We start from the raw sequence: 144,179 nt of genomic DNA on the forward strand, positions 1-144,179 counted from the left end.
CCTCCGGGCCGGAGACTAGGAGGCTGCCATTTTCATTCCCGTCCTCCGGAACTCTACGGAAAGCGTTCAGGGAACAGAAGCTCCCAAAAGCGAACCCGAGCCGATTACTTAGTCCGGCCCCCGGTAAGGGCGGTGCAATCCCGCCTCGGGCAAAGACACTTGAGAGTCACTACAACTGGCCCCTCCCCCAGAAGATCAACAAAATATCCAGCCAGGAAAAAGTTCATCTATCAAGGAAAGCAGGTTCAATTCCTAAGACAGCAGCGCAATTCCAGAGGAGGAGAAAGCAAAGCACGGAACTCATGGCTTTCTCCCCATGATTCTTTATTCTTGCGGCTAATTCAATTTTTTTCTTTTTTCTTCTTCTGCTAAATGTTTTAAAACTTTTACCCTTTTCTTTTTTAACTTTTTTTGACTAGTTTATCTAAATATATATACTTTTTCTTTCTTTTTTATATTTTCTCTTTGTTTTTTTTTTTTTAATTTTTTTCTTTTTTTTTCTGAACCTCTTTTTATCCCCTTTCTCTCCCCCACAATTTGGGGTCTCTTCTGATTTGGTTACAGTGCATTTTTCTGGAGTCTTTGCCACACTTTTAGTATTTTATTTGATCCTTCATATCCTCTTATCTGGACAAAATGACAAGGCGGAAAAAATCACCACAAACAAAAGAACAAGAGACAGTACGGAAGGCTAGGGACCTAATCAACACTGACATTGGTAATATGTCAGATCAAGAGCTCAGAATGACGATTCTGAACGTCCTAGCCAGGCTCGAAAAAGGCATGGAAGATATTAGAGAAACCCTCTCTGGAGATATAAAAGCCCTTTCTGGAGAAATTAAAGAACTAAAATCTAACCAAGTTGAAATCAAAAAAGCTATTAATGAGGTGCAATCAAAAATGGAGGCTCTCACTGCTAGGATCAATGAGGCAGAAGAAAGAATTAGTGATATAGAAGACCAAATGACAGAGAATAAGGAAGCCGAGCAAAAGAGGGACAAACAGCTACTGGACCATGAGGGGAGAATTCGAGAGATAAGTGACACCATAAGACGAAACAACATTAGAATAATTGGGATTCCAGAAGAAGAAGAAACAGAGAGGGGAGCAGAAGGTCTATTGGAGAGAATCATTGGAGAGAATTTCCCTAATATGGCAAAGGGAACAAGCATCAAAATCCAGACGGTGCAGAGAACCCCCCTCAAAGTCAACAAGAATAGGTCCACACCCCGTCACCTACTAGTAAAATTTACAAGTCTTAGTGACAAAGAGAAAATCCTGAAAGCAGCCCGAGAAAAGAAGTCTATAACATACAATGGTAAAAATATTAGATTGGCGGCAGACTTATCCACAGAGACCTGGCAGGCCAGAAAGAGCTGGCATGATATATTCAGAGCACTCAACGAGAAAAACATGCAGCCAAGAATACTCTATCCAGCTAGGCTATCATTGAAAATAGAAGGAGAGATCAAAAGCTTCCAGGACAAACAAAAACTGAAAGAATTTGCAAACACCAAACCAGCTCTACGGGAAATATTGAAAGGGGTCCTCTAAGCAAAGAGAGAGCCTAAAAGTAGTAGATCAGAAAGGTACAGAGACAATATACAGTAACAGTCACCTTACAGGCTAATAATGGCACTAAATTCATATCTCTCAATAGTTATCCTGAATGTTAATGGGCTAAATGCCCCAATCAAAAGACTCAGGGTATCAGAATGGATAAAAAAACAAAACCCATCAGTATGTTGCCTACAAGAAACTCATTTTAGACGCGAAGACACCTCCAGATTTAAAGTGAGGGGGTGGAAAACAATTTACCATGCTAATGGGCATCAGAAGAAAGCTGGGGTGGCAATCCTTATATCAGATCAATTAGATTTCAAGCCAAAGACTATAATAAGAGATGAGGAAGGACACTATATCCTATTCAAAGGGTCTGTCCAACAAGAAGATCTAACAATTTTAAATATCTATGCCCCTAACGTGGAAGCAGCCAACTATATAAACCAATTGATAACAAAATCAAAGAAACACATCAATAATAATACAATAATAGTAGGGGACTTTAACACTCCCCTCGCTGAAATGGACAGATCATCCAAGCAAAAGATCAACAAGGAAATAAAGGCCTTAAATGACACACTGGACCAGATGGACATCACAGATATATTCAGAACATTTCATCCCAAAGCAACAGAATACACATTCTTCTCTAGTGCACATGGAACCTTCTCCAGAATAGATCACATCCTGGGTCACAAATCAGGTCTCAACCGGTATCAAAAGTTTAGGATCGTTCCTTGCATATTTTCAGACCATAATGCTCTGAAGCTAGAACTCAATCACAAGAGGAAAGCTGGAAAGAACCCAAATACATGGAGACTAAACAGCATCCTTCTAAAGAATGAATGGGTCAACCAGGAAATTAAAGAAGAACTGAAAATATTCATGGAAACAAATGATAATGAAAACACAACAGTTCAAAATCTGTGGGACACAGCAACGGCAGTCTTGAGCGGAGAATATATAGCGGTACAAGCCTTTCTCAAGAAACAAGAAAGGTCTCAAGTACACAACCTAACCCTACATGTAAAGAAGCTGGAGAAAGAACAAGAAAGAAACCCTAAACCCAGCAGGAGAAGAGAAATCATAAAGATCAGAGCAGAAATCAATGAAATAGAAACCAAAAAAACAATAGAAAAAAATCAATGAAACTAGGAGCTGGTTCTTTGAAAGAATCAATAAGATTGATAAACCCCTGGCCAGACTCATCAAAAAGAAAAGAGAAAGGACCCAAATCAATAAAATCATGAATGAAAGAGGAGAGATCACAACTAACACCAAAGAAATACAGACAATTATAAGAACATACTATGAGCAACTCTACGCCAACAAATTGGACAATCTGGAAGAAATGGATGCATTCCTAGAGACATATAAACTACCACAACTGAACCAGGAAGAAATAGAAAACGTGAACAGGCCCATAACCAGTAAGGAGATTGAAACAGTCATCAAAAATCTCCAAAGAAACAAAAGCCCAGGGCCAGACGGCTTCCCAGAGGAATTCTACCAAACATTTAAAGAAGAACTAATTCCTATTCTCCTGAAACTGTTCCAAAAAATAGAGATGGAAGGAAAACTTCCAAACTCATTTTATGAGGCCAGCATCACCTTGATCCCAAAACCAGACAAGGATCCCACCAAAAAAGAGAACTACAGAACAATATCCTTAATGAATACAGATGCAAAAATTCTCACCAAAATACTAGCCAATAGGATTCAACAGTACATTAAAAGGATTATTCACCACGATCAAGTGGGATTTATTCCAGGGCTGCAGGGTTGGTTCAACATCCGCAAATCAATCAATGTGATACAACACATTAATAAAAGAAAGAACAAGAACCATATGATACTCTCAATAGATGCTGAAAAAGCATTTGACAAAGTACAGCATCCCTTCCTGATCAAAACTCTTCAAAGTGTAGGGATAGAGGGCACATACCTCAATATTATCAAAGCCATCTATGAAAACCCACCGCAAATATCATTCTCAATGGAGAAAAACTGAAAGCTTTTCCGCTAAGGTCAGGAACACGGCAGGGATGTCCATTATCACCACTGCTATTCAACATAGTACTAGAAGTCCTAGCCTCAGCAATCAGACAACAAAAAGAAATTAAAGGCATCCAAATCGGCAAAGAAGAAGTCAAACTATCACTCTTCGCAGATGATATGATACTATATGTGGAAAACCCAAAAGACTCCACTCCAAAACTGCTAGAACTTGTAGAGGAATTCAGTAAAGTGTCAGGATATAAAATCAATGCAAAGAAATCAGTTGCATTTCTGTACACCAACAACAGGACAGAAGAAAGAGAAATTAAGGAGTCAATCCCATTTATAATTGCACCCAAAACTATAAGATACCTAGGAATAAACCTAACCAAAGAGGCTAAGAATGTATACACAGAAAATTATAAAGTACTCATGAAAGAAATTGAGGAAGACACAAAGAAATGGAAAAATGTTCCATGCTCCTGGATTAGAAGAATAAATATTGTGAAAATGTCTATGCTACCTAAAGCAATCTACACATTTAATGCAATCCTTATCAAAATACCATCCATTTTTTTTCAAAGAAATGGAACAAATAATCCTCAAATTTATATGGAACCAGAAAAGACCTCGAATAGCCAAAGGAATATTGAAAAAGAAAGCCAAAGTTGGTGGCATCACAATTCCGGACTTCAAGCTCTATTACAAAGCTGTCATCATCAAGACAGCATGGTACTGGCACAAAAACAGACACATAGATCAGTGGAACAGAATAGAGAGCCCAGAAATAGACCCTCAACTCTATGGTCAACTAATCTTCGACAAAGCTGGAAAGAATGTCTAATGGAAAAAAGACAGCCTCTTCAATAAATGGTGCTGGGAAAATTGGACAGCCACATGCAGAAAAATGAAATTGGACCACTTCCTTACACCACACACGAAAATAGACTCCAAATGGATGAAGGACCTCAATGTGAGAAAGGAATCCATCAAAATCCTTGAGGAGAACACAGGCAGCAACCTCTTCGACCTCAGCCGAAGCAACATCTTCCTAGGAACATTGGCAAAGGCAAGGGAAGCAAGGGCAAAAATGAACTATTGGGATTTCATCAAGATCAAAAGCTTTTGCACAGCAAAGGAAACAGTTAACAAAACCAAAAGACAACTGACAGAATGGGAGAAGATATTTGCAGACGACATATCAGATAAAGGGCTAGTATCCAAAATCTATAAGGAACTTAGCAAACTCAACACCCAAAGAACAAACAATCCAATCAAGAAATGGGCAGAGGACATGAACAGACATTTCTGCAAAGAAGACATCCAGATGGCCAACAGACACATGAAAAAGTGCTTCACATCACTCAGCATCAGGGAAATACAAATCAAAACCACAATGAGATATCACCTCACACCAGTCAGAATGGCTAAAATTAACAAGTCAGGAAATGACAGATGCTGGCGAGGATGTGGAGAAAGGGGAACCCTCCTCCACTGTTGGTGGGAATGCAAGCTGGTGCAACCACTCTGGAAAACAGCATGGAGGTTCCTCAAAATGTTGAAAATAGAACTACCCTATGGCCCAGCAATTGCACTACTGGGTATTTACCCTAAAGATACAAACATAGTGATTCGAAGGGGCACGTGTACCCGAATGTTTATAGCAACAATGTCTACAATAACCAAACTATGGAAAGAACCTAGATGTCCATCAACAGATGAATGGATAAAGAAGAAGTGGTATATATACACAATGGAATACTATGCAGCCATCAAAAGAAGTGAAATCTTGCCATTTGCGACGATGTGGATGGAACTAGAGGGTATCATGCTTAGTGAAATAAGTCAATCGGAGAAAGACAACTATCATATGATCTCCCTGATATGAGGACATGGAGAAGCAACATGGGGGGTTAGGGGGATAGGAGAAGAATAAATGAAACAAGAGGGGATTGGGAGGGAGACAAACCATAAATGACTCTTAATCTCACAAAACAAACTGGGGGTTGCTGGGGGTGGTGGGGTTGGGAGAGGAGGAGGGGGTTATGGACACTGGGGAGGGTATGTGCTATCGTGAGTGCTCTGAGTGTGTAAACCTGGCGATTCACAGACCTGTACCCCTGGGGATAAAAATACATTATATGTTTATAAAAATAAAAAATTGGAAGGGGAGGCAAACCATAAGAGACTATGGACTCTGAATAACAACCTGAGGGTTTTGAAGTGTCAGGGGTGGGAGATTGGGGGAACAGGTGGTGGGTAATAGGGAGGGCACGTTTTGCATGGAGCACTGGGTGTTGTGCAAAAACAATGAATACTGTTATGCTGAAAAAATAAATAAATTTAAAAAAGAAAAAGAAAAAAAATTTAGAATTGGCTTTTTCTATTTCTGTAGAAAAGATCATTGGGATATTTCAGATACTCCTGGAAGTGGTGATGAAAGGGGGACCAAAAACAGAGGAATTGCATGAGTGTTGGTTTAAGAAGCAATTAGATTTCCAGATTCCCTTGTCATTCTGTGAACTAGGTGATTTATTTCCTGTGTCCTGACAGAAGACTGAAGAATTTTTCTTAGGAGAGGGTAAACCAGAAGGTCCCTGGAATTGGTGACTCTAGACAAAACTGAGGTTAGGAATCCTATATTGCAATAGGGAGTTAAGGGAACATGTTTACAAAGACTATCAGTCACTTGAGGAAAGTCTGAACATGAAAACAAGGGATGGGAATAAAATTGAAGGAAAGAGTGCAGTACGAAGAAAGCTTTGTTTAAAAGCTATTAACCATTTCTCAGAAGTAAGATAAAATATTTATGAAACAAGAACAAAACACTATTTTTTAAACAAGAAAATGTGCTCTTGGAAATTAAAAAATACAGTTGACCCTTGAATAACTCAGAGGTGGAGAAATGACCATTGTGGGGGATATGAGTGAAATGGGTGTTGGGTATTAAAAAGAACACTTACTGTGGGGCACCTGGGTGGTTCAGTGGGTTAAGCCTCTACCTTCAGCTCAGATCATGATCCCAGGGTCCTGGGATCAAGCCCCGCATCGGGCTCTCTGCTCAGCGGGGAGCCTGCTTCCTCCTCTCTCTCTGCCTGCCTCTCTGCCTACTTGTGATCTGGGTCTGTCAAATAAATAAATAAAATCTTTAAAAAAAAAAAGAACACTTACTCTCTATACACACACAACTCTATACATTACTCAGAAAGCTGAGTAATGTATAGAGTTGCTGAATTACTGCATTGTACACTTGAAAATATCATAACATATTATGTTAATTACACTAGAATTTTTAAAATAATTAATAAATAAAAATTTAAAATCTGTATATGGGGCACCTGGGTGGCTCAGCCACTTAACTGTTTAACTCTTTTTTTTATTAATTTTTAAATTTTTAAATAAACATATAATGTATTTTTATCCCCAGGGGTACAGGTTTGTGAATCGCCAGGGTTACTCATTTCACAGCACTCACTATAGCACATACCCTCCCCAATGTCCATATCCCCACCACCTTCTCCTGACACCCCTCCCCCCAGCAACCCTCAGTCTGTTTTTTGAGATTGAGTCTTTTATGGTTTGTCTCCCTCCTGATCCCATTTTCTTTCATTTTTTCTTTTCGTACCCCCCAAACCCCCCACGTTGCATCTCTACTTCCTCATATCAGGGACATCATATGATAGTTGTCTTTCTCCGATTGACTTATTTCGCTAAGCATAATACCCTCTAGTTCCATCCATGTCGTCGCAAATGGCAAGATTTCATTTTTAAGTGTTTAACTCTTGATTTCAGCTTAGGTCATGATCTTAGGTTGTGAGATTGAGCCCTGTGTCAGGCTCTGTGCTGAGCCTGAAGTCTGCTTAGAACTCTCTCCCTCCTCTGTCCTTCCCCTTATCTGTCTCTTAAAAAAAAAATCTGAATATAACTTTTGACTCCTCTGAAAGTTAACTACTAATAACCTATTGTTGACTGGAAGTCTTATTAATAACATAAACTGTCAATGTATGTTATATATGATATATACTGTATTTTTATAATAAAGTAAACTACAGAGAAGGTTATTAAGAAAGTCATAAGGATGACCCTGCAATTACACTGCTGGGTATTTACCCCAAAGATACAGATGTAGTGAAAAGAAGGGCCATCTGTACCCCAATGTTTATTGCAGCAATGGCTATGGTCGCCAAACTGTGGAAAGAACCAAGATGCCCTTCAACGGATGAATGGATAAGGAAGATGTGGTCCATATACACAATGGAGTATTATGCCTCCATCAGAAAGGATGAATACCCAACTTTTGTAGCAACATGGACGGGACTGGAAGAGATTATGCTGAGCGAAATAAGTCAAGCAGAGAGAGTCAAGTATCATATGGTCTCACTTATTTGTGGAGCATAACAAATAACATGGAGGACATGGGGGGATGGAGAGGAGAGGGAGTTGAGGGAAACTGGAAGGGGAGATGAACCATGAGAGACTATGGACTCTGAAAAACAACTAGAGGGTTTTGAAGGGGCGGGGGGGGGGGGGGGTGGGAAGTTGAGGAACCAGGTGGTGGGTAATAGGGAGGGCATGTACTGCATGGAGCACTGGGTGTGATGCCAAAACAATGAACACTGTTATGCTGTAAATAAACAAATAATAAAAAAAAGAAAGTCATAAGGAAAATACATATATATATATTTTTTTTTTTTATTTATTTATCCGACAGAGAGAGAGATCACAAGTAGGCAGAGAGGCCGGCAGAGAGAGGGGAAGGAAGCAGGCTCCCTGCTGAGCAGAGAGCCTGATGCGGGGCTAGATCCCAGGACCCTGAGATCATAACCTGAGCCGAAGGCAGCGGCTTAACCACTGAGCCACCCAGGCGCCCCAGGAAAATACATATATTATACTGTGCTATATTTACCTCCCAAAATGCATATAAGTGGACTCCCACAGTTCAGACACTTATTTTTTAGGGTCAACTATATTAGCAGAAATAAAAAACTTGTGGAAAGGGTTGGCTGATACATTTGAAGAAATACTCAAGGAAGTAAATCCAACGAATTAATATGGAGAGAGAGAGAGAAGAAATAAGAGGTCCAGACCAGAAAAGCTAATTTCTAAATAATAGGGATTGCTGATAGTACAGGAGAAAGCAGAAAGAAAGGATAAAAAAATGAAGAAAAATCTCCAGAACCAAGGATTATAAATTTTTAGCTAGAGCAAGGGCAGGAGGAGCATGCATGGCACTTTTAAGGAACAGCAGGAGGCCAGTGTGGCTAGACTAGCATGAACCAAGGGACAGTGGAAAAAAAGTTCAGAAAGTTGTTATGGGTGATATGGGAAGGCCTGACAAACTAAATATTTGGACTTTTACTCTGAGTAAAGTGAGGAATCTTTGCAGGATTTTGAGCTGAGTAATGATATGTTTTGACTTACATTTTTAATTTTTTATTTTAAAATTATATATTTTAAGACCATTGCAGAGACATTTTAAAGGAGTCCCATGTTCACCCTGTTTCCTTTAATGGATGGATCTTACATAATTATAGTACAATATTATATTGCACTATGTGTGTGTGGGTGTGTGTAACCAGGAATTTGATGTTTTGTTGTGTTGTGTATTATTCTGTTATTTTATCACATGTGTAGATTCTGGTAACCACCACAATCAAGACACAGCATTATTCCTTCACCATAAAGATCTTCCTCATGCTTTCCCACTGTTATAGTAACACTCCCCACTTCCCTTACTACCATCCCTAATCCCTGACCACCAATAATCCTTTTTTCCTTTTCTATAATTTTGTCACTTAAAGAGTATTATATGTCTCTTACACAGAGCAAAATTCGATTAAGTCCAATTTATCAGTATTTTTATGGACATGTTTTTGGTGTCATGTCTAAAAACTCTTCACCAAGCATTAGGTCCTGAAGATTTTCCCCTGTGGTATAAGTTTTATAATTTTATATCTTACATTTAAATTTATGATCCATTTTGAGTTAATTTCTGCATAAGCTGCGAAGGTTGAGGTTCACTTTTGCCTATAGATATCCAATTGCTCCAGCACCTTTTTTGTTGAAAAGACTTTTGTGCCTCCCAACAAACAAGAGTCCAGGGCCAGATGTCTTCCCAAGGGAATTCTACTAAACATTCAAAGAAGAATTAATACCTATTCTTCTGAAACTGTTCCAAAAAAAAATAGAAATGGAAGGAAAACAACCAAACTCATTCTAAGAGGTGAGCATTACCTTGATTCCAAAACCAGATTCCAAGCTCACTAAAAAGTAGAATTACAGGTTAATATCCCTGATGAACATGGATGCAAAAATTCTCAACAAAATCCTAGCAAATCAAATTCAACAATACATTGAAAGGATTATTCACCATGATAAAGTGGGAATTATGCCGGGCTGCAGGGGTGGTTCAATATCTGCCAGTCAATCAATGTGATACATGACATTAATAAGAGAAAAGATAAATACCCTGTGATCCTCTCTATATATGCAGAAAAAACATTTGACAAAATACAGCATCCTTTCTTGATAAAAACCCTCAACAAAGTAGGGATAGATGGAACATACCTCAACATCAGAAAGGCCATATATGAAAGACTCACAGCTAATATCATTCTCAATGGGAAAAAAACTGAAAGCCCTTCTCTTATGGTCAGAAACAAGACAAGGATGTCCACTCTCACCATTACTACTTAACATAGTACTGGAAGTCTTAACCTAAGCAGCTGGACAAAAAAAAGAAATAAAAGGCATCTAAATTGCTAAGGAAGAAGTCAAAGTTTCACTCCTCACAGATAACATGATACTCTGTATAGAAAACCTGACAGTCTCCACCAAAAATTTGCTAGACCTAATAGAGGAATTCAGCAAAGTTGCAGGATATAAAATACATCAATCAACTTGTTGCATTTCTATATACCAATAATAAAGCAGCAAAGAGAGAAATCAAGGAATCAATACCATTTGCAGTTGCCCCCCAAACCATAAGATACCTAGGAATAAGCTTAAACAAAGAGGCAAAAGATCTGTACTCTGAAAACTATAGAACACTTGTGAAAGAAATTGAAGAACCTCAAAGAAATGGAAAAATATTCCATACTTATGGATTGGAAGAGAAAATATTTTTTTATTTGTTTATTTACAGCATAACAGCGTTCATTGTTTTGGCATCACACCCAGTGCTCCATGCAGTACATGCCCTCCCTATTACCCACCACCTGGTTGCTCAACCTCCCACCCCCCCCCCCCGCCCCTTCAAAACCCTCTGGTTGTTTTTCAGAGTCCATAGTCTCTCATGGTTCATCTCCCCTTCCAGTTTCCCTCAACTCCCTCTCCTCTCCATCTCCCCGTGTCCTCCATGTTATTTGTTATGCTCCACAAATAAGTGAGACCATATGATACTTGACTCTCTCTGCTTGACTTATTTCGCTCAGCATAATCTCTTCCAGTCCCGTCCATGTTGCTACAAAATTTGGGTATTCATCCTTTCTGATGGAGGCACAGCAAAGGAAACAGTCAACAAAACAAAAAGGCAACCCACGGAATGGGAGAAGATATTTGCAAATGACAGTACAGACAAAAGGTTGATATCCAGGATCTATAAAGAACTTCTCAAACTCAACACACACAAAACAGATAATCATATCAAAAAATGGGCAGAAGATATGAACAGACACTTTTCCAATGAAGACATACAAATGGCTATCAGACACATGAAAAAATGTTCATTATCACTAGCCATCAGGGAGATTCAAATTAAAACCACATTGAGATACCACCTGACACCAGTTAGAATGGCCAAAATTAACAAGACAGGAAACAACGTGTGTTGGAGAGGATGTGGAGAAAGGGGAACCCTCTTACACTGTTGGTGGGAATGCAAGTTAGTGCAGCCACTTTGGAGAACAGTGTGAAGATTCCTGAAGAAAATAAGAATAGAGCTTCCCTATGACCCTGCAATTGCACTGCTGGGTATTTACCCCAAAGAAGAGCAAATATTTTTAAAATATCTCTACTACCCAAAGTAATCTAAACATTCAATCCAATCTCTATCAAAATAACACCAGCATTTTTCACAAAGCTAGAACAAACAATTCTAAAATTTGCATGGAACCAGAAAAGACCATGAATAGCCAAAGTAATGTTGAAAAAGAAAAGCATTAAGCATTAAGGAGGGCACGTGTTGTGATGAGCACTGGGTGTTATATGCAACTAATGAATCATTGAACATGACATTGAAAACTAATGATGTACTATATGCTGAAAAAAATAAACTTAAAAAATAATAAAGAAAAAAATAAAATAGATCTACCTTATATCTCAGCAATTGCACTACTAGGTATTTACCTCAAAGATACAGGTATAGCGAAAAGAAGGAGCACATGCTCCCCAATGTTTATAACAGCAATGGCCACAATAGCCAAACCATGGAAGGACTGAGATGTCCTTCAACAGATGAATAGAAAAAGAAGGTGTGGTTCATATATGCAATGGAATATTACTCAGTTACCAGAAAGGATGACTACCCACCATTTTCATCGACATGGATAGAACTGGAGATTATGCTAAGTGAAATACACCAAGCAGAGAAAGACAATTATCATATGGTTTCACTCATATATTGAACATAATGAATAGTCCAGAGGACCACAGGGAGGGAGGGAATACTGAATGGGAAGAAATCAGACAGGGAGATAAACCATGAGAGACTCTGGACTCTGGGAACAAAACTGAGGGTTACAGAAGGGAAGGGATTGGGGGGATAGGTAACTGGGTGATGGGTATTAAGGAGGGCACATGTTGTGATGAGCACTGGCTGCTAAATGCAACTTATGAATTGTTGAACACTACATCAAAAACTAATAATATGCTATATGTTGGCTAACTGAACATAAAAAAAAAACAGGAAAGAATATCCAATGGAAAAAAGCCAGTCTCTTCAACAAATGGTTTTGGGAAAACTGGATGGTGACACACAGAATCACCATTCTGGTCCAGAATGAAATGATCACTTTCTTACACCACACACAAAAATAAACTCATAATGAATGAAAGACCTAGATGTGAGACAGGAAACCATCAGAATCTTCGAGGAGAACACTGGAAGTAACCTCTTTGACCTTGGCTGTAGGAACTTCTTACTAGACATGTCACAGGAAGCAAGAGAAACAAAAGCAAAAATGAATGATTGGGACTTCATCAAGATAACTTCTGCACAATGAAGGAAACGGTCAACAAAACTAAAAGACAGCCTATGGAATGGGAAAAGATATTTGCATTGATATATCTGATAAAAGGTTAGTATCCAAAATCTATAAAGAATTTATTAAACTCAACATCCAAAAAAACAAACAATCCAGTTAAGAAATGGGCAGAAGACATGAAAAGACACAAAACAAGAAACAGAGAGGGAGGCAAACCACAGGAGAGTCTTAACTATAGAGAACAAATTGAAGGTTCCTTGAGGGGAGGTGTGTGGGGAAATGGGTTAAATGGATGATGGGCATTAAGGAGGGCACTTGTGATGGAGCACTGGTTATTATATGTAAGTGATGAATCACTAAATTCTACCTCTGAAATCAACACTACACTTATGTTAACTAATTTGAGTTTAAATAACAACTTGGGGAAAAATTACTATCTTTCCTCCATTAAACTGCTTTTGCACCTTTGTCAAAAAATGAGGTGGCTGTATTTGTTTGTAGATAGTTTAGCTCTTTCTGGGTTCTAGTTTTATTGATTTCTGTGTTCATCTTTCTGCAAAACCACACAATCTTTGGGGCACCTGGGTGGCTCAGTGGGTTAAAGCCTCTGCCTTTCGCTCAGGTCATGATCCCAGGGTTCTGGGATCGAGCCCCGCATAGGGCTCTCTGCTTGGCAGGGAGCCTGCTTCCTCCTCTCTCTCTCTCTGCCTGCCTCTCTCCCTACTTGAGATCTCTATCTGTAAATAAATAAATAAAATCTTAAAAAAAAAAAAACCACACAATCTTTATCACTGTGGCTATAAAATTTGTTGAAGTCAAATAAAATAATTCTTCCTAATTTTCTCCTTCCCCAGAATTGTGTTAGCTATTGTCTTAGCTTTCCATTATCTATTACAAATTATCTATTACTGGCTTGGCCCCAAACAACACAAATTTATTCTCTAACAGTTCTGGAGGTCACCTGTAGAAGTGTTGGTAGGGTTGCCCTCTATCCAAGAGTGATAGGGGGAGAATGCTTCCTTTCCTCTTTCAACTTCTGGTGGCTCCAGGTGTGCTTTGGCTTGTGACTGCATAACTTCAATCTTTGCCTCCATCTTCACATGCCTTATCCTTTGTGTTTGTGCATCTCTTCTAAGGACAGTTGTCATTGCATTTAATGTTCACTCAGATAATTCAGGATGATCTCAAGATCCATAGCTTAATCATATTTGCAAGGATCCTTTTTTTTTAAGATTTTATTTATTTGACAGAGAGAGATCGCAAGTAGGGAGAGAGGCAGGCAGAGAGAGAGGAGGAAGCAGGCTCCCCGCTGAGCAGAGAGCCCGTCTCGGGACTCGATCCCAGCATCCTGGGATCATGACCCAAGCTGAAGGCAGAGGCTTCAACCCACTGAGCCACCCAGGCGCCTTTTACTGAATAAAGTCACATTCATAGATTTCGGGGTTAGGAAGTGGATGTATATTTTAGGGGACCAACATTTTCAACCCATTTCTTCTTGTTCCCTTGCCTTTCCATATACATATTAGAATAATCTTATCTACAGAAAAATCTTGCTGGGAGCTTTGGTAGGAATTCCATTAAACTTATATATCATTCTAGGAGAAAAAATACCCTTACTATGGTGTGTCTTCTAATCAATGAGCACAGAATGTCTCTATTTAGATCTTTGATATCTTTCACTAGCATTTGGTAGTTTTCAGCATACAAGTCTTATACATGTTTTGTTAGATTTACATATAAGCACTGTGTTTTTTTAGTAATTGTTCATTTTAAATTTATACATTTTAATTTACATAACCTTAATTTTATGCTAGTATATAAAAACAATGAATTTGTTTTTTGTATGTTGATCTTGTATGTAAATAAGATGTAGCTGAAGTCACTTTTCAATTCTAGGAACTGTGTTCAACTGGGTCATTTCTTTTTTTTTTTTTAAATCTTTTTTTTTAAAGATTTTATTTATTTATTTGACAGGGAGAGAGATCACAAGTAGGCAGAGAGGCAGGCAGAGAGAGAGGAGGAAGCAGTCTCCCTGCAGAGCAGAGAGCCCGATGCGGGGCTCGATCCCAGGACCCTGAGATCATGACCTGAGCCGAAGGCAGCGGCTTAATCCACTGAGCCACCCAGGTGCCCCTCAACTGGGTCATTTCTATTCTATCTTCAGTTTCTCTGGTTATTCTCTCATTTCTTCATTCTGCTGTTGCAACAATCCACTGTTTTTAATTTTAGTTATTTTATATCTTAGTTCTAAAATTTCCATTTGGTTCTCCATCCATGGTTGGTTAAGCATCTGTCTTTGGCTCAGGTCATGATCCCAGGGTCAGGGAATCAAGTCCCGCATCAGGCTCCTTGCTCAGCAGGGAGCCTGCTTCTCCCTCTGCCTGCCACTCCCCCTGCTTGTGTTCGTGTTCTCTCTCTCTCTCTCTGACAAATAATAAAATCTTTAAAAAATAGAATAGATCCCCCTACAGAAATAGAACAGGGGCGCCTGCTTGGGTTAGTTGACAGAGCATGTAACTCCTGTCCCACACTGGGTGTAGAGCTTACTTAAACACACACACACACACACACCAAAAAACGCCTGGACATTTTCAGTATTACTACATGAGACTCTGGACCTTACTTAAATCTTCTGTTTGGGCTGACCTCTTTGAGAAGGCTCTGGCAGGGGAAGGTGTGGTGTCAACTCATTACTGCCAGGTGGGGGTGGAAGTCCTAGTTCTCCACTTGGCTTTCTCTAATACTACCTTGATGATGGGTGGAGGGAGATTGGAGACTCATCACAACCGAAAAATTGTCTAGACTCTTCACTTGGTCTTTGGGGAGGGGTGGGGGGGGGTGGGGGCCATAGCTTTTCTGTGGTTTGCTGCAGTAAAATAGTCATTGCCTAAGTTTTTTATATTGCTAGGTTGCCCCTTTATTGGTCCTTTGGCTAGAGAAAGCAGGATTTTCTTGCCTGTCTCTGTTGGTGTTTGTGGGTTGCTGGCTTCCCTTGTATTCAGTTTAGGTTGTATGAGGCAAAAAGTAAACCAAGGAATTTACTACAGTGTTGTTCCTCAGGTCCCAATGCTCTAAATGGATCTGACTTCTCTCTACCATTCAAAGTCCTATGCCTGTTTTCAGTATAATATCCAGAGGGTTTAGTTGCACTTAGTGGATGGAATAGGGAAAGGTATATCTTCTTCATCTTCTCTGAAATAGATCTCCAACATTTTATTTATTTATTCATTTTTAGAGAGAGAGCAAGTGAGCGGGGGGTGGGGGCAGAGGGAGAGCGGGAGAGAAAATCTTGGGTAGTTTCCATACCCAGCATGGAGCCTGATGGGGGGTTCAATTTCATGACCCTGAAATCATGACCTGAGCCAAAATTGAGAGTTGGCCATTTAAACAGCTGAGCCAACCAGTTGTCCCACCATTTTAAAAAAATATTTCTCTTGATTCTGTGTTGAGATTAGACTACAGGGGATAAAAATGGAGGAACAGTGAGATGAGTTAGCAGGGTATTTGTAGTTTTCCAGGTAAGAAATGATGATGGTTCTGGCCAAAGTGACAGCAGTGGAGATGGTAAGAAGTGGTCACACTCTGGAAACATTCTGAAGGAAATCCAACAGGATTTCCCTACAGCTTGGATACAGATTGAGAAAGATGAGTCAGGGATTATCCAAGTTTTTGACTTGAGTAACTGGAAGGATGAAGTTGCCATCTACTACTACTGCCATCTATTATGAGGGAGGGCAGGGGAGAAGCAAGTTTGGGGAGGGGAGATCAGGAGTTACATTTTGGATATATTTCTAGGTGAAAATGTTGAGTAGATAGTTGTACATTACTTTCCCCCTTACCCCTATTTATCCCTTCTGCAACTCCAGTTACTTGTTTATGAGTACTTCTCATTGTTTTCCACATATTCTAACCTCTTACCTTCTTCCTCTCTTACTCTATGTGCCATTTGCTGAGTAATTTCCTAAGATCTGCCTCCCAGTTAAATGATCTATTCAACAGTGTCTGTTTAATTCATTCATTATTTAATTTCAATTATTGCATTTTTCACTTCTAGAAATGTTTTGGCTCTTTTTTTCACATTTGCCTGTTGTTTTTAAATAGTGTTTTGTTCTTTTATGTTTTTAACTTATTCTTTTATATCCATAATCAATTTTAACATACTTTATTGGATTCCTTTATTATCTGAAGTTCATGGAAAGTTAACCCTACTATTTGTTGTGTTTGCTCTTGCTTATTGTGAATTAATTTATGTTCAACTGAGTTGTATTTATGAAATTCTTGTTCAACCTGGTTTACAGACATGTTCATACCGAGAGGTTTGGTGTTTGCTTTTGCCAGATGCCCCAGAGAGACCATTTTTTCTGTTCATTTCATAGGTTGTGGATTCTGGAACCACATGAGCAGTATAGGCTTGAGTCACAAAACCATGTGAAGCTTCATTACCTGATTAAGAATTCACATAGGAGAAAAATTTGTTCCCTTACAAAGCCCAGGCCAAGACAGAGAAGCTACCTCATTGTGTCCATATGCCAGTGGGAAATCTATTTTAGAGAATATACCTTTCCCTGAGGATATAGATCTTTGAGGACTTCCTCATCTCAAGCGGGTCCATGAGCTTATCTCCTGTGTCTTTTGTGTTAAGACTCAATCCCCTAGGTGCTACTTATTATGCTTCTTGAACTGGGTAATGATTACACAGATGTGTTCACTTTGTAACAATTCCTCAATCAGTACATTTGGAGTTTGTGCCCTTCTCTGTATGCATATTATACTTCAATTAAAAATTATATAAAAATATACAAGTATTTAAAAACTTGCAACATGTTAATTCTCTCCAAATTGATCTACAGATTTAATGCAATTCCTTTCAAAATACCAGCAAGGTATCTGTAGGCACAGAAAAGCTTATTCTAAAATACATATATAAAGGCACAGGGCCTGGGATAGCTAAACAATCTTGTAAAAGAAGAATAGAGTGGGAGGAATCACTCAACTTGATATTAAGGTTTACTATATAGCTACAGTAAAAAAATAACAGTATGATATTGGTAGGATAGAAACATATGATCAATGGAACAGAATAGAAACTCTGGAAATAGACCCATACAAGTACAGCTACCTGATTTTTGACAAAGGGGCAAAGGGAATGGAATAGAGAAAAGACAGTTTCTCAACACGTGTTATTGATATAATTGGGCATTTCATAGGCCAGAAAAGAACCTTGACCTAAACATCTTACAGTATACAAAAATTATCTAAAAATGGATCACAGATATAAATGTACAACATAAAACTATAAAACTTTTAGGACACTGGAGAAAATTTTCATGACCTAAGGTTAGTCAAAGAAATTTTAAGCATGACAATTTATAAAATAAATAAAATTGATAAATTAGAATTAGTCAAAATTAAAAAGGTTTGCTCTACAAAAGATACTGATAAGAGAATAAAAGGATAAGCTACAGACTGGGAAAAAATATTTGCAAAGCACATATCAAAGAATTTATATCCTAAATACATAAAAAGTTCTCAAAGTTCAATTATAAGAAAACAAACAGGCCAATTAGAAATATCAAAAAAAAAAACTTGAACAGGCACTTTCTACCAAAGAGGATATATAGATGGCAAATAAGCACAAGCAGAAGCAATGTGTTGTGTGCAGCCACCTTGTAACCATGAAGACGTATCCAAAGACAAAGTTAATACACACATGAGGGCAGAACTGAGATAATCAGAACCAAAGCTCTGATTAAGCTGTGCCTAAAATCCACATACTTCTAGACTTTGCAATTACATGAGTTAATGTTCCATGGTTGGCTTGAGTTTTGTTACTTGTAATTTAAAACATCTTTATGCCTACCAATCTTATTATCAAAGTAAACAATCTTCAAGAATTAACTCCTCTCACCTCCAGGAAGTTTTTCATGGCTGCTAAATGTTCTTTTTCCTTTTTCTTTGGAGTTCCTCCAGTCCCAAGAGTGTAACATTCACCTTCTCTTTCCCTGTTCCCCAACCTCCTCTCCTCTACACACATATGCACATACACTGCAAACCCTTGTGGCATTTGTTTTACCTCATTTTCCATTCTCTCCTGTTACAAAACTGACCGCGGTGCAATGCAACATTCAACATTTGTCACACTGAATTGTGACCATTAGTGTTTGTCTCCCCCTGCAAGACTGTAAACTCCTGAGGGCTTGGCAGTCCCATGGCTCCACTCTTCTCTGCTTCAACGTTTCATGTACTGACCTATAAAGATGAGGCTCTGTAGGGCGATTGGAGAGGTAGAAAGGCATCCATTCAAGCTTGTTTACTAGTGCTCATTGCCTTATGACTTCACTGGAGAGGGAGCCACTCAGGCTCTCTCCACCTGGATCATCTATTTTCATACATTTCAAATCCTACACATTCAAACTCAAGGGCTATTCTGGAAGGGGGAAGGGCTGTGATTGACTGGGAAGGGACATGTGGGAACTCCCTGGGTCAAGGATAATGTTCTGTATTTTGATGGGGGTGTAGGTTACATAGGTATATACACTTATCAAAACATATGCAACTATACTCTTAAGATATGTGTATTTCATTTTATGGAAATTTTAACTAAAAAAATTACAAATGTACACTCAACTCTAATGACAGGCATGCAGAAGTGTTCAGGGGACATATACAAATGTCTAATTTGAAGTACATAAAAAATAAGATGGGTTGACGGAGAGATAGAGGGATGAATAGATATGTGTGACAAAGCAAGTGTAGTAACATGCTAATTGTAAAATCTAGATGGTGGATATATATATGGGTATTCACGGAACAATTACTTTTTTTTCCAAGACTTTTTTATTTATTTATTTGAGAGAGAGGGAGAGCACAGAGGAGTGAGGGAGAAGCAGATTCTCTGCTAAGCCGAGAGCCCGATGTGGGCTCGACCCCAGGACCCTGAGATCATGACCTGAGCTGAAGGCAGATGCTTAACTGACTGAGCCACCCAGGTGCCCTTACTTTAACTTTCTGACTGTTCAAAAATGTTCATAGTAAAATGTCAGGGGTAAAAAGGGAGTGTGGTTTAACATCTCTGGTATCTTCACAGCCACTACCCTGGTTTAGACCTCATTGCATCTTAACTGGGATCTTGCAACCCCTTTCACACTGGCCTCCACACTAATCCACTTCTGTATCTCCTGCCCCAAGGACCACCAGAGAAAACATCCATGATCAGATCCCTGCCAACCGCCTTAGCTTCATCCCTAACACTTGCCATCTTACTCTAGCCTTTACACGAGCCTACTCAAGGCTTATAGTTCCACCCACAAAACAGGCTTCAACTTTCCACTTTTGCTCACGCTATTCCTTTTGCCTGGAATGCTCTATTCCAATACATTCTTTTGCCTTCCCTTGCCTAGTGAATGCCCTTCGATACTCAACTCAGACTATCTAAGTCTTTTCTGCTTCTCAAACAGGGTTTGATCTTTTTTCATGCTTCAATAGCACCCCATATTTATTTGTAACATAATATTTATCCCAGCACGCTGTACTTGGGTTTCCAAATCTGGGTACTAAAACTTTTGCTCCTTGAAGATCAAGCCCTACAAAGGCATGCACAGGGACTGACACAAGAGGCTTTAATAAACCATTGTAAAACTAAACCAGTGAGACTTAATTAGCATGGATGATACTCTGGCACTTTTCACCAACTACATGTGTTGGACTTAGTTGTATCTCCTCTACAGGAATGTAAAGCTCACACTTATTGACTCAGTCATTTCTCTATGTCTTTCAAGCACTTTCATATGAAGCCAACTCATTTTCCTGCCACGGTTTGGAATATTCTCTTCAATTCCTTTGAAGGCTTGTTATATTTCTGTAATCTTTATAAGACTATAGGATTTATTGGGAAAATTTTAAGTGGGTAAAATTCACTGATCACCTGAGTGTCCGATGTTGAATTAAAACTAGCTACTTTGATTCCTCCCAACAACCCTGTGAGGTAAGAATTATATCTTTATTTTACAGATGATGAAACTGACTCAAGGAAATATAAAGTAGCCAGCTCAAGATTACATAGGTGGTAGAGCTGGAATTCCGTCATTGGTCTTTTCAACTTCCAGGCACATCCTTCTACCACAGACCATTGTCTTCAGGTTGGGCCAGGTTCTGAAAAGCCTTGAAACCCAGAAGGTATAATAAGCAGCAGGAAGCCAGGAATGTTCTTGTGCAGGACAGGATGATGAAAAGAGGACTTTCAGGAGATAACATTGAAAAGCTGTGTATGATAGAATGAAATGTGAGGGAGGCTTGCTGGGCTCCTGACAAGAAAAATATAAAATGGGTATTGTAGATCTCTTACCACATTCATAGGTATATGCTGGCATTCTGTTGTGGTCCTATGGGGAAGGAGAGGGCCTTAAAAGGTGAGCTATTTTGAGAGCTAAAAAGCCAAAAGGGGGATAAAGGAGTGCAACTTCTGTCCTGTGGGTTGTATGAGTGGACAACTCCATGGGTCTGCCTCCTGGAAATAGCCTAGGATATCTGACCTTTATGAGATGTACAAGTCTAAGAAAAGGTCAGAATTGACTTGACAGTTGGGTGAAGGTAGCTACCTTAGGGAAGTGGAATTTTATGGGGCATTAGAAGATAAGATGGTGCCCTCTCCACCCCTTCTTCAGTAACTTCCTCACTGGTCTTCCTGACTTGATCTTACTTCCTCCGAATCCACTCCTGAGTTGACTGACAAAGGGGTATTTTTAAAAAGCAAGTTGGATCATGTCATTTTCTGCTTAAAACCCTTTAGTGGTTCTGTTATTCATGGGATACAGTTAAATCTTTCGACTAACATCAAAATTATATCTCCTCCAATTACATGTCTGATATTAAAAATAAATATCATGCCTAAAAACTAATCAACTTGGATCATGTCTTCTCCAACTACACATTACCTCTTGGAGATTCTTCATGATGATCCGCCAGGTGAAAGTCACAGCTGCAATTATACTAAATTTCTTGTCCTCTATACACACGTATGCCCCCCTCCCACTTGTTTTTATTCATGCTATTGCCTTGGCTTGAATTATTCTTCCCACTGTTCTCCACCAGACTGGTTAATTACTTTAAATGCTTCAGCTCTGGCATCACCCCTGACAGGAAGACCTACCTGCTTCCTGAATTCCCTGCTTTTCCTCAGGACAGATTCCCTGACTAGCCTGTGCTCATCTCTGTCACCACACTGTACCATGTGGTGCTCTTCTGCTCCATTCAGTTTAGTGGAGAGCAAGTGCCATTTCGGTCAACTTGGCATGAACAGGGTCCTATTGGAAAGGGAAGGGCCTGTGTACTTGAGGCAGGGAATGCAATATGAACGAGCAGAATTGGGTGTCTGCTTCGGTTTGGGAATCAACAGCATCCAGAAAGTTTGGGGGTGACCATGCTTCTAGAAGTTTTCATAGTTGAAATAATTCCATCTGCAATGTAGAAACCGAGATCCAGACAATGAGAAATATTAACCAAATTACTTGGTCACTGAGAAGGCAGGCTCTTAGTGACAAATCCTACGTACTTTTCTACTCCATATTGGAAAGAGGAAAGACTGAAGTTGGGTGCTCTTGTTTTCCTAATTTTTAGACAGGAGCCTCTGATCTGCTGGCACCTCCTGCCTAGATGAGAAGGTGACCAAGACTCTAGTTTATCCTTTAAAACCTGAGGCTGGTGACAGTGCTTTGGGTCCCTCCCTGGGAAGGTTGGGTTGGGAGCTGATGACAAAGAGAACCCACCCCACCATTCCTGCAAAGGCTCTGAAATCCCTCCCCTCTTTTCTGAAGCATTTCTACCAGAAGACACAGCTCCCCATGCCCCAGACAAGAACCTTTGCTCTTTAGATCCTAATACACAGATTCAGATTGAAAGAGTGGGAGGAAGCCATTTAGCCAGTAGGTGTCAAACCCAGAGAGTCATCCCAGACCCACAGTAGTAGAGTCTCTAGGATAACGAAATTCTCATTGGATCCAAACTCCTTTTACAGTGAGTCTCAGACAGTAAGCAGTCTATCCTGGGTCACACAGAGTCAGGGCAGTAGTGGATCTAGAACTGAGGCTCCTGACATTATCCCAGTGGGCTCTCATCTGGACATAATTCTCAGTGCTACATTTTGCACACAACAGGTGCTCAATAAACATCTGTTGGGTCATTGATCTGCAAAAGATTTTCTAAGACAATGAGGGTAAAGAACATTGTTTTGGAGTCAGACAGATCCTTCTGTGGAAGACCACTGGCAAACTTCAATCTCCTTCACTGTAAAATAGGACTAATAACCATCTCATAGTTGTCAGTGAGAATTAAATGGGATATCTTAGTAAAATCCCAAGCCCATGCCTGGCACAGAAAAGGCACTTAATAAATGGCAGTGGTTATCAGTAAGCTGTAGTACAGTGATAAGAACACAGACTCTGGAACCAGGCTAGCCCCACAACTTAAGATGTTTGATGCTGCAAGGTTTCTTTGCCTCTGTTTTCTGCATATGCAGAAATGATGATGTCAGTGAGGACAAAATGAATCAATATACACAGAACACTAAGAGTAGTGTCTAGCACAAGGAAATGAGCATGTCATGTTAGCTCTAATAATTATATTCTATCCCCTGAACTGGACCTAAGCATATTAATCAAGTTCAGCCTGGAGGAACATTTCAGAGAAAGAGAGAGGGAAGAAAAACAAAACCCCCAAACTCCACATTCAAAGAGGATACAGGTGTAGCTACTAAAAATAGTCCATGGGAGATATGGAAAGGCTTCCCAACAAACTTGTCAGGCCACTCTGAATTGTTGTCCCCTTTGTTTTCTGTTTACTGTACTTATTTATTTATTTATTTGACAGAGAGAGAGAGAGATCACAAGTAGGCAGAGCAGCAGGCAGAGTGAGAGGGGGGAAGCAGGCTCCCTCCTGAGCAGAGAGCCTGATGTGGGGCTCAATCCCAGGACCCTGAGATCATGACCTGGGCCGAAGGCAGAGGCTTAACCCACTGAGCGACCCAGGTGCCCCTCACTGTACTTCTGATGAGCTGTTTCTGGTGTGTCAACTGTATCTCTTATGAAGACTGGGATTCTGTCCCTTCCCCACCTCAGTTGTAAGTTTGTGCTGAGTTCATGAAAGGGAGGGACAGAGAAAATATAAAGAGAAGGTGGCACTCCTGGACCCATCCCACCACTCACCACCCACTACCCACCACCACCACCACCAAAAAAGAATTCCAAGCAAAGCAATTGCCAAGATAAATCACTTTTATCTCTATAGGAAAGGGAGGATCTAAAAAAAATATAAATTACATTAGTAACACAACATAAGAAAAAAACAGGGGGAAAAAACAACAAAGAAGTCTGTATGATGCTATTCTAACCTGTTTATAAAAAGGCCCTGCATCAGAAATTCACAATCCTACCCACTTCTAAAAATATATTTAGACATGTACAGAAGCGGTGGGCTTGTTTTTAAATTGTTTGCTTTTTTTGTAAAAATATATTAAAGGTGAATAGAAATCCTCTCTCCCTGCCCCCTATCCAACCCCCAGCTCTGTGCTGGGGATTGGAGACCAGAGGTAACTCTCACCTTAGTTACTACCACTCCCAACCCCTCCCCAACTCACTTCATCACTTAGAACCTGATAACATTAAAAAAAAAAAAAAAGCACACTAGCCTCTTTGGAAAAGTATAACTCTGAGGGTAAACTTGCTTTTCATTTAAAACACAAAACAACAAACAGGAGGCTCTGAGAGCCCAACTAAACTAAATGGAAACCCAGTCAAATGGAGGTTGGGTTTCAGCTCCACAGAAAACTTCTAACAAAGAAACAGAGGGGAAAGAGGCCTGGAACCAGGGGATTTGCTAGCAATTAGCTGCCTTTGAAAGATCAAGGGGGTGGGTGTTAATGGGCAGAATGGCTGGGGTCCTGGTCTTGGTTACAGCAGTCAGGGCCTAGTCAGGCTGTTGCCTACACAGGGACACAGGCTGCCCCCCTTCCCTCCCCTCACTACCCTCTGCTGCCTTGAAATCCCCAAGAAAGCAAAGCTGGGTGGAAACAGAGGAGAGGGGAGTGGGGACCTCACATGCTAAGGGGGAGGTAGCCAGGCTTTTTGCCTTTGGTGTGACTAGATGGAGGACTGCATGGCCCCTGGAGTCCCCAAAATTAAAAAAAAAAAAGCAGATGGTTTTAAGGGACCCCTGATTCCAAATAAGGAGAGTAGATGTGGGCTGTAGGGAAAAGAGAGACAAATTGGAGACACAAAGACGACAGGGGAAGCCTCACATAGTCCTGTGGCCTGCATGGTAGCTGTTAAGTTCCCCAGAAGCACTAGGCAAACTGGGGGGAGGTCGAAGTGGGGAGTAGAGGGCAAGGATGCTCTCCACTTGTGCAGTACCAAAATGGAGGGAGTGGGACATTTTCCATCCAGTCCAGGGTGCCAGGGAGGCAAGACAGGCAGAGGGGGAGGGAGTTAGGGGGAGGAGAAGGAAGAGGGAGAGGGGTTAGGCATTGCCTGGACAACAGAGACATCCACAAGGGGAAGACAGGGAGTGGAGGATCAGAAGATCTGCTCCTTTACAGATGGGCATCTCCTCTCCCAGGCTCAGGCTCCCAAGTGGTGCCATCTGCACTCTGCTTGGGCGTTGACCTGACGTCTGGGAGCACAAAGGCCAAGAAGTGAAGATGTGAGTTCTAAGGTCTTCTTCAGACCAAGACCTCAGGTGGGGAAAGAAGCAGGGAGGCTCCTGATGGAGAACCCAGGGATGAGCTCTCCTGTCACATCCTCTCCAGAAGGTCCAGACGGTGCTCTGTGGAGAGAGCAGGCTGTACATAGGGCCAGGGTTATCTGCTTCAGTGGTAGGAACTCTCAGACTTTTGGAAGATGTTTTTTCACCTGTTGGGGCCCAGCTACAGCCATGTGGATAATGTTCTGTGGGACCTCAAAATCCAGGCAAATCCCTGAAGCTCACCCTGGGACAGGGGACCTCATCTGTAGCCACCCGAAAGTAGCTTCCTCCAGTGGGCTCCAAAGTCATGGTCAAAGGCTTGGGTGTCAGTCCTCTCCCCACTTTGAGAAGTGATAGAAATCTCTCTTCTTCCCAAAGGTGAGTCAACTCAGCCCATAACCTTTCAAGTCCACCTCTGAAAATGGCCCATGGTGGGGCAGGAAGGAGACTCTGGAATCTCCTTTTTATTTTCATGAAACATTTGGCAAAAGGGGGCAGAGGCTAGACCCTTCTCCCAAGAACAAGTCTGGAATGAGACATGTCCACTAGGCTAGGGGGAAGCAGGGGAAGGAAATATGGGCAGAGGGGGACGGGCTTCTGGAGACAGGGTGGGAGCTGCAGCAAGTGTTGAGCGCTAGGCGTCCCATTTCATGACTAGGGAAACAGCAAGGGACCCGGGCTCACTTTATGCCTCTCCTGATCCTGTCTTCCAGCTTTAAGTGGGGATAAGAGTAAAGGGCAGACAAGGCTGGTAAAAAGGAAATGGGCTGGAGCAGCAGAAAAGAGGATTCTAGTCAGCCAGAAACCTCTCCCATTCACTGCTACTCAGAGGTATGGAGAAGGAAGGCAGGATGCTTTAGTGGAAGTAGGGAAGGGAGTTAGGGGAGTTGGTGCAGGAGCCTGTTGGGGAGTCCATGCCTTTGGTCAGTTCCAAGAAAGCAGGACAATGCGCCTCAGCACCTTGTCCGGGGCAGATAGGATCCAGGAGTGCCCCGAGAGTTGACAATGGAGAAGGCAATGGGGGTGAAGGGGTGAGGGGCAGGACACGAGGGGGCTCACAGAAGTAGTTTGCCATTTCTGTGGATTTTCAGGATACGGCCAAGTCTCTGCTTTGCTGTGGCCAGACCTTTTTTAGGACGCTTTCCTATGAGGAAAAGAGAGGTAAATAAAAGGCTGTGGCACAGGCTTCAGCAGCAATTCCAGCATCAACTATCTTCAGTCTACCCCCCTCCTCTGTTCCTCTGCCCACAGAGTCTCCCCATCCTTATGCTGGCTCCAGCACATCTTGGGCACGAAGGCCTCCTTAACTGCTTCCATCCAATACCACATGACTTGGTTCTTCTTCCTATGACCTCCTGCAGCAGCTATCGATTTCCTGGTTAGTCTATCTGGTTCCTTTTCCTCAGATTTCTTTGGTCCCAATCATTTTCCTTCCTAAATTCTGTGGGGCTGTGGTTATGCCTCCCTGTCCTCTTATCCTGAGCACTGTTATTACCTAAGAGCCTGGTTAGTGATTATATTTGGTGTCCCAGAAGGTGCTATCCCCAGGGCCTTTTTTCATTAGAAACCCCCATCTTCAAAAAAAAGAAAGAAAGAAACGCCCATCCTCATTACCCAATGCCACACTGACCTGACCACCCTTGAGCTGCATGCTCTAAGGACTGGGCTTTGAGGGCCAAATAAGGAAAAGGGGGGATTAAGTACTCATCCCATCGCCTCTTCCTCTCTCTTCACACATCAAATCACCTCTCAGGTCCCATATGACCTCCTCTATATTTGATCAATTTATCCCCTCCCTCTCTGTTCCCTCTGCTATAGCCTCAGCCTCTCTTCACTGCAGCCTGAACCTATGTATATGCCTCTTCCCTAGACTTCCCACCTGCAGCCCACCCTCTGGTTACCAGAAGGCTCCTTCTAAACCCACATCTGAAATTCCTGTTTAGCACCAGTTAATGTCTCTTCATGGCCTAAGAGATCAAATCCAAGCATCTGAGGTTGGCCATCAGTATCTCTCCCAGGTATTCCCATCTACCAGAGTGCTTAGGGTTTGGAGCTGGTGACCCTAAGATCCTTCTCAGTTTTGCAACCATATGGCCATCATACCTTGTCCTGCTTGATTGCTCTGGGAGCCAACTGAAGGGCGCCGCTGGGTCAAGAAGACACCAGGGGCCATGGGTGTGGTGCTGCGGTTTGCCTGGGCCATACCAAAGGCATTGGGACGAGCAGTATATTCGTGGTCAGCAAGACTCCCTGAGAGGGCCTCTTGTTTAGGCTCAGGAGGAGGCGGGGGCGAGGAGGAGGTGAGAAGCTGGGGTGTAGTGGCCAGAGTTGGAGCTGGTGATGCCACACTGAGAATGGACTCCTGAGGGCGAGGCTGTTCTACCTCCTTCAGTAAAGGCTTCTTCTTGATATATTTCTTCTTTTGGGCTTTCTGCAGCTCCTGAAATACAAGCCAAGTGGAAGGAGAAAATTCAGAAGTGGAGAAAAGAAGATAATTGCCCAGAAAGGAAACTAGACACTGGTCAGTGTGGTCCTGCAGCCCACCCCCACCCCAAGTCTAGACTGGATGTATGTACACACAAGGCACAGGCCTTCTAACACCTAAGATCATCTCTTTGGTACCATCCATCCTTAAGTTACCACTGCCATGAATCAGTACAGTGGTAACAAAAGGGTAAATGAATTCAGAGACTTGGGTTTTGGTCCTAGCACTACCATTTATGAAGTGGACAATGGACACCTCTAATAATAGCTGAATTTATGACAGCAGCTAAGGCCCTTTATACAGCTGACCCTTGAAAAGCATAGGGGTTAGGGATACTGCCCCTCCCATGTGGGCGAAAAATCCACATTTAACTTGACATCCCCAAAACTTAACTACTAATAGCCTACTGTTGATTAGAAGCCTTACTAATAACATAAATGGTTGATTAACATATATTTTGTTATGTTAAATGTATTCTTATAATAAGGTAAAGCAGAGAAAAGAAAATATTAAGAAAATCATAAGGGAGAGGAAATACATTCATAGTACTACTATAATAAAAAAAAATCTACTACTATAATAAAAACAAATCGATGTTTAAACCTACATAGTTCAAACCCATGTTGTAAAAGGGCTAACTGTACACTTCATTTACTCCTCATAGTAGCCATGAGAAGGAAAATCTCTCAAGTTATAGAGGAGAAAACTGAGGTATAGGGATATTAATAAGTTGAGCCCAAAGCCTCACAGGTGAAAAGTTGTTGGGTCTAGGATTCAGCCAGGTCTATCTGAATACCCACCCTGCACACTTCTCAAAAATGGACCTCTGGGAGTGAAAGAGTAGTAGCTTTGGAATGAAAAAAACTTGGGTTCAAATCTAGGTCTGTGCTCCCTAAACGGGATGACCTTTGTCAAGTTACTTACTAACCTTTGTGAATCTCAATCGCCTTATCTGTAAAATGGGCAAAATAAATGTTTTTTAGGGTTGCCAGAAAGATTAAATAATGATGTAAAAACACATAGCACATAATGAGTACTCAACAAGTAGAAAACTATTATTCTATGTTCATCTCTTACAATGGTTTCTCTTCCTCTTGCTGTTTTTTTTTTGTGTGTGTGTGTGTTCTTTTTTTAATTTATTTATTTTTATTTGCTTATTTACAGCATAACAGTGTTCATTGTTTTGGCATCACACCCAGTGCTCCATGCAGTACGTGCCCTCCCAATTACCCACCACCTGGTTGTTTTTTTCTTTTAATAGAGGACTTGGCAATCCTCCAGGTCACTGGGTCTTAAAAACCTCAGTTCTGGATGGGAGGGGTGAATAAGGAGTTGTGTCAATTTTCCCAATACCTTGGATTTCATCCATCCATTGCTTTATGGATCTACTATCCACTGTGTAGTGGGTACCTGTATAGTGGGCATCTGGAGCCCTGAGAACCTGGAAAGGTGGTGCTGAGAGCATGTGAATGACTTCACCTTCTGAAATGCTGCACAGCCACACAGACCAACTCAGTGATTACATTTCTTTGCCTTGGCAACATGGGCCTACTCCTGCCTTCGGAAGATCTGACAGGCTGTAGCTTTCATAGGAATTTCTGGGGGATAATAATATTAGTAATAAATGCCAAGTACTGTTCTATAATTTAATTCATTTAATACTCAGAAGAAGTATGAGGAGAAAGAATGAAAATCCCATTTTTAGGAGAAGAAACTGTGGCACAGGGAGATTAAGTCATTTTTCCAAGGTTATAGGACCAATATGTGACCAACCTGGGATTCAGACCTAAGCCATCGGCTTCAGAATCTCTTTCTCAACCACACTGCTATTCCACCCATACCAGAAAGTACATTTCTGCCCCCAATCCTTTTTTTTTTTTTAAAAGATTTCATTTATTTACTTGACAGAGAGAGATCACAAGCAGACAGAGAGGCAGACAGAGAGAGAGAGAGGGAAGCAGGCTCGCTGCTGAGCAGAGAGCCTGATGCGGGACTTGATCCCAGGACCCTGAGATCATGACCTGAGCCGAAGGCAGCGGCTTAACCCACTGAGCCACCCAGGCGCCCCTCTGCCCCCATTTCTCTCATCTGAATCCAGAAATTATCTATTCACACCTAGATCACACAGTCTAAATTTTTCTATTGTCATTGCCAATCTCCTTGTATAATTCATCCAGATTCCCTCACTGAAGACTAGACCATCTTAGGACAGGACCACTTACACCTTGCCAAACCTTGCTCAAAAATCTGTTGGCATAACACTAATTAAAAAGAAAAGAGAGAAAGCCCAAATTAATAAAATTACGAATGAAAAGGGAGAGATCACAACTAACACCAAGGAAGTAGAAACAATCATCAGAAGTTATTATCAACAGTTATATGCCAATAAGCTAAGCAACCTAGATGAAATGGATGCATTCCTGGAAAACGATAAACTCCCAAAATTGAACCAGGAAGAAACAACCTGAATATTCAGACAACCTGAATAGACCAATATCTAGTAACAAGATTAGAGCAGTGATCAAAAACCTCCCAAAAAACAAGAGCCCAGGACCTGATGGATTTCCTGGGGAATTCTATCAAACTTTCAAAGAAGAAATAACACCTATTCTCCTGAAGCTGTTCCAAAAAATTGAAGCAGAAGGAAAACTTCCAGACTCTTTTTATGAAGCCAGCATTACCCTGATCCCCAAACCAGGCAAAGACCCTACCAAAAAGGAGAATTTCAGACCAATATCACTGATGAATATGGATGCTAAGAATCTCAACAAGATCCTAGCAAACAGGATCCAGCAGCACATTAAAAAGATTATCCACCATGACCAGGTGGGACTCATCCCTGGGTTACAAGGATGATTCAACATTCACAAATCAATCAATGTGATAGAACAAATCAATAAGAGAAAAGAACCACATGGTACTCTCAATTAATGCAGAAAAAGCATTTGACAAAATCCAGCATCCGTTCCTGATGAAAACACTTCAAAGTATAGGGATAGAGGGAACATTCCTGAACTTCATAAAATCTATCTATGAAAGACCCACAGCAAATATCATCCTCAATGGGAAAAAGCTTGCAGCCTTCCTGTTGAGATCAGGAACACGATAAGGATGCCCACTCTCACCACTCTTGTTCAACATAGTATTAGAAGTTCTAGCAACGGCAATCAGACAACAAAGAGAAATAAAAGGTATCCAAATTGGCAAGGAAGAAGTCAAACTCTCTTCACAGATGACATGATTCTTTATATGGAAAATTCAAAAGACTCCACCCCCAAATGACTAGAACTCATAGAGCAATTCAGTAACGTGGCAGGATACAAAGTCAATGTTCAGAAATCAGTGGCTTTCTTATACACTAACACTGAAAATACAGAAAGGGAAATTAGAGAATCGATTCCATTTACAATAGCACCAAGAACCATAAGATACCTGGGAATAAACCTAACCAAAGACGTAAAGGATCTGTACTCGAGGAACTACAGAACACTCATGAAAGAAACTGAAGAAGACACAAAAAGATGGAAAAGCATCGAGCGAAATAAGTCAAGCAGAGAAAGTCAAGTATCATATTGTCTCACTTACTTGTGGAGCATAACAAAGAACACGGAGGACATGGGGAGATGGAGAGGAGAGGGAGTTGAGGGAAACTGGAAGGGGAGATGAACCATGAGAGACTATGGACTCTGAAAAACAACCAGAGGGTGTTGAAGGGGCGGGGGGGTGGGAGGTTGAGGAACCAGGTGGTGGGTAATAGGGAGGGCACGGTACTGCATGGAGCCCTGGGTGTGGTGCAAAAACAATGAAAACTGTTATGCTGAAAATAAACAAATTTAAAAAAAAAAGATGGAAAAGCATCCCATGATCTTGGATCGGAAGAATAAACATTGTTAAAATGTCTATACTGCCTAGGGCAATCTATACTTTTAACACCATTCCAATCAAAATTCCACTGGTATTTTTCAAAGACCTGGAGCAAATAATCCTAAAATTTGTATGGAATCAGAAGAGACCCCAAATTGCTAAGGAAATGTTGAAAAACAAAAATAAAACTGGCAGCATCACGTTACCTGATTTCAAGCTTTACTACAAAGCTGTGATCACCAAGACAGCGTGGTACTGGCATAAAAATAGACACACAGACCAGTGGAACAGAGTAGAGAGCCCAGATATGGACCCTCAACTCTATGGTCAAATAATCTTCGACAAAACAGGAAAAAATATACAGTGGAAAAAAGACAGTCTCTTCAATAAATCGTGCTGGGAAAACTGGACAGCGATATGTAGACGAATGAAACTCAACCATTCTCTTACACCGTACACAAAGATAAACTCAAAATGGACAAAAGACCTCAGTGTGAGACAGGAATCCATCAGAATCCTAGAGGAGAACATAGGCAGTAACCTCTTCGATATCAGCCACAGCAACTTCTTCCAAGATATGTCTCCAAAAGCAAAGGAAACAAAAGCGAAAATAAACTTTTGGGACTTCACCAAGAACAAAAGCTTCTGCACAGCAAAGGAAACAGTCAACAAAACAAAAAGGCAATCCACGGAATGGGAGAAGATATTTGCAAATGACAGTACAGACAAAAGGTTGATATCCAGGATCTATAAAGAACTCCTCAAACTCAACACACACAAAACAGATAATCGTATCAAAAAATGGGCAGAAGATATGAACAGACACTTCTCCAACGAAGACATACAAATGGCTATCAGACACATGAAAAAATGCTCATCATCACTAGCCATCAGGGAGATTCAAATTAAAACCACATTGAGATACCACCTGACACCAGTTAGAATGGCCAAAATTAGCAAGACAGGAAACAACGTGTGTTGGAGAGGATGTGGAGAAAGGGGAACCCTCTTACACTGTTGGTGGGAATGCAAGTTGGTGCAGCCGCTTTGGAGAACAGTGTGGAGATTCCTCAAGAAATTAAAAATAGAGCTTCCCTATGACCCTGCAATTGCACTACTGGGTATTTACCCCGAGATACAGATGTAGTGAAAAGAAGGGCCATCTGTACCCCAATGTTTATAGCAGCAATGGCCACGGTTGCCAAACTGTGGGAAGAACCAAGATGCCATTCGACGGATGAATGGATAAGGAAGATGTGGTCCATATACACGATGGAGTATTATGCCTTCATCAGAAAGGATGAATACCCAACTTTTATAGCAACATGGACGGGACTGGAAGAGATTATGCTGAGTGAAATAAGTCAAGCAGAGAGAGTCAATTATCATATGGTTTCACTTATTTGTTGAGCATAACAAAGAATACGGAGGACATGGGGAGATGGAGAGGAGAAGGGAGTTGAGGGAAATTGGAAGGGTAGGTGAACCATGAGAGACTATGGACTCTGAAAAACAACCCGAGGGTCTAGAAGGGGCAGGGGATGGGAGGTTGGGGGAACAAGGTGGTGGGTATTAGTGAGGGCACGTGTTGCATGGAGCACTGGGTGTGGTGCAAAAACAATGAACACTGTTATGCTGAAAAGAAAAAAAAATAAAGTGATATATGTTTAAAAAAATAATCATGGGCTGTTGGGTAATAGTAGTGGAGAAAAGCAAGTCATTTGTGTTGTTGAATTGTAATCCATTGTAGGGATATAACCACTCCACCACTCATCCCCTGTAATTGGTACAGAATTTGCAATAAAACTAAAAATTATTTGGGTCCTGAAGGAAAAAAAAATCTGTTGGCATAACTGACATTCATGTTTGGTAATTCATACTTACCCGATAATCCATAATGATAACACTGAAAAACTAACACATCTATAGTACTTTGCTCTGCGGCAAGTGCCGTGCTCACAGCTTTCCCACACATTACCTCATCTAATCCTCAAAGTTCATGAGGAAACTGAGGCACAGAGAAATCAAGTAATGTGCTAAAGTGGTAGAGTGAGGATTCGAACTCAGGCAGGCTGGCTCTACAATCCCTTTGTTAATCTGAATCTATCTTACCCCAGTTCCCACCATGCAGCCTCCAACGCAGAAAGATCTGCTCATTCATTCATGCATCCATTCACTCACTCGCCCAAAACAGATTAAACACGTTTAGTATAGTGGGGATATCAAGTTAAATTAGATATACCCGCACCCTTGAGGCACTTACAGTTTAATAAGGGACTGTAATAATAATAAGGAATAATAAGGGACTGTAATAATAATAAGGAAAGCATACTTAAAAGTACCATGAGAGAATACTACAGAAGCACAGAAGGCTACTGAAATAAACTGGTGGTAGGTGGTATGAAAGAGTGTTAGGTAAGGCATCTGAAAGGGATGATCCCCAATGGGCAGAGGGAACAACCTGTGCAAAGGCACAGAGACATGAGATGATGTGATGTACACTAAGTGAACTACAAGCACCACAGTGCAATAGTATGGCTGGTGCAAAACATGTGCATGAGGGGCTGGTAGGAGGTTAGGGAGGAGAGGTGACTACAGACCAGGTCCTTGGGTGCTTTGCCAAGGATTTCCCTTCTCCTGGGATGCCTCCCTGTTCCTTCTAAAAGCTAAGCCTGCCAAACCACTCCCAAATTTCAAATTTTCTTCTTTGAGGTCATCCCTGACCAAACCGAACAGAAGTGAGCTCCTTAGAAGGCACTAGTAGTTTTCACACCTTTAATTAATTTATCTGTTTATTTAAAAGAGTAAAACCCCCCCTCCCTCCCTTTTTTTCCAAATTACATCTTAGATGGCACCAGGATATACATAACAGAAGTTCTGGTTAAAGAAGGCCTGCCTGGTCTGCTTGGTCTCTGCTGGCTCCCAACAACAGCCACTGAGACATTTCTAAGCAACTCTAGAGATCCATATAACAGCATATTAAAAACATCATTCTATTAAATTTTATTTAAATAGGATATAATTATTAAATTATATAAACATTTAACTATTTTATTGAAATATCAAGTAACAGGAAATTTGTAGAGGATATGAGTTTGAATCTTGTCTCCTCCATTTACTGGCTGTATTATCCTGGACTAGTCACTTAAAGAGAGCCTCATTTTCTTCACCTGCAAAATGATGAAAATATCACCTATTGAACAGGGCTACTGGGCAGATTATACGAAACATTGTACATGGAAGTACCTAGCGCAAAGCAGATGCTCAGTAAATGCTCTAAGCAATAGGATGTTGCCAAAGGAGCCAAGGGGATGTTAATAAGGAGAGAATCAGAAAATTCAACTCTAACTGCTCCCAGGGTTGCTGAGCACAGTACACACATTAAAGAACTTTGCAAACTGTAACCTGCTAGGAGGTCGAGTTGGTTCTAGTGAAGTGACCCTTTAGGACAAAAACCAGTGGGTGAAGTTTTCTTGGGAAGTAGGGGCTAAATATTAAGGCAATAACATTTGGTATACTTCTAGTTCTTTCTTTTGTTGTGAATTCCTCCTTCTAGTCATTTTGCCCAGAGAAAAATGGATGAACAAGAGAACAAAATAAAAAATGTCAACCATGACCCAAGCAAAATACTCATACGTGGAATATAAGAACTAGCATAGAGGATCATAGAGGAAGGGAGGGAAAACTGAATGGGAAGCCATCAGAAAGGGAGAAAAACTATGAGAGACTCTTACCTATAGGAAATAAACTGAGGGCTGCTGTAGGGGAGTTGGATGGGGGAATGGGGTAATTAGGTAATGGGCATTAAGGAGGGTATATGATATGATGAACACTGGGTATTAAACACAGCTGATAAATTACTGAACACTACATCTGAAACTAATGATGTACTATATGTTGGCTAATTGAATTTAAACTAAAAAAGTAATATTTGGTATAGAGGACAAGGAAAGCCTCTCCCCAAAAAAATAAATTCTGATACTGATTGGGAGGCTGAGAACTCAAATATATTCAACTGGTAACCTCCTCAGGGCTTCATCTGAAGGCAAATGTTCTCATTCAAGGACAGAGAGAAGTTGGCCTGCTTGGTCTCCGCTGGCTCCCAACAATAGCCTCTGAGACATTTCTAGTTTTTGTCCCAAAGGCACACTGGGATCAGTAGCAGGGCCACTGCCTGGGTGTCAGCACCTACCTGCTGGGCTAGCTTCGCAGCTGCTGCAGCCAACCCTGTCTCAATGGAAGCTACCCGGGTCCCCTCACGCACAGGACGGTCCTGCTTTGGTAGAGTTGGGGTCACACGGGCTGCAGAGGAAACAGGACGAAAACATTTATCTGAATGTCAAGCATATTCCCTACCTCTGAGCCTCCCCCAAAGATGGTCTCATTGGTCTCCCAGCTTCTAGCTTTTTACAAAGTCTGATTTTGTTTCCTATCAGGTAAGAAGCTAATTTACAAATGCTCGAAGTACACAAAGCATACAATGATTATAGGATAAAAGTTAAGTTTCCTAAACTGGCATTTAACGTTGTCCATGTCCTGCTCCTGGCTTACCCACCTCCTCAGCCTTATTTCCACATCCATATTCTCAGCTTTTCTAGACAGAATGGATTCCTTATTCTATCTCCAGAATATGTACAGCTCATCCTCTTTCTATTTTCATCCTCACCATCCACATTACCTACAGTACCCTGTTTCCTTTGGCCACCTCTTCAAAACCTGACCGTCCTTCAAAGGTAAGCTGAAATTAACCTTTTATACACAAACATCTAGGACCTGTCTTGCTCACATTGGCCTCTCCCTCTCTGAACTTCAGATGTATACCAGTCACTTCATATATAGCACCACACCATCCTGTCTCATTCCCTAACTTTGACATGCTGTTGTGCACATGTTATTTTGCCAGCCCAACAGGCTACGAGCTCCTGACGAAGACTGTCTTCTTGTATGACCCTTTTATAGTGCCTTAACAACCTTGAATCAAAAAGGAGTTATTTTTTAAAAAATAGTTATTTATCCCACATTTTACACAGCAAGTATATTTTACGAAACAGCCCTAGATGATGAAGGAAAGCTCCTATTTACAGAAGAATGCTAGCTAATAAATGTAGAAAGAATGACAAAATTGGAAAATCACAGGTTTGTAAGCCCTAATAAAACAACTGATTCTAGGGACCTGGATAGTGACACAGTACCAAACTATTACATACATACTACTTGCTAGTCTCAACAAGGAAAAAACTAACTTTACAATGGTGAGATCATATCACCTCCTTAACTAAGTTTTAACTTGATTATTACTAATAGTGAGACAACTGACTTCATGTACCTCCTGATGCAATGCGATATGAAATTCACAGCATCACCTTGGAAGTAGTTTTGCCAAAGATCTAAAATCAAGTAAGTGCTTCATATTACTTCCAGTTTTTAGGAAACAGAGAGAAGAGAACGAGTTAAATGATACCACAAGAAAACAGTCAGATATTCTACAAGATAACTGCCCTAGTTTTATTAAAAAGACACTGTCACAAGGAAGTAAACAAACAAATTTAGAAGGTGGGATGGGTCATAGGACAATTATATTACTTTTTATAAGAAATAAATAGCACAAAACAAAAAAGGGGGGTATGCTCTAGATTAAGAGAGACTCAAAAGACATGACAGCCAAATGCTATGCAAACTCTGTTACATCCTTATGTAAACAAACCCACTGTAAAGATACCTTTTTATGGTTAGACAATTGAGGAAATTTTATTATGGATTTAGGATTAGATAATGTGCAGGAATTATCAAATTATTGCTAATTTTGTTATGTATGATAACAGGATTGTGGTTATATGAGAAAATGTATTTTTAGAGATGCACATTAAAGTATACTGAGAGCAGGGAATGACAAAATATGTAGAATGTGCTTTAAAGAACAATTTTGAAAAAAGGGAAATAATAGATGAATCAAACGTGGCAAAATCTTGATAACTATTAATTGTTAGTGGTGGTTGTATGGGAATTTATTGTACTATTCTATTTTTAATTAATGAAAAAGTCAATGTTGGACAGGACTGGAAGAGATTATGCTGAGTGAAATAAGTCAAGCAGAGGGAGTCAAGTATTATATGGTTTCACTTATTTGTGGAGCATAACAAAGAACATGGAGGACATGGGGAGATGGAGAGGAGAAGGGAGTTGAGGGAAATTGGAAGGGGAGATGAACCATGAGAGACTATGGACTCTGAAAAACAACCTGAGGGTTTTGAAGGGGCGGCGGGTGGGAGGTTGGGGAACCAGGTGGAGGGTAATAGAGAGGGCACGTATTGCATGGAGCACTGGGTGTGGTGCAAAAACAATGAATACTGTTACGCTGAAAATAAAAAAAAAGAAAAGAAAAAGTCAATATCACAGAATAAAAGAGGTGGTAGTGGTATCAACCTAGATTTGAAGATTCCTTGGTTGGTTAGCTGCTGCTGCTGTTGTTGTTATTGTTATTATTAAAACATTATTATTGTTATTATTATTAAAACATTATTATTATTATTCTATTATTATTAAAACCTTTCTGTGTAAGTAGTATGCAGATTCTAGAATAAGCAATTCAGGAGGCTGAAGTCCCTTCTTTAAAGGCAGTATTTGTTCAAAAATGATCTGAAGCAAAAAGAACAAAGGGAAAATGGGGTAGTAGGTCTGTTTATTTGAACAAATTATAGCTGAGAACTTCCCTAATCTTGGGAAGGAAACAGGCACAGAGAACTCCCCTCAAAATTAACAAAAACAGGCCATCACCAAGACATGACAGTGAAACTTGAAAAATACAAAGATAAAGAGAGAATTCTGAAAGAAGCTAGGGATAAAAGCTATTTAACCTACAAGGATAGACACATAAGGTTATCAGCTGACATGTCCACAGAAACACAACAGGCCAGAAAGAAGTGGCATGATACATACTGCTAAGTGGGAAAAATATGCAGCCAAGACTACTTTATCCAGCAAGGCTGTCATTCAGAATAGACAGAGATATAGAGTTTCTAGGACAAGCAAAAACTAAGGGAGTTCATGAACACTAAACCAGTTCTGCAAGAAATATTAAGTGGGACACTTTGAGCAGGAAAGAGAGACTGAAGGCAACAAAGACTAAAATGGAACAGGAACTTTACAGGTAATGCAATGACAACCAAATTCATATCTATCAATAATTACTCTGAATGTAAATAGACGAAATGTTCCAATTAAAAGGCACAGGGTATCAGACTGGATTGAAAAAAAAAAAGCCATCAATATGCTACTTACGAGAGACTCATTTTAGAACCAAAGACACCTCCAGATTAAATGTGGGGGGTGGAGAACCATCCACCATGCTAATGGAAAGCTGGAGTAGCCATAAATACATCAGACAAACTAGATTTTTTTGGAGGAGGGGGAGGGACAGAGAGAGAGAAAGAATCCCAAGCAGGCTCCATGCCTAGCACAGAGCCCAATGTGGGGCTTGATCTCACAACACTCAGATCATGACTCAAGCCAAAAATCAAGAGTCAGATGCCTAACTGACTAAGCCACCAGCTCAACCAGCCAGGCATGCCCAGACAACCTAGATTTTAGACCAAAGACGGTAACAAGAGATAAAGAAGGGCACTATATTACAATAAAGGTGTCTATCCAACAAGATCTAACAAATGTAACTATTTATGCCCCTAAATCAGGAGTAGCCAAATATATAAGTGAATTAACAACAAAATTAAAGAAACTCACTGACAATAATGTAATAGTATTAGGGGACTATAACCACCCCACTCACAGCAATGGACAGATCATCTAAGCAGAAGTTCAACAAGAAAACAATGGCTTTAAGAGGCAGGCTGGACCAGGTGGCCTTAACAGATATATTCAGAGAATTCCATCTTAAAGCAGCAGAATACACATTCTTCTTGGGTGCACATGGAACATTCTCCAGAACAGATCACACACTGTGTCACAAATTAGCCCTCTACTAGTACAAAAAGACCGAGATCATACCATGCATATTTCAGACCACAACACTATGAAACTTGAAGACAAGCACAAGAAAAAATTTGGAAAGACCACAAGCACATGGAAGTTAAAGAGCATCATACTGAAGTATGACTGGGTTAACCAGGAATTAAAGAAGAAATTAAAAAATACATGGGAGCAAAGGGAAATGAAATCATGACAGTCCAAAACCTTTGGGACAAAGCAAAGGCAGTCATAAGAGGGAAGTATATAGCAATACGGGCCATCCTCGGGAATTGAGAAAAGTCCCAAACACACAACCTAACCTTAAACCTAAAGGAACTGGAAAAAGAACAGCAAATAAAACCTAAGGCCAGCAGAAGGGAAATCATTAAGATCAGTGCAGAAATAAGTGATATAGAAATTTAAAAAAAAAAACAGTAGAACAGATAAACGAAATGAGGATCTGGTTCTTTGAAAGAATTAACAAAACTGATAAACCCTTAACCAGACTTATCAAAAAGAGAAAGGACCCAAATACATAAAATCATGAATGAAAGAGGAGAGATCACAACTAAACACTGAAGAAATATAAACAATTATAAGAGAATATTATGAGGAATTATATGCCAACAAATAGGGTAATCTGGAAGAAATGGATACATTCTTAGAAACATATAAACTACCAAAAGAGAAACAGGAAGAAATAGGGAAGCTGAACAGACCCATAATCAGCAAAGAAATTCAATCAGTAATCAAAAATCTCCAAAAAACAAAAACAAAAACAAAACAAAACAAAAAACAAACAACACAAGAGTCCAGGGCTAGATGGCTTCCCAGGGGAACTGAACCAAACATTTAAAGAATTAATACCTATCCTTCTGAAACTGTTCCAAAAAACAGAGATCAAGGGAAAACTTCCAAACTCATTCTACAAGGCCAGCATTACCTTGATTCCAAGACCAAAAACCCCACTAAAGAAGAGAATTACACACCACTATCTCTGATGAACACGGATGCAAAAACTCTCAACAAAACACTAGCTAATGGAATCCAATAGCCCATTAAAAGGATTACTCACCATGATCAAGTCAGATTTATTCCTGGGCTGCACAGGGGTGGTTCAATATTCACAAATCAAGGTGATATACTGCATTAATAAAATAAAGCATAAAAAAAATACGATCCTCTCCATAGATACAGAAAAAGCACTTGACAAAACACAGCATCCTTTCTTGATAAAAAACCCTCAACAAAGTAGGGATAGAAGGAACATACCTCAACATTGTAAAGTCCACATACAAAAGACCCACAGCTAATATTATCATCAATGGGGAAAAACTGAGAGCTTTTCCCCTAAGGTCAGGAACATGACAGGGATGTCCACTCTTACCACTGTTGTTCAACATAGTACTATAAGCCCTAGCCTCTGTAATCAGACAACAAAAAGAAATAGAACACATCCAAACTGGCAAGGAAGAAGTCAAACTTTCACTCTTCACAGACAACATGATACTCTGTAGAAAACCTGAAAGACTCCATCAAAAAACTGTGAACTGATACAAGAATTCAGCAAAGTCACAGGATATAAAAACAACATACAGAAATCTGTTGCATTTCTATACACCAATAATGAAGCAGAAGAAAGAGAAATCAAGAAATAATCCCATTTATAACTGCACCAAAAATCATAATGTACCTAGGACTAAACCTAACCAAAGAGGCAAAGATCTGTATGCTGAAAACTATAGAACGCTTATGAGAAAAATTGAAGAAGATAAAAAGAAATGGAAAAACATTCCATATTTTTGGATTGGAAGAGCAAATATTGTTAAAATGTCTATACTACCCAAAGCAATCTACACATTCAATGCAATCCCTATCAAAGTAACACCAGCATTTTTCACAGAGGTGGAACAAACAATTCTAAAATCTGTATGGAACCAGAAAGGACCCCAAATAACCAAAGGCATGTTGAAAAGCAAAGCAAGAAGTATCACAATTCCAGACTTCAAGATGTATTACAAAACTGTAATTATCAAGACAGCAGGGTACTGGCACAGAAATAGACACAAAGATCAATGGAATAGAATAGAGAACCAAGAAATGGACCCACAACTGGATGGCCAAATAATTTTCAACAAAGTAGGAAAGAATATCCAATGGAAAAAAGGATGTGAAGAATGAAACTGGACCCCCTTCTTACACCATACACAAAAATAAATTCAAAATCGATGAAAAACCTAAATGTGAGACAGGAAACCATTAAAATCCTAGAAGAGAATGCAGGCAACAACCTCTTTGACCTCAGCTGCAATAACTTCTTAGTAGACACGTCTCCAGAGGCAAGGGAAACAAAATCAAAAACTAAGTATTGGGAGTTCATCAAGATAAAAAGCTTCTGGACAGTGAAGGAAACAACTGACAAAACTAAAAGGCAACTGACGAAATGCAGGAAGATCTTTGCAAATGACATGTCATATAAAAGGTTAGTATCTAAAATCTATAAAGACCTACTCAAACTCAACACCCAAAAAACAAATAATCCAGTTAAGAAGTGTTCAGAAGACAAGAATACACACTTTTTCAAAGAAGACATCCAAATGGCTAACGAACACATGAAAAGATGCTCAACATCACCCATCATCAGGGAAATACAAATCAAAACCAACTGTGCCCCACAAAATGTCTTTTTAATTTTTTTAAATTTACATTCAATTTAGTCCTTGAATAGAATCTGGTTTGAATAAGCAAATAAGATATTTATGTTACAATTGGGGGCGAAATTTGAATAAGGATTTGGTACCAAATGATATGAGAAAATAAATGCTACTTTACTCAGGTGTCATAAAATGGTACTATGGTCATAGAAGAAAATGACATTTTCATAGAAATGCATACTGAACTATTTAGTATGTTATGATGGATGACAACAGCAAAAATGACAAAGTTAAGGATCTCCAAACACTCATTACTGAATTAAAACAATGAAAAATCTGGTTTAAAAAAAAGTCAGAATAGGGGCGCCTGGGTGGCTCAGTGGTTTAAGCCTCTGCCTTCGGCTCAGGTCATGATCTCAGGGTCCTGGGATCGAGCCCCACATCAGGCTCTCTGCTCAGTGAGAAGCCTGTTTCTCCCTCTCTCTCTGACTGCCTCTCTGCCTACTTGTGACCTCTCTCTCTGTCAAATAAATAAATAAAATATTTTTTTAAAAATGTCAGAATAAACTTTTTCAGAACTCTGGAAGCTAAAGGCTTACGGCAACCCTCCAGTGGAGAATTCTAGTGGGGAAGTGAAGGCTGTGGAACAGGGGTGAGAGGGAAAGATTTTACCATATACCCACATATAAGTTTCATCCTTTTGGAATTTAGTGGGGATCCATCTTAAAAATAATCAGAGAAACCAACACATATAAATATGTTCACCCCAAATGTGAACTTGGCAATAGGCTAAATGCCTCACATTAAAGAAGTTAGGTAAATAAGGTATATCCATGGATAGAATATTTGGTGGCTGTTAAAATATTTAAAACAACGGCATAAGGACATGCTTATGAAATAATATTTAAAAGGCCAGGTATATGTATTGGTTTTCAACTTTTACAGTCAGCCCCTAGTTAATATAAAGTATTAATCACAAGGCAATATAAATGCTAACAACCTTGACAATGTAAGGGAAAATGTGCAGTTCACAGAAGGTCAGAAGAAGAAAGAAAGAATAGTGTTCTAATGTCTGTATCTTAGAAAGTGGGTAATCAAGAGAGAGTGACAGAGCTAAGAGAAAGAGAAACAGAGACTAAGTTGATACATAAGAAATAGTGGTATAATAAGTGACTCTCAATCTCACAAAACAAACTGAGGGTTGCTGGGGGGAGGGGGGGTCGGGAGAGGGGGGTGGGGTTATGGACATTGGGGAGGGTATGTGCTATGGTGAGTGCTGTGCTGTGAAGCGTGTAAACCTGGCAATTCACAGACCTGTACCCCTGGGGATAAAAATACATTATATGTTTATTAAAAAATTAAAAAAAAAGAAATAGTGGTATAAACCCTACTATCTTGAGTTTTAGAGATAATGACCAGAAAAAAAGAAAACCAGAAGGTTGTCTCTTTGGTATGGGATTGGAGGTGAGGAAAGCAGAAGTGAAGACCACTGCATTTCATCCTAAACTCCTCTGTGCTATATGATTTGCTACCAAATATACACATTAATTTGATTAAAAGTCAATAAAGCAAGATACAGGATTGTATACACAACCGTAAAAAGAGATACATAGGAAAAACAGATTTGAAGGAAACATGTCAAAACATTGATACAGGAGCTGCCTCTGGGTAGCAGAATCATGGGTGGTTTCTTCCTTATACATTCTTCTATTTTCTATATTTTCTAACTCTTCTATTTTGCTAATCAGCCAGAAACTATAGGAAAAAATACAATAAAAAAATAGTAACATTTGCTGACTGACTCACTAAGAGAACACTTCCAAGGATTACCCTACCACCCCATTCCCCTGACCCCCAGCAAATAGCAGAAAGGCCAGATAAGGATGGGTGGGACCACAATAACCAAACTACGGAAAGAACCTGACGTCCATCAACAGATGAATGGATAAAGAAGATGTGGTGTGTGTGTATTATATATATATATATATATATATATGTACACACACACATACACACATATATATATAAAATGGAATACTATGCAGCCATCAAAAGAAATGAAATCTTGCCATTTGCAATGACATGGATGGAACTAGAGGGTATTATGCTAAGCGAAGTAAGTCAATCAGAGTAAGATAATTATCATATGATCTCTCTGATAGGAGGAATTTGAAAGGCAGGGTGGGGGGATTGTGGAGGATAGGGAGGGAAAAAATGAAAAAAGATTGGATCAGGAGGGAGATAAACCATAAGAGACTCTTTTTTTAAAAAGATTTTATTTATTTATTTGACAGAGAGAAACAGCCAGAGAGGGAACACAAGCAAGGGGAGTGGGAAAGGGAGAAGCAGGCCTCCCACCGAGCAGGGAGCCCAATGTGGGGCTTGATCCCAGCACACTGGGATCATGGCCTGAGCTGAAGGCAGACGCTTAATGACTGAGCCACCTAGGTGCCCCCATAAGAGACTCTTAATCTCATGAAACAAACTGAGGATTGCTGGGGGGTTGGGGGGGAGGGATAGGGTGGCTGGGTTATGGACATTGCGGAGGGTATGTGCTATGGTGAGTGCAGTGAAATGTGTAAGCCTGATGATTCACAGACCTCTACCCCTGGGGCAAATAAGACATTATATGTTAATTAAAAAAATAGGATGGGTGGAAAATAGCAGGGGATATCCTGGGGACCCATGGGTATTGGAGGTACCAGCACCCTCTGCAGCAGACTGTTGCAGTAATAGCTTTCAACTTGCTCACATCTCCCTGCATGCAGAGGAGGATTCTGCAGTTCCCTCTCTTGAGAGGTGTAATCCATACCTCCACCCCTGGAATTGAGGCTTGACCATGTAACTTGCTTTGGCTAGTGGGACAACGGAAAACATGACACCAGCAGAGGCTTGAAAAGTGCTTGCAAACTGGGGCTTTCCCTCTCTTGCTAATGGACATACTTCTGCTTTCCTGTGAAAAAGTTTATGCTGGCTTCCTGGTGGACCAGGAGAAACCACATGGAGAGAGGCACTAGCCACCCCAAATTAGGTCTAGACTCCTAAAGATCTGTTTAGACCATCCAGCCCAGGCCTAGCCAGTCCAGACTAGAACAACAGCTTAGCCAACCTACAGAATAATGAGAAATGATCAGCTGTCATTGTTCTAAGCCACAAAGTTTGGGGTAATTTGATAAGCAGCAAAGGCTAACTGACACACCCTCCAATGTGAAAACCACCCAACCAGTGAGATGAATAAAATTCTTATATCACACTCTAAATTCCACATTCAACTCAATGATCATTCTTTCTTCTCTCCTCATAGCTGGCCTCTCAGGCAGTACAGGTGACAGTCTAAGGAGGCTTGGGCCTTGTGAAGTTCAACAGTCAGCAGAATTTCCCTCATTTGGCAACGTATTACCAAAGGTCTGGGATGATGGTAGCTTCTCAGAAGCTTCAGAGTGCTAGGTCGAATCTGCTCAAGGTCTTTTCACCTCAAGCCATATAACATCAGAAGAAACATGCTCCATCACCTCTGACTTTGCTGAGCTGAGTTCATGAAATGTGTCATATCCATTATTTTCACTCCAGCACCTAACACAGTACCCTGGCACACACAGGTGGTACTCAACAAATGTTTGCTGAATAAACAAATGAGTGACTGAATCATATCTTCTTATGTTATGTATCCCAACTACCCCCAGCCTATTTTCCCCAAACCATACCTACAGAGTTTAAGGACAGAATACTGGATCACCTTTAGGACTCCATGGAGCATCATCTGAATTCTTCTTTTTCTTGGGTCGAGATTTCAAAGCAGGGTCATCATCATCAGACTCCAGGGAAGGGTAAACTGCAATGAGAGGGAAAAGCAGGGTAAACTGATATTTCATCCAGAAGGGTGAAGACGGAATGATGCCTACATGTCAGCTCTGGCCACTCCCCTACCAGTAGACCCTTTACTTAATCCACATTCAAATGCAGGAATCCCTGAATATGCCACATACATTTCACGTCTTTCTACTTGTGTACCTTTGCTGCAAATGTCCTTCTCCAAGCATCACCTAATTCTGATTCACTCACTCAACATCCATTTAGTGAGTCACCTCATGAATTACTTTACTGACCCCGCAAAACTCAGCTCTAGATTCACTTCCTAAGAAGCCTTCCTTGTTCTTCTAACCTGATTCAGATGGCTTCTCAACTCTCCAGAGTATCCTAGGTATACCTCTTCTGGAGTTATTTATTATATAGTATTTGAGAGTTGAAAAGTAAATAAGTCACCCCTAACTTACTGTGAGGGCAGGAATAAGTATTATTTGATTTCAAACTAACTAAGGGAGCCTAACACAATGCAGAGTAGGTACACAATAAATGTTGGCTGAAATGGAAAAAGAAATGCTATACACGTTATCACACAAAGGGAACAAAAAGACCACTTGGGCTGAACTGACAACAAGATTACTGCAACTCAATGATCTGAAAGGCAAAACACACATATACAAGTATCTCAAGCTATACACATATACACAAACATCCAGTTTTATCACACTCTGCTCACAATCCACATGCGACATCTATAGGATTTAATGGGACAATGATGAAGATAGATCCTACTGATGAAGTCAAATTCTGTGTCTACTGCTTCTAAACCTGAAAGAGAAGCAAAGTGAGAGTGAAACTTCTTCCTACTCATCCAAATGACCAGACTCAAATTTTTCTCTAGAATTATCCTTCATCAGAGGAATTCTAGTCACATACTTCCTTCTAGTAGGACCTCTTTATAGGAAAATGAGTTCATTTTTCAGGCCTTCCTTTCTCGAGCAAAGAGGTAAAACTCCTGCCTTCTGACTTAGAAAGAGCTTTGCGCAGTGGCAGTATCGTAGCCAATGAGGTTTATCCGAGGCGCGATTATTGCTAACTGACTTAGAATCAAAAAGAGGGGTCACTGACTGTCCCTCAAAAGAAATAGCTGCTGTTAACAATTGTTTGAGAAAGATCCCATCCTTAATTGTCCCAGTGGCTGTCAATGTTATTTTGTTGGGTCTGAAAGGGTTTGCCATCTCAAGGAAAGAAGTATGGTATGGTAGAAAAACCATGAGTCTAGGGATCAGATGTTACTTTGAAATCCTGGACTGACCCACTAGCTTTGTGACTTAGGAAAACTTCTCTAGGTCTCACTATCTTCACTCATAAAATTGAAGTAACACTACCTGCCTTGAAAAGTTGTAAGGATTGAGAGATAATAAGTATAAAGTAGCATGCAAAAAGAAATTCCATTCTAAGGTTCATGTCTTATTCAAGAGAGGTTACAATGTAGATAATAAGTAAGTGTAGACATTTAAAGAAAAATAGAAGTTAAGATACACATATTAAAAATGTAAAGGTAGAAAAAAAATGTAAAGGTAGAAAGGAGTGATGTCCCCCAAATGGAGTTAGGAGCTCCAAGTATTTGTCCCTCCACTGCAGCAACTGTTGAGGTAGCAAAAACTGTAAGAATAAACATTTTGGGGACTCCGGAATACATTAAAAAACTTACAAGGGGAATGCTTAACAACAACAGAAAAGTCTGCTTTAGTTTGGCATTTAAGTAAATTTCTATCACAAAATCTCAGTTGACCACTGAGGCTACAGAATGGATACTTCAGTGACCACATACAAAAGGCCAATGTCTATAAAAAGCCTTTGGAAAGTCACTAAATAAACAGATAACTGTAGCTCAAAGTAAGCATCAACAGAAAACTCTGGGGAGGGAGGAAAATACGACTTCCAGAGTTACCACATTATATAATATTCAAAATGTCTCAGCTTCAGAAAACTTATGAGGCATGCAAAGAAACAAGAGAGTATGTCTTACTCACAGAAAAAAAAATTGATAAAAAAAACTCCATGAGGAAGCTCATATTGGACTTACTATACAAAGGACTTTGAATCAACGGTCCTATATGATCAAAGAGAAGCATGTTTCAACAAAAAACAGAATATCAATACAGAGATAGAAAATATAAAAAGGAACCAAATAGAAATTCTGGAGCTGAAAAGTACAATGTGGTGGTGAAAAATTCACTACAGGGATTCAATAGCAGATTTTGTGCAGGGAGAAGAAATAATCAGTGAATGTGAAGAAAGCACAATTAAAATTATCCAGTCTGGTGAGCAGAAAGAAAGAAGAAAAAATGAACAGAGGCAAAGGGACCTGTGGGACGCTAATAGGCTTACCAATGTATTTATACGGGAGTCCCAGAAGGAGAACACAGAGAAAAAGAAGCAGAAAGACTATATGAAGGTATAACAGCCAAAAACTTTCCGAACTTTATGAAAGACATGAAAATAAACATCAAAAAAATCAATAAATTCCAAATAGGATAGACTCAGAGATCCACACTGAGCTACATTATATTCAGTCAGTAGATAAAAACAAAGAGAGAATTTTGAAAGCACCAAGACACAAGCAATTTGTCATCTCACAGGATCCACAATAAGATTAACAATCAATTTCTAATCAAAAACAAAGGAGACCAGTGGGCAGTTAGGTGATCTATTTAAAACACTGAAATAAACAACTGTCAACCAAGAATAATATATTGGGTAAAACTGTCCTTCAAAAATGAAGGCCAATTAAGACATTCTCAAGTAGACAAAATCTAAGAGAGCTTGTCATTAGTAAACCTGCCCTTTAAGAAATACTGAATACAGTCCATCAGGCTGAAATGAAAGGATGTTAGAGAGTAACTCAAAGTTACATGAAGAAACAAAAATCACCAGTAGAAGTAAGTAGAGAGGTATATATAAAAGCCCATATTGTTAATACATACAATAATAACTTAAATCTATGTCAACAGAAATACAATATGTAAAGGTTTAAGTTGTGACAAAAATAACAGATGCAACAAGACAATTATATACAAACAAAGTCTTTGTATGCTATGGAAGTGAAATGGTACTGATTCAAACTAAACTTAATAAAGTTACATAGTTAAGATATTAATTATAATCTCCAGGGCTTATCCTATGTGGAAAAGAAACCTTAAAAACATTTTAAAAAATGAGCAGTGAAACAAATCGGTACACTACAAAAAAAAATCAATTAAACACAAAAGAAAGCAGTAACAAGGAAATGAGAAACAAAATGATACAATACATGGAAAACAAATAGTAAAATAGAAGTAAGTCATTCCCAATTGGTAATCACTTTAAATGTAAATGGATTAACTAAACTAAATTCAAAGCTAACAGAAGGAAGGAAATAATAAAGATTTGAGCAGAGATTAAAATTAAATAGAGAATAAAAAACAATCAAGAGAATCAGTGACACAAAAAGTTGGTTCTCTGAAAAAAGATCAACAACATAGGCAAGTATTTAACTAGAATGACCAAAAAAAGGGGAGAAGACACAAACACTGAAAATGAGAATTTAAAGTGGGGATATTACTGTAGACTTTCCAGAAATAAAAAGAACTGCAAGGAATATTATGAACAATTGTAAGCCAATAAATTAGATAAACTATATGAAATGGACAAATTCCTAGAAGCACATAAATCACTTAAACTGACTTAAAAAGAAATGGAAAATCTCAACTAACCTATAGCAAATATAGAGATTGAATCAGTAATCAAAAAGGCTCCAACAAAGAAAAGTTCAGGACTAAATGGCTTTCCTGGTGATTTCTACTGAGCATTTAAAGAAAAATTAACAGCAATCCTTATCAAATTCTTCCAAGAAGTAGAAGAGGAGGGAACACATTCTAACTCATACCTATGAGGCCCTCATATCAAGGCCAGAAAAAGATACTATAGGAAAAGAAAACTACAGACAATATGCTTTATGAATATTGATACAAAAATCCTCAATCAAATACTAGCAAATTCAGCAGTCTATTAAAAGGATTATACACCAAGACCAAGGGGAATTTATCTCAGGAATGCAAGAGTAGTTCAAAGAAAATTAATCAAACAAAATTAATCTATCAATGCATGATGGATAAAGAAAATGTGATATATGTGTAATGGAATACTAGCCAGCCATAAGAAGGAAATCCTACCATTTGAAACAATATGGACAGACCTTGAGGGTATTATGCGAAGTGAAATATGTCAGAGAAAGGCAAATACTGTATGATCTTGCTTATATGTGGAATCTAAAAGAAAAAATCCAAATTCATAAAGAGATCAGATTTCTGGTTACCACAGGCAGAGATTGGATAATGGGGGAATTAAATGAAGGTGGTCAAAAGGTACAAACTTTAAGTTATAAAATAAATACATATTAGGGGTTAGTGTACAACATGACAAGTATAGGTAATGCAACTGTCTAGTTTATTTGAAAGTTGCTAAGAGAACAGATCTTAAAATTTCTCATCACGGGGGGAGAAAAAAACCCTCTTTTTTTCTTCTTTTTTGTAACTATACGAGACCATGGATGCTAACTAAACATACTGTGGTAACTATTTTGCAATATATGTAAATCACATCATTATATCATATACTTTAAACTTATACAATGCTGTAGGTCAATTATTTCTCTTTTTTAAAAGATTTTATTTATTCATTGCAAGTAGGCAGAGAGAGAGGAAGGGAAGCAGGCTCCCCACTGAGCAGAGAGCCCAATGTGGGGCTTGATCCCAGGACCTTGAGATCATGACCTGAGCCGAAGGCAGAGACTTTAACCCACTGAACCACCCAGGCGCCCCGTCAATTATTTCTCAATAAAGAAAAAGAAAAGGAAAGGAAAAAGGAATATTTTTAAAAATTGTATGAAAGAAAAAATTAAATTCATTTGAGGTCTAATGACAAAAATATATTCCCTTTTCTAAAAAAATGAAAGTCAATATAATACACAGATTAATAAAATGAAGGAAAATACATCATCTTCTCAATCGAAGCAGGTAAAGAATGACAAAACCCATCACCTATTCAAGATAAAAACATTCAGAAAACTAGAAAAGGGCACTTCTTCAATATAGTAACAGGCACTTGTGAAAACCCACAGCTAACATCATACTTAAAAGTGAAAGATTAGGGGTGTCTGGGTGGTTTAGTGGGTTAACTGTCTGCCTTCAGTTCAGGTCACAATCCCAGGGTCCTGGGATCCTGCTCAGCAGGGGGGGCCTGCTTCTTCCGCTCCCTTTGCTGCGCCCCCCACCACTTGTGCTGTTAAATAAATAAAATCTTTTTTTTTTTAAAGATTTTATTTATTTATTTGACAGAGAGAGATCACAAGTAGGCAGAGAGGCAGGCAGAGAGAGAGAGAAAGAGAGGGAAGCAGGCTCCCCGCTGAGCAGAGAGCCCGATGCGGGACTCGATCCCAGGACCCTGAGATCATGACCTGAGCCGAAGGCAGCGGCTTAACCCACTGAGCCACCCAGGCGCCCAATAAATAAAATATTTTTTAAAAAGATTTTATTTATTTATTGGACAGAGACAGTGAGAGAGAGAATACAAGCAGGGGGAGTGGGAGAGGGAGAAGCCCGCTTCCCACTGAGCAGGCTGCCCAATGTGGGGTTTGATCCTGGGACCCTGGGATCATGACCTGAGCCGAAGGCAGACTCTTAACGACTGAGTCACTCAGGCCCCCTAAATAAATAAAATCTTTTTAAAAAAAGTGAAAGACTAAAAGCTCTCCCTGAAGATCAAGAATAAGGAAAATATGCCCACTTTCACCATCACTATTCAACAATGTACTAGAAAAAGAAATAAAAGGCATCCAAATTGGAAAGGAAGAAATAAAACTCTATTTGCAGATGATCTTATTCTATGTACAGAAAATCCTAAAGAATCTTCAAAAAACTATTAGAGATAATAATAAAAATCAGTAAAGTTGTAGGATATGAGATCAATGTAAAAATCAGTTGTATTTCAGGATGTTTGGGTGGCTCAGTCAGTAAGGCCTCAGTCTGAGGTCTGTAGGTTTCTGTGTGTAAATCTAGCTCATTATTTCTGACTGTGCTAACATTTATCATCCTTGACTTCTCCTTTCCCCAAGGGATGGGCCTCAAGGACCCCTACAGGAATATTGGCATACTTGTCTCCTGATGGATTTGTGGGAGACACTGTCTGGGATACATGTTCCATAGTGAGATTTCATGATTAATGTTCCTCTCACCGGACTGCACCAGCCTAGTCCTACCACCTCCCTGCAAGCACTGAAGTCAGAATTTTTTATAATTTTATTTTATTTTAAAGATTTTATTTATTTATTTGACAGATAGAGATCACAAGTAGGGAGAGAGGCAGGCAGAGAGAGAGAGAGGGAAGCAGGCTCCCTGCCAAGCAGAGAGCCCGATGCGGGGCTCGATCCCAGGACCCTGGGATCATGACCTGAGCTGAAGGCAGAGGCTTTAACCCACTGAGCCACCCAGGCGCCCCTGAGGTCAGAATTTTTATGTGGTTGTATCCATCTGCATTTTCCTGCTGAAAAGTGAGGTGTATAGATGTTTCCTGACCACTAAATGAGTCAATTCAATCTTAGAAGCTTATTTTCCTTTCTTTTTTTCAAACACTGAATACCAGTTTCCTCTTGGATTAGTTGAGAGAAATGAGGCCTCATCTCATTCTAAATTATTTCAGTGAATAGCACTGAGAACAGATTCAAGCTTTTTTTCCTCTTCATTCTGTGTGAATGTGAATCAAATATCACTTGGGAACCAAAGATGAATGACACAGACTGAGTTCTGGGTCATGATAAATATAAAATTAATGAATGAATAAATGAACAAATAAATAAATGAGGATATAAAAAGATATACCATACCAACATTAACTTAAGAAAGCTGGATTGACTATTAAGTAACTTTACACCAAGGAAAATTACCTGGGATAGGAAATAACATACTAACATAATGACAAGAAGACATAACTAACATACTAACATAATGACAAGAAGACATAACTGTCAATCAACTTGATCTAATTGAAATTTATAGAACACTCAACCCAACACTAATAGAATACACATTCTTCTCAAGTTCACAATGCAAAATTATCAACACAGACTAAACCCTGAGTAATAAAACAAATGGTGGTAAATATTAAATAAAACCAAAAGCAAGTCCTTTGAGAAGATTCATTAAATTGATAAAATGCCAGCAAGAAGGACAAAGAAAAAAGACAAGACACAAATCACTAATATCAAGAACAAAAAGAGAGATATGCTAAAGATACCATAGACATTAAAAGGATAATAGGAGTATACTACAAACAACTCTGCACCCATAAATTCTACAACTTAGCTGAAATGCATCAATTCCCTGAATGACACAAACTATCGAAACTCACCCAAGGAGAAACAGATAACCTGAATAATCCTATACCTACTAAGGAAAATAAAACCAAAGTTAAAACCTGAAAAAGAAATCTCTAGGCCCAAGTGGTTTCACTTACAAATTCTACCAAACATTCGAAAAAAAAAAAAAAAAAAAGAATTGCTAATTCTACACAACTGCTTCTACAAAACAGAAGAGAAGGGAATACTTCCTACCTCATTCTTTGAGGCCAGCGCTGCCCTGATACCAAAACTAAAGTCAAAGAGTAAAAGAAAAAAATTACAGACCAATATCCATCATAAACATAGACACAAAAATCCTCAGTGAAATTCTAGTCAATAAATCCAGTAATATATAAAAAGAATAATATCTAAGGTCTATACTATAATTTTAAGTCTGGTTCAATATTTGAAAATCAATCAATGACCATATTAACAGACAAAAGAAGAAAAACCATGTGATCATACCCATTGATGGAACAAAAACACTAGACACAATTCAACACCCACTCATAAACAAACTTTTAGCAAAATAGGAATAGAAATGAACTTCCTTAATCTGATAACCTACAGCTAACATCATAAGAGTGAAAAAACCGAATGCTTTCCTCCTTAGATTGGAAACAGGTAAGGATGTTCACTCTCACCACATTGTGCTGGAAGTCCTAGCCAGAACAAAAAGGCAAGAAGAAATAAAAAGATTTACAGATTAGAATGAAATGAATAAAATTGTCCATACTTGCACAGGACACGATCATCTATACAAAAAAAATCCCAAGAATATATTTTAAAAACTCTTAAAATAAGTGAATATACCAAGGTTGCAGGATACAAGGTCAATATATAAAACCAAAAACATTTATGTATCCTATCATGAAACAATTAGAAACCAAAAGTTAAAAAAGGTACCATTCATATCTCCAAAAAATACAGAACTCTGGGACAAATCTAACAAAATATGTGCAGGATCTGCATGTAAAATCCATAAAATACTGATAAAAGATATTTTAAAAAGACTAAACACAGAGGGAATAACATATACATAGAACACTCGATATCTAAGATGACAACTGTCTTGCAGTTATTGTAGAAACAGTCTGATGATTTCTCAAAGAGTTAAACACAGAATTACCATATGACCCAGCAATTTGACTCATAGGTATATGCCCAGAACGAATGAAAACATGTCCACACAGAAACAGATGCAAATGTCTATAGCAGCATTATTCATAATGGCCAAAATGTGGAAATAACCCAAATGCCCACCAGCAGATGAACAGATAAACAAATTGTGGCATATCCATACAATGAAATCTTTATCCATAATGGAACAACATACTGATATATGCTACAACTTATATGAACCTTGAAAACATTATGCTAAAGAAGAGAAGTCAGACACAAAAGGTCACATATTACATGATTACTCTTATATGAAACATCTATAATGGACAAATCCATACAGACAGAAAGCAGATTAGCGGTTACCAGAGGACAAGGAGGAGAGGGCAGCATGGGTAATAATCACTTAATGGATATAGGGAGTTTTTCCAGGGGTGAAAAAAATGTCTTGGAAAATGCATTAAGTGCCACTGAATTGTACACTTTAAAATGGTTAAACTACGTGTTTTGTGAATTTTACCTCAACAAAAAATAAAGATGTCAATTCTCCCCAGATTGATGTATAGATTTAAACACAATTCCAATCAAAATCCCAGTAGAAATTTTTTTGTGGATTCAGACAAATCAATTCTAAAATTTACATGGAAAGGCAAAATTGAAGAACTCATACTAACTGATCTTAAGAATTGCTATGAAGGGGGCGCCTGGGTGGCTCAGTGGGTTAGGCCACTGCCTTCAGCTCAGGTCATGATCTCAGGGTCCTGGGATTGAGTCCCGCATCGGGCTCTTTGCTCAGCGGCGAGCCTGCTTCCCTCTCTCTCTCTGCCTGCCTCTCTGCCTACTTGTGATCTCTCTCTGTCAAATAAATAAATAAAACCTTTCAAAAAAAAAAAAAGAATTGCTATGAAGCTACAGTAATCAAGACATTGAGGTATTGGCAAAGAGACAGATATATACATTAATGAAAAAAAATAAAATAATCCAGAAACAGATCTACACCAATATGGCCATTTGATTTTTTACAAAGATGTAAATGTAAGTCAATGGGGGAAAAAAAAGTCTTTTCAACAAACGGTCTTGGAACAAATGGACATCCATACGCCAAAAAGAGGGTGAACCTCAACCTAAACATACCTTATGAAAAACATTAGTCAAACTATGTTGTGGTTAGAAATGTAAAACAGGAAAACTGTTATGACCTGAGTTTTTTGTTTTTTTTTTTTTTTTAGAGAAGTCACAGCAGGGACTTTTTTTTTTTTTTTTTTTAATTTCTTTGACAGAGAGAAATCACAACTAGGCAGAGAGGCAGGCAGAGAGGCAGGCAGAGAGAGAGGAGGAAGCAGGCTCCCTGCCAAGCAGAGAGCCCGATGCGGGGCTCGATCCCAGGACCCTGGGACCATGACCTGAGCTGAAGGCAGAGGCTTTAACCCACTGAGCCACCCAGGCGCCCCATGACCTGAGTTTATATAAAGAATTGTTAAATGAGACACAAAAAGCATAGTCATTAAAAGATAAAATTGATATATGAGACTTTTTGGAAAATGAAAGTGCTTGCTTTAAGAAAGGAAGTGTTAAGAATGAGAGAAGCTCAGACTAGTAGAAAATAATATATAACTGACAAGAGACTTGAACTCAGACTATATAAAGAATTTTCAAAGCTCAACATTTAAGTAAAAAAAAAAAAAATAAGCAAAAGTTGGAAGATGGAGTAGTAGGACGTTACTGAGCTCACTCTGTTCCACATAACAGCCACATCAGTGACACTTACCCTGGAAATGACACAAAGACTGGCAGAACAGACCTTACAAGGTTCATTATAGACAGGAGGCCACACTGAAAAGGGTAGGAAGGATGGAAACAAAACTAACCTTAAACAGAAGGGACAATACAAGCACAAAGAAGTGAGAGAATGAGACCCCACTCTAGGCACCCCAGGCACAGAGGACCCATGGTGGTAAGACAAATTTCCATAACATTTGGTTTTGAAAATAAATGGGGCTTCATGTTGAGAGTTTTTCAATTAGCAGGGTTTATCCCTGGGTGCTTTAAAATTCAACAGGCTTAGATCCTAGAGAAGGCTTGGAACCTGGAGAGCTGGGGAACAACAGGGAACTGGGTCCCAGCCCTTTATGGGTCAGTGTTACAAATAACCCAGCCAAGATAAAGCAGAGAAGCAGCAGTCTGAAAAGCACCTGGGGTATACTGAAGATTTATTTACTAATCGCAGAACTTGTTCTGGAAGGGTACGTGTTTTTAGGAGACCTCTCCAAGAAAAAAACTGTTGGTGGGCACCATTTCTCTTGCCCAATCCCCAGCCTAGAGAGGCCACTTGTGGAAACCAGTACAAACACTGTTCACCTATCTTGCTAACACCATGTGCCTTAACCCCCTGCTCTCCTGCCACTCAGCCCATCCAACCTGCCCAAATCAGGAAGCAGGCTTCCCTCCAAAACTACTCCTGTCCCAGCACACCCTGCGAGAAACCCCAGCAGGGAAGAGTGCCACTCCAAAGTAACTACTGCCCTGGGGAGAAGGGAAGATAACTACACACACCAGAATGCCCTCAGTCCCAGCACCCAAACCTTATAACTGGTAGCACAGAGATAGTGCTCTGCCCATCAGTCCTGGAATGGGGGCAGGCATCTGGTCTGTCAGCCCCACCAACCAATGAAAGCCTTCCAGAGTACAACATAAGGAGACTGCCCTGTAGGTCAATGTGACTGCAGCCCAGCAGATGGGCTGAGGGCAGTCAAGTGTCTAACAACTGATACCACCCAACTACAAGCTTGTAGCAACCCCAGACAGGCCCTTTAACATCAAAGGGACCAAACCGTGCCCTTGTGCCCACCCAAAGTAGGCAGAGAGGGCTACTGCAACCAACTGGACTGAAGGCAAACACAGATTAACTACAATAGTAGGGCACATGCACCAACACAGGAGATACCCCTCCGGACACCAATTGCCTGGTTCTGGTGAACAGGGCATTGTGCTACACAGTACTAGAAGATCTCTTCTTCAAAAGGCCACTACTTTCAAGATCAGGAGATGTAGCCTTATTTCCTACTACACAGAAACAAAGTCAGTCAAAATGAGGAGACAGAGGAATATGTATCAAATGAAGGAACAAGACAAAACCACAGCAATAGAGCTAAATGAAATGAAAATAATATGCCTGATAGAAAATTCAAGATAATGGTCATAAAAGTACTCATTAGACTTGAGAAAAGAGTGGAGAATCTCAGTGAGACCTCAACAAACAGAAAATATAAAAAAGAACCAGTAAGACATGAAAAACTCAATAACTGAAATAAAAATTCACTAGAAGGAATCAATTATAGATTAGAGGAGGCAGGAGAATAGATCAGCAATCTAGAAGACAAGATAATGGAAAGAAACCAAGCTGAACAGCAAAAAGAAAAAAATGAGAACAGATTAAGGTACTCTGTGGTATCAATCAAGTGTGATAACATTTACATGATAGCGATTGTAGAAGAAGAAGAAGAAAAGAGAGAGAAGGGGGCAGAAAACTTATTTGAAGAAATAATAGCTGACAACTTCCCTAATCTGGGGCAGGAAACAGATATGCTGATCCTGGAGGCACAGAGAGCACCCAACAAAATTAACCCAAGGAGGTCCAATCCAAGACACATAGTAATTAAGATGGCAAAAAGTGGTAATAAAGAGAATTTTAAAAGCAAGAGAAAATAAAACAGTTACATACAAGAGAAACCCCATAAGGTTATCAGCTGATTTTTCAGTGGAAACTTGTCCAGCCAGAAGGGAGTGGCATGATACATTCAAAGTACTGAAAGGAAAAAACTTGCAACCAAGAATACTCTACACACCAAGGATATCATTCACAATAGAAAGACAGATAAATAGTTTCCCAGCCAGGGCCACCTGGGTGGCTTAGTCGGTTAAGTGTCTGACTCTTGATTTCAGCTCAGATCATGATCTCAGGGTTGTGAGATTGAGTGGTGTGCATCAAGCTCCTCACTGCGCATGGAGCCTGCTTAAGATTCTCCTCTTCCTCTCCCTCTGTCCCTCCTTCTACTCCCTCTCTTTAAAATAAAAGTTTCCCAGCCAAACAAAGGTTAAAGGAGTTCATCACCAATAAACTAGCCCTGCAAGAAATGTTAAAGGGAATTCTTGGAGTGGAAAGATAAAGTCATAATCATGAGTAAGCCAATGATGGGGAAATTTTTCACAGGTAAAATGCAAACACAAAATAAAAGTAGTACATGAATCACTTATCAAACCAATATGGAGGCTAAAGCACAAAAACAGTAAAATCAACTATATTTACAAAATCAGTCAAGGGATTCACAAAATAAAAGGATAAAAAGTATAACATTTTATACATAAAACATGGGGAATGGTAAAAATTTAATGCTTTTAAATGGCTTCAAACTTTAGTAACCATCAATTCAATACAGACTGCTATATGCATAAGATGTCATTACGAACCTAATGGTAACCACAAATCACAAATCTGTAATACATACACAAAACATAAAGGGAAAGGAAGCCAAGCATATCATGAAAGAATGCATTTATGCTACAAGGGAAGAGAGCAAAGAAGTATTAAAAAACCTGAAAAAAAGAACAAAATGGCAATAAGTACATACCTACCAATAATTACTTTAAATGTAAATGGACTAAACTCTCCAAACAAAAGACACAAGGTTGTGGAATGGATAAAAGAGTAATAAGACCTATCTGTATATTGCCTACAAGAGACTCGCATCAGACCTAACACATATGCAGATTGAAAGTGAAAGGATGGAAAAATGTTTACCACACAAATGGAAGCAAAAAGAAAGCTGGGTAGTAATGCTGAAATCAAACAAAATAGACTTTAAAACTAAGACTCCAACAAGAGACAAAGAAGGACACCACCTAATGATAAAGAGAACAATCCAACAAGAGGATAGAACAACTGTAAATATTTATGCACCCAACATGGGAGCACCTAAATACATAAAGCAACCATTAACAGACAAAAGAAGAAAGTGACAGTAATATAATAGTACGGGACTTTAACACCCCACTTATGTCAATAAAAAGATCATCCACACAGAAAATCAACAAAGAAACAACAGCTTTGAATGACAAGTTTGACCAGATGGCCCTAACAGATATATTTAGACTGTTCTACCTAAAACAACAGGATACACATCCTTTTTAAGTGCATGTGGAACCTTCTCCAGAATAGATCACACATTAGGCCATGAAACAAGCCTCAATAAATTAAAAAAGCATGAAATTCTACCATATATCTTTTCTGACTACAACAGTATGAAACTAGAAATCAATCACAAGAATAACTCTGGAAAGAGCATGAATAAATGGAGGCTAAATAACGTGCTACTAAACAATGAATGTGTCAACCAAGAAATGAAAGAAAAAATTTAAAAATACAGGGAAACAAGTGAAGATGAAAACATAATAGTCCAAAATCACCGGGATACATCAAAAGCTGTTCTAAGAGGGAAGATTCCGGAAATACAGGCCTACTTAAAGAAATAAGAAAAATCTCAATAAACATCCTAACCCAACACCTAAAGGAGCTAGAAAAAGAAGAACAAAGGCAAGCTAAGAAGAAGGAAAGGCAAAATAAGGTGTAGAGCAGAAATAAATAAAACAGAAACTAAAGAAACAATAGAACAGATAAATGAAACAAAGAACTGGTTCTTGGAAAATATAAACAAAATGGATAAACCTTTAGCCAGATCCATCAAGAAAAAAAGAGAGAGAACTCAAACAAAATCAGAATGAAGGAGGAGAAATAACAACCACACCACAGGAATACCAAGGATTTTAAGAGAATTCTATGAAAAATTATATGCCGGGGCGCCTGGGTGGCTCAGTGGGTTAAGCCTCTGCCTTTGGCTCAGGTCATGATCCCAGAGTCCTGGGATCGAGCCCCGCATCGGGCTCTCTGCTCAGTGGGGAGCCTGCTTCCTCCTCTCTCTCTGCCTGCCTCTCTGCCTACTTGTGATCTCTGTCTGTCAAATAAATAAATAAAATCTTAAAAAAAAATTATATGCCAACAAATTGGACAGCCCAAGAAAAAAAATGGATAAATGCCTAGAAACATATAACCTTCCATAACTGAATCAGGAAGCAAGAGAAAATCTGAACTGACTGATTACCAGCAATGAAATTGAATCAATAATCAAAAAACTCCCAACAAACAAGTCTAGGACCAGATGGCTTCACAAGTGAATTCTACCAAACATTTAAAGAAGTGTTAATACCCACCCATTCTTCTTGAATTATTTACAAATTACTGAAGAGGAAGGAAAGCTCCCAAATTCATTCTTCAAGGCCACCATAACCCTGATACCAAAACCAGATAAACACACTAAAAAAAAAACCTACAGACCAGTATCTCTGATGAACACCGATGCAAAAATCTTCAACAAAATAGTAGCAAACTGAATCCAACAATGTATTTAAAAAATCATTCACAATGTTCACGTGGAATTTATTCTCAGGATGCAAGGGTGGTTCAATATTCACAAATCAATCAAGAGCATACATCACATCAATAAGATAAAACCATATGATCATTTTAATAGATGTAGGAAAAGTATTTAACAAAGTACAACATCCATTCATGATATAAATTCTCAACAAAATAGGTTTAGAAGGAAGATATACCTCAACACAATAAAGGCCATCTATGAAAAACCCACAGCAAACATCATACTCAATAAGGAAAACTGAGAGCTTTTCCCCTAAGATCAGGAACAAGACAAGGATGTCCACTTTCACCACTTTTATTCAACATAGTATTGGAAGTCCTAGCCATAGCAGTCACAAAAGAAAAAGAAATAAAAGGCATCCAAATTGGTAAGGAAAAAGCAAAAGTTTCATTATTTGCAGATAGCATAATACTATAAATAGAAAACCCTAGGGATGCCTGGATGGCTTAGTCAGTTAAGAACCTGCCTTTGGCTCAGGTCATGATCCCAGGGTCCTGGGATCAAGTCCCACATCCAGCTCCTTGCTCAATGGGGAGCCTGCTTCTCCCTCTGCCTGCTCTGCCCGTTCTGCCTGCAGCTCTCCCTGCTTCTGCTCTCTCTCTCTATCTTTTTCTTTCTCTGACAAATAAATTTTTTAAAAATCTAAAAAAAAAAGAAAACCCTAAAGACACCACCAAAAGTCTATGAGAACTGATACATGAATTCAGTAAAGTTTCAGGAAACAAAATTAAACACACAGAAACCTGTTGCATTTCTATATACTAAAAATTAAGTAGTAGAAAGAGAAATTAACAAATCAAGTTATAATTGCACCAGAAATAATAAAATGCCTAGGCATGAACTTAATAAAGTGAAAGACCTATATTTAAAAAAAAAAAAACCCTATAAAACAATGATGAAAGAAATTGAAGATAACACAAACAAATAGATATTTTATGCTCATGGATTGGGAGAACAAATAATGTCAAAATGTCCATACTAACCAAAGCAATCTACATATTTAATGCAATTCCTTTCAAAATACCAATAACATTTCGCACAGAATTAGAACAAATAATACTAAAATATGCATGGGACCAAAAAAGACCCTGAATAGTCAAAGCAATCTTAAGAAAGAAAAACAAAGCTACAAAACTGGAAGTATCATAATCCTAAATTTCAAAATATATTATAAAGCTGCAGTAATCAAAACAGTATGGTATGGGCACAAAAACAGACACATCAATTAATCAGAAAGAATACAGAACCCGGAAATAAGCCCACACTCATACAGTCAATTAGTCCACAACAAAGGGGAAAGAATATACAATGGGGAAAAGACAGTCTCTTCAATAATGATTATGGGAAAACAGGACAGCTACATGCAATAGAATGAAACTGGACCATTTTCACTGGACCATACACAAAAATACACTCAAAATGGATTAAGGATCTAAATGTGAGACCTGAAACCATAAAACTCCTAGAAGTAAACATGAGCAGTAATCTCCTTGACATTGCAAGTAGGAACATTTTTCTAAATAAGTCTCTTCAGGCAAGGGGAACTAAAGCAAAATTAAACTATTTGGACTACACCAAAATACGAAGTTTTGCAGAGAAAAGGAAACCATCAAAACAAAAAGGCAACCTATGGAATGTGAGAAGCTATCTGCAAATGATATATTCAGTAAGGTGTTAATATCCAAAAAATATTTAAAATTTATATAATGCAAAAAACATAAATAATATGATTTTTAAATGGGCAGATGACCTAAAAAGACACTTTTCCAAAGAAGACATACAAGTGGTCAAGAGACACATGAAATATGCTCAACATCACTAATCATCATGGAAATGCAAATCAAAACTATTGTGAGATATCATCTGACATCTGTCAGAATGGCTAAAATCAAAGACAAGAATTAACAAATGTTAGCAAGGATGCAGGGAAAAGGGAACTCTTATGTACTTGGTGTACTTGGTGGGAATGCAAAATGGTATGCAAAATGTACTTATGCACTTGGTGGGAATGCAAAATGGTGTGACCACTGTGCAAAACAGTATGGAGGTTCCTTAAAATTAAAAAGAATTACCACATGATTCAGTAGCTCCAATACTGGGTATTTACCCAAAAGAAAATGAAACACTAATTTGAAAAGATATATGCACTCCTATATTTATTGCAGCATTATTTATAAAGGCTATGATATAGAAGCAACTCATCCACAGATAAGTCCTTCCACAGATGAATGCATAAAGAAGATACAAGACAGATATATCTATATATCTATCTACATACACACACACACACACACACACACACACACACACACTGGACTATTACTCAGCCACAGAAAAGAATGAGATCCTCACATTTGCAACAGTGTAGAGAGACCTACAGGGTATAATGCAAAGTGAAATAAGTCAGTAACAGAAAGACAAATACATATGATTTCAAGTATTTAAGAAACAAAACAAAGGAACAAGCAAACAAAAAACCAGAATCTTAAATACAGAGAACAAACTGCTGGTTTCCAGGGGAGGTGGTTAGGGGGAATGGGTGAAACAGAAAAAGGGGATAAAGAGTACACCTATCTTTTTTAAAAAAGATTTTATTTATTTGACAGAGAGAGAGAAAGAGAACACACAAGCTGGGGGAGCAGCAGCCAGAGGAAGAAGCAGACTGCCCCCTGAGCAGGGAGCCTGATACACAGCTCGATCCCAGAACCCTGGGATCATGACCTGAGCTGAAGGCAGATGCTTAACTGACTGAGCCACCCAGGCACCCAAAAGTACATTTATCTTGATGAGCAATGAGTAATGTACAGAACGGTTGAATCATATACCTGAAGCTTATATAATACTCTATGTTAATTATACATCAATTAATAAATATAGTCGGGGCGCCTGGGTGGCTCAGTGGGTTAAGCCGCTGCCTTCGGCTCAGGTCATGATCTCGGGGTCCTGGGATCGAGTCCCGCATTGGGCTCTCTGCTCAGCAGGGGCCTGCTTCCCTCTCTCTTTCTCTGCCTGCCTCTCTATCTACTTGTGATCTCTCTCTGTCAAATAAATAAAATCTTTAAAAAAAAAATTAAAAAAAAAATAAATACAGTGAAAAGTCATTCAAAGTGTCTAAAAACATCCAGAAAAGAGGATGTATGCACGAACAGCCAGTAGATACACCATTAGCCATTAGCCAAGCCATTAAATGAGCTATTCACTATAGCCTTATTAGGATGGCTAAAATAAATACAATGACAATACCAAGTGCTGACAAGCATGCGGAACAACTGAAATTCACACATTACTGATAGGAACATAAAATGGCACAACCACTCTGGGAAATACCTTTGCCATTTCTTATATACTGACCAGACAGTCCAGCAATCCCATTCTAAGGCATTTACCCAGAGAAATGAAAACTCATGTTTACACAAAAGCCTGCATGTGCATGTTTGTAGCAATGCAATTCATAATCACCCAAAGTTGGAAACAATCCAAGTATCTTTCAGTGAGTGAACAGATAAAGAAACTATGGTATACAATGGACTACAGCAATAAAAAGGAACAATATATTCAAACACAACAACATGGATGAATCTTAAGGGCAGTATGCTGAGTCATAGAGGCTAATCTGAAAATATTACAATATCGTGCAACTCCATTTACGTGACATCCTGGCAAAGGCAAAAACCACAGGGATGAAGAGGACCTCAAGTGGTTGGCAGGCCTTAGGGGTAGAGGGAGGGCATGACTACTAAGGGACAACATAAGGGAGTTTGAGGAGATTCTGTATGCTCATTTTGGTGGTAGTTACAAGAATGTAAACATGTGTATAACAACAAAGCCAATCTTACTTTGGGTTAATTTAAAAAATAAATTTTAAAAAACCCTTTATCAAAAGGGAAAACAGACTGAAAATAAAGGAAAAGAGCTTTCAGTCTAAGATGTTGTACAAAGAACACTTAGAGAAAGGAGTGAAATAAAACCAGAAATTGACAGTAAACAAACAAGATGATTAGTAATCAAATGAACTAAACAAAATTGCTAAACATTACCAACAATACAGCTAATCCCAAGAAGGAAATGTCAACTCAAAAGCAATAATTCTGGGACGCCTGGGTGGCTCAGGTTATAATCCCAGGGTCCTCAGACTGAGTTCCACATCTGGCTCCTTGCTCAGCAGGGAGCCTTCCTCTCTCTGCCTCTGCCTGCCACTCTGCCTGCTTCTGCATGCGCTCTCTCTCTGACAAATAAATAAATAAAATCTTTTTTAAAAAGCAGTAATTCTTACTGTAAACCACCATTAACAAATTAACAGAGAAAAACTATGTATTTATAATCAAAAGATGTCAAAAACCATTTGCTAAAACCTAATTCCATTTCTGAATTTTTAAAAAAAACAAAAACCTCTCAAACTAGAGATAGATATTCCCCTGAAGTTCATGAACATAGCCTATTGGAGATCTACAGAGCCCAATGTATTACGTGGGAAAACACTGGCAGCATTACCTTTAACGTCAGAAACAAGACAAGGACTATTCAACACCCTAATAAAACTAGAAAAATCTAGACATATGAATACATGAAAGAAAAAGGGTATTATGAGCTAAATTTGTCTCCCAACCCCCCCATTCATATGTTTAGTTCCTAACCCCCAGTACTTTAGAATGTGACTTATTTGGAGATAAGACCTTCAAAGAGATAATTAAGTTAAAATGAGGCCAATAGAGTGGGCCCTAATCCAACTTGACTGTTTCCTTTTAAGAGATTAGGATATACACAAGGACAACAGGGTCCTCTGTTCACAAAGGTAAGATCAGATGAGGAAGCAGCAAAAGGGTGGTCATCTGTAAGCCAAGGAGAGGCCTCAGGGGAACCCAACACCACTAGCACTTTGATCTTGGACTTTCAGCCTCCAGAACTATGAGGAAAATAAATTTCTGTCATTTAAGTTATCCAGGCTGTGGTATTTTGTTATGGCAGCCCTAGCAAACTAAGACAGCGGACATAGATTACCTCCCTCAAAAGCCCAAGACAATTAACTGAAAAATTAATAGAACCAGTAAGAGTATATAGTAAGGCAGTCTGATACAGGAGCAAAATGGAAAACTCATACATTCCTCCATACTTGCAACAGCCAAATGGAAAATGTAATAGATAAAGTATACATACATCCCATTATAGCAGATAAGGCTTCTGATGAAAGATGATAGTTTTCATAAATTTATCTACACATGCCATGCAACCTTAATAAAAAAAAAATCCCAGGATTTTCCATGGAATTTGACAAACTGATTCTAAAATCCATCTGGAATAGAAAAAAACCTCAATAATGGCCTAGAAATTCTGGAAAAATAAGAATAAATAGGTTGGCATCTCCTTATTAAACTGCCTTTCTCATGTCACTAGGCAAACCAGGAAGCAGAGGGAAGTAGTTAGACCAGGGGCAGATGTTTTAGCTGTAGGTTGATGCTGACTGTCTGCTGAAGGTAGGGTGAGTAGCCAGGGGAACTTGGCATGCCCTTAAGATCAATCACAGCTCCATTCAGAGATGATGGGCTTGCTGAACACCTGTGCTCTCCCTAGGTCTAATGCCAAGTTCTGCAGAGGGGGATTTGCCCTACCAGATACAAGGCCTATAGTAAGTGACCAATGCAGTACCCCAACAGAAATGGACAAACTTTATAGAACAGAAAAATGTTAATAATATCTAACACACAGCCCTTACCACATGCTAGGCAATGTCCTAAGTGCTTTATATGTATTGATTCATTCAATCCTTACGAAAACCTGTGAGGTAGGTACTATTCTAACAGAGAAGCACAGAGAGGTTGCCCAATGTCACATAGCTATTAAGGGACAGAGCTGGGAACAGAGTAGAAAAACAAATCCACATTCACATGGGAATTTAGTTTATGACAAAAGAGGAACTTCAAACCAGGGGGATAATGATGAACTAGTGAATAAATGGTGTCAGGGCAAATGACTAACCATATGGAAAAAATTAAGTTAGATTCTTATCTCCCAAAATTCATAAAACTTAATTCCAGAGAAAGAGATAAAATTTTAATGCCTATACATATTTTTGACAAAAATATGAGTCTTCTCACACAAGACAAAATAAAAAAAATTGATAAAGGTAACTATGTGAAAACTGAAATCTACATGCTAAAAGATACCATAACTAAAATTAAAATATAAGCAGCAGACTAAAACATTTTGCAACATTTCCAGAATATATTTAAAAAAAAAAACAACCCTAAGAAATCTAGAATATAGGGGCACCTGGGTGGCTCAGTGGGTTAAGCCTTTGCCTTTGGCTCAGGTCATGATCTCCTGAGATCGAGCCCCACATTGGGCTCTCTGCTCAGCAGGGAGCCTGCTCTCCCCTCTCCCCCGCCTGCTGCTCTGCCTACTTGTGATCTCTGTCAACTAAATCAATAAATCTTTAAAAACAAAAATCTAGAATATATAAAGAACTACAAATCAATAAAAAAACCCCACAATCCTAATAGAAAAATGGGTGAAAGATTGAATGAATTAATTCACAGAAAAGAAATAAAGACAGGGTGCCTGGGTGGTACAATCAGTTAAGTGACCAACTCTTAATTTTGGCTTGAGTTGTGATCTCAGGGCTGTGGGATTGAGTCCCACATCAGACACCACACTCAGTGCAGAGTCTGCTTGAGACTCCCTCTCCCTCCCTGTGCTCACTCACGCTCTCTCTAAAATAAATAAATCTTTTAAAAAAGAAATAAAAAAGAGCCAATAAACATATAAAACAAACTCAAACACCATTTTTTGCTATCAGAGTTCCAAAAATTAAGAAGACTGAATACCCACTGCTGGTAAGGTTCATACACTGCTCATACACTGGCCCTTTCAGAGGGGAACTTGGCACTATTAACATTTATTTTGTACATACCCTTCAATCTAGCAGGTCTACCTACCCCACAGAAATGTTAGCTGGCACATGGGCACAAAGAGTTATTTACAAGAATTTTCTTTGCAGCGTTGTTAGTCAAACTATAAAATTAGAGACAATCTCAGTGTTAATCAGTAGGGAATGGTTAAAAATACGATGGCACATCTATGCTATAGACTACTACACAACAGGTAGATTTCACTGTGGTGATGCAACAGATAGACCTCTATGTACTGATGCCGAAAGATGTCCAAACAAGTTGTAGAACCATGAACACTACACAAAATTGTATCTCTTTGTGTTTACATGTGGTTGTATAAGTACAAAATGAAAGTTATGTATCAACTAGTAACACAGTTCACCTCTGGGTAACCTTCCTCAGAGAAAGAAGAGTATTAGTCAAAGGGCACTTTTGCTTTCTCCGTCTTGTTCAAATTTTAGTCAATGAGAATTAATTTAAAGATGCTATACGCAACTAATGAATCATTGAACATTATGTCAAAAACTAATGATGTATTATATGGTGGCTAATTGAATTCAAATTAAAAAATAATATTAAAACCCACATTAAAGTCAGTTGCACTATACAAAAAGGTGCATTATGTAATGTAGTACTTAACAAATCATAGCTTGAAAAAAGGTCATCTTTTAAATGCAAGAAGTCTGCCAAAAGACCATTATATACCTTTGCAAGGGATGAACCAAACAACAGAGAAGGAAATGGAAGTGACAAATAAAACAGGCAAGAGGGTTTGAAAAAAAGAGTTTCCAGTAAAGAAGGTTAGACAATTTTAAAAATGGATGACAGCTGGGGCACCTAGGTGGCTCAGTCAGTTAAGCACCTGACTTTTTATTTCAGCTCAGGTCATGATCTCAGGGTCGTGAGATCAAGTCCTGTGTTGGGCTCCACACTTAGTGTGCAGTCTGCTTCAGATCCTCTCTCCCTCTACCCCACCCCCACCACGTTCTCTCTCTCTCTCTCTCTAAAAAATAAATCTTTAAAAAAATGGATAGCTAGTTATTTTCTGAGGGTCTTCCATATGTAAGACAATGTGCCAGGTGCTCTGTACAAGCATCATCTCTAATCCTTGCATCAACCTGTAGATATTTCCATTTTATAGATTAAGAAAACATGACTCAGAGAAAGCAAGTATCAAGCTTAAGGCAAGGTCTTTGCTCATTATTGTCACAGGCTGTCCTGGACAGGGAGTGGGTTTGAGACTGGGGTGAGTAGGAGCACTTCTGGCCTGGACCCAAGTGCTTGGTGGCCCTTACTATACTCTGCATCCTTGAAGCACGCTCCCAAGCTGTCCTGTTCATCCAGACTGGCATTCTCTTCCTCCTCCTCGCTCTCGGTTCTCCAGTATGCTGGCCGCTTGATGGGCCGCTTCCCTGGGGTGCGCTGGGAAGCAGGACTGCTAGACACTGTGCCCAGTCCACTGCTGGAGCTCCCACTGCTTCGGTCCTGGCCCCCAGTCCACCAGGCCTGCAGGCTGGAGGTAGCTGGTGAGGATGATGAAGACTGCAGGTTGGCCATGCACAGCATGCCCTGGATGGCCTCCTGAGTGCTGGGAGAAGCAGGGGCCTCGCTGTAAGGGACAGAGGAGAAATGCTTGAGGGAGTTTCTCTAGCTGTTGGAGGAAACCAGTCATCAGAATAGACAGGGAAGAGGGACAATAGCTACGGGAGTTAGGGTGGGAGAAAGGAGGAGAGGACAATTCCAGATAAGAAACCAGAAATTAAACCAACAGATCAAGATAGTACCCCAAAGGCTGTTTTCATGTAAAGGTCAGTCCTTCCTGCCCCAAGTCTTTCCACAGACAGCAAGGAAGGTGGCAAAAAGAGGGGTGCACTTCCTTCCCTGTTCACCCATGCTGAATTCTTTCATTTAAAAAAAATAGGGCCCAGAAAAGGCTCGGCTTTCCTTCCATGCCTCTTCTAGCCCCTCTTCCAAATCTCAACATACCCAAAACCAATCCCCTTGAAGTTTATACATCTACTCTCCGTCAGATCTTAAGTTCCTCAGGACAGATTTCATGTCTACTTTATTCTTTCAGCCCAAATGCCCTTGCTAAGTCTTTGCCCGTTTAAATTGCTCAATAAATATCTGTTGATTAGCTCATCTAACCTTGGTGGGGGTGGGAGGGTATGCTGTCTGATCGCCTGGAAAGGGGAGATCAAAGTCAGTACTCACGTGAGGGCAGCATAGTCAGGTCCCCCCACCTGCCTGCTGGCCTTAAGCAGATCAAGAATTCCACCAGCACCACTCCCATTCCCAAGCTTGCCTTCGACCCCTTCCACCATATCCTCATCTGTTGTATAGTCCTCCTGTTGGGGAAAGAGGATACCACCTCAGCTGCTGAGGGTTGGTCTGGTAAGGCCCCAGTACAATGTTGACATTTTCTCTCTGGTATCTAGTATCTGGTATCTAGTATGCTATCTGGTATGCTAGTATCGTCTGAGCACCAAGTATAGACCAAACACTAAGCAGAATATTCACTCTTTCATTTTAATCTCCACAGCATCTTTGTGAGGTAGGCATTATTATTTTCTGTGTGTGTGAGGTAGGTATTTTAATTCCCATTTTACAGGTAAGGAAACTAAGGCTCAGGAAAGTAACTAAGTTGTGTAAGGTCATAACCAGATATTCCAAATCAGATACTCTTTCTGCTACATCACAATGCCTTTTATTCTACCCTGCATTAAAGGATTTTTGAAATATTTCAACTCAATTATGGTCTTCCAGTTATATGCTCAGGTGCACTGCCTTTAGCACACAATCTTTCACTTAATAAATATTTTAGGAATTGAAGGCATAGGGTATCTTTCCCCAACCCCCACCCCCACCTAGAATGATAATCTGTCTCTTGTCTCTGTAACTAGAATGGCAGAAGACCAGACCACAGGGCAGGCTCCTACCTCAATGTCAAACTCAACTTCTCCTGGTTCACGAACTCGGTTGGGGTCAGAGCAAGGCTTCGCACGGGGTAACTTTCGGGGAAATTCTAGAAAATAATGAAATACACGTATTGTGAAGATAAGATTAGCATCTGAGCCAAACACCCAGGGGAGAAAAGTCAGAATATAATCTTCCTAAAAGTAATGACCACAGACACAGGCCACAACTAATTTGGGGAGGTTAGGAATTGGTTTATAAATAAATCTCTAGAGCAAAGAATACATGGAAGCCTAAAGAGCTGGTAAGTCAGAATGTCAACAAGCTCAGGCCTAAGGCCTTTGGTCTATCATGAGGACCCAAAACAAATGTGAAATAGGCAGGAAAGGAACAAAAAAGAACAGGTACACACTTGGTCTTATTATCAGGGTTGCCTTCTCCTTTCCCAATCTCTCGTCAATCTGTAGTTCATCATCTGAATCCAAGTCAAATTCATCCTCCATCACCTGTTCTGCCACTAGCCTAGCCTTGTCTGCCTTCTTCGTGAGCTTGGCTCGCCGAGACTTGGATAAGGTCTTTACCCTCTTGGTACTAAAAAGAAAGAGAAGAAGAGCATAAAGATAGTCACTTTCAATATTATTAAAATGGCAACTCCCCCCAAATCGGTCTATAGATTCAATGCAATCCCTATCAAAATCCAGCTAATTTCTTTTATAGAAATTAATAAGCTGGTACTGACATGTATATAGGCACACAGAGGACTTAATATGGCCAAAAGAATTTTGAAAAAGAACAAAGTTGGGAGGATTTATCTGCTAAATTTCCAAAATTTACTAATAAGCAACAGTAGTCAAGGTAGTGTGATGCTAGCAAAAGGATAGACACATACATCAATGGAACACAGCTGTTGAGTCTAGAACCAACCCTTTAATTTACAGTCATTGATTTCTGCCAAAGATGCTAAGGCAGGGACACCTGGGTGGCTCAGTGGGTTAAGCCTCTGCCTTCGGCTCAGATCATGATCTCAGGGTCCTGGGATCGAGCCCTGCATCAGGCTCTCTGCTCAGCAGGGAGCCTGCTTCCCTCTCTCTCTCTGCCTGCCACTCTGCCTACTTGTGATCTCTGTCTGTCAAATAAATAAATAAAATCTTTTTAAAAAAGATGCTAAGGCAGTTCAGTGGGGAAAGGATGGTCTTTTCAACAAATGGTGCTGAGATAACTGGGTAACACATGCAAAGAAATGAATGTGGATTCTTACCTCACATCACACACAAAAATTAACTCAAAATGGACCCGAGATCTAAACGTAAAAAATAAAACTAAAAAACTTATAGAAAAAAATAAAGAAAACTATCTTTAATGACCTGGAATTAGGTAAAATTCAAAACATTTGTGCTTCAAAAGATACCACTAAGAAAATGAAAAGACAAGCCAAAGAAAGACTGGGAGGAGATATTTGCAAATCATTTATTTGGGAAAGGATCTGCACCCAGAATAGTTAAGTAACGGTTAGAACTCAATAATAAGACAAACAAGCCAATTTAAAAATGAGCAAAAGTTCTGAAAAGACATTTCTCCAAAGATGATATACAAATGGCCAATAATCACACAAAAAGATGCTCAATATCATTAGTTACTAGGGAAATGCAAATCCAAACCACAATGAGATACCACTTAATATCCATTAGAATGGCTATAATAAAAAAGACAGACAGTAACAATTGTTAGCCAGTATATTGCTGGTGGGAATGTAAAGTGGAACAGACACTTCGGAATAAATTTTGGCGGTTTCTCGAAGAGTTAAGCATAAAGTTACCATGTGACCCAAAATTTCACTACTAAGTGAAAAACGGAAACACATATCCTTAACAAAAACTTGTACATGAATGCTCATAGCACCATTATCCACAACAGCCAAACAGTGGAATCAATCCAAATAACTGTCCACTAGTTAATGGATAAACAAAATGTGGTATATCCATACAATGGTGTACTATTCAAAAACAAAAAGGAGTCAATTCACGATAAACACTACACCATGAATGAACGTCAAAAATATTATGCTAAGTGCAAGAAGCCAGATATAGAAGACCACATGTTATGTTATTCCATTTATATGGTATGTAAAAAAGGCCAGTCTAGGGAGACAGAAAATAGATTAGTGGTTGCCTTGGGCGTGGGGAAGAGAACCAAAGGTTTAAGTGAGTATGAGTGATCTTCTTGTGATGATAGGAATGTTCTAAAATTGGACTGTGATGATAGTTGCACTTTCTTTAAATTTACTTAAAGTCATTTAATTGTATACTTAAAGCACGTTAATTGTATGGTATGTAAAGTATGCCTCAAAAAAGCTGTTAAAAATATATAAAAGAAATGGGAAGAACTAAGAAATGAGTTTATGTAATCCCATTAGATATGGTAAACAGTATTAACCAGTACAAACTGATGAAATAAACCTTATAGTTAAAAAAGAAACAAGCTTTTGCCAAATCAGTCTTCTTGATACATACATTCAGCAAGCAGTCATTTGGTGAACCGGCTTTCAGTAAACTGGCTGACATTAAACTGACCTGTTTTCTACCTCACAGGGTTTTAGGAGGATTAAATGAGCTAATGCAGAAACCAACACATGGCAAGCGCCCAACAGTAGCTAACCTTGTAATTAAGTTCTCGAGGTCTCAGTTTCCACATTAATAAAATGGGGATAACAACACTTACCTTTCAGGGTTGTTGAGAGGACTAAAGAAAATAATGTACTAAACAGCTAAGATAAAGTCTGACGCAGAGCAGGAGTTCAATAAATGGTAGCTATTTATACCCTGATCTTTTATTAACTTTTAAATATGAAAAATGTCAAACAAACAAAAATATAAAAGTATAACTAACTCTCATGTACCTTCCACCCAGCTAAATTCCAGCAATTATCAACATACAGCCAATCTTGTTTCATCTACACTTCAGTCCTTGTGAAACACTGGATGATTTTGGAGAAAAGCCCAGACATAATGTCATATTTTCTGTAAATATTTCTATATCTTGTCTCTCTAGGTTCACTTAACTACAGTCTCTGGCAGCTGCAGAAGGTAACAGAAGCAGCATAAAGACTAGTGGGAAAGGGGAAAATGTCTCATCTCAACAGCCGTTACAGGCTGGACCCTTAGGACTATCAATTTTCTCCTCCCCAGGAGACCTACGATGGACCAAGGCAATGCTCAACAGTCGCTCTACTATTGTTTAGTAACTAGGTTTCAAACCCCAAGAACAGCCATGCTGCTTTCAGAATCTGCCCTACTCTCACACTCCTTTCTCCCTTATCTCCCAGCCAGGTGGACCTACTGCACTTGCCCTTGGGATCCGAAGACCTTTTCCCACAAAAAGGCTACGAAAGTATTCTTGGCGCTTGTGTTCCTATACTGTTGGTACTCTACTTGACTCTGGACCGCTCCTGTCTGGTGCTCTGAGTGTCCCGATGATCACTCTCACTGTCTTCCTCTGCCTCCCTACACGTTCCAGGGTTTCTACACGTTTCCAGGGTTCCACTTAGCTTCTGGCTATACCCATACCATCTTCACCACCACTACCAGCATCTCCTTTCATCTTCAACATTTTAGTGAAAGAGCTACCACCGATTAAGCATTTACTATGTGCCAGGTCCTATGATAAGCACCCTACATACATTATCTCATTTAGTCCTCCAACAACTCTAGGGTAAAAGCTTTATCAATAGAAGAGATATAATGAGGACACTGAGGTGCAGGGTTAATTATCCTGCCAAGGTCACACAATGAATTCATGTCAGAGCTGGGACCCAAACTCAGGATTGTCTGCTTCTGAAGCCTGTGCTTTTTGTGGTGAACGTTTAGATTTTATTCTTTTAGAAAATGTTCTGTTAGAAATTATTTTAAGAAAAGCAATACATGCTCATTGTACAAAATTCAAATGCTACTGAAGTGAAAATTTCCTCTCCTGGCTCCCTTATCCTACTTTCCAGAGATAACTACTCTTAAAAGTTTGGTGTGACAAGTATAAAATATATAACAAATATATTTATTTGCATAAATATGTATGATTATCCCTAGAAGAAAATCATTGACACTAGTTGTCCATGGGGAGGGGAACTGGGGAACAGAGCGGGGTGGGAACAAAATTTTTCACTCTGTACTGTTGCATACTTTTTAAATTTTAAACTGCATATATTAAATTTTAAACCTCTTCAAAAAAGTTATATTAAAAATAATCTATGCCACTTTTCTACACAAGCATACATACACACATGCACACACACCTTTTTTAAAAATTAAAATCAACTGGGGCGCCTGGGTGGCTCAGTGGGTTAAGCCGCTGCCTTCGGCTCTGGTCATGATCTCAGGGTCCTGGGATCAAGTCCCACATTGGGCTCTCTGCTCAGCAGGGAGCCTGCTTCCCTCTCACTCTCTCTGCCTGCCTCTCTGCCTACTTGTGATCTCTCTCTGTCAAATAAATAAATAAAATCTTAAAAAAAATTAAAATCAACTATTACTATGTATTATTTTGTGACCTGATTTTTTCACTTAAGAACATATCTTGGACACCTTTCCATGCCAACAGATTTTAAACTCATTTTCTCTAACAGCTACAGGGTATTCTAATCATTTAACCAACCCTTATTAACAAACACATTTCTAATTACTTACTATTACAAACCACAATGCTATGTACACTGAACATTTCTCATAACACACCAGTGCAAATATTTCTGCAAAATTCCTAAAAATCTAAGAGCAAAAGGTATATAAAAAACTAATGCTCTTAATCAGCATGCTATATTCCCTTCTTATTTCTGCCAGTGGTTCTGACCCATTGACTTTCTGAAATTTCTAAAACTCACATAAAAATTTTCTCGGACTGCCAATTAGATTCCAGGCCTCTCCCCCAACACTACCATGGTTCTCTGAACTAAGCAATGATACCTGATAATATCTGGGTATTTCCCCAAGTACGGTCCCTCCCCCACCCATTTCCCAGCCCCAGGTCCCAACTCCATGCCCTGTTTCAGTGACATGTTGCCACTGACAGTCCCAGTTATCTCTGTGTTCCTTCTTCCCACCTCACCTGCCATTAGACATCAACAGGGCCAGCGGGCCCTCATTCCCATCAAGGTCCAAGTCTGGCGAGTCATCATCTGAGTCATTCAGGCAGGTACCAGTGATGTTGAACTGCAGAAGGAGGAGGCTCAGTTGTCACCTGTCTGGGACTCGCAAGTGAATCCTGATGACCAGTTCCTTCCGGTTTCACTGGCTGAGTTCACTGTTAAAACCACCTGAACCAAGGCTTCCTGCTACACTGTCCCCCAGCCCCACCCCAAATGATCGCAAATGATCACAGGTTGAGAATGTATGGCTACCTCAGGGGAAACCTATCAATCTTGCAAAACGTGTTCCCTTTTGAAGAGGGAGAGCATCTTCACGTGCCCATGGAAAGCACCACAATCTTGAAGCAAGGTGGAGCCCTGGAGAAGGGCTTTACTTAAGGACCTGTTCAAGACTCCAACCTGACACTCATATACCATGTTCTTAAATGTCATTCCCATCTAGCACTTCAAGATTCAGCTGAAGTGTCATGTCTTCTGAGAAGAGCTGCTTACCATCACTCCTACCCAGATAAACTCATCCCCCCTCTGTGTCTGAGGGTCCCCCACACACCCTTGATTATGGCATCCTCCATACCTCATTGCACTCATTTGTTTATATGCCTGTCTTTCTCACTAGCCTGCCAGCCTCTTGAGGGTAACATTCACAGCACCTATCACAGTGCCCAGCACAGACAAGGTCTCAATAAATGCCTGTTAAATGAGTGGGACTGGTAGCCAAACACCAGGGGCCCTAAGGGAGGTGGGAAGACAGGACAATCCTTTTGATCCCCTGATCTTCCAAGGGACCCAAAAGGGCTGGGCTGAACCCATGGGCCAGCACCCACCTTTGCTTTCTGGGAAGAGCCTGTCTTCAGTGCCTGATGATTGTATGGGTCCATGAGATTATAGCTCAATTGGCCAGCAGACCCCAAGGCTGAGCTCTCCTTGCCCTTTCGCTCTGCCTTCTTGAAGAGTTCCTTGGGCTTCAGGCCTTTCTTCTTTGAACCACTTTTGGAGGGCAGTGACAGCCTGGACATGGATACTGAAGTGGAATGGACTGGCCTGGTTAAGGGAATGGAGCCAGCTGGGAAGATCCTCTGCAGCCCAAAGATATTGCTCGTCTTCCCAACGTTCTGTTGGAAGATATCCTACAAGAGTATTAGTACACGACGGGGTTAGCGCTTACTCCAGTGTTCTCTCTATGCTAAGAGCAGAGGTCTGTTCATGGCACTGGCAGTACTGCCATGGAAGTGTCTTACAGATGCTCCACATCTAGATGCACACCTTAGATTTTTCACAATGAGTCGGTCATCAGGAATTTACTAGGTGGCATTTCTTTACCCAGCCACTGACAAGTAAGGAGAAGACGAGCAGAAAAAAAGCCTAGCACTACCGTCAAAATTGGAGAAAAGACTCCAAATGCAGCTGGCATGAGACAGAAAATACTTGAGTACTAAACTGTGTGGTCCCAACCCTAAGGACTGCAGGATCTGAGACAGGGTCTGGTCCGAAGTCTGCTACTAGCTAGCTCTATGACCTCAGGTAAGTGATCTGACTACTGTTTGTTTGGCTATAAAATTAAAGGAGCAGACTGTAAAGGTAGTTGTCAGAGGTGCTCTATGGCTCCTCTGAACTTCTTGGGAGGAGCCCTGAAGACTGGAGGTAGGTGGAAGGCAAATGAGAGGAACATGTGGAAGTTGAAGCCTCTTGCCTTCCACCTTATTGACAGCAGCTACGCTTTGATTGGTTGTATATTGACCTTCCAGGTAAGATTTCATTTGGCGAAAAAAAAAAAAAAGGTTCCATCACTTTAAAACACTTGGAAGCCAGTGGACCGACCAGACATGATCCATCTCTCTAAGTCCTTTTCGAATGAGCCCAGAGTTTTGTATATAACTGGTTTAAGCGGAAAGAGCCAGAGAAAAGGTAGGCCTTACAACTAAACTCTGAAGGATTCTGACAGATGCGAATGGAGGAAAGGGAGGTAGGAGGTGGACAATGTAAGCTATGGTGTAGGCAGTGAAGCATGCTGCAGGCGGTGTGGCTAGAAGCCCAAACTCCCAGTAACTCACTCTGACCACCCTTCAGCACAGACGTAGTGCCTATATCCTGAGTGCTAAATGGAAATTGACAGCTCCTGAGCTAAATGAGAGTTTAAGCTTCCTTAAGTCCAATTCTCCTCTGGTGCCTCTGCTACTTCACCAGCCCACACCAAGTTCTCTCTTTGCTGCAAAGTCTATTAAAAACAATGGCTCACATTTATTGAGTACTTACTCTGCCGGGCACTGTGCGAGGGGCTCTACATACATTAGCTCTCGAGCCTAACAGAACTCTGAAAAGGTGGTGTTATTCCCCCTTTACAGACAAAGATACTAAGGCTCTGAAAGGCTTGCAAGTGATGGAGCAGGAACCGGAATCCAAGTTTCTCTGAGTCTCTTACCATCTACACTTAACTGCCTCGTGGTATAAGCCATCTGTTGAAAGATGGCTTTGTAATCATGTTTAACCTGGGAGAACTGTCATTTTGCAGAGACTGAGTCAAAATATTAAATACAGCAACTACTACTATGACCTCCACCACCCACCACTACCATGACCCACCATCAGAACTTACTGAACACTTACTATGTGCCAAGTACCATTCTTAATGCTCAGCCTGTGTTATCTTATTTAACCCTTTTATCAATCCCTGAGTAGGTGTAATTATCCCCACTTTAGAAACAAGGAAACTGAGGTTCAGACAGTGGACTTTGCCCAGGGTCCTCTACAAGATTCTGAGTTCTTTGTGGGCAATGAATTATTTACGTATTATAAGCACCTAGCCTAATGCAAAGCACACTTGAGGCACATAATAATTATTTAAATTAATGGAGTCCTTGGTGGGGTTTTCCCAACCCTTCCCCTGGACTCTCAAGCCAACTAAAGAAGCCTGACCTGCCACTTGAGCCTTGAACCCTTCCCAAACGCCTCCCCTGCTCCCCTGCTTCTTACTTCCACCAGGCGGATCTCCCTAGCCAGATCTTTAATGAGCTGTACAGTCCGCACTGTCTCCGGAATCTCATCCTCGTGGTCTGGCAGAGCCTGTCAAACAAAAAGTATGAAGAATAGACCCACACATAAATAGACAACTGATTTTTGATAGAGGTACCAAGGTAATTCAACAGAGAAAGGGTAGTCTCTTTAACAACTCATACTCGACCAACTAGATACCCATATGCAAAAAAAGAAGCTCAATCCGTATCTTGCACCACACACACACACACACACACACACACACACACAAAATGGATCAAAAGCTGAAATGTAAACTCTAAAACTATAATCCTTTTAGAAGAAAACGGAGGAGAAAATCTTTGGAACCTTGGGTTAGACACCAAGATTTCTAAGGACACAAAAAGCATGAGCCTTAAAAGAAAAATGATAAGTTGGGCTTAATAAAAAACAAACACTTCTCTTTGAAAAACACATTAAGACAAACCAGAGACTGTGAGGAAATATTTGCAAAACCTGTCTTAGATAAAGGACAGTGTCAAGGGGTGTGAGTAACTCAGTGGTGGGCTTGGGTCATACCCCTCAAAAAGTCAAGAACCTTGAGGAGACCCCTGGGGACAACCTGGCCTCTCCACTTGTGAGGACAGAGCTCAGGTCTGAGCAGCAACAGGTCCAGTGCTAGCTCCACAGCAGCCCTGGCTGAGACCTCCTGGGTGTCTCACTTTAAATTTATTTGTAATCTTTTTGAGTCCTCAAGATTTACATCTTTATGTAGACAGAGCTCTCAGGCTTTTCCCTTGTGATTTTTTCCACCAGTTTTCACTTCACTTCTGCATGCAGAGGACTGACAAAACTTCTTCAGCGTTACCTTATTTACCGTGGTTTGATTCTTTTTTTCTTTAATTCTTTTAAGCCATCTGGAATCTATTTTGGTGGCTGGACAGGGGTGGGGTCTGAGAACCCATGTGATCCAGCTGGATAAATTTAATAGCTCCCTCCTCCCGGCCCAGGGGCTCTGGAAAGGTGAGGGAACAAGTACCCCCCATGGAAATCATCTTCATTTCACAAAAGACTACTTCCATGAGATGAGAATGGGCTCCTCAGATCTGTGTTCTACTCTTCTCCAGCTCCCTCTGGCCACGCTATTTGGGGCCATCCTGGCTAAGGGCATTAGTAATCATGACTCACTCCCCTCCCTTTTGTTGTTCCTGGGACAGAGTCATTCTAAAGTTCACTTCACTGAACTTTCATTGAACATTTTTAGAAATGAAACCTAAGGTAGCCACACCTGAGGGATATGGAGAAACAGAAGACTAGGCTAAGGCCCAGGTGTAGGTATGTTCAGGGAGAAAAGAAGGCCCAAAACATGAAGTCCAAGGATATCTGAGGGAAGGCTGGCAACAGGAATTGGGAGATTGTGCAAGTTAAGCCTGCAATGGCTGAAAGGTCTCCTTAAGCCACTGTACACAAGGGGAAAGTCTGTAAAGAATATCAAAAGCATAAGGAAATATATTGATATTTCTTCTTTTACTTTGTTGCATTTCTTAAAAACTGTTTTAAAGTCAACATTTTGAGTAGGTAATCCATTTACCTAAGCTCAAAAATTGAACACTATAAAAAGATACACATTGAAAAGCCTCAAAATATATTTGTCCCTGCCATGAGTGTCATTACCCCACACCCACAGGTAACCACCTTTATTACTGTCTTCTGCATCCTCCAGATTGTGTCTGCAGGCAAATACAAGCACATAAAAAATACTATTCTCCCCCACCCACCTTTTAACACATAAGGTGGCACATTACACACATGGTTGTACACATTTACTTGACAAATTCTAGAGATCTTTCCAAGTCAGTGCACAGAAAACTTCCTTAATCTCTTTTATAGCTATTTTGTATTCAATTGGATAGATGGATATTGGTGTTATTTCTAAAAAGCCATTTTGGCAGTATGTGTCAAGAGTCTTACATTTTTTCATATACTTTGAGCCAGTAACTGCTCTTCTAGGAATCTATCCTGAAGAAACAATCAAAAGATGAGGGACAAAGGTTGGTGCAAGCACACAGTCACTGCATGATTTGCTGTAACTACTCCCCCAAATAAATAAAGCAACAATAAACAAGTGGTTAGGTAATAAGGACAGTACATCCTTGCAAAAGAATATCATTTAACTACTAAATGTTTGTGGAGAACTTTGAGGACACAGGAAAATGAACATAAGCCAACAAACTCAGATACAAAACTGAATGTACAGAGTGATAGCAATCATGTTTTTTAAATGCATATAAAAAAGACCAGAAGAAAATATACCCAAATGTTAATGTTAATTCCATGTATTAAAATTACAGGTGATATTTTCCCCTCCTTATACTCTTCTTCATTTTTTCTAATTCTCTAGAATAAACGTGTGTTACTTTTTATAATCAGAAAGAAAGCTTTTAAAAACATTATCTAGGAGTCCTAGTCCAGTCCTCCATTCTAACCCCAGGAGCCCACAAGCCTCCCTGGTCTCTTCCACCTCTCTGAAGCATCTACCCAAAGCAAGCCTCTATTGAGGGCAAAACTCTAGAGAAGTAGAGAAAAAGCATATTTACTTCTTTCCTTGTCCAGGCTCTAAAGGCCAAGTTCAGAGCTTTGCCACCATGGACCAGATAGGATGCTGGGTGCCTCCTATTCTCTCGCAAACCTAAAGGGGGAAAAAGGAAGGCAGAAGGTGAATGAAACCATGCGGGGAGTGAAGGACTTACTACTTTTTTTCAGGCAACCAGATAAAGTACTCAAGGTTCTAAGCACAACTCCAGATCTCAGTTCTTATAATAGTGTTCATTTAATAAGTACCTACTATATGCCAGGCATTTATTATCTACTATCTCTGTGAATTCTTATACCCATCCTCTAAGCCAAGTATCATTATCCTCACTTTAAAGTTCAGGAAACTGAGGCTCAGACAGGCAAAGAGACTTAACCAAGGGGACATACCCAGTAAGAGCCGAAGACCATGAATCTGAGGCCTGAATCTGAATCCTTCTACCACACTGGAAGTGCTCTGCCTCTTGGGTTTCAAAATGCAACCACACTCAGGAGGACCTTGATTGCCACATACACAGAGCTGAAGGACCATTAATAAATGCTCTTATTCTGAGTTACTCCAGGAGGAGGTTACAACAAATAGCTGTATTTCGGCTCAATACAGAATCTTCTACTGAACTGAGCTGTTCTGAACAGGTAATAACTGGTTAGTCATCTAGCCTCTGATTGAACACTTAAGTGACAGCCCGTCTAGGTGGCAGAATAAGGGCATGAAGTAGTGGGTAGGAGACTGTACTCATTGGCCTCTGAGGATCTTTTTTTATATTTAATTTAACTTATTTACTTATTTATTTATTGAGAGAGAGAATGTGTGTGTATGCGAGCAGGGAGAGGAACAGAGCGGGGAGGAAGGGGAAAGAATCTCAAGCAGACTCCACACTGAGCAGAGAGCTGAACACAGGGCTTGATCTCATGGCCCTGAGGTCACAACCTGAGCTGAAAACAAGAGTCAGATGCTTAACCTGACCGAGCCACTCAGGCACTCCTGCCTCTGAGGTTCTTGGTAACTCTAAAATACTGATTCCTCATGGCCAAGTTACCTTGAAGAATTTCAGGTCTGAGCAAGGGAGCTGCTCTAATTCAAAACAGACCAGAAAATCCCAGCAGTTTGGCTTCTATCTGGGCTGATACCTGGGAATCAACACAATGATGCCAGGCTGGTGAGGATTGGCCCTTGTCCCCATTCCATAGGAAGCACTTTCAGGAAACTGAGATTGTCCAGATTGAGTTTTACTTTAATTATCAGGAACTAGGGATAATTTCATTGTAATGCAATTTTCTTAGCCACCTTTGCTAAATAAAGTTAAAATCCATTTTCTACCTCACATTATACTTAGTAAAAGAGCCAATCTTAAAAGTTCACACACTATAGGATTCCATTTTTATAGCACTCTTAAAATGACAAAATTATGGAGATAGAAAACAAATCAGTGGTTTCCAGAAGTTATGGATAGTGCAAGGGGAAAGAATGGGTGAGACGATAAAGGGGCAGCACTAGTGGGTGTCTGTGGTGATGGAACAGTACTGTATCTTCATTGAGGTGATGGTTACATGCATGTACACACACGTGCATGTGCATGCTCAGGGAAGTAGGCCAAAAGGGGCAGCTAGTAAAGGGATCCATACCTCGAAAGATGTCCAGGATGTGCTTTCCCACATACCAACAGATGGTCTCAAAGTTAGGAAACTTGAAGAGGTCTGCTGTGCTCAGCCGTTTCTCAATCTCATAGGCTCTAGAAGAAGTAGACACAACAACAATGATGATAACAAGGATCCTGTTTACTGAGTACCTACTAGATATGGGGTTATGAATGCTTTGTACCCACTATCTCTAATCCTCACAACTACCCTGTAAAATCCAACTTTGTGGGTTAGGGAACTTGAGCTCAAAGATTATGTGACTTGCCCAAAGTCACATAAACAACTAAGTGAGGAAGGATTATTCATCCCCACACTGATCTTTATAAGGAACCAGGATCTATTCCTTTCTGATCATCTTGCGTCCTCCAATGCTGCACTTCTCACTATAGGGGAGTACCCAAGGACTCTAGCAGATGGGAATGGCCAACTTGGGATTACAACAGCTTCAGCACTCACTTGAGCTGCATTTCGATGTTAAGGCTGTGTAAGAAGTTCCCTCCAAAGGCAAGGCAATCCACTGGGGTCAGCACAGCATGGATCCATCCTGCAGTGTAACATGGCAAAATCATAGCTGGCAGAGGGCCTTACTTCCTCTGGACAACACTGCCCCAACTCAGCTCAAACACAACTTCTCAGAACAGCCAACCTGGCAGTGACTCAGAAAGTTCTAGTTCCTCTACTCTCCCAGTACCCATTCTGCCACCATTATAACCCTGAACTGGACCAATTTATGGGGTTATTAAACTCCTACTTCCCTTCTCTTGACTTCAAATCTCTCTGCTGTCTTGCCCATCTGCTCTCTCATCTCTTAGAAGGGCATTACCTCCTTGCCAAGTCTCCCCCTTCTAACTCTACTCTAGGTAAAACAAACAGTTTTTGTGTTGAACAAACCTGAGTTCAAAGTCTGCCATTTTCTAGCTAAACATCTACTTCAAAGGTTGGTTGTGAAGTATGTACCTAGTTGGAACTCAATTATTTTCCTTGCCCTTGCCTCTACACTGCCTTCTGAGACCTTCTAATTTTTCTTCTTAAACCTCTGTCATATTCATCTCCCTTTCCCCATCCATCCATCCTACCAATGCCTTGGTTCAAATCCCTCATTACCTGTCACCTAGGCTATTTGTAACAGCCTCCAAACTGGCTCCTCTACACCAGCAGTTCCCAAGGTATGGTTCAGGGAATCCTGGGGCTCCCTGAGACTCCTTGAGAGCACATGTAAGGTCAAAACTATGCTTATGATGATACTAAGAAGCTATTTGTCTTTTTCACCCTCATTCTCTCACAGGTGTACAGTATAGTTTTCCAGAGGGTAAATGACATGATAACACAACATGCAGAAGCAGACTTGAGAAACCAGTCATTTTCTATTAATCCAGACATTAAAAAGGTTTGCAAAAAATGTAACTGTCACTCTTCTCCCTACATTTCTTGATTTGAAAAGTTATTTTTCATAAAAATTATTATTCATGCTAACATGAATTAAATATTTTTAATTAGTTAAATATTATGAGTTAAATATTGAGTTAAATACTGATTTATCAATATTTAATATTTATCAAATATCAAATAATAAATTATGAGTTAAATATTTTTAAATTTTCTCAGTTTTAATTTATAATGTAAATATTGATGAATATAAACCACATAAATAAAAGCCTTGGGGTCCCCAATAATATTAAAAAGTATAAAGGGGTCCTGAGTCCAAAGTGTTTACAAACCACTGCTCTATACCATCTCAATCTCTGAAGTCTATCCTCTACATCTTGACTCTAAAATACAAATCTGCCCATGTCATCCCTGCTCAAAGTACTTCAATGAAATGTATATCCACAGGAGAGTGGATAAATTGCCATATACTCATACAATGGTATATTGGAAAGTAAGTAAAATGAGTGAACATGTACCAAAATGAATCTCATAATCATAGTGTTCAGAGAAAAAAGCAAGTTGGGAGGAATTACCTAATATGATTCCATTTATATAACATTCAAAAACAGTAAAACAATACTAGCTATTGACTTGATGAGCCATGATCTGTATAATAAAGGAATAGAAATGCATGAGGATAATAATTGCCAACTTCAGAACAATGGCTAGCTCAGAGAGGGGAAAATGGGAATGAAATTGAGGAGAGGTATATGAGAGGCTTCAAATATATTTGTAATATTTTATCTTTTTAGTTGGGCTATAAACACATAAATGTTTATTATATTATTCTTTATATCTTTTGCCACATAAACAAATAAAACTTCAATGGTCCTCCAGTCACCTCTGGGGTAAGTTCAATCTGCCTATCTTTTCAGCTTCACTTCCTCCATGATCTCTAGGCTCCCATATGCATGAACTACTTCACACAGCCTTGCTTTGCTTATGCCTTTCTCTATGTCTGAGAGGACTCTTCTGCCTTTCTTTTCTTGGTCAGTCTATACTTACCTGTCAGGTGTCACTCCTCTGAGAAGATTTTCACAAACTTCCAGCTAGACTAAATGCTCTTCTCCATACTCCCACAGCTTGTGGTAAATGCCTCTATTATGGCTATTAGAATGATACTGAAATGGCCTACTGACCTTTTGTCTCTAGCACCTAACCCCATGTGGGCATACTCAGCAGACATGCAATACTTGTGGAACTAAGTAGATTTTACCCAGTTCATGGAACTTCATACCAATAAGTGAATTAATCCAACTCAAATCTCTGGTAGGCAAATTCAATTCATCAAACAGCTATTAAATGCCCAGTGTAGAAAAGATATTATGTGACACCTTATTAGGCAAAGGATTAAAAGATGAATAAATGAATTAATAAATGCGTGGGCACAGAAAAGAGAAAAGCGGGTGGGTAGGTAACATGCCTCAGCACATATTAAACATTGTATATAAAATCAATGTAATCAAATCAACATGATATTGATATATGAACAGATAAATAGGTCTGTGCAACAGAAAAGAAAATCCAGAATTATACAGTATCATATTAGACAAAGATGTGAGATCTATATGGCAGTCTTATTTTATTTTCTTAAAGATTTTATTTGACAGAGAATGAGCAAGCTCACTAGTGGAGGGGGCAGAGGGAGAAGGACAGATTTACCATTGAGCAGGGAGCCCGACCTAGGGCTCGATCCCAGGACCCTGGGATCATGACCTGAGTCGAAGGCAGTCACTTAACCAACTAAGCCACCCAGGCACCCCATCTGACAATTTTAAAGGAGCTATCATAAGAATGCTTCAGTGTACAATTATAAACATGTTTGCAACAAAAAAAGAAAAAGAGAAGATATAAATAAGAAACAAATGGAAGTTTTAGAACTGGAAAGTACTGTATCTGAAAAAAATAATGAAAGAGATGGACTCAACAGACGAATAAAGACAATGGAGAAAAGAATCAGAAAACTTAAAGACAGAATAGAAAGTACTCCATATAAACAAAAGAGAGAAAAACAGAAAAAAATAAATTCAGGGACCTGTGGGACTACAACAAAATATATACAGCATTCATATAATCAGAGACTCAAAAGAAAAGAAGTTAGAGTGTGGGACTGAAAAAGCATTCAGAAATAATAGCTAAAAATTTCTTCACTAATATGACAAAAAATAGAAACCTACACATTCAGGAAGCTCAATAAACACATTTATTTTAAACCCAAAGGAATACAAGCCAAGACACATTATAGTCAAACTGCAAGAAACTAAAGAAAAAAAGAAATAACAAATAGCAAGAAATGACACATATAAGGGAAAAAACAATTTGAATGACAGCCAAAATCTCATCAGAAACCATGGAAATCAGAAGGAAGCAGCACAATATTCTTCCAAGTACTTAAAGGAAAGAACTATGAACCCAGAATTCTATATCTAGCAAAAATATCCTTTAGGAATGAAAGGGAAATCAAGACATTTACAGATGAAGGAGAACCAAGAAAATCTATTGACAGCAGACCTACCCTAAATTCTAAACAGGGATACCTGAGTGGCTCAGTTGATTAAAGCATCTGACTCTTGATTTCAGCTCAGATTGTGATCTCAGGGTTGTGAGATCAAGCCCCATGTCAGGCTCTGTGCTGGAAGCCTGCTTAAGGTTCTCTCTCTCCTCCTCTCCCACCCGTCACACTCTCTCTCCCTAAAACAAAACAACAACAACAACAAACACACACACACACACTAAACAGAGAGGAAATGATAAGAATCTTGGAACCCCAGGAAGAAAAAACAACAAAAAAGTAAAAATACAGATAAATACAATAGACTTTCCTTCACCTGGATATTAGAAATTATGTTTGACAGTTGAAACAAAGATTAAAACACTGTATGAGAGATCTCTGGGTGGCTCAGTTGGTTAAGCATCTGCCTTCGGCTCAGGTCATGATCCCAGGGTCCAGGGATCAAGCCCCATGTTGGGGAGTGGGGGAGCTCAGTGCGGAGCCTGCTTCTCCCTCTGCCTGATGCCCCCCCTGCTTGTGCAATCTCTATTTCTCTCTCTCTCTAATATAATGAATAAATCTTCAAAAAAAATACTGTATGATATGGTTCTCAGTATATGCAGAAGAAATATTTAAGACAAATAAATACATTATAAATGGGAAGGGTAAAGGGATGTGAACAGAGGTAAAGGCTTCAACCCTTCCCTCCAATTGGTAAAATGTCAATTAAAATGTTAATACCAGTAGCTTACGATAAGATGTATCCATCTTATCTATTATACATATAAATTAAAACTAGAGCAACTACTAAATATCTATACAAACCAGAAGCTAAAAATTCATACAGAAATTCAAGGAGCCCAGAATAGCCATAATAATCTTGAAAAGGAAAAACCAAGTTGGAGGGCTGATACTTCCTGACTTCAAAATTATCCTAGACCTTCCCATTTGCAGCTTCATGAAGTGACCAGGCTAGCCCACTGGCCATCATGTGAATTTTCCTGTGGTCCAGTCTGAGTTACCAGTTGATATGAGAGGGATATCCCACATAATCAGATCAATACATCATGGAAAGAGGCTGACTCTGGTGCCACAACCTCCCTTCCACTTCCTGCCCTTCTGAAACCCTCCCAGAGGGGCCCAGGGAAGACCTGTAGGAATGAAAAGTGTCTGTCCTTGCTTCACGGAACACTTATAGCACTTGTCCACCTGGTCCCCAAAGAACATCTCGTTCTGGTTAGAGGAGCTGCTCCAGCACTCAAAGAGAGTCAGGTTGGCATTTGTTGGGCGGATCAGGTAGAAGATCTTCTCACCCTGAAACAAAAAGAGTTTGAAGTGCCAAAAATATCAGATTTTCCAGAAAAATATTCCAAAAGGATATTCTCTCTCTCATGCTCCAAGACCATGTAATATGACAGAATTCTTTTCCAACCCTATCCAAGAATCATTTTCACGTGGATTTGAAAAACTTTAAAAGGTCCTTCTGCACTTTGGTTTTTTTTGAAGATTTTATTTATCTATTTGACAGAGATCACAAGTAGGCAGAGAGGCAGGCAGAGAGAGAGGAGGAAGCAGGCTCCCCGCAGAACAGAGAGCCAGACGCGGGGCTCGATCCCAGGACCCTGAGATCATGACCTGAGCTGAAGGCAGAGGCTTAACCCACTGAGCCACCCAGGCGCCCTTCCTTTTGCACTTTGTATTTTTAAGCTTCTATAAGATTGACAAAACGACTTGGAAAGGGCATCTCACACAAAATTCTTCAACTTAGGACAAATGTATACCAAAAGCTCCTATTTTAGACGCAACCAGGCCAAATGAGAAATGGCCTCTATAGATGAGTAAATCAATACTACTAGCCCGAAGAGAATTTAAGGCCACATTATTGATGAAAAGAAAATTGAATTTGCCTTTAAATGCCATTTACAAAGAGTGTTCCTTCTCACACCTGTAATCAAAGCTAATAAATGTTTGAAAGTTCAGTAATTGCCCAAGGACTTCTAGAAGATTATATCTTAGGCGATTATCTGTTGGAAAAACATTTTATTTCCTAATTATGTTCTGCCTGGACAATCACCAGATAGATTATTTGGCAGAAAAGAAACAAAAGCCCACTAGTACAAAAGTATCCCCAACTGACACTTGATTAGTTTAACTGGTATTCATGATAATAAATTTCAGTGTAGAAAAGCAACAACAGTACTGCATGGAGCACTGGGTGTGATGCCAAAACAATGAACACTGTTATGCTGTAAATAAGCAAATAAAAATAAATTAAAAAAAAAAAAAGAAAAGCAACAACACTAGATATTATCTACTGTAAAATTGGAAAAATTTGAATCAGATCAGTAGATTAATAATAGTATTATATTTATCAACATTAATTTCCTGATTTTGGTAACTATACTGTGGTTATATAAAAGAGAATGCTCTTATTTTCAAGAAATACACACTGATTATAAGATAAAGAGATACCATGCCTGTAACTATTCTCAAATGTTTCAGAAAAAAATAGAGAGAGAGAACTATTTTATTATTTATTACGTTTATTTCAGAGGAAGAATATAATGAAATGGTAACATTAGGAAATCTAAGTGAAGGGCCACACAGAAATTCTTCCTACCATTCTGCAATTTTTCTATAAAAACTATTTTATATATAAAATATATATATATTTCTAAAAAATTATTGTAAAATAAAAGAGTTAGGGGCACCTGAGTGGCACAGTCAGTTAAGCGTCTGACTCTTGGTTTTGGCTCAGGTAATGACCTTCGTGGTCATGAGACCAAGCCCCACATCGGGCTCCATGCTTAGTGCAGAAGTCTGCTTGAGACTCTCTCTCCCTCTCCCTCTGCCCCTCCCACTTGTGCTCACTCTCTCTTTCAAATAAATAAAAGAAAAAAGTTAAACCTAACATTTGAATAACAGTGATCTACATTCTCCAATTTCATGCTAAGCCAATGGAAACAACTAGTTTAGGATTCACGATCATTTGGACAATAGCCACATCCAAGTTTTTGGCTCTTTCCTTGCCATTTCTGATAAGAAAATTAAATAGCATGATGGTAGAAAAGAATCAAAATTACTTAAGAAATTTGTTTTCCAGACCTCAAAAGTCCTTCATAGTCACTAACAATCCATATGCTAATTACAAAAATTTTACAACCACTAAATAGGAAACTACCCATAGGAACATTGACATTAAAAAAGACTTATTATGGGGCGCCTGGGTGGCTCAGTGGGTTAAAGCCTCTGCCTTCGGCTCAGGTCATGATCTCAGGGTCCTGGGATCGAGCCCCACATCGGGCTCTCTGCTCAGCGGGGAGCCTGCTTCCTCCTCTCTTTCTCTCTCTCTGTGTGTCTCTGCCTACTTGTGATCTCTCTCTGTCAAATAAATAAATAAAATCTTTTTAAAAAAAGACTTGTTATATATGTTCTATCTGATAGTAATGGCAGTTATGTGACTACATATGACTGTCAAAACTCATCAAACTATACACCTGGAATAGACTAATTTTATGGTGTATAAATTACACCTCAATGAAGAAGGTAAGGGGGAGGGGAAGTTTCTCATGTTACCAAGAATTTCTACAGTAAATATGGACATTTCCATACACAGTCATAGAAGTATGGATTGGTTCAATTAAGAGTAACAGTCAGAGTAAACCTTAGGTTATTAAAAAAATGTTAAGCATCAAAACTGGAGACACAGTTTATATGGCATATTCACTAAATGCCCAACCTCAAGAGAGCAGCTATATGGCGATGTCACCAAACAAACTGGAAGGCGGGTAGACCTCAGCAGCCTATTTTGTGCTACCACCTGAAACAAAAAGGGAGGTTCAAGGCCAGGCTGCCTCTTGAAGTCACATTCATTCCTACCTTGAGCACATGGTACCAGACCGAGGTGCCACCAAAGTCGATGTGAAAGTCTGTATAGCTATCCCGCACACTCATGAGGCAATACTTCTGTACATTGGGCCTCTCAAATATACACTCCTCTGGCCACAAGTTCTCCACCCATGAGAGCTTCCGAACAATCTTGGGAGTCTCCACAAGGTTAGAAAGCCTAGCAAGGAAGGGATGGAAAGCAGATGTCAGCTGATTGGCAATTAAAGGTTAAAGCCTGAATAAAATGTTCCCCATCCCAGTGAGAGTCAAATAAGACAAAAAAGTTCTTTCCGCAGAATCCCTAAGGGCACCTAGCTCACTTATTCCTGTAAGTCTGGTCAGCCTCCTCATTCCACTCAGCTCCAGAAGTCCTAAGTCCTAGCTCCACAGCATCCCCCAGTTAAAAGAGATCATTTCCTCCACTAAATGCTCATAACTCTCCCAATCTGGACTCACTCACTTGGTACTTGGTCAATAACAGTTACTGTACTGTCCCCATCCCATAGGATCTTTATGAGGAACCATTAGAGAAACTTTTCAAAGGCTCAGTTTCAGGTAAAGAAGTACCTCTCCCAAATGCCTGGTTGTTTTGTGTTATGTAAAAACCACAAACCTTTTAATACTGCATTTCCTTCCTTGTCCTGACCTCCAGGAAATTTACTGAACACTCTACAGTCCTTCTCTACCAACTATCCAGACACTCATACACACATTTTGTGTGCAGACTACCCTCCAGATGCATCCTATTTCCCCACCTTTATTTTCCTTTTGTTCCAATTTTGTCCATTTTTTCCCTCTGTATCTCTGTAAGCTACTTCAAATAGTCTTCCAAGATGAAGTGAGGTATAAACAACCATAGTTTTTTTTAAATCCTCAGGCTGTTAAATTTGTATGTTAAAACCAACAGCAAGGGTTTTAATATTGTACTACAGTTATGTAAGATGTTGCCATTGATAGAAACTGGCTGAAGAATACACAGGACCTCCCTGTGTATTTTTTTGCAACTTCCTGTAAATCTGTAATTATGTCAAAATTCAAAGTTAAAAAAGTAATCAGACAGTAAGCTTTCTAAGTACAAATGGATGTGTTATATAATACTTTGGGATCTCCCACAGTTCTGAGGACAGAGAAGACTACATATATCTACTGAGTGCTTGAGTCCACATAGAATCATTTAAAGGTTATCAGCTTTTTTTTCTTTTAAATCTAAGAAACCTTATCCTTAGAGAAACTACTTGGGGCTAATTCAGTAAATCCATTTCCAGGGACAGAGGACCTATCTTGAGAGTTAAACAGTGACCATACCATGATCTAAATATCAAAAACAAGGTCTAAGAAAGCTGCCCTAGCTCTTAAAGGAGACAAAAATTAATTAAAATAGCTACTGCATACTCTAATGCTAGAATCTGTAGAAGAGAAACACAATTTGGTTGTTATAATGTGATCATCTACCCAAGAAAGTATAAACCAGCTCATCATCCCAAAGGAAGAAACTACCAAGAGGAAGGGAAAGAAACATTTATACTCAATATATCACAAGTTCCAAGGACTTTGCTTGCTTTTTACTTACCCCTGCCCTTCCTACCTGGTATCAGAGAATTCCAAACTAATGACATTGAGGACTTTCTCCCTCTTTCCACTGTAATAATATTTCACAAAATCACCGAGCTTCATCTTGCAGTCGGCCTGGCGGGTCACATCAATCACATCAATCTCTTTGTCAGAACCTGGAATAAAGAGATGGGTTCTGTACCAAGTGGCCTTGGACCAGGGAAGCCTCCCTCCCCTCCTCACCTGTCCCTACAATGGACTGACACTCAAAACTTCTCACCTCACACACACTGCATTTGTGTGTGCATGTTTTGGAGGTAGGGGTAGGAATCCCTCACACTCTCCTTAGATCTACGTGCTGGGTCCAGGTCTGCTACAGCAACAGAACAGCCCGACATACAGCATCACTCACAGTACAATCCACGTGCCTGGGCCCTATTTCCTCACTTCTCTTGCTATCCCCAAAAAGTCATGCCCAGGAGACAACTGGCACATGAGGGGCTTTCTCATCTCAACAGAAAAGAGACCACCATGATCCCTGGAATTCTCCAGGTTAAAAAAAAATGGGGCTCAGCCTGGGGGTCTGTGGCCTACAAGGAGGAAAAGGAAAAGAAAAGCAGGATTTTGGTTCTAGCTTTGCCAAAGAATGACTCTGGGTAAATCCCTTTGCCTCAGATTCCCAAGATGGCTAGAAAAGAAATGCAAAAGTAGACTGGAGGAGAAGGGTCACGGGACTTGATGAGAATAAACAATGTCACCGTTAAGAGGATCCATGTGCTTACCAACATAGTGTTCCACATCCCTCACAGTGAATGATGGAGAGGGCAGTGTCATCCCCAATCCATCCTTCTTCAAGACTAGGATGGGCACACTGAAGCTATTCTCTTCCAGGAATTCCACGGTCAGCTGACTTCCAGTGGGCTTCAGAATCACTTCATCTGAGCTGTGGGCCACATGAGAGAAAGCCTGAGCCCCAGAGGCTCTGCCACTGAAGGCCTCACTTGATGCTGCTATTCACCCAAGGGGTGGTGCCTTCCTTAGTGGACCTTGATGTGGGCTAGAAGCTAATGTCATACACCTCATTTGCCAGGGAAGAAACGACCTATCCTAGGCAATAAGCCTGGTCATTGGCAGAGGTGAGGAGCTAAACTTAGGATATATTGTCAATAGGGTACTCTTCTCTGAATGCCAAAAAAAGAAATCAGCCAACAGCCTGCCCAGAAAGTAAAGATGTATCTGAAAATTTAGCTAATTCACTCTAACCCAGAGCAGCATCACCCATTTAAAACACTGGCAAATAAAGAGAAAAGACTGATTTTTGGATGATATATCCAATAAAGGGTTAGTATCCAAAACATATAAAGAACTTACACAACTCAACACAAAAAAACACAAGTGATCCAATTTAATAATGGGCAGAAGACATGAACAGACACTTCTTCAAAGAAGACACAGAGATGGCCAACAGACACATGAAAAGATGTTCAACATCATTCACCACCAGGGAAATGCAAATCCAAACTACAGTGAGCAATCACCTTACACCTATCAGAAAGGCTAAAATCAAAAACAAGAAACAAGTGTTGGCGATAATGTGGACAAACAGGAACTCTCATGCACTGTTGGTACGAATGCAAACTGGGACAGCCACTGTGGAAAACAATATGGACATGCCTCACAAAATAAAATATAACTGTCATAAGATCCAGTAATCACACTACTGGGTATTTACTCAAAGAATACGAAAACACTAATTCGAAAGGATATATGCAGCCCTATGTCTATTGCAGTGATATTTACAATAGCCAAATAATGGGAACAGCCCAAGTGTTCAATAGTTAATAATAGATAAATGAATAAAGAAGATGTGGTGTACATGGGCACATAAACACAAACACACACACACAATGTGTATTATTCAGCCATAAAAAGGAACGACATCTCACCATTTGCAATGACATGGATGGAGCTACAGAGTATACTGGTAAGCAAAATAAATCAGTCAGACAAATACCATATGATTTCACTCATATGTAGAATTTAAGAAACAAAACAAAGGAAAAATAAAGAGACAAACCAAAAAACAGAATCTTAACTACAAAGAACAAACTTATGGTTACTAGAGGGGAAGTGGGTGGAGGGATAGGTGAAATAGGTGATGAGAATTAAGACTACACTTATCATGATGAACACTGAGTAATGTATAGGATTGTGGAATCACTCTGTATTATACACCTGAAACTAATATAACACTGGGTGTTAACTATATTAGAATTAAAATAAAATTTAAAAAGAAGAAAGACAAGACTGATTAAAAAAACAATTTTTACAAGCACCTTCTCAACACATATACTTAGTTAACTAGAAAACTAGAAATCATTCTGGAGATAGACTATTTGGCCAAGTTGTATTGGAACAAACATCTGGAAAAATATTAAGCTCAATGTGTATCTCACTCTTTACATAATTCTAAATGGATCTAAGATTAAACTAAAAAACATGAAGTCACAGAGTAGTAGAAAAACATGGGAGAGACAAGGCCCAGTAGTAATTAAAAATAGAAATAAATAAATTTAACTACATAAAAATTAAAATGTCCTACAAGGAAACCTAGGGGTGCATATATCTTCAGTGTTTTTCTCTTCTTTGGGTAAATACCCAGTAGCAGAATTACTGGATTATAGGACATTTCTATCTTTAATTTTTGAGGAACCTCCATACTGTTTCCACAGTGGCTGTACCAGTGCATAAGCATTCCTTTTTTCTGCACATCCTCTCCAACACTTGCTATTTCTTATCTTTTTTATTCTAGCCGTTCCGACAGGTCTAGGGCCTAATAATCTCATTGTTTACTGTAGTATTATTTACAATAGCTAATACAGAGAAGCAACCTAAATGTCCATTCACAGATGAATGGATAAAGATGTGGGTGTACATATACACATACAATGGAATATTACTCAACCATAAAAAGGAATGAGATCTTGCATCTGCAACATGGATGGTTCTAGAGGACATAATACTAAGTGAAACAAGCCAGAGAAAGACAAATACCATAGGATTTCACTCATGTGGATCATGACGATCATTGAGTAATGCATAGAATTGATCATTTATACTGTATAGCTGAAAACTAATAAAACACTCTGTTATATACTTCAACAATAAATACATGCTTAAATAAAATTTTGTGCAAGAAAAGCTATTATAAATCAGTAAAAATGGGCAGTAACCCAAGAGAAAAATTGTCAAATAACATAAGCAGGCAGTAACCAGAAAAAGAAAAAAAGGTGACTTATAAAAGCACAAAAATATATGTACCTTCTGTGCACCCGAATGTTTATAGCAGCAATGTCCACAACAGCCAGACTATGGAAAGAACCTAGATGTCCATCAACAGATGAATGGATAAAGAAGATGTAGGGGGTGTGTGTGTGTGCATATATATATATGTGTGTGTATATATATATATATATATATATTATATATATGTATATATATATTTACATATATAATGGAATACTATGCAGCCATCAAAACAAATGAAATCTTGCCATTTCCAATGACATGGATGGAACTAGAGGTTAGTATGCTGAGCAAAATAAGTCAATCCAAGAAAGACAATTATCATATGATCTCTCTGATATAAGGAATTTGAGAGGCAGGGTGGCGGATTATGGGGGGTAGGGAAGGGAAAAATGAAACAAGATGGGATCGGGAGGGAGATAAACCATAAGAGACTCTAAATCTCATGAAACAAACTGAGGGTTGCTGGGGGGTGGGGGAGTAGAGATAGGGTGGCTGGCTTATGGACATTGGGGAGGGTATGTGCTAGGGGAGTGCTGTGAAATGTGTAAGCCTAATGATTCACAGACTTGTACTCCTGAAGCAAATAATACATTATAAGTTAATAAAAAATGTATACGGTATCATCACTTTGGAAACAATTTAGCAACATTTATAAACATTTAATTAAGATTTTATTTATTTATTTGACAGAGAGAGATCACAAGTAGGCAGAGAGGCAGGCAGAGAGAGCAGGGGAGTCAGGCTCTCTGCTCAGCAGGGGCTTGATTCAGGGCTTGATCCCAGGACCCCGATATCATGACCTGAGCCGAAGGCAGAGGTTTAACCCACTGAGCCACCCAGGTGCCCCCATTTTTAGACATTTTTAAGGCACATATTCTTTGGTCTAGCAATTTCATTTTTAGGTAGTAAATCCACACATATACTCATCCACATATACAAAAACGTAAGTACAAAGACATTCACTGCAACACTTTTTTCTAACAGCAAAATACTAGAATCCCAATTTAAATGTTCAATATGGGACTGGTTAAATAAATTATATAACCATACAACAGAATACTAAATGTTCATGAAAAACATCTGCACATGCTATTATGGATTAATCTCCAAGATATGTAATTTTGGTTTAAAAAAAAGCAAGATGCAGAATACAGAGTGTATTAATGCTTTTTCAGAAAAGCAGGACACACACACACACATTTATATAAACAAAACTATTTCTTTTTTTTTTAATATTTTATTTGTTTATTTGACAGAGATCACAAGTAGGCAGAGAGGGAGGTAGAGAGAGAGGGGGAAACAGGCTCTCCACTGAGCAGAGCACCTGATGCGGGGCTTGATCCCAGGACCCTGAGATCATGACCTGAGCTGAAGGCAGAGGCTTTAACCCACTTAGCCACCCAGGCGCCCCTAAACAAATCTATTTCTTAATGAATGCACAAGACACTGGTTGACTGGAGAAGAGATCTAAGGGAGGAGAAAGGAGACTCACCGCCTCTGAACAAACAAATCGAAGAATATTAAGTTGAAGGAACACATAATTCTAAATAACATTTCGATTACAGGAAAGCTGAAAATGGTTGTGCAAATTAAAAACCAAGCAAAAGACAGTGCGTTATTCATTACTTTTTCTAACTCATTACTTTTATTCAAGTAATTTATTTTTAATAAGCCCATTTTAATATTTTTTAAAGGGAAAAAAAAGCCACCTGGCTGGCTCTGTTAGTAGAACATGACACTCTTGATCTCTGGGTCATGAGTTCGATCTTCATGTTGGGCACAGAGTTTAATTTTGAAATAAAAATTTTTTTAAATTTAAAAAAAAAACAGATTAAAAGGGGGAAATATTTTTTGATTTAAAAGAAATGCATGACCACTCAAACATTTTTTCTTAATTTTTAAAAAGTTTCCTTTTCTCTACAAGGAGAGAATTAAACTTTCTGATTTTTAGACTCCTAGTTGAAGCATTCCTTGGATGCATGTAAATATCCTCTCCTGACAGGTTAAAAACTGATTCCCAATCTACCAAAGGATTTTACAAGCAGACGTTAACATACTCTGCATGTTAAATAAGACTCTAACAATGTTTCTTAGAAAAAGACTAAAACAGGGGTGCCTGGGTGGCTCAGTTGGTTAAGCTCTGCCTTTGGCTCAGGTCATGATCCCAGAGTCCTGGGATGGAGCCCCATGTCAGGCTGCCTGCTCAGCAGGGAGTCAGCTTCTCCCTCTCCCTCTGCTGGTCCCCCTGCTTGTGCTCTCTTCTATCTCTCTCAAATAAATAAATAAAATCTTTTTAAAAAAATGACTAAAACAGAAGATCTGTCCCCAAAGGGAACACACAGAACCCTACAGACATTCCCAAATGAGGGAGGCACCTAACAGGACAGCCAGTGGGAAAGTTGGGAAGAGATGGAGCCTAGCCTCCCAGAGCCCTGGCATTCACCAACCCTCACCTGTCAAAGGTCCTACTCCGGAGCTCTCGAATGAACGTAGGGCTTCCAGTCTTCACTGGCTTCCCCTTGTGAGTATCATGCCCTTTGGAAGATACACGGCGTTTTTTCACTAAGCCGGAAAAAGACATGAGACTGTGAGTCAGAATGGCCATGCGCTATGGTTCCAGGAGCAAAGGATTCAGCAGATCCTGCTTCTCTTCTACTCTAACAACTTCTTGGAACACCTGGAGTCAAGGAGGCCCTCACAAACTCAGGGAAAGCTCCTGGTGAAGCTGGTGCTGTCTCTGAGGAAGTCCCTAGGGAGATAAAGCTCTGCACTTCTACCCTCTCAGTGGGGCAGCTACTAGCCTGAGGGGCCTACATAGGCTTTTGCTATTTCCCAAGTACTCAGGCAAAGGCAATCTTCCTTCCAAGCTTCTTTTGCTTTGTCTCACCTCTGGACCATCTTCTCTTGGAAACCCCAAGATCTACTTACTAATGGAGGGCCCATGTAAGACTTCACAGTTGGGGCAGTGGTAGAGGTCAATGTCAGCAGCCTTTTCTTCTTCGACACCAACGCAACTAGAAAAGAGAAAAATCAGTCAAGATTTATAAGGAAATTTTATTTCTCATAAGGTATAGAACTGTGCTGTCCAGTACACATGCTATTTACATTTAAATTAATTCAAAACGGGGGGAACAACCTGATCATCCTAGCTACATTTCAAAAGCGCAGTACTCACATGTGGCTAAAAGTTACCATACTGGGCGGAATATCAAACATATTCATCAATACAAAAAGTTATACTGAACCACACCGGTCTAAAACAATTATGACAGAGCTAAAAATATAGACAGCAAAGCTTCATTAAGACTCAAAATGGTCAAGGGGTACCTAGGTGGCTCAGTCAATTAAGCATCTGACTCTTGATTTCAGCTCAGGTCATGATCTCTGGGGCCTGAGATGAGCCCTGCATCAGGCTCTGTGCTCAGCAGGGAGTCTGCTTTAGGTTCTTTCCCTCTCCGTTTGCCCCTCCCCCTTCTCACACACTCACTCTCTCTCTAAAATAAATAAATATTTTTTCCATTTTATTTATTTTTTCAGCGTAACAGTATTCATTCTTTTTGCACAACACCCAGTGCTCCATGCAAAACGTGCCCTCCCCATTACCCACCACCTGTTCCCCCAACCTCCCACCCCTGACCCTTCAAAACCCTCAGGTTGTTTTTTTTTAAAAAAGACTCAGAGGGGCGCCTGGGTGGCTCAGTGGGTTAAGCCTTTGCCTTCAGCCCAGGTCATGATCTTAGGGTCCTGGGATCGAGCCCCACATCAGGCTCTCTGCTCAGCAGGGAGCCTGCTTCCCCTCTGTCTCTGCCTGCCTCTCTGCCTACTTGTGATCTCTCTGTCAAATAAATAAATAAAATCTTTAAAAAATAAAAAAAGACTCAGAATGGTCAAAGCCAGAAGAGATTCTAGAACATGTTGTCCAATACAAATATAACGTGACCCAATAGCTGCATTAAAAAGGTAAAAAGAAACAGGTGAAATTAATGTTAGTAATATTTATTTTAACCATTACATCTAAAATATTCTTACTTCAACATATAGTCAAAAATTTAAACTTTATTAAGCTATTTTACTTGACTAAATGAAAAGGACTGAAAGAGTATTTTATAATCAACAGTGCTTCTGAGCGAAGGATCACAGGTAATTATTTTTTCCTCCTTATTTGTATTTTCTAATTCTCTACAATGAATATGTATTACTAACTTCATACTGTAACATCTAAAAAAGATTTATTTCATTTTGAAAATTTGAGTTTGCATGTATGTGAGGTGGAAATCTTACAAAATTAAACCCTTCTTCACCAAAGAAGTCATCAGCAGCCCTCCTAATAACTTCTGGCTAAGATCAAACTCCTGAATTACTTGGTCACATAAAAACAGGGCAGAACTCTGTAACTGTTTTGTCCAAGATCATGTTCACAAACTGACCTCCTGGCATCAGGACCCCACCACCATTCCAACTGCTAATCCTATGCCCGTAAACCCTGCTGCATATCAATATAAATTGGGGATATCACCATCAACTAGGTAGAGTTTTTTTTTTTTTTAAGGGATCAGGGAACGTATATATAGTACTTAGCACAGTGAGCACAGAGAAGCACACGTCACCCTTCTCACTTCCTTGGACTTGTTTTCTGTCTCACACCCATTAGCCTTGGACACTGCTCAAGAAGGAACTGCTCCAGTCATTCCTCCTTCCTGAACTTTCATCCCATCAAACATCCACTGGCCAGTGACATTCCTAACGTTTCTCTTATACCCGCAGCAACCCCATTCCTTGGTAAGCAGACCTCTCTAGTTCACATCCCCTTCAACAAACCCCTTCTTCACCTTCCTGGCTTAACTGGCAGCAGCGTCTCCTAGAAGAAAGCCATTTTCCCTACACAAATGCCAGTCAGTTTGGTCCCACAGACTACAGACCACAGTTTTGGTCGACAGTTGTTTCCCACAGCTCTGTGGTAAGTACAAAAAGTCAGAGTAAGCATTCAAAAAACTTGTATGGCAATTTGGCTGAGTAATTTTATGTCTACTGTTGAATCTAACAATAAAAAAAATTGGGACTTGTATTTTGTATAGCTTTTTTTGTTCAACTATTTTTCTAGTAATTCATTTTTTGATTTTGCCAAATGACAGGTCCATTATGGATTGGAAAGTTAAACCAACCAACCAACCTGGTTCTTAGCCACAGAAAATCTAAGAAGCACTGTGCTAGAGCCCTGTCAGGCAGAAGCTGTGCCTTCTACCAGACCCTTATAACTCGGGGCTGCACTGGGGGTAGACATTCCCCCCACTTTCCAGTGAGACTTTGAGATCATCTCTCCTCTACTCCTGTGTAAGATCTCTTTACTCCCTTTACTCCTTTGAGCTTCACATCATCTAGCCACGCCTCTTCCCACTCCTCTTCACTGCCAGCTACTCAACTCCCCAACATAACCCTTTCACTCACTAAAGAACCAGCTCGCAGATTTCTCTCCATCCCATGTCCTGCCAACATCCCACAAGACACCAGTATTGATGCAGAGGCCCAACATCCTGGCTCCTTAGCTCTTTGACCTTCTCATCTTCAGAGGCTACTCTGCCAACTCCCCTTTCAGCTATCTATTCTCATGGTCATCACTTGTCAAAACTTGCAATTGCTCTACATCTGGAATATGAAATTCATATATCACACAATGTGACCACAAATGTAATCATCCAGCTCTCATTCATTATACCTGTTCTTTGCCCTCAAAATCCCTTGATCCTACTTTTCACCTATTCTTAACATCACCCTTCTTCCCCAGTCTACCTCAGATTCTAGCATTCCTCACTTCAGCCATTCTCGTACAGATATCCTCCCTTGCTCCGCTGCCTTTCCATCACCCCCACATGCAAATCCCAACCCTGACTCAATCCAACCATGTAACACACTGGACCATTGGACATGGCTGAAGAAAAATCACCCATTGGATAGGTGCCACAAAAAATTCACACTGTCCAAAATATCTGAGTCACAGAACAGCCAACACAATATCGAATGAAAACAACAAAGTTGGAAGACTGACACTACCTAACTTCCAAGACTTACTGTAAAACTACTGTAATCAGGGGCACCTAGGTGGCTCAGCTGGTTAAGCAGCTGCCTTCAGCTCAGGTCATGATCCCAGGGTCCTGGGATCAAGCCCCACATTGGGTTCCCTACTCAGTGGGGAGTCTGCGTCTCCCTCTCCCTCTGCCCCTCCCTCTGCTCATGCACACACTCTTTCTCTCTCCCTCAAATAAATAAAATCTTTAAAAAACGAAAAAAGGGTGGCTGGGTTATGGACATTGGGGAGGGTATGTGCGTTGGTGAGTACTGTGAAATGTGTAAGCCTGATGATTCACAGACCTGTACCCCTGGGGCAAATAACACATCATATGTTAATAAAAATAATTTTTAAAAAAACAAGATTTGAAAAAAAAAGTAAAGCTACAGTAATCAAGACAGTGTGGTACTGATGAAAGATAGAAAAACAGATCAACAGAACAGAACAGAGATCCCAGAAGTAGATCCACATAAATATAGTCAACTAAACTTTGACAAAAGAGCAAATGGGAGGGGCGCCTCGGTGGCACAGTGGTTTAAGCCACTGCCTTCGGCTCAGGTCATGATCTCAGGGTCCTGGGATCGAGTCCCACGTCGGGCTCTCTGCTCGGCTGGGAGCCTGCTTCCTCCTCTCTCTCTCTGCCTGCCTCTCTGCCTACTTGTGATCTCTCTCTCTGTCAAATAAATAAATAAAATCTTTAAAAAAAAAAAAAGAGCAAATGGGACAAAAAGATGGTCTTTCAAACAAATGGTACTAGAACAACTGGACATCCACACACGAATGAATCTAGACAGACTTTGTACACACAAAAATGAACTGAAAATGGATCACAAATCTAAATATAAAACGCAAAACTACAGCACTCCTAGAGGATAACATTGGCTAAATATCTAGATGAGCTTGGGTATGGCAATACTGACATTTTAGATGTAACACCAAAGGCATGATCCATAAAAGTAGGAATTGATAAAACAGACTTCATTAAAATTAAAAACCTGATCTTTGAAAGATACTGTCAAGAGAAGGAAAAGACAAGCCAAACACTGGAAGTAAATAGTTGCATGAGACTTATCTGATAAAGGATGTTATTCAAAATATACAAAGAACTCTTAAAAATTAATAAAACAAACCCGACTAAAAAATGCACAAAAAGATCTCTATAGAAACCTCACCAAAGAAGATATGCAGATGGGAAATAAGCATATGAAAAGGTGCTCCATATCATATGTCATTAGAAAAATGCAAATTAAAACAACAGTGAGATATCATTGCACATTTATCAGAATAGCCCAAATTCAAAACACTGACAACACCAAATGCTGATGAGGAGGCAGAGTAAAAGGAACTCTCATTCGCTGCTGGTGGGAATGCAAAAGTGGTACAGCCATTTTGGAAGACAACTTGGCAGTTTCTTACGAAACTGAACATACTCTTAACATACAATCCATCAATCACATTCCTTGGCATTTACTCAGGGGAACTGAAAACTATGTCCACAAAAAAACCTAAACATGGATGTTTATAGCAGCTTTATTCATAATTGCCAAAATTTGGAAGCAACTAAGATGTAGGTGAATGGATAAATAAACTGTCGTATATCCAAACAATGAAATGTTTATTCAGCACTAAAAATAAATGAGTTATCAAGCCATGAAAAGGCATGGAGGAAACTCAAATGCATATTACTAAGTGAAAGAAGCCAATTTGAAGAGGCTACACATTTTATGATTCCAACTAACGGATATTCTGGAAAAGGCAAAACCACGGGGACAGTAAAAATGTCAGTGATTGCCAGAGGTTAGGAGGGGAGAGAAAGATGAATAGGCAGAGCACAGAGAACTTTTTTTAGGGCATTGAAACTATTCTGTATGATACGAAAATGCTATAATGGTAGGTGCATGTCATTATACATTTGTCCAAACTCAGAATGTATGCCGCCAAGAGTAGACACTGATGCAAACTATGAGTTTGGGTGATAATCATGTGTCACTGTAGGTCTGTTGATGGTAAATGTACCACTCTGGGGAGGAATGTTGACAGTGGAGAGGCTATGAATGTGGTGGCAATAGGAATATGGAAAATCTCTGTACCTTCCTCTCAATTTGACTGTGAACTTTAAACTCCTCTAAAATATAGTCTGTTGGGTCATGTTTCCTCACAATGCTCCTGTACTTGCCTGCTTCAGTCTCCCGTTATCCACAGTGGCTATTTCAAATCCTTGATTCCACTACCTCCCTCTTCTCTCTCAGAAAATGACACTGCCTGCTTCTTAGACAAAATGAATAGGAGATCCACCTCAACTTCCCACACTGAAACCACCTGTTTCTGCACCCATCCTTCCCTCCTGTTACAAAGAAAGGACTATCCTTCCTCCTTTCTAAAGTCAGCTTTTCCACCTGGTTTACATCTTTTTGATCTTCTCAATCAATCAACCCTTTCTTCAGTATCTTCAACCTCTCCTGCCTTCCTTTCTTCCTTCTCCTTCACAACAGCATTTAAACAAGCCCACCTGGATCTTTACAGATGAAAAAGAGAAGGAGCTCCCTCCTCTCTGCCCCTCTGCCACTTCACAGCCAAATATCTTCTTTGTTTAAACCTGTGTAGTTTCATAATGACTTATTTGGATAGTTGTCACTTACACATGGTACAAAACTCAAAAGGTACAAAACTGTATACAGTGAAAAGTCCACTGACTTCTTGCCACCTGGTATTGTCCAGAGACGTTTAACCAGAGCCAAAAACCTGTAAGAGGAATGTTCCAGAATTGCTGTGTATACTTTCTCACCCACTGCTATGGTCTGATTTTAATCCCCACCTTCTTTAAAATAGAGCTTATCAATATTCTGACCTTCTTAGTGATAGAAGCAATAAGCACTTCTCTCCTTTATCTCACTTGATCTCTTAGTGGGATTATCACACAGTGCTGACCCTATGCTTTCTCCACCTGACAAGCTCTCTACCTTTACCAGAACAACCCATCTGTCTGATGTCCAGTTCTTCAGTTAACAGCTGATGAGCATCTGCCACGCCCTGGTCCAAGTGCAGGGGAGACAAAGACAGAACAAAGCATACAAAAATCCCTGCCTTCATGGAGCTCACATTCTAGTGAGCAAACAAGAAACAAAATAAATCAATGTAATCAGTAAAATACATTGTATCATAGTGAGAAGAGCCTAATAGAAGAATCCAGCAGGAAGAGGAATATATATGCATGTGTATATAACTACACACAGACACAGACACAAACACAGGCACATGCACACACACACACACACATACACACACACACATATACATTGGAGGGGGGATGGCACAGTGCTGAAATTTACATAAGAAAGCTGGTAGATACTAAAATTTTATGTAGCAACTCACTGACAAAATGACTTTTTTAAAAAATATTTTATTTATTTATTTGACAGAGAGTGCACAAGCATGGGGAGTGGCAGGTAGAGGGAGAAGAAGAAGCAGACTCCCCACCAACCAAGAAGTCCAATGTGGGGCTAGATCCCAGGACCCCAGGATCATGACCTGAGCTGAAAGCAGATGTTTACCCCACTGAGCCACACAGGCACCCCAGAAAATGACCTTTGACTAAAGACCTGAGAGGAGTAAAGGAGCAAGCCATATGGATATGAGGGAAGAACATCACAATTAGAGAGAATAGCAAGGACAAAAGCCCTGTGGCAGGAGTGTGCTTAGATTATTGAAGCAATGGAGAGGAGAACAGTGTTCTGGAATAAATAGAGTGGGGGTGGGGGACCATGATAGGTCAGAAAAGTAATGGGTTCATGCAGTAGGGTCTTGTAGGACATCATAAAGGACACTGGCTTTTCCTGAGTGAAAAACCAGGTGAAATCCATGGAACAACTATGAGCAGGGATGTAATGTGATCTTAGTTATGTCTTTGGCTGCTGCTTCTGTTTCCCACTGCATTCTTTTTCTTCTGCCCACTCCTAAGGGTTGATGTTTCCGCAGCCTTCTTGCCTAGGCATTCTTCTCCCCTCACTTCCCCTTGTTGATCTTACTGCCAGGACTCCATGTGCCCTCTACGCCCATAAAACAGGAAGTCAGATCCTTCTGTTGAGTTTCAGACCCTTCCCTCAAAATGCCTCCTGGTACTTCTACAGGATAGCCTCCTTACCTATTTCAAATTTCACATGTCAAAATTCAAACTCTCCCTCTGCCCGCACTCTAAACCTGCTCCCTCTTTTGGCAGTTGCCACCATAACCTCAGGCTGCCTGAGTGTATATCCTGGCTGTCCCTGTCACTTATTAGCTGTGGGATCTTGGGCATGTTACCTTTCTGTGCCTCAGTTTCCTCATCCCTAAAGTGGGGATAAAAACTGTACATACTCATAAGGGTATCAAAAATAAATGAGTTAATCCATACAAGATGTTTACAACAGTACCTAGTGCACAGTTAAGTGTTCTGTATGTGTTGCTACTACCATTCAAGTTATCATCACGTCCTATCCTTCTATCTTGTGATTAGCCTGACCGTCACCCTTTCTGCCCTTGCTCTAATCCAGGCCCCTATTATCTCTAACTGGGATTACTGTTCTGTCTTCCTAACTGGGCTCCTGGCCTCTACTCTGTCCTCACCCAACTGGCTCTCCCCACTATAGCCAAAGTGATTGTTTAAAAAACCCTTGATCAGGGGCGCCTGGGTGGCTCAGTGGTTTAAAGCCTCTGCCTTCGGCTCAGGTCATAACCCCAGGATCCTGGGATAGAGCCCCACTTCAGGCTATATTCTCAGCGGGGAGCCTGCTTCTTCCTCTCTCTCTGCCTGCTTCTCTGCCTACTTGTGAGCTGTCAAATAAATAAATAAATAATCTTAAAAAATTTAAAAAAACAACCTTGCTCAGCAATGTCCACAATAGCCAAACTATGGAAAGAACCTAGATGTCCATCAACAGATGAGTGGATAAAGAAGATGTGGTGTGTATGTACACACACACACACACACACACACACACACACACAATGGAATACTATGAAGCCATCAAAAGAAAATGAAATCTTGCTGTTTGCAATGATGTGGATGGAACTAGAGGGTATTACGCAGAGAGAAATAAGTCAATCAGAGTAAGATAATTATCATATGATCTCTCTGATATGAGGAATTTGAGAGGCAGGGCGGGGGGTTCTTGGGGGTAGGGAGGGAAAAAAATTAAACAAGATGGGACCAGGGAGAGAGACAAACCATAAGAAACTCTTGATCTCACAAAACAAACTGAGGGTTGCTGGGGGGAGAGGGAGGGATGGGATGGCTAGGTGATGGAGGGTATGTGCTATGGTGAGTGCTATGAATTGTGTAAGACTGATCATTCACAGACCTGTACTCCTGAAGCAAATAATACATTATATGTTAATAAAAATAAGATAAAGTAAAAGAAAATAAAAACCCTTGCTCAAAACCCCTCACAGGCTTCCCAATTTTTTAAGGTAAAGTTTAAACTTACCACGGTCTAAAAGGCCTTGCCTCTCTACCCTGACCTTTGGCCTCTGACACACAGTGTCAGCTACCTAATTTGTGAGGCCTGGTGCAAATGAAAACCAGAAAATAAAAGAAAGAAAAAAGCTTCCTTTCTTCTGGGTCTCTCTCTCTCTCTCTCAACTTGTCATAGGGCTTTTTTTTTTTTATTTATTGTCATGCTCCCTTAGCATGAGAATACTCAAGAGGAAGTACAGGCCACGTCCTGTGACTCAGTCCACAGGATGTATGAACCTAACCCTGACTCTCTTGCACTTGCATTCAGACCTGGTGCCCCAGGCAGCCAATCGAGAACCTGTTTAGGGAGTGGAGAGGCAGTAGGAGGGAAGATCACATGTGAGTGAAAGCTCGAAATCCCTAGGACACACTGCATTGTCTAACTGGATTTCACATACAAAACACAAATTCAAAGGTAAAGTTATTAAGAATTTCAAGACAATAACCACAGAACATTAAACCTCAAGCATGGGGTCCCCTAATGAATATGAGGCTCTGTATGACTGGTCACATGCCCGTGAAGTCAGTCCTACTTTAAAAAGTCAGCTGCCATGCTTTTTCTGGTCTGGGTCTCATCACACATGGCTCTCTATTCCAAGAACATTCCTGTTCTTCCCCTTCCCTGCCATCATGGCATGCCACACACACTATCCCTACTTCAGCACTCACCATGTGGACTTGCAACGGCTCATTTACTTGCTATCTGCCCCACTACATTTGGCAGACAGCACTGATCTTGTTCACCAGAAATCTTTACCTTACTCATCTCCCAGTCCTGTTTTATTTATTCTTCAACTCAATTCAACAAATATTCATTGGGCTAGATAATTCCTCATATCAGGAAGAAAGATGGATGAAAATCAGACTTCTGGCTGCACTGTCTCAATAATTATCACCTGGGACCAAGTGTCCTAAATGCTAATTTGCTTCCTTAGTGAAGAGGCCAATTATCACAGCACCAGGTCTCAAGACTAAGATGACTTATCCCCACTGTGCACCAGAAAGCCTGGTACATGGTGGACAGTCAATCAGTATTTGTTAAAGGAGTGAATGCAAAAATTCAATAAATATTGATTGAGAACAGCCACCTCCCTCATGGAGTGGACATTCTAGAGGGGAAGATGGACAAGTGATGCCAAAAGTTTCATAAGTGGTAAAAAGTAAAAGGGCAGGCTAAGGGGATGAGGGGAAAATGAGTGAATTTGAAGCCTGCATAGAGGAAACTGAGGAGAAAACTGAGCTATGAATTTTATATATGTAAATTATCACATTTAATCTCCACATCAATCAGGGCATTCTGTAAAGTATTCAGAGGCACTACAGCACAGAGGTTAAAAATACAGAGTTGGGAGCCAAACTGCCTGGGTTCAAACCATCTCTGCCACTTACTGGATGTGTGAACTTAGATGGAGAGAAGAGGGCAACCTGACTAGGGGCAGCAGGAGCTGAAGTAGCAGGTGTCAACAGAGACCAAGAGACCTAGATTTCTACTCCCACCTATCAGTAACTAAGTAGCACCCTCTTCACCGGCCACTAAAGCGCAGTGTCCAAAGAGGCCTGCAAAAACAGAAGATATAATAATACCCAGAATCTCATAATACCCAAAATATCCAGGATATCATGAAAATAAGCACTCATTATATCAAGAACAAGGAAAATCATAACTTGAATAAGCAAAGGAAGTCAATAATTTCAACGCTGAGAGGACACAGATGTTGGAATTATCTGGCAAGGATTTTAAAGGAGTAATCATAAAAATGTTTCAATGAACAGTTACAAACATGCCAGAAACAAATGAATAGAAAATGTCAGCAAAAAAATAATAGAGAATTTCTGCAAAGTAGAAGATAAAGAAAAGAACCAATGGCAGTTTTAGAACCGAATGCTGTAATAACTTTAATGAAAATTCACTGGATGGGCTCAACAGCGAAATGGAGACAACAAAGGGAAAAAAAACAGTAAACCTGAAGATAAACAGAGATTACCCAATTTGAACAACAGAAAGAAAACAGACTGAACTATGAACAACTCTACACCAACAAACTGGGCAACCTATAAGAAATGGATAAATTCTTAAAAACATAGAATCTACCAAGACTGAATCAGGAAAAAGTAGAAAATGTGAACAGACCAATTACTAGTATAAAGACCGACTCAGCAACAACAAGAACAAAAAACTTCCAGTTAAGAAAAGCCCAGGACCAGATGGCTTCACCAGGGAATTTTACCCAAATATTTAAAGACAAATTAATTACAATTCTTCACAAACTTTTCAAAAATAATCAAAGAGGAAGGAAGACTCTCAAACTCATTTTAGTAGGCCAGCATTATTCTGATACCAAAGCCAAATAAAGACACTACAAGAAAAGTACACACTAATATCCCCAATCAGATGAAAAAATTCTCAATAAAATACTAGCAAACTGAATTCAGCAGTAGATTAAAATACGCATTTACCATGATTAAGTGCGATTCATCTTTGGGATGCAAGGATGTTTCAATATAAGCAAATCAACAAAGGTGATACATCACATTAACAGAATGAAAGAAAAAAAATCATGTAATCATCTCAAAAAGCACAGAAAAAGTATCTGGCAAAATTCAACATCTGTCCATGATAAAAACTCCCAAAAGACAGGGTATAGAAGAAAGGTGCCTCAACATAAAAAGGCCATATACAACAGGCCCACAGTTGACATCACACTCAAAGGTGAAAGGTTGAAAGCCTTTCCTATAAGATCAGGCACAAGACAAGGGTGCTCATTCTCACCACTCCCATACAACACAGTATTAGAAATCCCCCGCAGAGCAATCAGGCAAGAAAAAGAAATAAAAGGCATCAAAATTAGAAAGGAAGAAATAAAATTGTCTCTATTTACAGATGACATATTATGTATAGAAAATTATAAGATTCTCCACCAAGAAACTGAGATCTAATTAATGAATTCAGTAAAGTTACAGGATACCAAATTAATATACAAAAATCAGTAACATTCTTCTACACTAACAACAAATCATCTAAAAAGAAATAAAGAAAATCAGCCCATTTACAAAAGTATAAAAAATGTAAAATACTTACAAGAAGGTAAAAGATCTCTACACTGAGAACCATAAGTCATCAGTGAAAGAAACTAAAGATACAAATAAATGGAAAGACAACCTGTGTTCATGGACTAGAAGAATATCATTAAAATCTTAAATTGGTATAGCTGCTATGCAAAAAAGTATGGAGGTTCCTCAAAAAATTAAAAATAAAACTACCACATGATATAGTGATTTCACTTCTAGGTAAATATCCAAGGGAAACAAAATCGCTATGTTGAAGAAATATCTGCACCTCCATGTTCACTGCAGCATGATTTACAATAACCTACTCATGGAAACAACCTAAGTGTCCACCAAAAGATGAATGGACAAAGAAAATGTGACACGCACACACAAAAAATGGAATACTATTTTATTAAGCCATTAAAAAAAAAAGAAATCCTACCATTTGCAACAACATGGACGGGCCTTGAGGGCATTACACTAAATAAGTTAGTCAGAAGAAGATAAATAACATAGGATATCGCTATACACTTATACATGGAATCTATAAACAAAAAATAAAACAAGAAAATGCAAACTCATAGAAAAAGAGCTAAGAACTGTAGTTACTAGAGGTGGGGGGAATGAGGATGGGAGAATTGGAGAAAGACTGTCAAAAGGCAAACAAACTTCCAGTTATAAGATAAATAAGTACTAGGGATGTAATGTAAGATATGAGGACTACAGTTAACACCGTTATATGGTATATCTGAAAGTTACTAAGAAAGTAAATCCTAAAAGTTGTTATCACAAGGGAAAAAAAGAGTTTTCTTTTCTTTTTTTGGGGGGGTATCCATATGAAGTGATAGATAGTAACTGAACTTATTGTGGTAACCATTTCATAATATATAAGTGAAGTACTTAGACTCTACACCTTAAACTGATACAGTACTACATGTCAATTATACCTCAACAAAATTGAAAGAAAAAATAGATTAAAAAATACAAACAGAGCTTCAGCAAACTATAAAACTAAAACCAAAGATAATCTGAAATATTTCTACACAGAAAAATAGCATAATCAAACTCCTGAACACAAAAGACAAAGGAAAAAATTTTCATCTTTTTTTCAGAGAGAGAGAAAACACATGTGAGCAGAGTGCAGGAGAAGGTGGGGGAGCAGGAGAGAGTATCTTAAACAGGCTCCACACCCAGCATGGAGCCTGACATGGGGCTCAACCCCATAATCCTGAGATCATGACCTGAGACAAAATAAGGAGTCCGATGCTTAACTGACTGAGCCACCCAGGCACCACCAAAGGAAAAAATTTTTAAAGCAGTGATAAAGAAATGACACATTACCTAAAGGAGGACACCAAGTGAATAAGGATCTCGCATCAGAAACTATGGGGGCCAAAAGGAAGCAGCACAATAGTTTTCAAGTGCTGAAGAACTAAAACCCAGAACCTAATATCAAATGAAAAGACCGTCAGGGGTGCCTGGGTAGCTCAGTCACTTTAAGTTAAGCGGCTGCCTTTAGCTCAGGTCATGATCTCAGGGTCCTAGGATAGAGCCCCGCATCCTGGGGTAGAGCAGGATCCCTGCTCAGCGGCGAGTCTGCTTCTCCCTATCCCTCTGTGATCTCTCTTGCTCTCACTCTCTATCAAATAAATAAACAAAATCTCTAAAAAAAAAAAAAAAAAGACCTTTAGGAATCCAAGGGAAATCAAGACATTCTCATATGAAGGAACACTAAGAGTATCTGTTGCCAGCAGACCTATCCTAAAAGAGCGGCCAAATGAATCCCTCTGAAAAGGAAGATGACGAAGGAATCTTTGGGACAATCGGGAAATAAGCTAGAAAAGGGGAAGGAGTAAAAATATAGGTAAATAGAGTATACTTTCCTTAACCTCTTGAGTTTTCTAAATCTGTTTGACAGTTGAAACAAAGACTGTTTAACACTATCTGATGTGCTTCTCAATGTAGGTAGAGAAAATATTCAAGATAATTATATTATAAACCTGGAAGCATAAAGGAGTTTAAAGGGTAGTAAGGTTTCTACTCTTCACTCAAACTGGTAAGATGTCAATACCAGATGATTTTGTTAGTACCTAGAGCAAGCAGTGAAAAAAGCTATACAAAGAGACATATTCAAAAACACAACAGCTAAATCAAGGTGGAATTCTAGAAAATTCCACAGGAGGGTAGGATAAAGAAAAGAGGAACAACCAGAAAATAAAACAAAGCAAAATGACAGTCACATGCCCCAATATATCAATAACCACATTAAGTAGAAATGGTCTAAATATAACAATTAAAAGAGAGAGGCAGAGTGGATAAAAATGATACTCAACTAACTATATGCTATCTACTACAAAAAACTCACTTTATATACAATGATGTAAACTGAAAGTAAAGGGATGAAAAAGGATATACAATGCAACTTTTAATCCGAAGAAAGGAGTGGCTATATTAATATCATATAAAGTAGACTTCCATGCAAAAAATTACCAGAGACAGAGAAGGACATCATAATAATGACAAGGTCAATCCACCAAGACATAGCAATCTTCAATGCATATGCATCAAACAACAAAGCTGCAAAATATGAAGCAATAAATGATAGAACTGAAAGGAAACAGACAAATTGACACTTGTAACTGGACACTTCAATACCTCCTTCTCAACACTTGACTGAACTAGATAAAAAATCAGCAAGGACAAGGAACAATTCAGCAACACCATCAACCAACAGGAGTAAATTGACATTTATAGAAAACTCAACCCAGCAACAGCAGGATTCTTTTCATGTGACCATGGAACATTTACCAAGACAGAGCACATCCCAGGCCACAAAAGAAACCTCAGTAAGTTTAAAGAAACTGAAATCATACAGAGAATATTCTCTGACCACTATGGAACCAAACAGAAATTAGTAACAGAATTAACAGGAAAATCTACAAACACGTGGAAACGAAACAACACACTGCTATGCAATTCATAAGTCACCCATGAAGTCTCTAAGGAAATTTAAAATTACACTGAACTAGAGGCACCTGGGTGGCTCAGTCGGTTAAGCATCTGACTATTGGTTTTAGCTCAGGTCATGATCTCAGAGTCATGAGATAGAATCCAACATCAGGCTCCCTGCTTAGCATGGAGTGTACTTGAGGATTTTCTTCCTCCCCTTTGCCCCCCACCCTCTCTCTCAAATAAATAAATCTTTAAAAAAATTACATTGAACTACATGAAAAGGAAAATATCAAAATTTGTGGAACATAGCTATATCCATACTAAGAGGGAAATTAGTAACACTAAATACTTACATTAGAAAACAGGAAAAGTCTCAAATCAATAACCGAAGATCCCACCTCAAGAAATTAGGTAAAGAGGAGCAAAATAAATCCACAGCAAGCAGAAGGAAATAATAAAGGCATAAAATCAATGACATGGAAAACAGAAAGACAATAGAGAATGCCAATGAAACAAAAAGCTTGTTCTTTGAAAAGATCAACAAAACTGGCAAATGTCTACCAAGTCTGAGAAAGAAAAAAGGAGATGCAAATTTTCAGTATCAGGAATGAAGTATCACCACAAAGCTAGCCTGTGGGAATACTGTGAACAATTCTACACACTTACATTTGACAACTTAGATGAAATGTATCAGTTCCTTGGCAAGCACAAACTACCACAACGTACCCAATATTAAATAGATAACTTTAATAGTCCTAAAACTATCAAATAAATATTATAATTTTAAAATTAAATTTTTAAAAGATTAAAACAAGTTAATTAGGCAAAGTATTTAGCACAGTGGCTGACACATTTGCTAGTACTTGGTAAACAAAGGCCATTATTTTTTTTTCATTATCATTTTATTTAAATCACAACCACTCTTGGGGAAACTAGGCTTTACAGAGATGAAATCCTTTGCTTAGAAGAGTCAGAATTCGAACCCAGTTCTGAAGCCAGTGCCATTTCCTCCAGAGTTCAGCGTCACCCCAGGATGCTGTGCCAACCAATACTTCCTTTGTAGACAGGAATACTGCAAAGGGGTGATGTCTTGCCAAAGCCCCAGACATCAATAAATGCTCACCAACTAACTCTCCGCCAGTGTACAAAAACGATTCTTGAAAGTTAAGGTGCATCAAAATCTTCCCTTTTGTTAGAAATTGCTGGGTCCCAGCCCAAGAATTCACATTTTTAACAAATTTCGTTAATGAACCACACTTTGAGAACACTATACGATAAGGGTATGTTAGCTTGCCCATTCCCCCAACATCAGAAGCTGTCACACTCTGCAGAAATGGGGAAGAACTGAGACAGAACAGTGCTATAAATCAGTGATTCTGAGGGTGGCCCCCACTCACCTACTAAATCAGAAACCCTGTAAGTGGGGCCTACCTACCTTGTCTTTTAACAGGTCTCCCACGTGATTCTGATGCATGTTAAAGTTGGGAGAACCACTGCTCTACAAATCAAAGTGACTTGCAAAAACCCCAGACAAACCATAAATGACTCTTAATCTCACAAAACAAACTGGGGGTTCCTGGGGGGAGGTGGGATTGGGAGAGGGGGAGCGGGCTATGGACATTGGGGAGGGGAGGCGAACCATAAGAGACTATGGACTCTGAAAAACAACCTGAGGGTTTTGAAGGGTCAGGGGTGGGAGGTTGGGGCAACCTGAGGGTTTTGAAGGGTCAAGGGTGGGAGGTTGGGGGAACAGGTGGTGGGTAATGGGGAGGGCACTTTTTTTTTTTTCCATTTTATTTATTTTTTCAGCGTAACAGTATTCATTCTTTTTGCACAACACCCAGTGCTCCATGCAAAACGTGCCCTCCCCTCTCCCAATCCCACCTCCCCCCAGCAGCCCCCAGTTTGTTTTGTGAGACTAAGAGTCATTTATGGTTTGTCTGGGAGGGCACGTTTTGCATGGAGCACTGGGTGTTGTGCAAAAAGAATGAATACTGTTACGCTGAAAAAATAAATAAAATGGAAAAAAAAAAAAACCCACCCTTTATAGTAAGAGAAATAAAGCTAATACCAACTTTTTTCCACTTTTGAGAACCTGGGCTCTGGAGCTAGGTAATTCCAAGTTCAAATCCAGACTTTAAAAAAAAATTTATTTTTTAAGGTTTTATTTATGTATTTGACAGATCACAAGCAGGCAGAGAGGCAGGCAGAGAGAGGAAGGAAAGCAGGCTCCCTGCTGAGCAGAGAGCCTGAGCCAAAGGCAGAGGCTTTAACCCACTGAGCCACCCAGGCGCCCCCAAATCCAGACTTTAGAAAGTAATTCCACGAATTGTAGGTTCTCACCAGCAAAATGGAATGGTCACCTTCCTTGTTATAACCTTTCCAGGAAGTAACTTGGCATTACTATTCCCCAACCGGACTTTAAGAAATCTAGCCTCTGGAAGTCATCAGAAATGTGGACAGATTTATATCACCTACAGGCATTTGTGGGCTTAATTATTGTGAGCAGTCATGAAAAGTCCACAATATCGAGTCATTTTCAATTGTGCTTAAGTACAATCGTATATGGAGCACTGCGAGCCTGGTGTGTGTGCGTGCATGTGCATGTACACAACGCACTGAGTAAGCAAGAGCAACCCAAGGACCTTATTCTCAGCTGGCTTCCTTGTTTTCTGCTAGCCCAGAGACAGAAGCATGAAGACACAAAAATTTGGTCTCTTTCATAGAAAAAAAAATTGAGGCAATTTGCCTGTGTTGGGGTGTTTACAGAAATACAGGACTCACCACAGAAATGTGATTAAGGAGGAGCGTGGCCCGTAAACCCATTTCCATATTTGTAAATTTGGAATTCTTAAAGACCTCCATGGCGTTCATTATAAATGTCAAGTCTCTAATGTGCAACAACATTCACCATAATGTTTTTCCCTTTGTTTTAACCAGAACCTCGTATCAAAATGAAAAACATTTCCAGAATCCTCCAAGTTTCCCCCATATCACAATATTTTATTATAAAAAAGTAGAACTAATGTTAAATATCCAACCACAGAGGAAATGACCAAGTAACTGATGACACACATATATGGTGGGATATCAGAAATGAAGTTTAGAAGAATATTTGACAACCTGGTAAAATACTTACATTAATAATGTTCAGTAAGAATACAAATCAGGCTACAAAATGGTATTTATAATACAATCCTATTTTATAAAAATACAGTTTCATATTCTAAGTCAAAAGACAGGAGTTAATGCAACAAAACATTTAACAGTGGATTATGCAGGATAGCAGATTCATAGATGATTTTTATTTCCTTCTTTATCATTTTTCTTTTCTACAATGAGCATGTCTCACATATGCAGTCAGGCAAAAACTTAAAATATTATTTAAAAAAGAAAAATCTAACTTCCAGGGTTGGGTGTGGATTGAAATAATTTATGCAAAGTCTCTGTCATGGGATCTTGCATATGAGAAAGCATTTGGTCCAGTTTTCTGTTCCTAAACTGGGCAGTTAGGGTCTCTACATTGTAGGTAGGAAGGAATTCCTTCCCAAGTTTGAACCTACACACTTTTCACATAAACCAAAGCAAAGGCCACAGGCAATAGCTTTTTTTAAGAAGACACATTCATTCATTCATTCCTTCACTTACTCACTCATTCACTCATTCATTCAAAAATGCACTCAATCTATGAAATGTTTATCACTGAGCTAGGTTCTAGGGATAGCAAAACTGAAAAGATGACATCTCTGCCCTCAAGTAGCTCTGGCTAATGAGTGACACAGGTGTATTTATGACTATGAGATGATGAAATAATTATTTTCGGTAAGGATGTACACAAAGTGCCATAGGAACCAGGAGGATGGAGGCCTTTTACAGAAGAGGTATATGCTATGAGTTGTAAAAGAGAGGACATTAGTAGGAATAGCACACACAAAGAAGAGGCATAAAGGAGTATAAAATTCTCCCAGAACTCTAAGTAGTTCAGTCTTGCTGGGACATAAAGAAAGAACCAGGAGGAGGAGTGGCGGGAAATGAGACTGAACAAGTAGATCACAAAAGGTCTTGTTTGTCACACAAAGGAGACTGAATTTCATTCTATAGGGGAACCACCAAAAGAATTTTAAACAGAGGAGTGACTTGATCAGCAGTAGCAAAGATACCAGGAATCCTGAAAATCATCTTAATCTCGCTAATTTCCAGAGGAAAGGAAAATGCCTCACCCTGTAGGTCTGTCCTCTCTTAAATCAAACAACATGAAGCAGCAAACAGAACTCCACACCTGGGGTGCCTGGGTGGCTCAGTTGGTTAAGTGGCTGCCTTTGGTTCAGGTCATGATCCTGGAGTCCCAGGATAGAGTCCCGCATCAGGCTCCCTGCTCAGCAGGGAGTCTGCTTCTCCCTCTGACTCTCTCTCTCTCTCAAGTACATAAATAAAATCTTTTTTTTAAAAAAAGAACTCCACACCTGGCACATAGCAAATACTCACTAAAGATCAGGTGACCATGAACGTGAATGCCCTGTAAGGGGCAATCCCTGCTGAGAACAGAATTTTAGCAGTATCAGCACCTTCAGCCTGGTCGTGGGTGAAACAACAGAAACTCATTTATAAGGGACTAGTGACAACTGAAAACTAGAATCTAACATGCAACAGGAGGCACCAGATACTGTTCTGTTATACTCCAGTGCAAAAATTCCTCTCATGGTTTTCTTTCCATAACTGGGATTTAAACCCCAATTATGGGATAACATCAGTTTTTACCCCACACACTAACCTCTCTGGGATCCTGGGGGTGCTTATGAGCACACATGGTTAATGAGGAAATTCATTAGTGGCTTTATTCCTGCTGTTTTACTCAATATCTCTTCTGCTTAATTCAATTCAGTTGGATGGTTCTGCAGATAAATACTGAAGAAACAAATCCTATTGTATTTCTGCCTCCACTCACTGAGTGCGTGCAAAATGCTTTAAATAATCAGAACAGATGTATTAGATATATTTTATAGGCGAAGACAATGGGGCTCAGAGAGGCAAAGCAACTTACCCAAGGACACACTGATATTAAGTTGCAAAGCCACAATTGAAACCCATGTTTGCTGTACTCAGTTATCTCAAGAATATAGTATTGTCTCCTACAAAGCCTGAGTCTAAGGCAAAACACAACTTCCAGGGTACAAAAATGATACATTGTTCGTGGCTGAAAAAATATTTTGCAAATTAAATGTCAAAAGGGGACAAAAAAGAAACATATATGGGAAAAGAGAAAAAAGGGAGACACCAGAAGCCAATGTCAGCTAGGCCCTGGTCTGCAAGAAGGGATGAGAGAACCTGGGTCTGGGAGGTGGGTTGGAGGTAATTCTTCACTGGAGGGGGTGGGGCATGGGGTGCAGGTTGTTTTCTGAGCGAGAACCTAAAACAGGGCTGTGAAAGGAGTGAGTAAATGAGCACCTGCCCAGCCTGGCCTGCCCTCCTTACCTGCCATGAAACCAGTCCTGGCACATGTCACACTCGATCATGAAGCGGGTCACATCATAAGGCAGCCGGCAGAGGCAATACACTGGCACTGAGGCCATCTTCGCCCGGCCTTGGAGCGCTCTGCGGCGGGCCAGGTTCGTAGCGTCAAGAGAAGCAGCAGGCAGCAGCACGCGTCCTTTCTGGACGATGGCTGGGCACAAACAACACTTTTTAACCTAGTGAATCAGGTCCCCCATGGTACCAACCCTCGGTTCACGAATGGGCAGTTGGTGCTGCCGGGATGCAACACAGCTGGTGTGGCTGTAGGGGGCAATCGGAGAAAAGTCCCCCGGCCTCCAGAATTTCCTTAACAAATAAAGGACCGCGTTTGACGGTCGAGGGTTTTTTTTGTTTTTTCCCTGCCTCCTTCGGCCCCCAGAGTCAGTGATAACTTCTTTCCGGGTTTCAGGGAAATATCTGACGCCTTCAGGAAGCTTCTTTAATCCCTCACTGTACCCTCTCCTTGCTCACAACCTTTCTTCCTAGGGCTCTATTATGACGCAAACGAGAGCCTAAAGAAATACGCTGGGGTACATCAGAAAAAGCCCCTTCTCTCAACCCCAACATAGGGGCAACTAGAGAGAGATGAGGGATCCCTGAAAGTTGGCTCAGATTACTCGACAATTACCTTGATGCCTTCAAGAACAAGGCAAACAAGACTAGGCGCCCAACTCAAATCACAGTTCTGGGTTGTGCTTAGAGTTTAAATGGTCTTCTCCTTCACTCTCAAAATCATTCCATCCCCAACCAGTCAGGAGTATCATCACCCCAACAAATCAAAGAAATCTCAATTTCAGAACTGATCCGTTCGTCCCCTACTTCAAAGATGAAAGGGTTCCCGTTGCACCCCCAAAACTAAAAAGGATCTCCTTTAAACCCCCGAAACTGACTAGAATTTCTTCACACTCCTGCAACTAAGCAAGGATTCCCCCCCCCCCCAACGATCAGAAACGGGCAGGCATTTCCTCACAGCCCCCTCAAAGTGACAAGGACTCCCTTGTCCCCCAAAACTGACAGAGATCTCACAGATCCCAAGATTGACAGGAATATTCTTGCAGCCCCCGAAACTTACGAGATCTCCTCACGCCTCCCAAAATGACAGGAATCTCCTCACGCCCCAAACCTGACAAGAATGTCTTTCGTCCCAAGCCCTACAGAGACCTCCTCATCTGCAAAGCTGCAGGGATTGCTCACACTCGCGAAGTTCAGTTCCAGCGACGCGCCGGGAGCCGGGCTCGCTCTGGAGCGCCTGGGCGCCTAGCTGAGCGGAGGATCGGCCAGCAGTTCCGGCCCCACCGGCAGCGCGCGCCGAATTCTGGGATCGTCACGGCAACGCTGCGAACCTTGCTTGCCTTCCCGCAGAACCACCCGCTGGGTCTCGCGGCCCCAGGCTCCCGGTAGTGCTTCAGGGCAGCTTTCCCCCACGGTTTTGCTCCGGGCCCGGCGTTAGGGCCTACTGGAGCCCGCGGTTCGGGCCTAGTCGGTGGCTGCCCGGTGAACAAGCAAACGGCGTCGTCGCTGGGTCAGCAGGAGATCGCCGCGATGAAGCCAACCAGGAATTAGATGCGCCTGCGGCGAGGTCGGAGAGAAAACTGCCTGAAAAGTCGCCGGGAGCAGCCCAGTGGCAGTGGTAGGCGATTCGAAGTAGTCAATAAAGTTTATTCAAAACAAGGAGGAAGTTGAAGCGAAGAGGGGAGGAGAAATATGGGGTAAACAGCTACCATATTGAGAGTGGCGGCGCCGCCACGGGGAGGCTACCCGACCGCCATCTTATGAGGGCTGGGCACAGAGGTAACCGCGGCAAAGGCGGGGAAGGGAAGCTAGCGCCTCCCGCGTGACGCCAGCAGAGGCGGGGCGCCACCTTGAGAAAAGGGGAAGGGATTCGGCTACCTTTGGTCCTGTTCGTTTCCTCTAGGTAACCAATCGAGGCTAAGGACCTTAAGCCACCATCTTAGGCGAGGCAGTCGCTTGGCTCCATTTTGAGTGGGGCCAAGAACCTCCCTAGTTTTCCTCCTCCTCCTCCTCCGGGTAAACGGGGAGTTAAGCACCACCACCACCCCCAACACCCCCGGCGCCAACACATACACACTCACTCACTCACACTCACTCCTCCTCCGCCTCCACTCCTTCCTTCCCTACCTCCCCTCCCCCTCCTCAGCCTTTTCATCCTTTGAGAGGAGGTGAACTCAGTGACTGCAAACTGGCAAAACTAATGGGTGACGGTAGGGGCGGGCTTGGGCCAGGGAAGGGGTGGAGTACGAACAACAGCTTCTGTTCTTCGCGCACATTCAGCGGGTAGGCTGTTTTGCACTGTCTCCGAAGCGTTTATTCTTCACCCTGTAAGGGAAGCTCTCTTACTATTCTCAAGTGACCACACGGGCTTAGGGAAGACACGTGGCTTGAATTTTAGAGCCTAGAAGTTGAACTTTGCACCCTCTACTACCCCCGTGTTCTGTCGTTGGTCCCTCAATTGGTCCCTCAATCCTAGTTCCTTCATAAAGCTTCTGTCGACTTCCCAGCGCCCTCTGAACTCTTTCTTTGACTCCACTGTTTCAGTTCAGTTTGCTTTAGCTACAGTGTAAGGATTTTCATGCACAAGTCCCAAGATTTTCTGACTACAGCCTGAGGGTTGGGTGGGAGAAGGGTTTGAAAGAATGGAGCTCCACACACATACTTCAAAGTGGCGCTGGTGTTTCCTGACATTCTAGAATATTCTCTAGGAATCCTCATACTATTTCATTTTTTTAAAGGTTCCCACCACTTTAAACAAGAAAATATATGTGTGCACACCAATTTTCTAAGTAGTGGTGGCTTAAGCCCTGGGGATACAATGTTGAAGAGAGACTCTGCAGTGGGAAAATTGCCAGTGGAGGCAGGAGACAAGCTTGTAAGTCAACAATTGGATTACAAGGTCCAGTAAGCACACAGGTACCTCTTGCAAAGTGCAAAATAAAATCATGAAAGTGCATCAGAAATTGCTTACTGCTGTCAAGGAAGGTGTCAGGGAGATCTGTAGGTCCAATAAATTAACAAGCAAGAGCATGGTAGGTAAAAGAATCAACATGTACAAATGCATAGAAGCACATGAGAAAACGTTCTACAAAGAGAAATTAAGTATTAGATTTTACCGTGTAAGCAGTAACAAACCACTGAAAGTGTTTGAGCGAGAGCAACTGAATCACATTTGTGTCTTAGCCAGGGGAAAATCGAGGTTTAGTGGGACCTGAAGCTTATACAGTTTGTGAGGTAGGACTTTAAAAAAAGAATACAGAGTTGTGAATACAAAATTGGGCTCAAAGGCGGACAGAGTATTTCTAGAAGCTATTACTACACCTGGGTAATAATTATAAATCGAAGAGATACGATGTCTAACCAAACCCAAACTAAATGTAACTCCTAAATCAGCTTTCACTTAGCTGGGTCTCAAAAATGTCAGGCAGCTCCAACACCACCTAATACAAGGGGAAGTGTGACTAGGAGGAAACCAGTGGAAGAGGAAAGCAGTTTTAACCAATTGTGCTTTAAATATAGTTTGCAAACTTTATAAAAATATATGACAACATGACCATATGGCAAGTGATAGGTCCCACAGCTAAAGCTTCTTAGCTTCACAAGGAAGCAGGATGGACTTATTTTGGCCATAATAAAATTGGAAAGACACAAAAAAGATTAACATGGCCCCTGCACAAGGATGCCATGTAATGTTACGAAGTCTTCCATAATAAAAAGGAAAAATGAAGGGAGACAGGAGGGAGGAGGCTGTTGCATTAGTAATGAAAGAAAAAAAAAGATGAGGACTGAATCAAGATAGCTGTCACACAGGTAGAAAAGGATTAGATAAGTGAAATATTTTGGAGGTTGAATAGGCAGGGTTTGGAGACTAATTGAAACTAGTACATGAGGGAGTGAAAGGAGTGTGAGTTCATTTCTGCATTGGGTGTCAGGAGTGGATAATGATGCCATTGACTGAACTAGAATGCACAGAAGGAAAAGCAGGTTTGGTGGAGAAGAAGAAACTAAGTTCAGTTTGGAGCATGTTGTGTTAAAGTGTGCATGAGACATTAATTCACTGACCCAGAAATTCTTGAGCATTTATTACACACCAGGCACCATGCTAGGTGCTGAGGATGTAGTGATAACCCAGATAAGATCCTGGCCTCCATGGAGCTGACATTCTACTTGGGGGTCAGTCAATAACCAAACAAATAGAGTTTCATTCATATATTTATTGAGCACGTGCTATATACCAGTCACTGTCCTAAGCACTGGGGACTCAAAGGCAAACACAAAAAGACAAGGTCCCTGCCCTCCTGTGATTCACATCCCAGCTAGGGAAACAGACAATAAAGTGAGTCAAACATGAGAATTTCAGATTGCAGTGAGTGCTATGAGGGAAATAAAACAAGTTATGAGATAGAGAAGGATTCGGGTAGAAGTTAGTCTGTTTTTAGACAGGGTACTCAAGGAAGGGCACTTGGAGAAGGCAGTGTGTAATCTGAGATCTGAATAATACGAAGTGGCCAGGGACAGGGCAGAAGGAATAAAAAGTGCAAAATTCCTAATGTGGTGGAGGGGGCAGTTCAGGGTACCCTTTCAATAAAACACTTCCTGAGCATTTATGATGGACTGGGCAGTTACAGGTGGTGACTGGGGTGGGGTCTCCAGCCATGAATAAGAGACCCTGTATTTACCCTTACTGAGTAAACAGTCTAATGAGAGAGTCAAAGTTCGATGAACAACACAAAGCCAAAAAAAAGTCAAACCCTAAGTGCTGCCTAGGCAGGTATCAACAACATGTGTGGGGAAAAAAGAGCCACAGTTAATTCAAACTGTTCACTTGGTATGTCAGGAAAGCCTTCACAGGAGCTGGCCTCTGACCCAGGTACAGTAGTCCTCATCCCCCAGAGTTCCTCCCCGGTGTCCTTGGGTGGCAGGGTGGGCATGCTAAAGGCTAATGGGAAAGACAAAGCCAACAGAGAGGTGAATCTGAGGCATATTTTGCGGACAAAGGAACTCTTGGCACTGCCATGGATAGGGGGCAGCTGGCTGCAGCCCTGGAAATGTGTCGTCTGGTTGTGTCCCTCATAGCATCAGTGCATGATAGAAGGAGGCTGCCCTGGAGTCTTTCCTCCCCTACACCACCTCCACTTAGCAGTTATAAACATTTCCTTTTAATTGCAGAAACAATAGTAAATGCATTCCCATTGTAAACATTCAAACAGGCTGAAGATACCCCCTGCCCACCACTCAGTCCCTGTCTACTTCCTTAGGGGGAACCTCAGTGGCCTCTTTTCCAATTCATCTCTCTGCATATGTTATGTACATTTAACTGGTTAGATGAAAAATGATAAGGGCTAAAGTGGACTATAAAGTACAGGAGAAAGAGAGGGAAATGGAAAAAATTACATGAGGAAGAACAGGCTTGCTCCAAAACAGACTGAGAAGTACAAGGACAGTGAAAACAAAAGAAAAATAATGACAAATGCATTATCTGAGGACTTACGATGGGCTGAGCACTGTTCTGGGCTCCTTATATGCATGCATTAACTCACTCAATCCTTAGAGCAACCCTGTAAAGTAGGGACTGGTACTACCCCTATTTTAAGTATAAGGAATACAAGCATATCTTAAAAATATGGTGGGTTCAGTTCCTGAACACTGCAATAAAGTGAATATCATGATAAAGTCGGTCAAATGAACTTTTTGGTTTCCCAGTGCATATAAAAGTTATGTTTACACTATACTAGCCTATTCAGTGTGCAATAACATTATGTCTAAAAAACCAACATAGATACCTCAATTTAAAAATACTTTATTGTTGGGGCACCTGGCTGGCTCAGGCCGTAGAGCACATGACTCTTAATCTTGAGGCCATGAGTTCAAGCTCCATTGCTAAAAAGTGCTAACAATCATCTGACCTTTCAGCGAGTTGTAATCTTTTTGGTGGTGCAGCGTTTTGCCTCAGTGTTGATGGCTGCTGGATGATCAGGATGATAGATGCTGAAGGCTGGGGTGGCTGTGGCAATCTCTTAAAATAAGACAACAATGAAGTTTGCCACATCGATTTACTCTTCCTTTCAGAAATTATTTCTCTATAGCATGTAGAGCCATTTGATAGCATTTTATCCACAGTAGAACTTCTTTCAAAAAATGGAGTCAATCCCTCAAACCCTGCAAATACTTCCTCCACTGAAGTCTTGAACACCTCAAAGTCAAAAGTCACCCATGACTTTTTTTTTTAGGAATAGAGTGCATTTTATTTAAAGCCAACCAAGCACTGATAAAAAAATATCTATCATGGCAGCTGTGATTGCATAGCAGAACTTAACAGTAAGAACTGGGCATTTAATTCATTCTTCCAATCATGTGCTGGGCCTGGCAGAGCCTCAGAGGAAGAATGAAACCCTTGGTGGAGAGGTCTCAGGTGGCAGGCATCCTGCCCTTCTCCAAGCTTGTGAAGGGAAGGGGCCATGCAGGTCTGGTTGTCTGCTCTGCACTGCTCCTGGGCCACAGGGTTGATCAGCAACTCCTTAGTGGCAACGAGTGGAGGGAGAGGGGTGAAGAACTGTCTGGAGCTGTGCAGATGAGTCCCCCCTTTCTCCTTCAATGTGTCTGAAATCCCCCCAGGGGATATGATGACCCTTGCAGGGTCCTAGTTGCAGACACAAGCCTATGAAACAATCACCTTTTCCTTGGCTGAAGGGGGAAATCTAGGTTCTGAGAGGGAAAACTCTCTGCTTGGAATCAACTTCTTAACTCTTGTTAATGTTGATATGTTGACTTCTTTCAATGAATCATGAATGTTCTTAATGGCATCTAGAATGGTGAATCCTTTCTGGAAGGTTTCCCATTTACATTGCCTAGGTTCATCAAAGAAATCACTATGGCAGCTATACTGTTAGGAAAGGTATTTCTTAAGTAATGACGTGAAAATTGAAATTACTCCTTGATTCATGGGCTAGAGAATGGATGTTGCATAGCAAGTATGAAAACAACATTAACCTCATTGTACATACATCTCTATCAGAAATGTTGGGTGACTGGTACATTGTCCTTGGGAAAGGAATCTTTTCTTCTGAGCAGTAGGTTTCCATAGTGGGCTTAAAATATTCAGTAAGCCACATAATCAGACGTGTTGTCATCCAGGCTTTGTTCCATTTATAGAGCGCAGGCAGAGTAATTTAGCAGAATTCTTTTTTTTTTCTTTTTTTTAACTCTGGAGGTGTCTGGGTGGCTCAGTGGGTTGAGCCTCTGCCTTCAGCTCAGGTCATGGTCTCCAGGTCCTGGGATCAAGCCCTGCATCAGGCTTTCTGCTCAGCAGGAAGCCTACCCCCCACCCCCAGCCACCTGCCTCTCTGCCTACTTGTGATCTCTGTCTGTCAAATAAATAAATAAAATCTCAAGCCATGAGAGACTGTGGACTCTGAGAAACAAACTGAGGGGTTTGGAGGGGAAGGGGGAAAGGGGTTGGATGAGCCTGGTAGTGGGTATTATGGAGGGCACATATTGCATGCAGCACTGGGTGTGGTGCAAAAACAATGAATGCTAGAACACTGAAAAAAAATAAAATGGAAAAAAATAAACTCTGTGTCCAATATGGGGCTCAAACTCATGACCCTGAGATCAAGAGTCACGTGCTCTATCGACTGAGCCAGGCTTGAACCCCATTAAGGGCCCTAGGGTTTTCAGAATGGTAGATGAGCATTGGCTTCACCTAAAAGTCGCCAACTGCATTTGCACCTAATGAGAGTCAGCCTGGAGCCAGGGACTGGCTTCTCTTCTCTCGCTATGAAAGTCCTAGATGGCGTCTTCTCCCAATCGAAGGCCGTTTTGTCTACATTGAAAATTTGTTGTTGAACATAGCCACCTTCATGAATTACCTTAGCTAGATCTTCTGGATACCTTGCTGCAGCTTCTACATCAGCATTTGCTGCTTCACTTTACACCTTTGTGTTTAGAGATTACTTCTTTCCTTAAACCTCATGAACCAACCTCAGCTAGCTTCAAACTTTTCTTCTGCAGCCTCCTCACCTCTCTCGGCCTTCACACAATTGAAGAGTTAGGGCCTTGCTCTGGATTAGGCTTTGGCATAAGGGAATGTTGTAGTTGGTCTGATCTTCTATCCAGACCACTAAACTTCCTCCATATCAGCAATAATCCTGTTCCACTTTATTTTTTTTAAAATAAAGATTTTACTTATTTGACAGAGAGAGAACGAGCACAAGCAGGGAGAGCGGCAGGCAGAGGGAGAAGGAGAAGCAGGCTCTCCGCTGAGCAGAGAGCCTGACGTGGGGCTTGATTCCAGGATCCTGAGATCATGACCTGAGCTGAAGGCAGAGGCTTAACTGACTGAACCACCCTGGTGCCCCAAGGCTGTTTCACTTTCTTACCATTTGTGTGTCCACTGGAGTAGCAATTTTAATTTCCTTCAGAAACTTTTCTTTTGCGTTCACAATTTGACTGTTTGATGCAAGAGGCCCAGCTTCTGCCCTATCTTGGCATTCAACATGTCTTCCCCACTAAGCCTAATCATTTTTAGCTCGTGGTTTGAAGACCTGTAACTCTTCACTTCACTTGAACACTTAAGAGGACATTGTAGGGTTATTAACTAACTTAATTTCAATACTGTGTCTCAGGGAATAGGGAGGCCTGAGGAGAATGAGAGAGATGGGGAACGGCTGGAGGGTGGAGCAAACAGAACACACACAATATTTATCAATTAAATTTCCTGCCTTATGTGGCACAGTTCATGGTGCCCCAAAACAATGACAACAGTAACATCAAAGATCGTTAATAAGAGATCACCGTAACAAATATAATAATAATGATGATGATGATGAAAAAGTTTGACGTATTGTAAGGATTACCAAAATGTGACACAGAGATACAAATGACATCAGAAAAAAGGTACAAATAGATTTGCTGATGCAAGGCTGCCACAAACCTTCAACTTGTAAAAAAAAGAAGAAAAAGAAAAAAAAACAAAAAACAAAACCCTACTATATACAAAGCACAATAAAGCAAAGTACAATAAAACAAGGTATGCCTGAATAGAGACTTTATCACTTGCTCGAGGTCATATAGCTAGTCCGTGGCCAAGATGGAGTTCCTGGTGATACAGGTCCTGAGTCTAGGCCCTTCCACACTCCATTACTCCACTAATTGGATTTAAAAACAACTGGTATGGTGAGTGCTGTAAAGGGTGTAAACCTGGCGATTCACAGACCTGTACCCCTGGGGCTAATAATTCATTATATGTTAATAAAAAAATAAAAAATAAAGTAAAAACAACTGGTGTTTCTCAGATCAGGGGAAGGTATTCAACCATTTTCACATAATCTGAATCACAGAAACCAAAAGAGGGTTTACACTCACTTGGGATGAAAACTCGCAGAATGGTCCCTTAGGTGCCAAACTACTAGGTTGAGGACACAAACCCACTCCTCCAGGCTTGCTTTAAGAATGTGCCACCTGTGGGGTTGCTGTCTTGACATTCTTAATAATTTTGTCACTGAGGGGTGCCTGGGTGGCTCACTTGTTAAGCATCTGCCTTTGGCTCAGGTCATGATCCCAGGGTCCTGGGATCGAGCCCCACATCGGGCTCCCTGCTCAATGGGGACCCTTCCCTCTCCCACTCCCCACCCCACTTGTGTTCCCTCTCTCTCTGTCTCTTTCTCTGTCAAATAAAATCCTTAAAAAATAATTTTGTCTTTGAACTTGTGTCTTGTAATTATAGTCCAATGTGACTATGGAGTGTACACGTAAGCGGTAGAGATACACTGGATCACAATGTGCATGGTAGGTTATGTGCATGCTGAGCAGGTGGTCAGTCCACCTGGTGTGCACCAGTGCATCTGGGGGAGCCTGGGGTGCCATGCAGCCCAGAGGGGAGACAGTGGGCCAGTGACAATGGTGCAGCAGCAGTAAAAATAGAAGTGGTGGTGGGGTGGCTAGAGCCCTGAGAGAGGGGATGGCTTCTGCCTAGAGGCAGTGATGGGGCCCAGTGTAAGAGGCAATCTTGCCCTTCTATCCCCATAGCCTGTCCTTGCAGCGTCTGCACAAATATTAACTCTGGCTTGAGCCCTAGGACAGGAACTGCTGGTGCTGGGGTAGAAAACTTTGTCAGTAAATGGTAACAAAATAAAAGTGTATCCATGGACATTGCAGTAAAGTACATCGGGAGTTACAGTTCTTTGAAGAGTTTAGTATCTCTGGTTTTCAAAACTGCTGCGACACTGCAACAAATAACGACAGGAATAAAAATGGAAATTTAAAGATCATCACATTAAACACATTTGATGAAAGCTTCCGGTGCACTGATTATTAATGAGGAAGACAGTTTAAAAGTGTTTTCCTTGTAACTGAAGATACAGTGCTAAAAAACATAAACAGGCATTTTGAGTTATAAATAGTGAAGGCATTTTCCATTTCTTATATGAGCCTGTCTTAGTCTCTTTAAGTTGGTATAGCAAAATTTTATTTCTGGAGGCTAGGAAGTCCAAGAACAAGGGTTTGGCAGATTCAGTGTCGGGTGAGAGCCCACTTTCCGATTCATACCCATGGCCATCTCCTTGCTGTGTGGTGGATGGGGTGAAGGAGCTCTTTGGGGTCTCTCTCATAAGGGCACTAATCCCAGTCATGAGGGCTCTGCCCTCAAGGCCTAATCATTTACTAAAGACACCATCTCCTAATACTATCACATGGGGGATTAGGATTTTGATACATAAAGCTGGGGAGGGGAACACAAGAATTCAGTCTATAGCACACCTCCACAGTTACATGAAATGTCAGAGGAAACACCAAATGCCATTGTATAAATTTATATTTAAAATTCGATTCAGACTTTCACAAAAGTGATTTGTATGAAGAGTTAATTTTTTTTAACTTGTTAACCAGAGATCATCATGTTCAAGGTCATTTTTTTAAAAAATCTCAAACAACTGAAGGGTCTCAAGTCATCCCCAGTAAATCATAAAAGACCTTGAGAGTTCCCAACACAGAAAAGTGTTTGTCATATCACGGTGATCCAATGCCCCCCCCCCCTTGTCCAAGCTTTTATATGACCACCACATAATGAATTATGCCCATGAAGATGTGAGAGAGGTAAGCCCATTTGAGTTAAGGAGAAGCCAGTCAGGCAAATGGGATGGGGCTGGACAAGATTCTCAGAAAGTGGTTGAAGGGTCAGCAAGGGATTTGCATCTTATCAGCAAAAGAAGAAAATCCACAGAAGCTTAAATGGAAGGCTCTAATATCAGTATCTATGGAATCAGAGACTTCCATGTATCTTGGATAGATGTAATTTAGAGGAGAGTCCCATGAAATGGTGAGAAAAAAAGGTGAGCCTGAAACCAAAGGGCAGAGTGCTTCTCTACGTGGGCAATTTCGCCCTCTCCTCTCAGAGAACACCTGGCAATATAAAAATGTTTTTGATTTTCACACCCAGAGTTGGGGGGCAGGGTGACTGGCATCTAATGAACAACCTACAACACCAGTACAACTGCCTACAAGATGGAATGATCTGGTCCACAGTGTGGACAGCGCTGAGCTTGAGAGATGGCGCCTTGGAGCAAACGGCCAGGCACGGGATGGCGTCCCGCTTGGGAACACTTCATGGCGAGTCAAGAGAGATGAAATTCTCTGATGTTGGCTCAAAAACCTCATCACACTCCTCTGCTTAAGATCATCAGCCGATGTCCTATTGTTTTTAGGAAAAAGTCCAAGATGTCTCACAGAGCCCCCAGGGACCTGTGCCAATATTTTCCTTGTCTTGTGCAGCAAGGAGGAGAAGGCCGGAATTTAGGAAAGGAACACTGATCACGTTACCCCCTCTTCCACCTCATGTTAGCCGAAAAGGTCAAAAAGGACAATTAAAAATGATCTGTCACTGGTATACCTGCAGACAACAGGAGGGGGAGGGATGGCGGCAAACGCATCTCATCTGTAGACCCCGTGAGGGTAATCAATAGATTGATTCTCAAAGAGCAACAAGTGTCCGATCTGTTTTCAGATACGTGGGGGTCCCTAAAACAAAGACAAGAGAGGGGGATCATTCAGACACCCTTCCTCCCTCATCCTCCCTTTAGAGTCCAGGCTTTGTTTTCCACACAGAGGCTCCTGGGATTCAGGAAAATGAGGAAGGCGGATGAGGCTCCCCACTTCAGCAATGCTACATGTTCTTCAGGAAAGGTACACATCACTCTTCCCAGCTTTTCTTTGGCTTTGGATTCGCCTTTCTTTGGCACAGTGCGTTCTGAGACAGAACTGAGGGCTGCCTGGTTTCATCTGCGTCCCACACCGCTCCACAGCTGCCTCGCTGTGCTCCTGTCACCCATCCAACTGGACTTCGTTCAGGACCTGGAGCATGCTGCTTCCTCTTCCCACAAGTTCTGCCCTCAGTGTTGGTTCTAGGCTCTGCCTCTACTGCTTCTCTTATGCACACAAATACACACACACACACATCCATACATCCACACACATTCATCCACCCAAAACCACAATTCATACACACACACCCATATATCTACACACACACATCCAGCCACCCAAACCACACATGCCTGCACATCTATACACATTCACACACATCTGCACACATGTCCATACCCACATGCACACAGACACATTTATACACACACATACACATACATACCCATCTACACACACACAGACACACACACCCATACATCTACACACACATCCATCCACCCAAACCCACACATGCCCACACATCTACACACATTTGCACACACATCCATATACCCCCCAAACATATCCATATATCTACACACACATACATACCCACACAGATTCATACACACATATGCACACATGCATACACCCATATATCTATACACACATCCATCCACACACACAACATACACACATCCACATATACACACAGACACACACACACACACAACACAAACCCCACATTATTTATTCTTGCTCATCTTTCTGATGTCAAATCACATTATTTTTGGAATGATTTTCCCCACTCTCTCTGACCTGGCTCCTTTTTTTAATATATTCTTGGGCCTCCCCTGTTACACTTACATTGTTTTTTGGTTTTTTTTTTAAACAATTTCAAGAGCCTTTATTGAAACCAACATTCAAATAGTATCTTAAGGGTGAAATTCTGTTTCAGCAAAGCCAATTTAACAATTCCAAACATTATAAAAACATTTAGGGGTGCCTGGGTGGTGCAGTCAGTCGAGTGTCCAGCTGGACTGAAACCTGGTTTCAGCTCAGGTTGTGATGAAGCCCTGCGTTAGGCTCTGTGCTTAGCATGGAGTCTGCTTGATATTCTCTCTCCCTCTCCCTGCCCCTCCCATTTGTGCTCTCTCTCTCTCTTTAAAATAAATAAATCTTTAAAAAACCCCAACAAACATTTAACAATTAATATTGTTAAAGGTGATTCTCTCCCCTTTCCCCATTTCATCTGCTATACTTCATTGCATCAAATGAACAGAGAAGACTTGTTCAAGCACTCTGCACGATGGTTCCAGGGCTGTTTACACTTGCAGAAGCTGGGGCCCCCTGGTTATGTCCCATGAGCAGGAGGAATCATGCGACTGGAGGCGGGTCTACTCTGCTAGCCACCTCCGGAGGACACGTCTCCCTCTGTTTGACTTTCCAGCACCTTCCCATGCACCACTTCCACTACAGGAGCCAGACACCACCTGAAGAGTTTTGGTTTTTTTTTTAAGATTTTATTTATTTATTTGACTGAGAGAGAGTACAAGCAGGGGAAGTGGCAGGCAGAGGGAGAGGAAGAAGCAGGCTCCACGCAGAGCAGAGGGAGCCCAGTGCCGGGATCCCAGGGCTCTGGGATCATGACCTGAGCGGAAGGCAGTTGCTTAACCAACTGAGCCACCCAGGCGTCCAAGAGTTAATTTGTTTTTTGAAAAAGTCTTCCACAAGAATCATCTGCTCTAGATGCCTTAAAATTTTTCTTTTGAAACAACTTATCAGAAATCCATCATACTGTTGCCTACAAAAAACAGTCCCAGTAACGGTTGCACCAACAGAGCTCCCTTTCAAAATGAAAAGTTATCAAATACCATTTGCAATATTGTGACTGATGGTGCTTTCCATTATACTGGATGGAAGTAAGGTTGCTAAATCGAAAAAATAAAATGAATTAATAAGCAAAAAAAAGAATAAAACCTGTAACTACAGAAAACAAACTGATGATTGCTAGAGGGGAGACCGTTGGGGGGATAGGCAAAATGGGTGTAGAGGAATGAAAGATACGGGCTTCCAGTTATAGAATGAATGAGTCACGGTAGTAAAGGTATGGCATAGGGAATACAGTCAGTGATAATGTAATAGCTCTGTATGGTGAAAGATGGTAGCTACACTTGTGAGCACAGCATAATGTATGGAGGAGTTGAATTACTATGTTGTATACCTGGAACTAATGTAACATTGTGGGTAAACTATACTCAAATAAAAAAACTTTTAAAAAGATCCTCTCAATTGATGCAGAAAAAGCATTTGACAAAATCCAGCATCCGTTCCTGATGAAAACGCTTCAAAGTATAGGGATAGAGGGAACATTCCTGAACTTCATAAAATCTATCTATGAAAGACCCACAGCAAATATCATCCTCAATGGGAAAAAGCTTGCAGCCTTCCCGTTGAGATCAGGAACATGACAAGGATGCCCACTCTCACCACTCTTGTTCAACATAGTATTAGAAGTTCTAGCAACGGCAATCAGACAACAAAGAGAAATAAAAGGTATCCAAATTGGCAAGGAAGAAGTCAAACTCTCTCTCTTCGCAGATGACATGATTCTTTATATGGAAAACCCCAAAGACTCCACCCCCAAACTACTAGAACTCATACAGCAATTCAGTAACGTGGCAGGATACAAAGTCAATGTACAGAAATCAGTGGCTTTCTTATACACTAACAATGAAAATACAGAAAGGGATATTAGAGAATCGATTCCATTTACTATAGCACCAAGAACCATAAGATACCTGGGAATAAACCTAACCAAAGAGGTAAAGGATCTGTACTCGAGGAACTACAGAACACTCATGAAAGAAATTGAAGAAGACACAAAAAGATGGAAGACTGTTCCATGCTCTTGGATTGGAAGAATAAACATTGTTAAAATGTCTATACTGCCTAGGGCAATCTATACTTTTAACACCATTCTGATCAAAATTCCACCAGTATTTTTCAAAGAGCTGGAGCAAATAATCCTAGAATTTGTATGGAATCAGAAGAGACCCCGAATTACTAAGGAAATGTTGAAAAACAAAAACAAAACTGGCGGCATCACGTTACCCGATTTCAAGCTTTACTACAAAGCTGTGATCGCCAAGACAGTGTGGTACTGGCATAAAAACAGACACATAGACCAGTGGAATAGAGTGGAGAGCCCAGATATGGACCCTCAACTCTATGGTGAAATAATCTTCGACAAAACAGGAAAAAATATTCAATGGAAAAAAGACAGTCTCTTCAATAAATGGTGCTGGGAAAACTGGACAGCGATATGTAGAAGAATGAAACTCGACCATTCTCTTACACCGTACACAAAGATCAACTCGAAATGGATAAAAGACCTCAACGTGAGACAGGAATCTATCAGAATCCTAGAGGAGAACATAGGCAGTAACCTCTTCGATATCAGCCACAGCAACTTCTTTCAAGATATGTCTCCAAAGGCCAAGGAAACAAAAGCAAAAATGAACTTTTGGGACTTCATCAAGATCAAAAGCTTCTGCACAGCAAAGGAAACAGTCAACAAAACAAAGAGGCAACCCACGGAATGGGAGAAGATATTTGCAAATGACAGTACAGACAAAAGGTTGATATCCAGGATCTATAAAGAACTTCTCAAACTCAACACACACAAAACAGATAATCATATAAAAAAATGGGCAGAAGATATGAACAGACACTTCTCCAATGAAGACATACAAATGGCTATCAGACACATGAAAAAATGTTCATCATCACTAGCCATCAGGGAGATTCAAATTAAAACCACATTGAGATACCACCTGACACCAGTTAGAATGGCCAAAATTAGCAAGACAGGAAACAACGTGTGTTGGAGGGGATGTGGAGAAAGGGGAACCCTCTTATACTGTTGGTGGGAATGCAAGTTAGTGCAGCCACTTTGGAGAACAGTGTGGAGATTCCTCAAGAAATTAAGAATAGAGCTTCCCTATGACCCTGCAATTGCACTGCTGGGTATTTACCCTAAAGATACAGATGTAGTGAAAAGAAGGGCCATCTGTACCCCAATGTTTATTGCAGCAATGGCTACGGTCGCCAAACTGTGGAAAGAACCAAGATGCCCTTCAACGGATGAATGGATAAGGAAGATGTGGTACATATACACAATGGAGTATTATGCCTCCATCAGAAAGGACGAATACCCAACTTTTGTAGCAACATGGACGGGACTGGAAGAAATTATGCTGAGCGAAATAAGTCAAGCAAAGAGAGTCAAGGATCATATGGTCTCACTTATTTGTGGAGCATAACAAATAACATGGAGGACATGGGGAGATGGAGAGGAGAGGGAGTTGAGGGAAACTGGAAGGGGAGATGAACCATGAGAGACTATGGACTCTGAAAAACAAACAGAGGGTTTTGAAGGGACGGGGCGGGGTGGGGGGAGGTTGAGGAACCAGGTGGTGGGTAATAGGGAGGGCACGTACTGCATGGAGCACTGGGTGTGATGCCAAAACAATGAACACTGTTATGCTGTAAATAAACAAATAAACGAATAAAAAAAAACTTTTAAAAAGAAAATGAGGTTCCTAAAAATATAAATTTTTTTTAAGATTTTATTTATTTATTTGACAGAGAGAGATCACAAGTAGGCAGAGAGGCAGGCAGAGAGAGAGGAGGAAGCAGGCTCCCCACGGAGCAGAGAGCCTGATGTGGGGCTCGATCCCAGGACCCTGAGATCATGACCTGAGCCGAAGGCAGCGGCTTAATCCACTGAGCCACCCAGGCGCCCCTAAAAATATAAATTTTTTAAAAGATTTTATTTATTTGACAGACAGAGATCACAAGTAGGCAGAGAGGCAGGCAGAGAGAGAGGAGAAACAGGCTCCCCGCTGAGCAGAGAGCCCGATGTGGGGCTCGATCCCAGGATCCCGGGATCATGACCTGAGCCGAAGGCAGAAGCTTTAACCCACTGAGCCACCCAGGCGCCCCAAATATAAATTTTGATGACTAACTGAATTTGCAGAAAAGGGAGTCAGGAAAGTTTTTTTATTCTTTCTTTTAAAGTTTTTCTATAAATTCCAGCTAGTTAACATACAGTGTAATATTAATTTCAGGTGTACAATATAGTGATTCAATGCTTCCATTGATGATGAACACCGGGTGTTCATCACAAGTGCACTTCTTAGTCCCCCAAACCTATTTAATACAATCCACGAACAACCTCCCTCCTGGTAACCACAAGTTTATTTTCTGTTGTTAAGAGTCTGTTTCTTGGTTTCTCTCTCTCTGTGTCTCTCTCTCTGTCTCTCTCTCTCTCTCTCTCTTTCTCTCTTTGCTCATTTGTTTTGTTTCTTAAATTACCCATATGAGTGAAACCATATGGTATTTGTCTTTCTGTTATTGACTTATTTGGCTTAGTTTAATACTCTCTAGCTCCACCCATGTCATTGCAAATGGTAGGATTTTGTTCAGTTTTATGGCTGAGTAATAGTCCACTCTGTATGTATATACACACACATATTTATATATAGATGTGGGATACACACACACACACACACACACACACAGCCCACATCTTCTTTATCCATTCATCAGTTGATAGATACTTTGGCTGTTTCCATAATTTGGCTATTGTTGATAATGCTGCTATAAACATCAGGGTGCATGTACCCCCTTTGAATCTGTATTTTTGTATTCTTTGGGTAAATACCTAGTAGTAAAATTGCTGGATGGTAGAGTAGTTCTATTTTTAACTTTTTGAGGAACCTCCATACTGTTTTCAGAGTGGCTGCAGCACCTTGCCTCTCACCATTGGTGCAAGAGTGTTCCCCTTTCTCCCCATCCTCGCCAACACTTGTTTCTTGTGTTGTTGACTTTAGCCATTCTGACAGGTATGAAGTGATATGTTATTGTACTTTTGATTTGTATTTCCCTGATGATGAGCGATGTTGATAATCTTTTCCTGTGTCTGTTGGCCATCTGGATATCTGCTCTGGAAAAATATCTGTTCATGTCTCCTGCCTATTTCTTAATTGGATTATTCATTTTGAGGGTGTTGAATTTTATAAGCTCTTATATATGTTGGATACTAATCCTTCATTGGATATGTCACTGGCAAATATGTTCTCCCATTCTATAGGTTGCTTTTTAGTTTTGACAGTTTATTTTGCTTATATTTTCCTTGCCTCAGAAGTCCTATCTAGAAAGAAGTTGCTACAGCCAATGTTAAAGAAGTCAGTGCCTATGTTCACTTCTAGGATTTTTATGGTTTCAGGTCTCATATATAGGTGATTAATCCATATTGAATCTATTTTTGTGTATGGTGTAAGAAAGTGGTCCAGTTTTCCCAACACCATTTGTTGAAGAGACTGTCTAATTAGATATTCTGCCCTGCTTTGTCAAAGATTAATTGACCATGCAGTCGTGGGTTCAGTGCTGGGTTTTTTATTCCGTTCTATTGATCTATGTGTCTATTTTCATGCCAGTACCATAATTTTTTGATTACTACAGCTTTTGCTATAATTTGAAGTCCAGAATTACGATGCCTCCAGTTTTGCTTTATTTTTCAAGATGGCTATTCAGGGTCTTTTGTGGTTCCATACAAATTTTAGGATTGTTTATTCTTGTTCTGTGAAAAATGCCATTCGTATTTTGATTGCATCATACGTGTAGATTGCTTTAGGCATATAGATATTCTAACAATATAGGTTCTTCTAATCTATGATTATGGAATGTCTTTCCATTTCTTTCTGTCATCCTCAGTTTCTTTCCTAAGTGTTTTATACTATTCAGAGTACAGGTCTTTCAACTCTTTGATTAGGTTTATTCCTTATTATTATTATCTAATTATTTTTGGTACAATTGTAAATGGGATTGTTTTCTTAATTTCTCCTTCTGCTTCTTCATTATTGGTGTGTGGAAATCCAATAGGTTTATGTACATTGATTTTTGTATCCTGCGACTTTACTGAATTTGTTCCTAAGTCCTAGCAGTTTTTTGGTGGAGTCTTTCAGGTTTTCTATATATGGTATGTCATCTGTGAATAGTGAAATTTTGACATCTTCCTTGCTGATTTGGATGCATTTTATTCCTTTTTGTTGTCTGATTGCTATGGCTAGGACTTCCAATACTATGTTTAATAAAAGTGATGAGAGTGGACATCCTTGTATTGTTGCTAACCTTAGGGGAAAATCTCTCAGTTTTAACCCACTAAGGGTTAAGGCTGGTTTGTTTATTTGAGATTTTTCTCACTTTCTGAGGTAGGCCTGTATTGCTCTAAACTTGTGGGGTTTTTTTAAAGATTTTATTTATTTATTTGACAGACAGAGATCACAAGTAGGCAGAGAGACAGGCAGAGAGAGGAGGAAGCAGGTTCCCCGCGGAGCAGAGAGCCCGATGTGGGGCTCGATCCCAGGAGCCTGGGATCATGACCTGAGCTGAAGGCAGAGGCTTTAACCCACAGAGCCACCCAGGCACCCCCACACTTCTGTTTTAGAACCGCTTTTGCTGCATCCCAAAGGTTGACTGTTGTGTTTTCTTTTTCATTTGTTTCTATATTTTTAAAAATTTCTTCTTTGATTTCCTGGTTGACTGGTTCATTCTTTAGTAGCACATTCTTTAACCCCCATGTGTTTGTGGTCTTTTCAAATTTCTTTCTTGTGGTTGATTTCTAGTTTCATAACATTATGGTCAGAAAAGATGCATGGTATGACTTTGACCTTACTGAATTTGTTGAGGCTTGTTTTGTGAGCTAATATGTGATCTGTTGAATGTTCATGTGCACTTGAAAAAAATGTGTATTCTGCTATTTTAGGATAGAATATTCTGCGTACATCTGTTCTAATGTGTCATTCAAAGCCATTGTTTCCTTGTTGATTTTCTATTTAGATGATCTCTCCATTGATGTAAGTGGGAATGTTAAAGTCCTCCAGTATTATTATCAATTAGTTCTTTTATGTTTGTTATTAACCATTTTATGTATTTGAGTACTCCTTTGTTGGTTGCATAAATATTTATAAGTGTTGTATCTTCTTGCTGGATTGACCCACTTGTTTTTATATGTGTCTTTGTCTCTTATTACAGTTATTTATTTATTTATTTAAGATTTATTCATTTATTTTAGAGAGAGAGAGAGCACCAGTGGAAGGGCCAAAGGGAGAGGGAGAGAGAACCTCAAGCGAGCAGAGAGTCTGACATGGGGCTCCATCCCAAGACCCTGAGAGCATGACCCCAGCTGAAAACAAGAGTCAGAGGTAAAACCAGCTGAGCCACCCAGGTGCCCCTACAGCCTTTGTATTCAAGTCTCTTTGTCCAGTGTAAGTATTACAAAAGAAATGGATTTCTTTTGATATCCATTTGCGTGATAGATATTTCTCCAACCCTTTACTTTCAATTTGTAGGTATCTTTAGGTCTGAATTGAGTCTCTTGTAGGCAGCATATAGATGGGTCTTGTTTTTTTTTATTAATTCTGTCCACCTATGTCTTTTCTTTTTGCATTGACTTTTGAAAATTATTTTCAGAGGTAGAATTTAGTGAGTCATCAGTTGCACCCAGTGCTCATTTCATCAAGTGCCCTCCTTAATGCCCATTACCAATTATCCCTTCCCCCAACCCACCTCCCTTCCAACAACGCTTTGTTTCCTAGAATCCAGTGTCTCTTATGGTTTGCCCCCCTCTCTGTTCTCATCTTATTTTTCCTTCCTTTCCCCTATGTTCATCTGTTTTGTTTCTTAAATTCCACATATGGGTGAAATCATATGGTATTTGTTATTATTTGCAGGAGTGTCTCCAGTGGGTGCTGCATGTGCTCTGCTATTGTGTCCTGGCCACTATTTCCTTCAGGCAGAGGTTCTGTTTGTCTGTTGCAGACAGTTTGGTCCCTGGCCTGAATGTTGTGCCTTTTAACTAGGCGTGCTCTGTTCTATTTGTGAAATGAGGCTTGTCACCACCACTGCAGAAACCAAGGCTACAGTAGACTCCTGTGTTGGAAGACATGGTGTGAGCAGGGGTTGGGCCTGTCTTCTCATAGAGGGTCACCACCTTGTTGGGACTGAGGCAAGTGTGCCTGAGAAAGACAGTTCCACTGGAGCTTGGGGTGGCAGGGCTTAGTGTAGTGCAATTTAGGTCATGAGTGTTGTCACCACACTGGTTTCCACAGGAGGCTCTGTGCTTATACTGAGTGGTGGGAGATGGAAATGGTGCTGGCCTGTTCCTTTCTTCCTGGAGGGGTCTCTCCCTAAATACTTTCTGTATGGGACATGCTCTGAGATGAGCAAATAACCTCCCCACTGTGTGCCCCAGGTGCTCTTCAGACCACCCTTTCCATGCTGTATGTCTGCAGACTGTTTGCCTGCTCTTTTTGTCCAAGAGTAGGGCCCTGCCCTCCAGGCTCTATCTCAGCCAAACCCACTGACATTTGAAACTCCAGTCTCTAAGTCCCATTGGTTGCCAAAAGTGACAAAATTTGGCCCCTCTCACTTTCCAAGCCAGTTGCTATGGGGATTTGTTTTCTCTGCATGCTTGTCTGTCTCTCACCCTTCTCTGTGACCACAGCTTCCTCCTCACTCCAGCAGCCACAATCTGTATCTTCCAAAACTGGCTCTCCACACTTTCTACCTTCTTTGATGTGGCCTCTTCTTTCCCTTTAGTTGTGGAGTTTGTTCTGTCAGTCTTCAGGTCAATGTCTGGGGTACTTAGGATGACTTAATAGTTATGTAGTTATAGTCATGGGAGGAGGTGAGCCTTAGGTCCTCCTACTCTGCTGCCATCTTCCAACCTCACCCCTATTATATTTGATAGTAAATTTTAGTATGTTTAACTATACTTCCCACCTCTCCCCTGGTCTTTAAACAAGGAGCCCTCCATTTTCATTTTGCCTCAAGCCCCACAAATTGTGTAGCAGCCTTCAACTACTGTTGGATGAGTATGAGGTTGGTGATTTTAGGGGATTGTAGCCACTCAAACAGTCTCATTGCTCTAACCAAACTCCTCTCCATTGGGAGTTGTGTTGGTAGTGGGTAGAGACAGAACAACAATACAGATATGTGGAGGTTAGTGTGGATATTTATCATTTTCACATGAATAGGATCATACTGTCCATATTATTTGGCTAATTGCTTTCTTCACTTGGCAATATATCTTGGAGCTCTTTCTACCAAAACCAAAATCAACCTAGCTTTCTTTTTGGAATTCTTGTTCAGGGAATTCCATAATTAGATGAGCCCTGATTTATTTCCTTACTCCTCTGATGAATATATTTTTAAAATGTTATATTTAAATTCAATTTAGTTATCCTAGAGTGTAGTATTAGTTTCAGGTTGGAATTTAGTGATTCATCAGTTGCATATAACACCTAGGGATCATAACTTCAAATGCTCTCCTTAATGCCCATCACCCAATTACCCCATTCCCCCCCCACTTTACCTCCAGCAACCCTTAGTTTATTTCCTATATTTAAGAGTCTCTTATGGTTTGCCTCCCTTTCTGTTTCTTTCTTATTTTAGTTTTCCTTCCCTTCCCCAGTTCATCTGTTTTGTTTCTTTTTAAAAAAATATATTTTATTTATTTATTTGAGAGAGAGAATGAAAGAAAGAGAGCAGGAGAAGGGGAGAGGGTCAGAGGGAGAAGCAGACTCTCTGCTGAGCAGGGCACCCGATGTGGGACTCAATCAAAGGACTCCAGGATTATGACCTGAGCTGAAGGCAGTTGTCTAACTAACTGAGCCACCCAGGTGTCACGTCTGTTTTGTTTCTTAAATTCCATATATGACTGAAATTATATAGTATTTGTCTTTCTCTGACTGAATTATTTTGCTTAGCATAATATCCTCTAGTTCCATCCACATCACACAAATGCTAGATTTCGTTCTTTTCGATGGCTGAGTAATATTCCATTGCATACATATACCACTTCTTTATCCATTCACCTGTCAATGGACATCTGGGCTCTTTCCATAGTTTGACTATTGTGGACATTGCTGCTATAAACAAATATAAACAAATATAAAATTTGTATCCTCTGGATAAATACGTAGTAGCACAACTGCCAGGTCATAGGGTAGTTCTATTTTTAACTTTTTGAGGAAACTCCATACTGTTTTCCAGAGTGGCTGCACCAGTTTGCATTCCCAACAGTATAAGAGGGTTCCCCTTTATCTGCATCCTCATCAACATCTGTTATTTCCTACGTTGTTAATTTTAGCCATTCTGAGTGGTGTGAGGTGGTATCTCATTGTGGTTTTGATTTGTATTTCCCTGATGCTGTGTGAATGTTGGGCATCTTTTCATTTATCTGTTAGCCATTTCTGTGTCTTCTCTGGAAAAATGTCTGTTCATGTCTTCTGCCCATTACTTCACTGGACTTTGTGTTTTTTTGGGTGTTGAGTTTGATAAGTTCTTTATAGATTTGGATACTGGCGATACATCATTTGTTAATATCTTCTCCCACTCCATACATTGCCTTTTAGTTTTAATGATTGTTTCCTTTGCTGTGCAAAAGCTTTTTATCTTGATGAAGTCCCAATAGTTCATTTTTGCCTTTGTTTCCCTTGCCTTTGGAAACATGTCTAGCAAGAAGTTGCTGGGCTGAGGTCGAAGAGGTTGCTGCCAGTTTTCTCCTCTAGGATTTTGATGGATTCCTGTCTCACATTTAGGTCTTTCATCCATTTTGAATTTTTGTGTATGGTGTAAGAAAGTGGTTCAGTTTCTTTCTTCTGCATGAAGCTGTCCAATTTTCCCAACACCATGTGTTGAAGAGACTTTTTTCCGTTGGCTATTCTTTCCTGCTTTGTTGAAGATTAGTTGGCCACAGAGTTGTGGGCCCATTTCTGGGTTCCATTGATTGATGTGTCTGTTTTTATACCAGTACCTTACTGTCTCAGTGTTTACAGTACAGCTTGAAGTCTGGAATTGTAATACCTCCAGCTTTGGTTTTCTTTTTCAACATTACTTTGTTATTTGGGGGTCTTTTCTTGTTCCATACACATTTTAGAATTGTTTCTTCCACCTCTGTGAATAATGCTGGTGGTATTTTGATAGAGATTGCATTGAATGTGTAGGTTGCTTTGGGTAGCACAGGCATATTAACAATATTTGTTCTTACAATCAATGAGCATGGAGTGTGTTTTTTTTTTTCCATTTCTTTGTGTCTTCCTCAATTTCTTTCATAAGTGTTCTGTAGTTTTCAGAGTACAGACCTCTTTGGTTAGCTTTAGTCCTTTGTATCTTATGTTTTCTGTGCAATTATAAACAGATTGATTCCTTAATTTATCTTTCTGCTGCTTCATTGTTAGTGGATAGAAATGCAACAGACTTCCGTGTGTTGATTTCATATCCTGCAAATTTGCAGAATTCCTGTATCACTTCTAACAATTTTTTGGTGGGGTCTTTCTACATAGAATATCATGCCATGTACACGTAGTGAAAATTTGACTTCTTCTTTGCCAGCTTGGATGCTTTTGATTTCTTTTTGTTATCCAATTGCTGAGGCTAGGACTTCCAGTACTACATTGAACAACAGTGGTAAGAGTGGACATCCTTGTCATGTTCCTGACCTCAGAAGGGAAAACCTCTCGGTTTTTCCCCATTGAGGATGTATTTTTTTTTTAGATTTTATTTATTTATTTGACAGATAGAGATCACAAGTAGGCAGAGAGAGAGGAGGAAGCAGGCTCCCAGCTGAGCAGGGAGCCCAATGCAGGACTCGATCCCAGGACCTGAGATCATGACCTGAGCTGAAGGCAGAGGCTTTAACCCACTGAACCACCCAGGTGCCCCCGAGGATAATATTTG

At 40.2% G+C, this 144,179-nt stretch overlaps 1 protein-coding gene, 1 non-coding gene and 1 pseudogene across 7 annotated transcripts; 2 read left to right on the forward strand and 1 right to left on the reverse strand.

Annotated features, from left to right (window-relative positions):
- Positions 1–24,013: 24,013 nt before the first annotated feature.
- Positions 24,014–120,652, reverse strand: PHF8 (PHD finger protein 8). 6 transcript variants are annotated; one of them, XM_045995499.1, is made up of 22 exons: positions 120,527–120,652; positions 119,145–119,334; positions 99,046–99,131; positions 98,571–98,679; positions 93,591–93,751; positions 92,843–92,984; positions 91,249–91,435; positions 88,521–88,683; positions 83,907–83,994; positions 83,436–83,542; positions 81,815–81,906; positions 79,218–79,307; positions 77,072–77,374; positions 76,208–76,311; positions 71,529–71,707; positions 71,140–71,225; positions 70,415–70,548; positions 69,496–69,809; positions 46,198–46,293; positions 36,038–36,147; positions 27,600–27,936; positions 24,014–26,640 (listed from the first exon to the last, which is right to left on the reverse strand). In XM_045995499.1, the coding sequence occupies exons 2-22, from the start codon at positions 119,240–119,242 to the stop codon at positions 26,552–26,554; spliced, it is 3,075 nt and encodes a 1,024-aa protein (XP_045851455.1). In that variant the 5' UTR covers positions 119,243–119,334; positions 120,527–120,652; the 3' UTR covers positions 24,014–26,551. The 6 variants fall into 6 exon arrangements, with proteins under 6 accessions (XP_045851455.1, XP_045851454.1, XP_045851453.1 ...); XM_045995498.1 differs by lacking the exon at positions 120,527–120,652 and adding an exon at positions 120,378–120,501; XM_045995497.1 differs by lacking the exon at positions 120,527–120,652 and adding an exon at positions 120,345–120,462.
- Positions 47,301–47,431, forward strand: LOC123935629 (annotated as a pseudogene).
- Positions 120,653–122,806: 2,154 nt separating the features above from the next.
- On the forward strand, positions 122,807–122,909 carry LOC123935687. Its single transcript, XR_006816969.1, has one exon. It is a non-coding gene; the product is annotated as a U6 spliceosomal RNA (small nuclear RNA).
- Positions 122,910–144,179: the final 21,270 nt, after the last annotated feature.

The sequence above is a fragment of the Meles meles genome, chromosome X (genome assembly GCF_922984935.1).
Source record: "Meles meles chromosome X, mMelMel3.1 paternal haplotype, whole genome shotgun sequence".
Classification (NCBI taxonomy): Eukaryota; Metazoa; Chordata; class Mammalia; order Carnivora; family Mustelidae; genus Meles; species Meles meles.

Bases quoted from the DNA above. Each gene is read 5' to 3' on its own strand.
- PHF8 (XM_045995499.1), bottom strand. From the start codon at position 119,242: ATGGCCTCAGTGCCAGTGTATTGCCTCTGCCGGCTGCCTTATGATGTG. The intron at 98,680-99,045 runs GTAAGTAGATCT...TTTCCGGCTTAG, and splicing joins CTTACATGGGCCCTCCATTA to TGAAAAAACGCCGTGTATCT. The intron at 88,684-91,248 runs GTAGGAATGAAT...TTTTTGTTTCAG, and splicing joins TCTGGTACCATGTGCTCAAG to GGTGAGAAGATCTTCTACCT.